We start from the raw sequence: 133,333 nt of genomic DNA, 5'->3' as shown, positions 1-133,333 counted from the left end.
TCCATGTAGAGTAAGCGATAAGGTTTCATGGTTAAGTAACTTGAATGCGGTCAGCCCGCAGTATCCCTCTACTAGGAACATTTCCGGGTTTCAGACCAAGCAAAAAATCGGTCCCGGTTCTGTTCTATTGCCATACAATTAAATGATATGTATCTTAATAGACATTGGCGTTAAGATACCGTTGCTATCATGAGTATGATTAAAGTCAATTTGTTAATTGTATCTGATATGTGTGTCTCATTATTTTACCTTTGCAATAAAGATTTTCTTTTCAAACGATAGCTTATCGATGGCGTGCAACGTCATACTCCCAGTTGAATAATCTTAAAATAAACATAAGACGAATCGATTTCTCTTGACTACGTCAATCAGATCATTCGTATTAGATTAAGCGGCGTTTCTATCATTCCTGTCTGAGAAACAATGCGATACATTTACAAATAATGAGCGAGTCAACGTCGCTGAAGTGTTTTTCCATTCCAACATTTTGTTTGTATAAGCAATATGTAAAAAATGTAAACAAATTGAACCCCAGGGGCGCGCGGAATGTACATACATACGACCGACCGCTTTATCTCGCACATTTGTTTTACAAATATGGCGTGCTGCAACAACTGTTACCGCCCGAAAATCAAAAACGGCACTTCGTAAAATTCAAAAAGAATATAGCAATTCAATTGTTTCTCAAATCGGATCAACGTTAGTGTTTAAAAAAAAATCATCGTTCGCAAAGAAAATCCATCAGGTGGTTACCGGAGCTTATGAACGTCTCTACGTGAATGCCAACATCCACCTTGAGACATGAGGTCTGAATATCAATGGTATAACGGCTGTCCCACCCTTTAAAACGAACTGCACTACCGCTTCACGGTAGAAATATTCAGGGCGGTATAAATAGGTGCACGAAGTTACTAGATGCCCAGCCACTAGTAATTACTCAAACCAGAATGTCTTAAAAATGTAAATTATACATTCATTGTGTTGGAGAACGCGGATCAGGCTCTTAACGCTACCCACTTCTGCCAAACCTGGTCGAACTCGCCAATTACAACGAAGAATTCAACGAGCGAACTAATCCATAGACACAGCCCTCTGAGTTTCACGTCGGAACTTCTCAGTGGGTCGCGATTCAGATCCGGTGGTAGATCCTGCGAAGCACTGGTTTTACTAGTAGGTTAGTGTTAGCAAAATCTCTCAGGTTGAACCTGTGAGCTAACCTACCGGTACGCGAGAACATAGAATTAAGTTTAAGGGGATAAGCTACCAGCTAAAAGGTAAGGAAAAAAACTGTTACTCGGAATAAATAACATAACTTCTCGTTCATTATATTTTGGCTTCTTATAATGTTGGATGACCAGTCCAAATATTATATTATTTTGCAGCTTGCTATCCCATATACTTTTGGCGCATCCACGACGCAGTGACCCAAATTTCTCGACAAAAATGTATGAATTGGAACAAAAAATTTAAGTATTTTCATATCAACATTAAATGTGTTTGATCAATTATCGAGAAACTGAGACAAATCAGACGGCCTTTTGTCTCAAAATTAGTTTTTCACTGTAGTACAGGAACAAGAGAGCGATATAATATACGTTTAAATATATATATATATTTAATTATTTAACTATATGTTTGTGTGTATATATATGCTTGCTTGTGCTTGCCTGAATGGGAAATCGTACGCGCCACTTGGCCGATCAAAGAATATTAAAATTAAATATTATAAATGGATGAAATTATGCCACTACCATTATACCATTACATGTGTTGACGCTCAGGATCAACCTAGCTTTAACAATTTGCTTCCATACACATTAAGGTCATGCCACCATCTACTTTAAAACATGAGATCGAAGTTTCAATAGTTATGTAACTGGACTATCTTATACCTAATAGGCTACCACAATATAATGCTAGGTCACAATACGTCCTACCACCCTTAAAGTAAAATACTTGTAGCTAAACTATCGTCCAACTTCTTAACAGTATCCAATTATTCTCATCACGATCGTCTAACCTAGCGCAGAAGTCGTTTATGAACACGTGTGAAGTACAAATTGGTATTTGTCCCAAAATAGAACCACGACATAATTACAATTAAAATAACTTTTACGGTTTAATACCGCGTAGAGTCAAGAACAAGATGAATGTCGTCGGTAACCAAGAGCACACACAAGCACAGCTATTTAAGCTATAAAAATACATAGGCTACCATACTTCAGAATGTTTTTTTTTTTCTTTTCATTGCTTAGATGCGTGGACGAGCTCACAGCCCACCTGGTGTCAAGTGGTTACTGGAGTCCATAGACATCTACAACGTAAATGCGCCACCCACCTTGAGATATAAGTTCTAAGGTCTCAGTATAGTTACAACGGCTACCCCACCCTTCAAACCGAAACGCATGACTGCTTCACGGCAGAAATAGGCAGGGCGGTAGTACCTACCCGTGCGGACTCACAAGAGGTCCTACCACCAGTAAATGAAGAAACAAAATAGTGTTTATTTCATTTCAATTCAATTTACCTATTTGATCCTGTTAGATTTTAATACCTATTTGATTTTCCTGAAACTTTCATATCTTTGCCTGAAAATAATCACATTTTGTTTTCCCTGTACAAGGGTCCTGTGGCTGAGAAATAACCTATAGTAACCTATATACCTACCTATACAGCCCGATAACCTAAAAATCTAGTTTAGTTAGTTAGTTAACAATCTAACTAGTTCTAGGATAGATAGAATACAGTCAGGTTTTTCTTTAAATCTTAAAAATTATATTTTTAGAGTATAATTGCAAAAATTTAACATACTCTACTTAAATTAACGTACTCTACTTAAGTTAATACAGAGTAACTGAGTAGCGTTATTTTGAGTAGCTTATTACAAAATAAATCTCGTATTCACAAAGACAACATAAATTACGAAGCCCTATATAAATGTGCGAATTCACACACATGCATAATGAATGAAAATCACAATGGATGTGTATGAATTTAAACGACTTAAGGTCTTAACGAGTGTAATATTATAGTCGCTTTCGCCGCTTAAATAAATGCCATTCATATACAGGATTTTGTAAGCTAAAATTGATGATCTTAATTGATGAATTAATGTTATTTTCTTTATGAGTTTGTTTTTCATTATTTCATAACGGTGAATTTATGTAGACAGTGCAAACTCTGACTGTGATTTGTGTTTTTTTACGTAAAAGTGCAAATGTTTTCGGAGGTTTCTTGATTTCAAGCGATTTTCTTATCTTATCTTGGATTTTAGGAGCTCAGTAAACCATTATCCGACACTTCGACCATTGTGATCATTTGTGTCATTCCAACGTACAAAAATCACCCGCGTGAATGCCTTATAACCGGAGAGAAGAGTCTATAGAAATAATGGTCGCCGCCATTACACAAAACGTTAATTCTTGTCTTTGCCAAGCCATCCATTCACAAATGATATTTTTCACATCCTTCAAACAGAATCAGTAAGTTGCGTAATCAGCCAAGAATTTTTTAAATAGGTGCTACCCCTAGTACCGAAATACTCTTTGAGAATCTCAAGCAAATCCCTTAGCGGGCTTCTACAAAGCCTTCTGATTTTACACGCTTCACTCTGAAACTTTGAATTGGTCATAGCTACAAAAATGAGCTGATATACCAGGCACTAATCGAAGTCTCAAATGCACAGTTTTTTTTTTGTTTTTTTATTGCTCAGATGGGTGGACGAGCTCACGGCCCACCTGATGTTAGGTAATTACCGGAGCCCATAGACATCTACAACGTAAATGCCGCCACCCACCTTAAGATATGAGTTCTAAGGTCTCACTATAGTTACAACGGCTGCCTCACCTCTCAAACCGAAACGCATTACTGTTTCACGTCACAAAAAGGCAAGATTGTGCTACCTACCCGTGCGGACTCACAAGAAGTCCTACCACCAGTACTACTAGTTTAACGGCTTTGGTATATTTCAGTTCAGATTAATTGGTTAGTCACAAGGACGCAGGCCCGACTAATATAATGCACCACTCGAGATAGAAATGAAAAGGAAGGGTGAACAAAAATAAGGTGGAGATTAATACGGGCGTAATTAATAGCGATAGCTAGCTCGAAGAAACTGGCGTCGCATATATCTTGAGAATAATAACTGGACAGAATAATATTTTGCGATGCCATAGGTGTAATAAAAATCGATAATAATATGTTGCTATCCAATAAACACTGGCAAATCCATCATAAATATTGAATCTTTCAACTACCAACATCACTAGGCATCGCGCCTTACTACGCTAGGATATGTAGGCATTACGTCATGTGATAAATATAAGTGACATATTAAACGAGAAAGGGTCCTAGTCAGCGCCACGTTTGATGGAATAATAAAATAAGTTTTATAGTCTTTCTTCGTCCCTATAAATCTTCAGGATTGGCCGACACAGATGCGTGAAGCGATAGTTCGGACCGAACTGTTGTTGACAGCATTACCGAGATACCATCGCATCATACGACTTATCTTTATACGAAAACACAAAGAAAAGGTATTAACATTTTTTCAGTCGAGTATTTCGTCTACAAATTCCTATCGTTATAACATTTAAAAAACCAAAATAGTGAATGAATGCTGTGATCACACAGTGCGTTTCCAGAGAACTTCTGTTGGCGCGTTCCGGACTGAACTCCCCTCCACGGTGTTCCCCGACCGCTATGACATGACCTTCTTCAAATGAGGTTTGCGGAAAGCCCTCAAACAGTAGACAGCGACTTAGCTGGTGGTATTGCGAACATTCAAGAGCTACGTTGATTACTTATATCAAGTGGGATGTATGTTCATATGTCATCTAAGGAAATAAAAAAATTCAATTCATTAAAACTTCTTATTGATTGTTAAAAATGTATTAATGTTACATTAGCAGTTAACATATAGTCTGCAATTAAAACACTAACAACGAACACAATCAACATGACCGTGTTTATCTAAACAAGTCAGGCTGGATGAATCGAAAAGAATGACGTCACAATAGTTTCACGAGTGAAATAACGTTGCACCGGAGTGGATCGGACGAAGCAGCATTGAGCTTTACAAAACCTCATAAATCGGAATTCCCGGAGGTACCATCTATATAAAACTTTATTTATGGCACGGACTGATTTATTTTCTGCCTGCTTTTGACACCTACCGTGATTCTTTAGCATAACTTTATCGTGAATACACATTAAGCAAAACGCAAATCATTTAAATACTAAATCAACTAGTGAATCTTATTTAAGAAGAATCGTGTTCACTTTACGAAAATCATATCTTTTATTTTGCGAATATATAATTAATTAATTTTAATCAGATTAATAGTTTAAAAATACGTCTTTTCAAGAACATTTCAAACTGAAGACTGAAAACTATTAAGAGCCAAGACGCCAAAAATGATAATGATAAATAATTTTCCTTTAAAAATTTCAATACATTAGACGCAATTTCAGTATTTCAGTTCGAAATTTAAGCTATACAAAAATAGAATAGAAAAAGATAAAAATAGACCAAAAAAAAAAAATTTAAAAAAAAAAATAAAAAAAAAAAACATGAGAAACGGTAGAAAAAAATTCATCTGTAGTTTATGTATTTCACCTTAATTTGTCAAATAATAATGAACAAGTCCATATCACTATTTACTAATCAGTAATTTAACACAAGAAATTACATAAGCGTCGTTTTGAATTATAATGAAATTACATCGGGAAACAAGAACTTATTTGTAACACTGTGTAAGAATTTGCTACACATTCGAGTAGAAACACACCAAGCTGGTATACAAAAATCTCTTGTAAACCGTCATCAACAAAATATGTAGATCAAAGGCAGCATTTTTTAAAATCACAATGAAGATCGACACGCGCGCGATCTTCTGGATTTAATTTAAATTCTCACAGAATTATTATATTACCAAATTATTTTCCATCGCGGACCAACACATCCCAACAAATACCTAAGCAGCCTTCATTTTGCGACAGCTGTTATATTTCGTAGTCTCCTCAAATAACTTGACCCACTTCGTTTTCCTGAAAACAAGACAGGCGTAAAATATAGACAATTAGTTGAGAAATATTGGAGACTTTCAACTCGTAAAATGAACGCTTATTTTTCACTTCTAGTACTACAAGAAGTTATCATTAAACCTTTTCCGACATCCAATTAATGTTAAACGAGAAGATATCTCAGATTACAACATAAATTTTGCAGCCACTCCGCTTAATTGAATCACAAGACGTTTGGTTAAAAAGAAGCCACAAAACTGATTGATTTGAGCACAAGTTCTGTTCTTATTCAAATTTTCCATTTCTGTATAAAACTTGTACTGTGTTCATGTTTCTACCTGTTGCACAAGAAGATCATAAAGTAAAAGCGAACAACGCATTGTATTATTCAATGCACGGGAACATAATAATACATTACCTTGCACTAGTACAGCCAACTGAAACTGGGCCAGCCGCACTATCTGATCTATCATTATTATCTCAGATAAATCTACACTTGCAGTATTACTTATATTCTTTGGCCATAATAGCTTTCTACTTATGAAGTTGCTGTTTCACAACACTGATCATTCGAAGCGTGAGTTATGCATGGCTGGCAATAAATTTCAAATTCAAATGAATTTTATTATAAGAACGACTAATTCTATTTTCAAATTCAGTCAGTTCTTTATAGATATGTGTTTTGTTTTCACTAAATTTGCATCTTTTCTATACTAATATGTATTATAAATAGGAAAGATTTGATTGTTTGTTTGTTTGCATTGAATATGCTCCGAAACTACTGAACCAATAACAAAATTGGTCCATTTGCATCAAATTGGCAAGGTAAAAAAATCTCAAAGTGGGTCCCGCACGAATACATTGATTGCCAGCGCGACAAACGTGTTAAGCTATGGTTTACATTGCTTAACAAACACAGAAACGAAGGCATTTTTAATAGCATTGTCCCTTCCGATGAAAAATTGATTCTTTTTGATAATCGTAAGTAGTCGTCATGTTGGCTAGACTGGTTCAGCGCCTAGGCAGTGGCAAACAAAAACATACCCCTAAAAGTTATAGTCACTGTTTGGTGGTCTAGTGCTACTATCTATCACAACTACTCGTACTTGCTAAATGACACCGAGTATTCCTACGTATGTATACAGTGATAAGCTAGCCACTATGATGAAGAAGCGCGCGAATCTCCAGGCAGCTTTGACTAAAAATCCCGCTGCTCGTATAGGAAGGAAGACAGACAACATCTTGGCAGGAAATATTTAATACCCGAGAGGCAGTACAAAATGCCCTTGAAGAGTTTGTTTGCTCCCGTAGACCTGACTTCTTCAAGAAGGGCGTTGAATAATTACCACCACGGTAGTAGAGATGCGCCGATACCATGGGTGCATATTTTGATCAATAGAAATTAATATGTTTAAAAAAATACTTAACCTTTCTATACACTAAATACTTCGAATAAATATTAGCCTCGTTATTTTATTAACTTTACATTTTCAAGCGAAAACCTTAAAAATATTGTACTATAAAACTAACAAGCATTGGAACTTCAAAGGATTCCTTGAATATCTACCTTTGTATTATGTATTTTTGCTCATTTAATTCTTCGCTCCTCATTAAATTATAAAATCAAATTACAAATAAATCATATTTCAATTTGATATGAATACACATTCACAACTAACAGAATAAAAAAAATATTTAATAAATTTATACGTTACATCTTTCCACGGACCGTTAAATTCATTATGGACTTAACCCACTTTGACTCTGCGGATCGTTCGGATGACCGTAGAATGGGATCTTAATTACGAATCATATTATTGATCAAGTCTTTACCGATATTTAATTTTTATTCCTCCATTCAGAAATAACGCGCAAAAGCTACAACTTTTGGGTGTATTTTGCTCTAGCTTCTTTTGGCTACTTCCAAACAATGCACTCCTCAATTGCAGATTCGAGAGTAATTCGACAATTTACTTCGTCAGTTTCTTTGCAAGACCGCGGTTTTTTTTATCCTGTTTATAAATAGCATATTTTAACATTCAATATTTTAATTAACGATAAACGTTTGGAACTTAAATTTGAGGCACTACACCGAAATTAAAACAACCCAACAAAATCTGAATTATATAAAACGGCTGTATAATACCGTCTTTCAAAATCTCTGTCAACTGTAGTCCCGTAGAAGCTTGCAATGTACACCAATAATGAAATAATAATTAAAAACAAGTGGTGGTCGGACTATAAAACTCACCCGTCATTACATGGATCTGCTTAGAGAACCTCAAAGTGAACCAACTTTTAAGTTTTCTTAATTCATTTTTGTATACATATTTCAAACCCAACCGTATTTCAAACCCAAAGCTAACGTAATGAGTTTACTTACTTTATCACAGTTGACAATAGACAAAGCTTTTTATATGGAAATAATAACAAGTTATAAATATAACATTTAATTTCTTGCGAATGCCATACGACCAATAATAACTAAGATAATTAGGAACCCTCGTCTTTCGTCAAAAATACGATCCTGACTAGGTATAATATTGGCTGGAGAATGATTGTCAACGTAATCTTTAAGAGCCGCTGGTACATCAAGAAAAAACGATCCAATTTGAAGCCATGTTTGTTGTTAAATCTCCTGAGCTCTGAAGTTCCTATCATAATAATAATAAGAAATCTTTGAAAATTGTTCAATGTCATCTGAAAAGTGATCTTTTGTGCCATGATTCACGTCCATTGGATGAAGCTTTAACTATGGATGTATACTGCCAAAGTTCCTCGTCTGGCTGCAGATCCCATCTTTTTTTCTGCAAATCGGTAGCAGATACCGAGTATTATCTTAGCCTTGCGAGTTTTATGCTCAATACTTATTAGAAGTCGTCGTGGCCTAAAGGATAAGACGTCCGGTGCATTCGTATCGAGCGATGCACTGGTGTTCGAATCTCGCTGGCGGGTACCAATTTTTCTAATGAAATACGTACTCAACAAATGTTCACGATTGACTTCCACGGTGAAGGAATAACATCGTGCAATAAAAATTAAACCCGCAAAATTATAATTTGCGTAATTACTGGTGGTAGGACCTCTTGTGAGTCCGCACGGGTAGGTACCACCGCCCCGCCTATTTCTGCCGTGAAGCAGTAATGCGTTTCGGTTTGAAGGGCGGGGCAGCCGTTGTGACTATACTGAGACCTTAGAACTATATCTCAAGGTGTGTGGTGCATTTACGTTGTAGATGTCTATGGGCTCCAGTAACCACTTAACACCAGGTGGGCTGTGAGCTCGTCCACACATCTAAGAAATAAAAAAAATAAAAAAAATGTTTATTGTACGTGTGAGTCCTTGATCGAATCATTCCGACCGTAGTACCCATTCCGTACGAATGTGCTCATCACTCTGAGATGCTGGGCATGCAACGATGGAGTCAAGAAAAGCTTTGTTCGCAGAGTTCCTCCGTAAGCACTACCCGAAACTATCTTCAGAATTTCTGGTTTTCACAGCCAAACATGCTGTAAAATCTCCCGCGGCCTCCGCTGTACCCACGCCATCTTCTGCGACGAGGATGAAACCCGCTTTTCACCGCGACCTCTCATAGCTGGAGGCCCGCAAGGCTACGCCCTCTTCAATCTTTTTTGGTTTATTTATTAATAACATTCCCCGATCGCTGCCGACCCAGTTAGCATAATTCGGCGACGACACGGCCTTTAATTATTCGAGCAGAAACTAATCTCTAATCGCAAGTAAACTTCAGAGCGCAGCCATATCCCTCGGAACACAAAACACAAAAAAAACTTGCATACGACCGTAATATACGCGAGTTTGGTATTCTCCTACGGGACCCACACTCATATAGACACCCTCCAACCCCACTAATCTCGTTTCTGCAGGCTAGGCGTCAAACATGAGGTTCGTGAGAAACGATCTACACGACGATCTGGGCCTTGAATTGATCAGAAAATACCTGAAGTCAGCCGTGAAACGGTACTTCGATAAAGCCATTCATCCTGATAATCGCCTAATCGTTACTGCCGGTCACTACTCTCCGAATCCGGCTCACGTAGGAATCAGTCACCGTTGATGCCCTAGACACGTCTTTACGGATTCATCAGATTCACTGACTCTATTATTAAACGCCTGCAGCTCCAGCACTAGGAGCAAGCTTAAGGACCTTGATAACCGAGCTAGACGAACTCGGCATAGAGTTTGACGTGTAATTTAACCCATACATCAGCCCCCTAGACTTCTCTTCGAAATTTCTCAGGGGATACCCATTCCGATCCGGTAATGGATGAATTCTCGAAGCAGCTGCTCTTAAGCTGTTACGTGTCCTTCGAGGACGCTTGGGCCGCTGTTAGCAAATCCCACCCCTCTTGGCTGAACATGTGCTCGTCCGCCTGTCCAGGTGAAACTAGAAAGGCCTCCGGGCCACCAGTAATCCTTCCTTCCTTGCCAAAAAATCCGATAAATTTGATAATACTTATGATTCTTATTGGAGGATAGAAATTAGAGAATTTATTAAAGAAATAGATTATTAAGGAGATAGTTATTAAGAATTTCTATTCTGCAATACAAAGTTAATAACAATACCTACCTTGAACTAAATTAAATATGGAATGCAAAAGAGACGGACTAGACGAAACTGTGAGAATTATGCTTTAATCGTTCGGCTAAGAAACTCGAAACTTTTAACACTTTTGTACTTTGTACTTAAAGTGGCTTTTTAAATTTTGTGTAAAGGTTTCGTTGAAATAAAACGAGTTCACCAAAATTATGGAGCATTTATTTTCGAATATGAGCCCATAATAGACTGGCAGCTGTGGGTATCCGTCGATCGTTCCGGAACTGGGATATTTTGATAAAATATTCGGGAAGCGGCGGTATCGAGAGGTAGACTCAGTCATTACTGGCAAATGTAGTCGATGCCTCGCAAATGATTCGATGCCCGCCCGATTATACCGGATGAGAAATGCGCGACACGCACACGGCACCAAACGATATCGACCTACGGTTACGGTAAAATTAATGCCACACATATTTTCTACAGAAAATATTCCCAATTTAGGTTGTTTCTTAATTGTGCACCCCGCTAACGCCAAAGATATTACTTTCACAGTTTTATTTCAATTGCTAGCATCATTTTCAAATTTATTAATAAATTATCTAAGCTAGACGAGCGCCGCGATTTTACAAGCGTTAAAATTTAAATTCAGAAATAATAAAACACGTTGCGTTTTCCCGGAACAAACACTAGCAGTGTCTCTTCTTGTGATTCATAAACTACCAGTCGATTGATGATCCCTTAATACGTAAAATCACGAACCAACGAACACACTATCGTATTTATAATAGCAGACATGCTCTGAGTTACCCTGTCCATGTCATTTAGCATGATAAGATGTATCCTATGCGTTCAATAGGTAATCCAGAGCGAAATTTTAACCAAATTATTCTAGCAGTTTACTTTATAATGTTGGTATAGATTGATATAATGTGGCTCATTCTGGAGAGCATAGAGCTATTACATTTTAGTGAGTTCGCCTTTTCGTGTGCCCGTAATGTATGGCAAAGTCTGTTGACAGACCGCCACCGACAGGGTTTTTCCGACACAACAGAACCTATGCGACAGCTGATCTGAAAATGGGTTACGCTGTAATACAAAAAAAACATTACAAACCTTTTTGATGGAGGTATTTATTGTTAATGAATGAATGAACAATGAGAAGGAGCCTTTTCATATTTTAAAAGGCGATTCAACATTTATTCCGTTTTTAAGTTTGGCGATAATTTTATTAACAAAAGCAAACATCAGTTGCTTATTAGGTAACAAAGCTTATACGAGTATTATGAAGTGTCCTCACTACCGGACAAGCTCGTTACCTTGCGATGGTCGCAACAATATGAGTTTCCGGCTACCTTCCGACAGTCTCAACCCTCTGTTATTGAATGAGCGCGTGTTTCCTTTTCACTAATTGATTTACTAACAGTTAATATTACATAACACAATATACACAATAATGAAGATTTCCTTGAGTATTTCGTGAAAGTAACAAAATGTAAAATGACGATTTAATTTCGCCAGTTAAATTGTAATAGTTCGACCTCCTAGCATCTTATGTACGCAATAAGCCACTAAGTTAATACAAACAATAACTTAGCAATCATTTCGGTTTGTAAGCATAGTCGGAACGGCCTTCGGAAGGAACCATTTGCATTTGTTAAACCCGCCGATAAAACGTTTACATAACGTTTGACTATACGCTTATGGTTTTTGCTATACGTTATGTATACTATAGGCTCATAACTTTGCATTAACAAAGTATAGAGTTACCAGTAATACTGTACGTAAGAAAAGCAGGGACTTATTTTCCTCTTTACTGAATCGCTGTAACAATTAGAAGTAAGTTTTACTGGTTTTTTGGAAGTTTTACTAGTAGGTACCACCACCCCGCCTATTTCTGCCGTGAAGCAGCAATGCGTTTCAGTTTGAATTAGCTATTATCTGTGTCACTATTCATATAAAGCTATAATAGAATTAAAATACAAGTCTTCAGTAAAAAAATCACTTTTGTCACGGCCGCCATCACTTTCAGTTCATCTATCTAAAATAGGTCGTAACATTATGCAATAATAAATATTAATCACAAAAAACGAGTCTCCTATCCATGTTTTCGACAAATAAAAATAAAACACAAATATGACAAATATGTGACAATTTAGAACAAAAAAGTAAATAAAAATATTACGTGATTAGGGACCGGCATCACAGAATAAGGGTCATAAGATGTCAACAGCGATAGCTTATTGACTAAAATATAGCAGTATTCTTAAAGGGAATGAAAGGCGAACAATGAAAAAGTAACGATCGGTTTCGCGGGATCCGTTAATAGAAAGTTGGAGACAACTCACCGTCAGGTTTCTCATTGTGGACCAACTAACGATGTCCCATACAGTTTGTACGTGACAGAAATACTACCCAGGAATACAGATCTCGAAGGCCGCGACCACACTCGTTATCACGCTTTGATAAGTGGTGATTATTTTTATGTTATGAATAATTTATTTAGGGGATTATCGTTTTTACTATTTGAAACTAGTCGTCAGCTTTTCAGTTATATTAAAATACTATACTTTTTTTTATGACTGAAGTATTTACTGGTGGCCCGGAGGCCTTTCCAGTTTCACCAGGACAGGTATACATTTTACCGCCTAAAGCAAAACTACGAAATTTGTGTTATTATATTACATATCTGACTATATGAGACTTGATTCGAGAGATATACATACATGTGTTTTCTGCAAGTTCCACTTAAATAAAGGTTCCCCGGGAAAATCTTGAGTGACGCAGGTCGGACAGCGAAGGACACATTTTTGTCATTCTTTGCCTCTGCATTCGTTCTTTGAGAACGAAGGGAGTGACAAATCACTGGTTAGAGAAAATGCAACCAGCCCAATTTTATGAATAAATTTAATATTTTCGTGAATCGAATAAATCATATAATAAGAAAATAACTCGGTCGACGCAAGGTCGTGACATTACAACAATTTAGTTTTGTTCGCAATCGTGTAGTAACAGGAATATTAGTTCCATTATAAACACACTTTTCAAATTTAGAATCCTCTGATATACCGATATTACTCGTGAATCACCGTCCGTAAAAAATGTCTAAACGAACAGTAATAAAGTAAAAAGAAAAGCTACAGAGTTATTATTAATTCCTAATAAAAGATATATCACAGATTTCCACGAAACATGAAGCGGTATATCTTCACTACCAACATGATGATTAAAAGAACATAATAAAATGATATGGCATTTTCTAGCCAAAAATAGAACGGTTTTCGTTTCGCGTTGTGTTTGCTCATAATACGCGGTTTACCCGTTCGTATCCATTGGCTCATTCGTTATTCATGAACACACATGAACGTCTATATTTCATGTCTTATCGATCCACGAATAACTGATAAATAAATAGGATAATAACAATGACTACTCCACTCTATCTACCTTACGTTAAATGTTATCCGACCAAAAACACAGTTATATGTTGAACACGAGAATAAATTAGAACACTTTTCAGGCAGTGAAAGTTTGCCATTAGAAAAAAATTACGTGTAGTTGACTAGATTCGTAATATAACCTAAGTATACTAAGTATACCATTTGCCTGCGAAGGATTCTTGAATACTTTGGCCACATTGCAAGGAAAGACAGTGACAACTTGGAGAAATTGGTGGTCACTGGAAAGGTCGAGGGCAAGCGACCAAAAGGCAGGAACCCGACCCGTTGGACGGACCAGATTCGTGCAGCCCTTGATACCACAGTGCACGATGCTCTGCACTCAGCCGCAGATAGGAATAGATGGCAGTGCATTATAAAAAACAAACTGTTTCAAGGCCATGACCACGATCCTCAGTAATGAGGAAACCGACGCGAGGAGGAGATACTTAATACGAGCGATCTTGACTATCGTACCACTGCGTTACTGTTTGAGATCGAATTCGTTGTGAAATATACTGAATCCAACGTTTTTACTGGTGCTACATATTAAAGGTCTACATGGATAGATAGCAAAACCCTGTATAATTTTGCCATGACGCAGACGTGAGATGTAGCTTGAAGGGTTACCATACAATAGAAGTGAGACTTAGACCACGGCATTCACGCTGTGATATCTGAGGGCTCCGGTAACCATATATCGCCAGTGAGTCGCATGCTTTGCTATCGCATTTATTTCTGGTAGTAGGACTTCTTGTGAGTCCGCATGGGTAGGTACCACCACCCTACCTATCTCTGACGTGAAGCAGTAATGCGTTTCGGTTTGAAGGTTGGGACAGCCGTTGTAACTACCTAGCAGGCGATGCTCGACTTCTGCGAGTCCACCATCTCGCAGAAGGAGGCGGCGGAACGGGAGAGGGAGAGCTCTTCTTCCCTCTCGGCGCCGTGCCGCCGCCGTCGGGCCGGGGGTCGGAGGAGGGCGTTTGTCCAGCTCCAGCCCCTATGAGGAGGCAGTCTCCTCCCGGTGATGGTCACGGGGCGACCTAAGGGGGTTGAGGCTGCGCCGCACGCTACCGTCACTCTAGCGCGCTGGCACCAGGAGGACGGGACGGCGCGTCGGCGGCTGCGGACTACGATGCGGTCCGCATCGTCGCTGTCGTCGCCGAACATACTGTTGAAGAGCAACCCGGTCGGCGGTGTATCGCGTTTCGACCCGGCAGGCTGGTTCTGGCCCAGCGGGGTATCCCGGAATACCAGCGGCACCGCCCGGGCGGCCTGGTAGGGCCGCCGTACCGCGGAGACCGACGTCGTTGGTCGTCGACTATCCCCTCGACGACCCGTCGGTCGGGCGTCCTCGGGGTGGCGCCGCGTGTCTGGTTGTAGTGTTGACCGCGGGAACCCCCCTACTCTGAACGGGTTCTGACCCCGGACGGAGATCGGACGTCGGGTGTAAGAGTGCAGGGGAGTCGTTTAGTGGGTGGGCCCTAAAATCCTTGGGCCCGCGATCTGCTCTCAACACCTGCAGATCGTTGAGTCTTACATACCCCGCGCGCGCCCTAGGCGCGGGGACCTCGTAGGAGATTCGGCCGCGGCCCGAAAAAAAAAAAAAAAGCCGTTGTAACTATACTTGAGACCTTAGAACTTATATCTCAAGGCGGGTGGCGCATTTACGTTGTAGATGTCTATGGGCTGCAGTAACCACTTAACACCAGGTGGGCTGTGGGTTCGTCCACCCTCTAAGCAAAAAAAACATGCTTGTTCACTCACTATGCAATAAAATAAAATGAAACTTATGTGGAATTCATGATCAGTGTGTATGTATTGTACTTGTGTCTGCATTATCGACGGTACAGAATGAAATTCTGACTCGGGGTCATTGAACGTGGAAAATTTGGCTTTTTTCCTAGGAAAATGCAACGTCTATTATTTTGGGATTACAAATTGAAAGCTTGATGAAACCGAGAGCCACATCTATTGTAGTATATAAATATAAATAGGCAAAGACAAAACAGTTCAAGTACTTTTTTCCCTCTGTTTATCAACCGATATTCCGTTATTTGTTTAGTAAATATTGACGAGCTCTAGTGTATCAATAAAAAAAAATTGGAATGAAATCCGAATTGTACTAGAAAAAAAATGCCAATAACAAAACACAAGTGATATTGTATTACATGAAATGTATCTAAATAAGGTGTCAAGATTATGACGTATCTTCAACCACTGGGAGAACATTATTTATTAGTGAACATGCGTCATAGTGTAAATGTATAAGTAGTGTACTCGTTAAGAAATAGCCCTTTTTTCCCTACTTATTCACTGATAGCCTAAGAGGCTATTCTAGCTATTCTATTCTAGGTAGGTGAACTCACGGGCTCAACCTGAGAGAATTTGCTAACACTAAAAGTTAAAGCTAGAGAGTTAGAGCTAACACTAGCTCTAACACGAGCAGTGCTTCGCAGAATCTACCACCGGATAGGAATCGTGACCCACTGGGAAGATTCCGCGAGAAATTCAGTGGGCTGTGTCTATAAGTTAGAGAAATAGCTCGTACTCCCAATATTTGAACCTATAACTCCTTCCACCTAACTTATTTATAAAATTTTGTGAAATAATAGCATTTAACTATTGGTGCTAAAACGTACCGTACTAAGAGAAATCATTGTAAGTCAATTTAAATGTGTATAACACAGAAAAACATTCAGCACCACTATAATACAACGATAGAAGTATTGAAGTAAGAAATGCTAGTTTTAATAAGAACGTAGTGTTCTCTCAACAAGTACATGAACAGCAGTAACTGCGCCCCAGGGTAATCTCGCTGCAGAGTGGCGACACCCGCCTCTCGTGGGACCACTCACCGACTTGCCTTACACAACATTTTTTGAAACTTCATGAACTGATGGAAATCTCTAGCAAAGCTTTTTGGCGTACGTTTTAATTTATTAGTGTCTGCTCATCTGCTGGCGCAACTATTTCATGTCAAAGATTTAACTTGTTCTTATCATAATTATTTTTTTTACTAAAAATGAATATTCATAGTTGATTTTTTTACGTATTTTCTTCGGTTTTGCGACTCGCAGACATAATTCAAACTACTTTTACGGTTTATTCTCGTGATTTTTATTGTCATTATATAAAATCCAACGTTTCGTATACTTTACAGTTTGTCTCATTGTCGTCCGTGACAATACAATGAGAATAACAACACGTGATTAAACCGTAAAAGTTTTGATTGTAGTATTATAAGTAGTAAGTAGGTTTAATTATAATAATAGTATAGTTACTGGAAAAATATGAGGGAACAGGGCTTTTATTGTTTTCAAGATTATTTTATCTATCATGATGGATGAAATCAATAATGTTGAATTATTTTCTCAACCCGCCTTGAGGTATAAATTCAAAGTTTCGTGGTTTACAATTCGCCCTAGCACCAGCGTTTCCAAAATACTTTGGACATAATGTATACAAAGACATTACGATTAAAAGTTAGTCTACTAGTTAGGTCATGTCACAATTTTGAAGACTTTACAGTTTTCTTGGTAAAGTGGTCTTCTGTAATCGAAACGAAAACCCTATAAAAGGAATAAAATAAGCAGAGTCCACCCAATAATATGTATATGTACTAATACCCGCCCAACCCCGCAACGCATGTGTCCCGTTCAAAAATAGAATGTTTTTTTTTTATATGATCATCTCTTATTTAAAGGTGTAGGCAACAATAAATGCTTTGAATCGAAAAAAACCCAGTGAAAACTGTCCACAAACCATAAAATTACTCAGTTGATAGTACTCCATCTTTCTAATATTCATAGAATAAATTAAGAAGCATAATGCCTCTCACTCGACGGATGTCTGGACGCGCATTTACCCGCTTCAGCAAAAAATCTAAAGCTCGAGAACAAAGTTTAACGTACCTATCTCATTTAAAGAAAGCAATTACGATTCTCCGCCATTCAATTTTAAAACGAGTTACTTAATTCAACAAGAAAATGTCGTTAACTTCTCATTTGATTTATTAAGATAATGGAATACATATACTAAAATCGAGTGTATATATATTTAACACATAATAAAGTACGGGTAAGTATCTATAAACTTTTATGAAGATCGTAAAAGTAGGCGCACTGGCGAGAGGTCGTTCTCAGATGACATTGTGTCACAATTCAAATAGCCTTACTAAATTACATTTACTAATATTAACAGACACTCTGAGGTGAACAGAATACAAAGCTTTATGAGCTATTAACAGCGTGCTCTGAGGAATTACAAAGTATTCATTACAGAATATATTATGTAATTTAAAAAACGATTTCGGAGCTCAATATTGAAAAACATGACGCATTCTTTAAAGATTGAGGTACGTGTATTAGACATATATGAAACTACACTAACTGTACCCCTGACCCTGCTTGCAGACCAGTTAGCCGCCGTTGACGCCTTAGACAGGCTGTGATGCTCGACGCTACTAATTTTAACTCTAGCAACATTCAAAGTACAGGTCACCGTAGTCATTAAACTTGTCGAAAAGTCTATGTGACACTTAAGTCGATAGCATTAGCCCGCTGAGTTTCTGGCAGGATCTTCCAGCGGGTCGTGATTACGATGCAGCGGCAACAGATGGTAGGTGCGCTGGCAAAGCACCTGGTGATCGGGCAATTGAGTTTCGTGGTGATCCCTTGAATTTTCCCACTTGTTCTGGTAAATCTAGAAAAGCCTCCCATAGACATGCTATCCCTCATCGGAAAAAAAGTTTTATGAAACTTTAGAACTAAGTTTTATGAAACTAAAACGATAAGGCAAAAATAAGTAATACTTTCTTCACTACTAATCTTTACAGAATAATTTAGCCATCTTAACCTTTACCAATGTTATTGCAATAATATGGGAACGTAATCATCCTGTCGACCTTCCAAAATCCTTCATTTCGACAAAATTGGTTCCAATATTCTTCAAAGAGGTCAGCATGTATTAGATTTCCATTCCATTTTATTGTAACAAAACCGAGTATATGTTATTGAAAAAGTGTATCAGGTCGCCTGATCTACGTAGTGAACAACTTGAATACGTAAGGAATATTCGCAAGTAGACCTTTTCGAAAAACGTAACTCTAATAAAATTTATCTTAAAAATAGCTTCACTAAAAAATATTCCGTCGTCACAAATTGTTTTCCAGTAATTGATTGTGGCTAAACTCATTTTTAGAACCTAAAAAGTTAACAATTAATTTAGTATGAAATAAAACGTAAATTGCGAAAAATCGAATGATAAATATGTCCTGTTAAGTATCCTGTGCCTGCTATAGAAATTATTAGATTATTAAAGATGAAGGTAAGATGATAATAAATGCAATACCACGCAAAGAAGTCGAAAATGCTAGCACCGCCATGTTGTGGCAATTCTAGTTATTTCTTTAGTTTTTTTTTTTAATTCATATCTATGTACTATCACTACTATTCTGACAAGAGAGTACTAAATACTTGGTTTGCAATTACAATTTATTATAGCTCTGGTAAAATCAAATTTCATTTTGCAATATAGGCTAATCAATATAGAAATCTCTAGGCGGTAGAGTTTGGAATCTGTGGATACTTTAAAATTGTAATTCTTGATGGTTTTTATTTAAGGTACATTTATTAATGTAGGATTGGTAAGAACGGAACGTATGAAAAGAGTGTGAAGCGGAGCGTTAAGATGTGAGTGAGAGAAAACGGAAAGAAAGGGAGAAGAGAATGACAGATAGAATGACAGAGAATTGGAACATAGATTTGATTGGAACATAGATACACTTAATATATTCGAGAAATTGGAAGATGGCGAGGACGGTTGAAAAATGAGCAAGACGTAATAAAAGTGTTAATTATTAATTATTATTAGAACAGAAGATTTTAGAACAGTGGAAGTTTTATTTTATGCGCTGCGATCCCTATTCTACATTAATGTAAGTAATAAAATAAGCAAATATTACAAGAATCAAAAATAGAAGATTCTGGGCTTAGACGACATTACTTGAAAACAAACAACTATATATAAATATAAACAATTAAAACGGTTGTCTTGTCATGGCAATTAACATACATTTGTACAAATATTTATTTCATGATATCATACCCTAAAGTTTATGTTGTGCTGGTTATTCGTGACCGAGTTCGAAACAATCGAGGCATTAGCGCCAATACAGTTTGGGCTTAGTTTCAAAGAGATCATGTTACTGTTCAATGTTTTTTGTGCTTTCGTCTCGATTTTGTTTTTTGTTTATATACACAACGGATATTACAGCTTATTATTATCAACAATACCGATTTACTGCTTACGTCTTGTCACGTAAAATTACTATTTACTACTATTTTCAGTTTATGGTTTCGGAGTCGAATTGCAAATTTCCAAGAATGGAAAGCAGTCGACGCCCCCCAAAACACGTGATTTCGGATCCTCCCGATCCACTAACTGTGCTTCTAGGTACTTCAAGCACCGGTCACCGTTCCCGTCGAACCCGTCGCTTGCGACGGAGGGCTCGACGAGCAAATTAACCCTCAGACACAGCCCACTGAGTTTCTCGGCGGATCTTCTCAGTGGGTCACGTTTCCGATCCGGTGGTAGATTCTGCGAAGCACGGCTCTTGCTAGGGTTCGTGTTAGCAACGTCGTCAGGTTTGAGCCCCGTGAGTTCACCTACTAGTTAAGGTTACGCTGGAATAGCCTCTCAAGGCTACCAGCTTAGGTAAGAATAAAAAAAAAAAAGCAAATTTCGTATATCACAGAAATTTTCCTCGGAGAATATAATTGGCACTAAATTGATAAAATTTGAAATGTGAAAGAAATACAATTGTGTGTCGATACATCGAATGTGTATTTGAATTTCTGTGAGAAAAAAATATAGTAAATATATAAATGTAAACTCCACATATCTTTTTTTTTATTGCTTAGATGGGTGGACGAAATCACAGCCCACCTGGTGTTAAGTGGTAACTGGAGCCCATAGACATCTACAACGTAAATGCACCACCCACCTTGAGATATAAGTTCTAAGGTCTCAGTATAGTTACAACGGCTGCCCCACCCTTCAAACCGAAACGCATTACTGCTTCATGGCAGAAATAGGCGGAGCGATGGTACCTACCCGTGCGGACTCACAAGAGGTCCTACCACCAGTAAAAATTTGTCATCAATCGTAAAAGTGTATGTTTCTAACTTTCAACTATCGCCCGAGTTAGCTTCGGCGGCATTCAACAATAAACGATTTGTTTCTAAGTTTCTTTTAAACTTACAAATGAATACAACAACTATTCATTCGGCTACATTTTTTCTGATTTATTTCTTTTACATTTAATTGTGAATTTTACACAGAAATATGGTGACAGACAGCACAGTTTAAATGGTCCGCACAAAAAGCAAGCTTAACTCAAATACCAGTTTTCTTCCAGCAAACTAAAATCAGAGGAACATACTTGTAGATTCCAAAAGGGGGAAAACTTAGCGAAAAAAAATTTTTTTTTATTGCCCTTGTAAACAGACGAACCAGCATACGGCCCACCTGATGGTGAGTGGTTACCGTCGCCCATGGACTTCAGCAATGCCAGGGGCAGACCCAAGCCGCTGCCTACCGAGAAACAAAACAAAAAGATAAATAAAAAAAGAATAGAGTATTTAACTAGTCAAAAGTAATCAAGTTCATATTCATCATAACGCCTAAAAGTATGTATATGACTCTTAGAAAGTAGACAATTACCAAAGCTGTCTTTGCGGCCAGAGATCGGATACTCAAGGTGCTCGCAAAGAAGAAAAATAATGTGGCAAAGACGACGTGACGACATGACCGAATCGGGAATCACCCCAATTCAGGCTGGAATTCCAACACATAGTCATATTTCCGGAGTCAGAACCTGAAGTCGATTTTCTTATCGAACAACCTTCCGACTGACTTTATTGCAAACTACTACAAACTTTTATAAAAGTCCGCTAAGATTCTTAGATAAGTATCTGAAGAAAGCGTCAGAGAGCTTTTCGAAATAACGGCGCGACAGGATAACTCTTTTATATATAACCGCCCCTTGCGACCGGGAAACACACAGCCGAGTCGTCCTTGATACGTTATTTAGAATCCTCCCGATTCACTCTCGTAGCTTGTAAGTATCCAAGCAACGGCGACCGTTCTCGTCAACCTCATCTAATGCGACGAAGGGTTCGACATGCAACTTAACCCACTGAGTTTCTCGCTGGATCTTGTCAGTAAGTCGCAATTCGATCCAGTGGTAGATTTAGCGAAGTTCTTGGTAGGACTGATGTTAGCACAGTCTCTCAGGTTGAGCCTCGTGTGCCCGCCTACACAAGGAGTTTGTCAGAATAACTCCTCGAGCCTAGTAGCAGTAGGTTGGCAAATAAATACTCACTTGGGGCGCTCATAATGGTTTCTTGAATCAAGATGCTGATAGGGTCTTACCTCCAAGGACTACTGAGACATTTGCGATTCTTAATTAAGAGCGGGGGAATGAAAATCGATCCTAAGCGTCGAAGTTTCTGATGATTTACCCACCATTTTATATAAAAGATAAGAGATAAGATAAAAAAAATATAAATAATTTATATTTGCTGAGAATGATCCATTAAGAGGAGAGGATATCGAAGTCAACCAAGTTGAAAGTTCAATAATACCAAAGTGAGTTCTGCTCCATAGCTAAGTTAATACCGTCGGTGATTTTCATCAAGAGTGTTCCGGACTAACAGTCAAAGAATGGGGTAGATTAGAAAAAATACACTTGGCTGTGGTCAATACTCCCCAGAGCTTCGGTTTATATGGTAAGAATAGAAAAATGACGATATTGTGGAAGTAAGATGGAAGTAGTAAAACGTGGGATTTTTTCAGAATGTGGCAGAGGATATTTGCAATTTCCTCTAAAATAATCATGGACATACATATGTAAATGAATGCCATTGCTTTCAAACAATTAGTGGAAATGGAATCTGCTAGGACTGTGGAAATGGAATCTGAATCTAAAAGGACTGCAAAATACCTCGCTACGTATTCAGTGTAAAAAAGAAAGAAGCACGTGGTGGTCCAGGAACTCTGCATGAATAGTGAACACTATTTTGCTTGTGATTTAGGATAGTAAATTTGCTCTTAATTAATGTTAATTTATTTTTAAACATAAATTTATTATTGGCTTTTCTCAGATCGTACAAAAAATAGTTTTGTAATTAAATAGTTATTAACTACAGAATTTTGCCCCGTTATTTTTTTTTATTGCCTTTGTAGGCAGACGAGCATACGGCCCACCTGATGGTAAGTGGTCACCGTCGCTCATGAACGTCTAGTTAAACTAAACTATTAGTTATAATTCTACCACTCGATATATGCATAAGTATAAGTACCCTGAGCGTCAAACTCATTAGGCGAACGGAGTTTATAACTTACACACTAAAAAAAAATGTGTGCGTGTACTAGTGTACACACGTAAGAAGTGAAACTTGTTTATGGCCTTATTTTTCGAAAAATGATCTACATGCAACTTTCTAGAAATTGGTTAAATAAAGTTAAATTAGATAAAGTTTAAACAAAAGGATTTTATTATCATAGACATGAATACAAAAAAGTTAAATTAGATAAAGTTTAAACAAAAGGATTTTATTATCATAGACATGAATACAAAACAGATGGCGCGTAACGGAAAAATGTGACGCGTAACCGAAAAATGTGACGGTAAATTTTTTTCCAACGCCGATAAGGAAGTTTCACTTCAATAAATTTATCATATCAGTTCTGTCTTACAGAATACTAAATGCAAGAATATCTGGAGCGTGGCTTTTATCAGCACTTCCACAAGGACCCAGTGGCAACTGATACATAAATGTAATGACGTCATTAGAGCCCGGCACACAACTGGTGCTTTTGAGATTCGAATACCGATTCGTAGCCGAATTTGGCATTTCACCCCCATTGACCTACTTTGCGTGCTAATTGTGGATTATGTTAATGTCTAGAGCTATTTATATGTTTGTTTACCACCAAAGACAATATATGTACGTACCAAAGTAACCTAGCTAATGAAAATATGTAAACACTAGTGATAATAATTCTTCTAATTATATATATCTCTTTGACAGCAAAAGCTCTAAATGTTCTAAAATCTATTATACATATAAACTCCATAAACGTTAAATTCAATTGAGTCACAACAATTAATTTACATAACTGTAATAATCGACCAAAATAAAAACACAGTAGGACTGATATGTACCGAATATAAATACTTCGATTATTTTTCACCACTCCAAAAACATCGCAAAATATACATATTTTGTAATAAAGATAGGTCTGTGAGTAATGAATGAACTACATACAACATGGTGATAGTCCAAAGGCGGGCTTTGAAATTAAAATTACTCTTAATTCAATACTATTCCTGCTGTTTCTATCAATTTTCATGTTCAAATACATTTTTTTTCCTTTCTTCAGCAAGTCTTTTATTTATATTTTATATACTTCTAATACCAAGAAACAAAAGATGTTTTGTAATTCCTGTATCCTCAAAACTATTATTTTAAATTTCAAACCAATTGAAATTACATATTTTGGCCATAAATAACAGATGATAAAAAAAACTATCAAAACATCGGCCCAGGTGTATAAGAGACAATTCTTGAGAAGGCGCTAAGCCTCTTAGCAACATCATGTTTCATAACCAATAATAGTCCGTCCGAATAAAGCTTTGATCTACACAAGCGTGGTTGGAAAGGATTATTTCGGTCTTCATCAGAGCTGCAAAGAATAGAAGACAGGCCGTCCAATATTCTCAATCTAAATCCGTTTGTTTATGCTTTTTGATCTCTTTTAAAGAGTCTGGCATGCTCTAAGAGCCATGCATCATGATAATTTGAAGTCTCTAGAACATTCTATAGCATTGGCGATGGCGAATTTTCCTATAGAAGCGGTACTCTGCGCGGGTTTTAATCGATAACTACCAATAATGCTTAAAGGATTTTCGAAGGATTTCGCAAATCGTAGACATAATTAAGACAACTTGTACGCTTTAACCTGGCGACAGTCGTCGGTGCCACGAAAACTGGAAAGTATTTACACGAGATTAAACCGTAGTGTAGTTTTAATTTTATAAATTAAGCTTCTTTTTTGTAAAATACTATTGCTAAATTATTATTTAATCTAATGCACACCGCAGTAAAAAAAAAAGATCTTGTCAAGGTTCAACATCAACCACAGAACAACATAGACATAGGATATGCGGGCATCACGAAATGAGGAAATTAATTCTACCTATTATAGAAAATGCTGAGTACAAACAATGAAAATAAAAGTATAACATTGATGCCGAACGGGTTACCACGTATAAAAGAAAATAGATATCCATTAATCTGCTATCCCATTATTTTTAAAGCACGTTATCTGCTGATCGTAGGCAGGGCGGTGGTACCTACCCGTGCGGACTCCCAAGAGGTCCTACCACCAGTGATTACGCAAATTATAACTTTGCGGGTTTGATTTTTATTACACGATGTTATTCCTTCACCGTGGAAGTCAATCGTGAACATTTGTTGAGTACGTATTTCATTAGAACAATTGGTACCCGCCTGCGGGATTCGAACACCGGTGCATCGCTACATACGAATGCACCGGACGTGTTATCCTTTAGGCCACGACGACTTCAAAAAGTCACCCGAAATTGTTACTCTTCTGCTTAACTTAATCTACTTTTACGGTCTTCTACAAACGTTGATCATTTCTTTTGGAAACTAACCATTGTTTTTACTTTTTTCGTGCAAATAATATGTGCAGATATTTTTATATCTACTATCGTAATTATTCTGATTATAATACGTAACTCTAGATATTAACGTAATACTAAGGAACTGCATAACAATATTGAAAAAACCCATGAAATGCAAAATCATCATCATGCAATGGATATAATTAATTATTTGAACATTTTTAGCGACAGAGTTTTAGTTACCGTAATTTCCACCTATGCTTGTATTTCGTAATAAATTTTGATATGTATTAACATACCTCAAATGTATTTCTCTGGAATCTAAATTATTTAAAATATTATTATTCTTCTCAAAGTAAAAATGCGAAATTAAGTAAATAAAATACGAACCTTTTCAACAAAACCTTAATCTAACCTTATCCCGATAGTCGCATTGAGAGAACTTGAAAGGATTTGTCCTTGCGCCTCACTCCGCCACATTATAAAGTAATAACGTACTTTGTCAACTTCGAAATTCGGATTTGTTTTACCAACGGACACAAAACAATTAATCCGATTTAAAGGAAACTCCGTAATCCAATAGCTCTTCCGCCGAATGAACATTGATTTTTAATTCCAAACTCAATATAAATCTTTTTGATCTAAATCAATTATGAATAGCGTTGCTCATTATAGTCACATAAAATATTATGATTTAAAATTACAAAGACACGTTATTTATACTTAATATTATAAAGCTGAAGAGTTTGTTTGTTTTAACGCGCTAATCTCAGGAACTACTGGTCCGATTTGAAAAATTCTTTCAGTGTTAGATAGCCCATTTATCGAGGAATCGGCTATTACATAGGCTATAGGCTAAATAACGTTACGCTAAGACCAATGCAAGCGGAGCATCAATAAATAATGTTTCAAAATGGGGGTTTAGTCCCTTTTGAGAACTTCCACTGCGTGCGCTGCGGAAACGGTTAAAGTTTCGTTAAAGTAATGTATGAGAGAATTGTTTCCCTGTAAAAAAAGTGCGCGAAAGCATAATTATGTCTATATATTAAGGTTGGCTCACTATATAGTTTTTTATGTTAAACAAATTTGTTCTAAAATAAAGCATTATTTGTGAAGGTGTTTTTATAAAGATGATATTAACCCCTATCCAAATAAATACGTTATTCATTACAACATTGAAACACCCAAATCACTTCAAGATAGGCTTTGAGAATTATAGATTTTTCTGGATTTCTCCAAGATCCCATCATCAGATCTTGATGTAAACAGGACCATTCGGGAAGTCTACCCTTTCGAACAAAATAAAGAAAAAAGAATTATCAGAATCAGAATGCTTGTCTAGAGAAATCAATGAACATACATAGATAAAAATTATGGTCGAATTAATAACTTCTTCTTTTGAAGTCGGTTAAAAAGCGTGATTTTGGTAGGTACCTTAAATAACTCCTTAACATTCTATTACTCAAAAATATTTTCACTTTCTACGTAAATGAAGATGTGGGTAAAATTTAGCGTTATGCCAAAATAACTATTCCACTCGAACGAAGTCGCGGGCAAAAGCTAGTTTATAATAATCGTTCTTTAATAGTTGAAACATGTCTTAAGGTCTGTTTAGAAATGAATCCTTCTCGTGTTGTAAAATATTGACCTCCAAAAAAGATGTATAAAGTAAGCTGCTAAAAATTACTCAAATCATAGTGCCGATTAAATCAATTCCGTAGAGGTGTAAATTACAAAACGTTTTGAGTTTGGAAAACAAGCAGGCCTGTTTTTTTCTGCTATTGTTCTAGGAACAATTTCCTGATATGAAACCCTTTGTTATAGTGTGATGCGACCAGCTGGCGCGCAGCCAGATCTACATGTTTCATATTTCACTGGATCAGCACAGCTTACGAGAGCTCCGATGTATTTTTTTAAGTTTTTACTGAACTAAAAATCCAAAATTCACAATCCGTAAAAACTTGGGATAGTAAACAGTGGTGTTAAAAGTTACCATACCATACCATACGCACACCATGTACACAGAAACTCTTGACGGTACTGTCGAAAAAAAATAATAGGATTTTTGTTTTGTTTTATCTTATTTTTATACTAGTTTATACCAAGTTCTAAATCTGTACACACGTACCTAGCCTTCATTCCCGCAATAAACCAAAGGGAAACGGGGGTGACTGAAAATCAGCGCTGTTCGATTTATCGACCTTGAACAGTATTAGCTGAGCCACCTCCTTTTGCCTTTTTCTCTTTTTTTTCAATTCTTTTATTTGTATTTTATTTTATTTAATGTGAAAGGCAATAAATTATTTTCTTATTATTATTATTAAATGCATTCAAATATTTCTTTTAAGTTCATGTTGGTTTATTAAAAACCACACAGTGCCTATTTGGAACTTTAAGTAGGAATTTTGACCGTGTGCTGTCCTGGAAGTCTCTTTTGCCCGGCGTATCGTGGTGCAAAAGTAGCCCACAAAGCTGCTAAGTGGGCTACGGCTGACAACGATATCAGCTTTTGCCAATTATATGTTAACTTATTCAGTATGCGCCAACCTATCAAACCACCCGCTTTTGTAGTACATATATTTTCATTGCATATACCATCATCATTATATTATATAAAAACTCCTTTTACTGATAAATATACTACGAAAATATGCATTTTACGATACCTTTCTGCATTTAACGAGATATATTGTTGCAGAATAGAACTTTTATTTGAAACCATAGCGCGGTTCCAACAAGCGTATAATAAAACTAGATTATGTCTAGACCGTACGAAACCCCAACGTAAAGTGTAACGCCACAACTATAACATACATAAACATTATCCAAACATAAGATGTATCAAATAAGACACATTCTTTATTTTTAATAAAATAATTATTTTAAGTGAAATGCGAACGGATTAGTCCAATTACAATTTACTATGACTTGTTATAAGATATGAAGGTCAGTACCTATTCCATATTTTAACACAAGAATAAAAGTGGTATTAGTATGCGGTGTGACCTCAAACAAATACCGCCCTTTTGTCTGCTTTTGCCGCGAAAAAGTGACATGTGCCAGTTTGACAGATGGAACAGCCGCTAAATAACACAATTGAGGTTTGAACCTCATGTCTGAAACTGCCTACCACCGCATGTATCTAAAGTCGTAACAATCATGTAGTAATGCTTATTAGGCTCTAGTAAACACTTAAAACTAGCTGGTCCGTAAAGCTCGATAATGGATGTCAATACAAGCTAAAAAATAAAAATTTAAAATAGACTATTTAATATACTTTTGGAATATTGTTTTTTTTTCAAATAAATTTATGATAAAGCAAATAAACAGCTACAAAATAAATAGTACAAACCGAACCTTTCTACGAGCCTAAACAAATACTTAACTACAAATTTAACTTGATTGGAGAACAAACAATACGACGAAGGTTGGTTGCAATTCGTTATAGCGAAAATAAACTATTTTTATTGACTGTTGCTTCAATTGCTGATTGAAGATATGCTGGAGATTTTTTTACATGGATTTTGCTAGAGGTTCAATGGCATTTCCGCTTCGCCTAACTGAATCTACATATAATAGCGAATCAATGAAATAATGTCATAAAATAAATTGTACACTAAGGATATCCTTAAATTTTTTATTTCACCGAAATTCAGAATTCATTTATAAAATTTTGTTATTCATGTATTTATTATACATTAATATGATAACATTATTAGATGCTGTTTTTCTGTACTAGTATTTGAAACGTAATTGATTTATCATTACTGGCAATAAGCGGCTGATGAATTTTATTTAAAAAAAAATGATATATTTCCAATTCAATATTTTATTTATTGATAAATGTTTTTTTTTATATTTATATAATAATTTGTATATTATTCATAAATTTTTTAGTCCGTGTGATGGGTAGAAATTAAAAATCCCTCGCCTCGAAAACACCGTCGGCCGGGCGTTCTTTAGATGAGCTACGCATCTGGTTGCTCAGTAACAGTAGGTGAGCTCACGGGACTCAAGCCTGACGATATTGCTAACACAAACTCTAGCAAGAGTCGTACTTCGCAGAAACTTAGATGGATGGACGAGCTCAAAATACTTCTAGGTTTTTTCTATAGATTCCTTCCCGCTTCGTTCGAATTAAGCGTTTTTATAGAACACAAATGGCTTCTTTAGTAATACTCGTAAAGAGACTATCTAGGAGAGGAAATAAGGGTCGTCGCCGCAAACGCACGCACGGAAATGAAGCAACCCGCAGACGTTTCCTTCTGCTGCAGCTGTTAACTCTACCAAATACTCTCGGGATACCATAGGAGTGTTGTGGCTAATTTAAATATTTATACTTTGTTAATGTAGAAATTTATATATTAAATTGCGTTGCATTTTTTCGTTGGCTGCCTGGCAAATTATCTTTGCGTGTTTAACCAACAAAATGTCTAAGAAATTCACAACTGTTTGCATTATATGTAAATTAATAACAGAACCAAATCAAAGAGGTTCTCTGAAAAGTAACAGAAAAGAGTATTTCTTCGTATGTTCTTAAGACTTCTTTCAAAATCAGTTATCATAATTAATACCTAATATATGCTATATGCATATAAGTATGATTGCAGACTAATCATAATTCAACAAAAAATATCTTTAAATTTCTAAGTTCAACATTCAAAGCACCATTGATCAATTACATTGTAATAGGAATCCGACCTATGTATAAATTTACATCGGAGGATATCAAATTTTAATCAAATTGTAAATCATTCCTTAATCTTAACGATTTCTTTTGTCTCAAGAAAAGTATTAGGGATAAGCTCCAGAGTGGCTCAGTTTATATTCGACGGGGATATCGGTACGGCACATTTGCTTCCAATTCCATTCTCGAGTCGGCTCGTTGCAGCGAATAACCCATCGCCGAGATTGTCTCACCCGCGTAACCGCACTATTTCCACGATCCTATCACAGCGAGGCCCCTAGCTCTTATAAGAAACAATCAATATGAAAGGATAAAACAATTCAAAACGGAATGTTTTTTTTATATAAAATAAAACCCTAAGCGTGACCGGCAGTTATACGCGTGTATGTCCCTCCAGCCAATAAGAACATGTAGGTACCTAAGATATGTGTCATTGAAATTGAATCTCTCCATTTCTCCGTTGTGTGAAAAAGAGCAAACACATAATCGCATTGAAATTACACTTGAATGCTGCCTTGAGACATTACCTTATCAATACCTCAATTTTATTATATAATAAGCATCTTTAACACTGAAATGCATAACGGCTTCATAGTAGAAATAAGCACGATGGAAATACCTATCTGTGTGGCTTATTCCCTACCACCAGGAAGTAATACGCCATGCGCCACCACGACTTCCCGTATAGGTTAAGCATAAAAATAAATCCAACAACCTTTCTTTTTTAATCTGTTTTTAGAACTAGGAACATTCGAATAATCCGTTGCTAAAATTCAATGCTATAAAACAAATTCAATTGTCTACGTGAATTAAGAGTGAGGCGCTAATTACAAAATACTCATTGTTGGCATTACATACCTACTGCTCACGCTGATTCTCGCATTCGTTCCGTACGTGAATCGTAATCTCGTGCCGGCGAACAATAAATATCACCTGCGGAAAACAACTCTCAACTGGCTCCATTGTTTTTCACGTTCGTGTTGAAAATTCTACAAAACTTCGCAGTAGTATATAATAATTATGGCTAACAAATGACATCGTAAAAACGTGTTTCATAAAAACTTTTATAATTCAATTAGAGACATATAGTATGTTGGCAAATGGTAGATGAAAATATGTAGTGTGTTCTATGTAGCAGTTTCCAGACATAGATAAGGCTTTATATGTATTACGACTATCCACCTACCTTTTATAAAGGTTCGTCTTCAGAAATAAAATCAGCTATTTGATAAGTATTGTAATTCAGCACGTTTTGCGTACTTTATTGCAAATAAGATACTCAACAACGTAAGCTAAACTCTATTTCACGATTCATTGACTAAGGGATATTTAAGTTGAATTGCTCTACTGAGGTTTGTAAACTTTATCTTCCGTGCCCTACAGAATATAATTTAAATTCATTCACATTTAAATAAATAAAAAGGAGTTTAAGACAATTTATTTATTTTGTTGTTGTAGAGCTGCATGTACGAGCTCACTGCGTACATTGTGTTAAGTGGTTACTGGATACCATAAACATCACAACGTGATTACCACCTTGAGACAGGAAATCGAAGTCCTAATTTAATATTTTAATTTTTTTGCATGAACCCTGACTCTGACAATACTAAATAGTATAGAAATTCGTTTAGGGACTAAAAGCTTTCCATTTGCACGCTAAAATGTCGTAGGTAGGTAAAAAGGTAAGGTATTCGTCGTCTTTCCCGTTCCATTTACTTGAACTTCTCCACACGCTATATAAATAGATACGTACGTATAGAATACATTTGCACACGGTTTATTAAATTAGAAACAGTATTTGAAAGTGCTTCGTCGTTACATGATTGTTATATTTTTTCCTGCCTAGTCGCTGGTAGCCTAAGGGCTCTCAACCTGAGAAAATTGCTGATACTAGCCCTAGCAAGTGCTACACTGAATCTAACACCGGATCGGAATCGGCACCCACTGACAAGATCCGGTAAAAACTCAGTGGGTTGTGGCTATGGGCTAGGTTACACGTCGAACGTCGTATTCGACGATTAGGACAAGAACGATGCCGATGCTTGTAGAGGTAGAGCCTAAAGTTTTATAATATGCACGTACATAAAGTGTAATCATCATAATAAATGGTGTCTTTAAAATTAAATTTCATTGAATTTACAGAACACCTGTTCGCATTGCAACTATTCTATTAATTTAACCGGAATATTTTAAAATAGAATCAGCATTCTTAACTTTGTTCATAAGTATTAGAATTGATTTTCGATAAGCTTAAACTTCTAAATAGCGTTTTTGTGCCTTTGACAATCTTCGTCTTCTTTAATCCCGGAGACACAACTCTTTCATATTTATTACAAAACAATACTATTTCAAGAGTAATTAATTACTTTAATTTTATTGAGAAAAGGCAGATCAGATCAGGTATCTGGTTTTTATAGTATATAAAAAACACTTCGATATAGGGATGAAGAAATTTTAATATTTTATTACATTGTAATCATCTATTTAATCATTTGCATAAATATTATTTAACTTTAACTTTATTAACTTGTTGTAACTTTATTATTGTTATGATTATTAAGAAACGATGAAGGTCCTAAGGTGAAGGTTCTAAGTTGGCCGACGGCATTCAAATTTTGGTTTGTATAGACTTTGGATACTATATTACAAAAATTTAACAAAAAAGAAAACTGACTTCAACAAGATAACACAAAAATATCATCAAATTTGTCAAAGTTATAGAAATATGCATTACTAAGGACAACAGCTCAAAATAAACTGGACCAATATTGATAAAAACTTTGAAATAATATAAAAATCACCAAAATCAGTTCACCTATAATAAAGTGAACATAAAAAATACGAGGCGAATTGAGAACCAACTCATTTTTTGAAGTCACATAAAAAGCTCAACCAAGAGAGGCGAGAGGTTTTTTGGCTATCTACTAACATTTCTTTTTCTTTTGGCCACTTTTCTTTGCTAGTTTTAAAGCATCAAAACAACTTCTAAGAGGCTTTGTCTAGAATTAAGTTTAATTCGCGAATTCCCTATATATCTTCTACCGGGTGCCACGAAATGGTAATTCGAGTTTAGGAAAAAGAAAGATGCGTCTGGAGCGATCTCTAGGAAGAAGTTTGTTGCACGATGGTATTTGTTGAGTTTTTGGTAAAAATTCAGTCACAATGATGGCGTTGTACGAAGGCGCATTATCGGTATGCAAAATCCAAGAGTTTTGTTTCCACAAATCTGGTTATTTTTTTGGAAAATTTGCTCTCTTAAACGCCGCATAACACTCATATAATATAATAGTCGTAGTCTTTATTTTTCATTTGACCTTCCGGTAAGAATTCCGGATCTTTAGCACGATAGTCAAAGAAAACAGTCATCAACATGACTGACTGACTAGTTTGCATGTCAAAATCATAAACCCGCGTTTTATTAAACAGTTACAAATTACAATGCGTTTCATGAATGTTGGGTTGACTGACAATTGACTCGTTCTAACATATCATCAACTACTCATATGGGATTGAGTTTTTAGAGAAAACTTTTTTTGGGACTAATGTAAAATGAAATAAAAACTAATATTAAAAAAAAAGACATGCCCGCTGAGTTTCTTGCCAGTTCTTCTCAGGACGGAGGCTAGTTTTTGTGAATTGGCAGTAGTTCTTTTTGACGTTCAACAAGTATGTACAGACCGTTCACCATAAGATGTCCCCTGCCTTGAGAGTTGGTAGCATTGCCAACGGTGTTAAAATTATTGTTTTGGCTTCTGTTGCTCTAATAAAGACCCCCTATATTAGTTTTTCTTCTATATTTTCAAAGTACAGATATCGACTTGGCTTATTTTTATTATATGTCTAGATAATATATAGCTAAAAGACTAGGCAGGTTGTAAATTATGAAACAATTTAAATTTTAAATTATTTATTTATTTCATTTTTCCTCACAGTAATTATGGTCGAAAGAAACGATTCCAGACATATCACTGTCACTTGCATAAGCGTCGTCTGACGTATCCGAATCTGTGCTGCTGTCGTTTCCTAGTTCAATTATGAATTTATCCGTAATATTATCCATGCAGCCATCACGTTCATAAAATTTGTCTTCTAAATGTTTTACGTGTTCACACTGTTTTTGCCAATCCTGAGGAGTTATCGATGAAAAAGCTTCTTCAGTTAACTTCACGATATTACCAACTTCTTGGCCGACATTATTGCTAGCTACTCGTCTCTTTAAAAGACTCCACATAAACTCAATAACATTTAAGTCACAGTGATAGGGGGGCAACCTAACCACTTTATGGCTATGACTTATCAATAATTGGTCAGCCTCATAAATGGGCGCTTCTTTGTGCTCTTTTATAATTTGATAAAGCTCTGCTTTCAACATTGTTGGTAAATAAGACAATTCCTTATTTGTAATCCATTCTTGCATTTGGAGTTAAGTTAAGAGAGTTTTTATTTTATTTTAATTCTTTATGTCAGTAAATTCTTATTACCCATACTAAAGGCATTGTGTCTGAAGCTTGTATCCCCATTTTACAAACCTGTCATGGCGGCGACTCGTGCTCGCACTTGATCGAGTCGAATTATAGGGGCTTGGTTTGCCTTTTCTTTCTCACAAAAGGCACGAACCTTTAACACGATCTCTCTTGCACTGCTTTTAAATGGCTTTGGCATGATTAATTTGAAGGATATTACATATTAACACAAAAACTAACAGCACACGTCACAACAAACAATCTGACAACAACAGATTGACAAAAATGACAAGCAATAGTGCCAACATCACGGCAGGGGACAACTTACGGTGAACGATCTGTACTTTCATTTATGTTGAATAAAATTTTTTTGATTGATTGATGGCTACGGATGGATTCGTGAGGCACAGAAAGTTAGGCGGCTATCTCTCTGAAACTTGAATGAGGATTTTTAGTCACATTTCCTTCATTTTTGCTATGTTAACTTCAGTTGCAGACGTTGCTGACCTACCCGAGCGAATCAAATCTTCCATCATATCTTGACCTTTTTTGAACGCCATGTGCAATTGGGCACTCTTAAGCACGGGTTTTTGATAAAGTCGATTCACCATGGGCCTTCCATAACATTTTCAGTGACTTTCCGAACACAATATTCCACTGGCGATGCAAAATTTAAGACTTTGTTCGATGTTTTCGTCCATTATAAAATTTGGAATCGACATTAGGTATGATTAGACAGTAGTGTATTTATTCTAAATAAAATAAACCACTCAAGCTCCGCGGCAAAATGGAAAGGATTTATACGAATCTAACAAACAACAAGAACTTAAATTAAATTGGAAATCGGAACCATAAACAAATTCCCGATATTTTTTTTACTGAATGTATGTCATTAGAATAATTGGTACCTGCCCGCGGAATTCGACACAACCACAATAGTCACTCACTACGAGTAAAATAAATCCTTTAGAACTCGTCGTGGCTTAGAAAAAGAAGACGCTCGGTGCACTCGTTAAGCAATACACCACAGTTCAACGGTATATGAATTTGCTAAGCTAAGCTTAAATACTTTATTGTAGTTAGTTTTTTTTTGCCTATCTATCAGCCAGTAGCTTCGAGGCAATACTGGCTTCCCTTAGTTGGTGGGTGAGCACACGAGAGTCAGCCTGACAGAATTTGCTATGCATATATGCTATACATCTTTCTTATCAACGGCAATGATTCATTGAATCTACCACCAGAGACTGTATTTAAAATTATTTATTATTTCTTTCGGAATTTAAAGTTAATTATCAAGATTTCCAGCACTATCATAACTAAATCATGATGCAAGACAATAATGCCACCATTTTTTTTATTTATGGAAATAAAACACAATTATGCTTTTTTAAAAACACCTTATTTATTTTAAGATTCTAAAGATTTATAGCACCAAGTCACAAAACATTAGGCACATTTTTTATCTAAGGATGTTTGTACACAGTACTATTTTAGGCATAAAAAAGATGATTATAACACAAAACGGTTACATAATAATGTAATCAATATATCAAGCTCAATTCAATAGTAACACATATTAAAATAAAATCAATGTAATTTCAAAATCAAATTGAAACAAAAAGCTTCGCCGGATTTAGGAAAAAATTTATTACATGTTGTAGACAATGTTAACCATATTTATTTTACAATTATTTTGGTGTATTTCGTGTTAATTTACTCAAAACAAAATGCAAACGTCCGTGTCCTAAACGGTACGATGTTCAGTGCATTCGTATCGAATGATGCGAACTTTTTTGCCGTTATTTTTTAATTTATTATATTAACTTAATTATTTTAGTAAACCATTTACACTTATACAACTAGATTTCCGTAAAATTTTAGTCTTTTACGGAAGTTACAACATTCTGACTCCAGGCTTCTGTTTCTCTTTGCAGGTTATTGCGAATGTTAATATTCAATGTATATTACTTGATCATTTATAGTATGTTTTAAGATATTGACAGATGATTCAATAATGGTTAGGCCAAGTCTTGCTTCTGGCCTTGATTCGCGTCAGACGTTCGGTCATCGGTAAGCCCGACATCTGCGTGCGTAATCGGGCGCCACCTGTTGGAGCCAGTGCGGTTGTATGGCGGAGACGGTGATCATGTACGTGCGGCGGGTGTGCAGCAGCTCTGTGTAGAGCAGCGCGGGGGGGGGCGGGCTGGCGGCGTGCAGCGCGGCGGCGGGGTGCAGGCTGGCGGCGCCCCCCGCGCCCGTCACGTACCGCGCCCCGCCCCCCGCCACGCCCGCGCTCCGAGACCACGCACAGTTGCTGAATAAGCCGCTCAACAAACACTTCAGCAACTGCAATACAAACGAGCGAGAACATTAGACTTGCACGCGTGCTCTTGCCGTGACATAATGAAGCCTTTTTATAATTACTAGTGGTCCCGCAATAGTTGAAATTCGACTATAATTAATTGAAATTATAAGTTTGAACATTATTAAAGTTCTATTGTCAAAATACTTCTATAATCACAAATTTCGCCAAGACTACACTATAGATAAATAATATTAAAGATAAACAACCTATTCTCAATTTGACCATAGACTTGAAGCAATAACAAAAGTTTATTAACAAACAAAGAGTATATTAAATACGTGTGTGTGTGTGTGTGTGTGTCAAATACATGGTAGTTTGTGTAATGTCTCTTTTATTGATTTAATGTATTATTATTGCATTTAAACTTTTTAAAAATCTTAGCATTATGCACTCCTTCTCTATATTCTCTATAAGTGTGGGAAATTTCATACTCATCCGTTCGCGCAATTTTCCTAAAAAGGGGTGCAAAGTTTTTACTTCACTTATTAATATACAGATTATAGAGATAAAAAAGGAACTCAAAACTCACTACGTGTTAAACAATTACCAAAGTCCGTAAATAAACACAATATATTTAAGCGACTTAATTAACTATGTGACTAATTCAATAATTAACCCATCGATTGGATGATTAAAAATGTTGATAGCAAAGTTAAGACAAATCAATCTAAACACTATTAAAATTCGTAGGGTGGTCATCACTTTTAGCCGGGGCTGTATTTGTTATAATGTAGTGAGAGTTACTGAATATTTTACACTGTACCTGATCAGTTGCAGACCCGCAGCTTGATAGAGTTAAATTTAATCTCTGACATATTGCAAGTAACTGCTGTCGGACTTCGTAAGCGTACGTTAAATTTCGATGATTTAAATAGTTTTCTTTACACCATTGCTAAAAATGACAATTAAAAAATTACACACGCTCCGACAAAAAACTCTTGATAATTCGTTAAATAACTCTGATGTTGCACAAAACTCGATGCGCCATTACTTTTTTGCTTATACTTTTTTTTTTTTATTGCTATGATGGGTGGACGAGCCCACAGCCCACCTGGTGTTAAGTGGTTACAGGAGCCCAAGGATATCTACAACGTAAATGCACCACCCACCTTGAGATATAAGTTCTAAGTGCTCAGTATAGTTACAACGGCTGCCCCACCCTTCAAACCGAAACGCATTACTGCTTCACGGCAGAAATAGGCAGGGCGGTGGTACCTACCCGCGCGGACTCACAAGAGGTCCTACCACCAGTAATAAATAATGCATTACGTATTAGTAACACATTATTAGTAACACGTAATACGTATTAGTAACACATTATTAGTAACACGTAATACGTATTAGTAACACATTATTTATTAAGGTCATGCATTGCTATGAGCACGAACCACAAGGGATGTGTAATAATAGATAATCTGACTTTGTGTAATTTTAGTAATGGGCGGTAAAGTAAGGACGGGGCGTCTTAAGATACTGGGATGGACTTTGTAAAAATAGACATGATGAACTTTGCGAAAATTTATATGCGAAATAAATTGTGAATGCAAAGATGACGTATGATAGGCCTGAATGGAGAGAAAGGACATTCTTTGCCGACCCTACATAGCGGGATAAAGACAAGTTGATGTCAAGACAAGTTGATGTCAATCCTACTCATTTGTAAGTATATCTACAGGCGTTAGCGCTGGTAAATTGTAACTGGTCATTGAAATCAATATGTGTACTCACCAGAGGCGGATTATCCGTGAGGCAAACTAGGAACGTGCCTCGGGGCGTGTAGTTACAAGGGGCGCGCGAGCTCAGAATTTTTAAATAAATAAAAAAAATAACATATCGACGATTAAGAACTAAATGCCTGAATTAAATTTCCTGGTCTACTAAAGTCTAGGGTTTGATGATACAACATCATCGTAATTGCAAAACAACTTGTTAAAATTTATAGTATTATGATGGCGATTTATGGCCGGTACAGGGGCGCCGATAAAGTGATTGCCTAGGGCGCTCTGTGTGCTCAGTGCGAGTTTTGTAACGTTCTCGATAGCGGGAAAGTTAACTCAAATTTGTATAGAGTCGGAACGATTGCCTACATTTGCCGCTAGGGGCGCTGTTCCAACTGCATACAGATTTGAGTTAATTTTACGCTATAGAGAAAGTTAAAAACCCCGCACTAAGCACACTTGACCTTTAATCCGCCACTGGTACTCACCTTTTTTAAAGTAGCTTTGCAAAATGCTTTAAAAACATTTAACAAGGTGATGTGGTCTCCTGTTGGCGATATAAATTTTCGCTTTACTTTCAATGCTTCTTCGCGTTTGTGCATCGGCGTGTAGAATATATTTTCACTAGACAAAACTGCTACTAAACTTAAAGCCTACAAAAAAAATTTCATAATTATAATATAAAAGTTTACAAGTCTAAATTCATTATTAAGCTTCTGTACTTTACCTCTTCTAAGCATCCATATTCGGGGGCACTCAGTAGTACTTTCGAATATTTGGGATCTATCGGGAATGAAGACATTTTGCGACCTAATACGGTTAATTTTGGAATTTCTACGCTGTCAATTGCACCTAAAAATAGGAAAATTTACAAAATATAAAATTTGATTAAATGATAAATATTCGCCATTTATTATCGAAATCAATATTATTTTGTAGATTGAATTAACTAAAAGTTTCCTATTATTACAATAATCGTTCTGTTATGCTCCTGGGTACTGGGTAATGAAAACCAGTTTATTTATCGCTCTAGTTGACTACAGAGCTCACCTGATCTTACTGGAGCAGATAGAAATAACGACTAGAAATGAAAAATAGTTTATTTATTTATTGCACTAGTTGACTAAAGAGCTCACCTGGTCTTATTAAAACACATATAAATAACGACGTGACCTAATAACCTAATACTAATAACATTTTGAATTTTGTTAAAAAGTGATTTTAATCATTAGCTTAAGTAAAATTTTCATCGTACCCAATTCCTTAAGTAACGTCAATGAAGCAGTGACGGAGTCTCGCGGTGGAGAGTCTATCAGCGGGAATGTGCTCGGTTCAACGCCGGCTGCTATTAGCAACAGTATTGTTGGTGCCAGTGGACATCTGAAACAAATTGTTAAATGTATTTATGTGCTTATTCATTAACATTTTTATTATTATATAATTCAACCAAGTTTTGAATTTATTGATATTAAATTTCTTAATTTTTATCAACTTCAACGATCAATTGAAAATTTGCACAAATATCAAAGATCAATGACAATGCAAGAATTTTATTATTTTAGGTCAGTATCCTAATCGCCAATGATCGATCAGAGAACCAGCGAAGTAGTCATGCGTTTCGTTTGGTAGGTTCGGTGGATGGGTTCCAATCTACAACAAAATTGAGAGTTCCACGTTGTGATGTTCATAAGCTTCGATAAGCGTGTAGATACTAGGTGATCTGCAAATTTATGCAGCCATACATAAAATAAATATGTCAATAAAAACGGTTATGACAGTATACTGAACCTTACGGCCGACGTTACAGAGCCCTCGAAGGCTCCATTGGCCGGGCGTCCTTGGAGTGAGCTGCGCCGTCTAGTTTTAGTATTAACCGCGGTAACCCCTTTACCCCATCCGGGTTCTGACCTCGGAGGGAATCGGACGTTTGGGCGCAAAAAAAAGTATACTTTACCTAAGTATTTCAGGCGTAGGATGTAAGGGTCTTGTGTTGAACTGCTGCGCGGTATAGAGCCTGTAGGCGGCGCCGGGCGCGGTGCGGCCCGCGCGGCCGGCGCGCTGCCAGCCCGCCGCCTGCGACCCGCTGCGCACCACCAGCCGCTCCGCACCTGTGGCACTACACCACGACCTGGACGCACCCACATACGATCAATTTAATAATCCTTTTTTTTTTTTTACTGCTTAGATGGGTGGACGAGCTCACAGCCCACCTGGTGTTAAGTGGTTACTGGAGCCCATAGATACCTACGATATCTACAACGTAAATGCGCCACCCACCTTGAGATATAAGTTCTAAGGTCTCAGTATAGTTACAACGGCTACCCCACCCTTCAAACCGAAACGCATTACTGCTTCACGGCAGAAATAGTCAGGGCGGTGGTACCTACCCGTGCGGACTCGCAATAGGTCCTACCATCCTGTTCGAAATTCGAACACATTCACTAGCGTGAGCATGAACGTGTCGTCCACTTGGTCCTAGCCGATTACTGGAGCCCATACTTAACATAACCCTGAATCGTATCGTAAAATTTTAGACATCAGAGTAAAGTCTCAATTGTATTAAAATTACGATTATCTCGGTTTTTAACTACAACTCGTGATGTATTTGCCGCAGATAGCTATAAGTAGAGCAGTACGACACTAATCCGTTGCTGTTTCATAGGTCACTAGCTATAACCGTCGAAGTCGTCGTGGCCTTTTTTTTTTGGTCAGGAGGAAATCGCCGGACTTCCGCCCTCCACTGGGGATGAAGGGCGGGGCATGTCGGAGTCGAACTGACTAAAGCCTCCTGTCGCTCAACAACCCGCGCCCGTACCTCGCATGAGACAGAACTCATGAAAAGGCAAAGGGGGGAAAGTGAAGCGTTTAGTGCGGAGCACATCTCTCCCATCACCCTCCCCTTCGGGACGCCGGACCGGCGGTCGTCGGCGCCACGACTACCAGCCCTCTCGGTCGGCAGGCTATCCGGAGTCCGCTTAGATGGCGCCGGTTAGAATGGGTTATCCTACGGAATACCCCGCTGGGTCAGAACCAACGTGGGTCAAGGATAGCCGGCCTTCCATCACCCGGATGCTCTTGCGTAAAACGCGTGCAGAGCAGCTTGCACGTCGTCTTCTTAGGCCCCCTTCGCCGGTCCCCAGACCGACATGTGAAGGGGACCCGAAACACTTAGAGGGCCAGGGCTTGGGCGAGATCCGCCTCCCTGGCCCCCGCTCGACGGCGGCGGGCTTGCGCGTCTCTTACGCGCCCCGCCGCCTCCTTCTGCGAGATGGTGCACTCGCAGAAGTCGAGCATCGCCTTCCACGGCTCGTCGTCGCCGAGCATCGATGCCACAACACTCGGCAACGACAAGTCGTTTCCTAGTTTTGCGACGAGGATACGGCGCCACCCCTCCCATGCGGGGCAGGCGACGAGCGTGTGGTGTTCGACTGGTGTTCGAATCCCAGGCGGTTTCCAATTTTTCTAATGTAATACGTACTCAAGAAATGTTCACGATTGACTTCCACAGTGTGAAGGAATAACATCGTGTAATAAAAATTAAAGCCGCAAAATTATAATTTGCGTAAGTACTGGTGGTAGGACATCTTGTGAGTCCGCAAGGATAGATACCACCACCCTGCCTATTTCTGGCGTGAAGTAGTAATGCGTTTCGGTTTGAAGGGTGGAGCAGCCGTTGTAACTATACTTGAGACCTTAGAACTTATATCTCAAGGTGGATGGCGCATTTAAGTTGTAGACGTTTATGGGATCTGGTAACCAAAAAAAAAATTTTTTTTAAAAACTAAAATTTATTTATTTCTCCCTACACACATACACATATTATTGATTACTACCTTTCTTTTACAACACCAGTATCAATGACACACTTTATCCTGGGAATCGTGACCGATGCCTCTGCTATATTAGTCGCGAGGACTATTTTCCTGGTACCCGGCGGTGTCTCTTTCCACACCTGCATTTGCTGTGCAGGCGGAAGGCCGGCGTATAATGGACAAACCCGTATAGGTGGACCTGTTGTTTCCTGTAAATTTATATTTATCGTAAGACAAACAAAAAGTACATTAAACTGTAATATAAATCCAAAGCAATGTCAATTTATTTCATATCATAGCTATACATACTTTTCAGATACATACTTTCGCGATTTGTTTTATGTTATACATTACAGCTTCAATCTCTTCTTGCCCAGTTAGAAATACAAGAAAGTCATCACTAAAACAATAAACTTAAAGTTAATAAAATTTCGTGTTGCATTTATGTATATTGTATACCAAAACACAGATACGATTGTACAGATAAGTACAAAGATCTTGCCCACTTTTGTCACAAAGCAGTAATACGTTCCGGTTTGAAGGGTGGGTGGGGTGACAATTTTCTGCAATAACTCCCATATCTCAAGGTGGTTGATAACTTTTATACTGTATGTGTATCTGGTAACAACTGAATGTCAAATGGATATCATGTAAACTAACAAAGAAATTGTAGAATATATGTTTTTTTGCAGTTATACTTCTTTAGGCGCGTTATGAAAAATTTATGAGAGTCAAATTTTACGATGCGCGCGCACCGCGACACAAAATTAACAGAAATGAAGTTGCCCACTAAATCGCTGATTAGAATACGACCGACGTACCTTGGCGAGTCTGAATATAGCCGCAGGTGAACTTTCGCGCATGTACACTCGTAAAAAAATGTGTTATTAGCATTCATTTTTTAACGTTAAATATTTATTATTTAAAATTTTTAAAAATAAGAAATAAATTTAATAAAAATAAAGTATAACTTCTTACGCGCGTACATAAGTACCCGCACCCTTTTTTTATATGGAGAAGGTATATTGAATTCTTTGTGATAATTAGATTACTGAAGCAAAAGTAACTTGAATCTTAAATTAACATTAAATCTCTTACTCAGCAGGGGTAGTAGTGTGCAGCTGAAATATTGTGCACACAGCTGCATACTGGTAATCCTCTTGCTTGGTTTTAGAATGATATATTGTCACAGGATGTGTACGACCTTCCAAATATATTACTGGACAGCTGTCAAAATAATTTCTAAATGTATCGACATCCATTGTCGCTGACATTACAATGACCTGGAAATAAAATGCCTTTGAAAATATGAATATTTTTTCTTAATATTAGAATACATTGTTTCAATATACTTAAGATCAAAATTAATTTGAAATATATCTTTTTGGTTTCAGGATTATAGATAGTGTAGTATCATTCAATGTCTATATTATTACAAATAAACTAAGTTTAGTGTCATTTTGTACTCTATTCATCAACCATTCTTTTCTTTTATGTTATGGATGTAAGATTTGGAAACTTAACATGAACAATAACAATAATATACAAATATTTTGTTTGTCATTGTAAGGTTCTGTTTACCTTTAAAGGATTAATAGTTTTTTCATTTCTCTCCTTTTGTGCTAATTTCACAATTCCAAACAATATATCAGTGCTCACAGTGCGTTCATGTGCTTCATCCAGAATAATAACTGAATATTTACTGAGCAAAGGATCTAAGATAGCTTCTCTAAGCAACATACCATCAGTTAAATATTTCACTTTAGTTCTAGGGCTTGTCACATCTTCAAATCTAACTGAGTACCTGAAATTATAATTATAATTAATCAATGCACAAATAAAAGTGATTCTTTGAGACAATTTGTTAAACATCACATTACCCAACAATGTTACCAACTTCAGTATTCATTTCAGCAGCAACTCGCAATGCAATTGTAATAGCAGCTACTCTACGAGGCTGAGTAACTGCTATCGAGCCAGTGCCTTCTAATCTCTGTTCATGAATCATTTGAGGAATCTGAGTGGTCTTACCACTTCCTGTCTCACCTATTATTATCATTGTGTTGTTTTTTCTTATTTCTTCTAATAACCTGAAAGCCAACATAGTAAGTAGGTTAATTAACATTATTTATTTCTGAATTACCAGTCCTGAGTTATATAAATTACTGGTCTTACTGATGTATCATTGGAGCTTTATAAAAAATTTATCAAAAAGTTTAATCCATATGATCTTACTCATTCTTAGGGTTTCTGTCTCCTAACTAAATAGCACTATCTTTGTAGGATAACTTTTATCTATTATCTTTGTCTGGCGAAACTTAAGACAATCACTAAAATACTTGATATTTACTCTGAGAAAGTGGATCAAATCCAGCATGTACTTCCCTAGATTGAAATTTGGAAAGAAATAAATTAGTTTTGGCGTACATGTGAAAAGTAATAAATTGATAATTATATCATTTAGCTAATTTTGTGTTTTAAGACAAACTGGCAATAGTAATTGTTTATTAATGTATATTAATTGTAAAAGTGGATAAATTTGGGAAAGTCCTAGCTTCCAAAAGTTCAGTCATTTCAGTAAATTCTAATAATTAGTAATTAGGCAAAGTATGGCCTGCAGGCCAACTGCGGCCCGTATTTAATGCGGCCTGTCGAGATTCCATCCATCCTAAATATTCTAGTCAGCATTTTGGCGCATAACATCTGACGTTTATAATTGAAAATCTTCGAATCTTTAATGAAAGCTCCAATAAGTCAGGGGGGTTTTGAGCTTTCACTATCTCATAATTAACTTGCCATCATTATAATTATCTCGGCAGTCTGTCACAGGTATTAGTTTATTTATTGGAAAAAACCATTCTCTTCACCTATCTATCACACGCCTCACGTTTCACACACCTAACAAGGCGTAAAAATAAAAGGTATTTTGTTTATTAAAAAGCTTTAATACAAAAGATTTTTTTCTATAATTCTGGCCCTACTCTAGAATTTCTTAAGCTTTGTGGCCCGCCATTAAAAATGATTGCCCACCACTGTTGTATACTCATATGTATGACAATCCTGGACTTGAACCTGGTAACCTCAGGTGGAGTTTTACTTGCACTTGTCAAGTTTTTATTTCGCTCAACACTTTCTGACTGTTATCTATAATACTTATAATGCTCCCAATAACTACACAAAACCAAAAGTATCACTGTCCAAAAAGTTTCATTTAGTGTTACTGAAGAAATAGACATTTTTCATGGCTTTCTAAAACAGCTAATCTGAAAAGCTAGTGTTAACTTTAATCACCCTCACTTTTGATGCCATCTCTCAGATACTCAAGTATCAGACTGGCTCCATTATTCCTTACTGCACACCTTTGTTTCACTTGTTCTCTGTTTCATTAGCATTAGAATGTCGATGACCGTATCTTTTTTATCCCATACTTTCAATTTTAATCCCAGCACAACCTTAGTTTCTTATTTAAATGTAATTAAAAAACTATTTCATGAAAGAACTTATGTCTGAGACTCACCTGCCTCTAACCATAAATACAGGCAGTTTCCTTCTAGCTTCTTGCAAATCATCTGAATTTTTTTTAACAACATGCGTTTCTATGTTTTTAGAAACTTCATGGCCATTTTGTAAACAATTACTAATACTATCACTTAATAATTTGACCTTTTTCACACAAATACTAGCTGTCGGTTTCTTCCTCTTAAAACCATTTTTAGTTTCATTGGTCAAACCTATTGAGCAGTACTTTGAATCCATTTTATTGTTCTTAGATAAACTAATGCTAAATTACTATGGCAAAGTGTATGTCATGAATCCCTAGACATTATTATAACTTAATTTTTTTTTTCCGGAACAGACCAAAATTGCCATCGTTTTGGTATGTTAAACTCGCACACGTTTTAAATTAAACTGTGTAAATTGCTGTAATTAACTCATGAATCATACACGTATTTTTAAGTGTTTGATTTCCACTTTATTATTATTTACATACTAATTGTTGGGTATTTTCAAACCATATTATTGTGTAATTCAATACATATTTCGTTCTTAATTTACTCAAAAGTAATTTAAAGTCTATTTTCTTCAGTTACTGAAACGAAAGTGTCAAATGATGTCAATTAAACTTCAAATCAAACATTGAATCAAACGAATCAAACACATGGCTAGCATAGAGTAAGGTGAATGAAGTTAGCCCCTCAAAAAATTTTTTTTTTCCTGTTTTCTACTTATTTTCTATTAATTCGTTTGTTCATCATTTGTTCTTGATTGTTCAATGTTAATAATTGTTTGTTCCCCATTTATTTATTTTAAAAAAATTATTGAAAATATATCTAAAAGTTAGCCCCTCGATTGCAATTTTTAATATTTTTTCGTCCTTAATTACTCGTAAATATTCATTTTCGATTGTTCATATATAAAATACGTTTGTTCTCTTTCGAAATTACTCATTTTTTGTTTAATTAATTGTATTAGTTGAATAAATGTATACAAAATATGTGTACTGCGCATGCCATAAGTGTATAATCTATGGCGCATGCGTCAACTATAATGCCTAAACTTTCTACGCGGTTTTAATCGTGAAAAAAAAACAATTATAAATCCTGAAGGATCAATTAATTGGTATACAGTTTAATTAAAAAAATTAAAAACAAAATAAATAAAATAATGTGCATTCGCGTAAAGTTAGACCAAATACATTTTTCCATCCTCCTATATACCTATCGCTATGAAGGTATAAAAAAGATAGGTTAAGAGTTCACATAGGTAATATAAACCAATAAGTAAATATGTTCATTATTTATCTTTCAAGAGATAATGTAGGTATACATTAAAATAACATTTTGACACAGTCGAAATTATATTCCTAACATTAGTAAAATAACATTTTAATAATTTTTTTATAGGTTATGTATTGAAATTGTTGGAAAATTATTTCATGTTTTAGCTGGAAAACTACATGGAGAATTATATGCAATACAAGATAATGAGCTCCATTAAATGAATTCGAATGAAACCAAACTGTTTACCATCCAAATTCGATTGTCGGGCAGATAGAAAACGAAAATTCACTCATAGTGAACCTCGGCCTACATTTGTGAAACGGCAAAGACTCACTATTATCAAGGAAATTGAAGAGACAACTAAAAATGAGATGTGTCGTATTATTATACTTTTGCCATCTTGTAGTCAAGGTAGGTGTAACTGTCAATAATTAGTTACACTCACAGATCTCCTAATCAAATAACAATATCAGAAAAAATGAGAATAGTTAGTTAGTTAGTGGAAGTAGCCAAAATGGGCAAGTGGATCTCAGTTCCTATTACATAAGGTACTAGGAAGTTTGTGAAAATGAAAATTTATCACAGTGTAATATCACTTACTTACTTTAACAGTGAAGGAAAACATTGTGATGAAACCTGCACACCTAAATGTTCTTAGGATTTTCTTAGTTGTGTAATCCACCAACCAGCACTAGGCCAGCGTGGTGGACTAAGGCCTAAAAACCCTCTCAATGGTAGTGAAGGCCAGTGTCCAGCAAGGGGATATATTATATGGGCTGATGATGATGACTAGGAAGTTAAATACTACTACTACTACTACGACAGTACACATATAATCCTATATATTTACAAACTATACGTTTGTTGGAAATTGCTAACATTATTTCATATTTCCAGATGTCCAGCCACTTGAAAATAGGTGTAGTAATGACAAAGCTATCCATGTAGCTCCAGCACAGGAACACAAAGGCAAGGCAAGTGTGTATTGCCACATCACCCCTTAATATATCTGAAGCAAGTATAAGTAAACAATCAGAACCAGCAAAAAAAAAACTGTTGTTCCTGAGGACAAATTTGACAGTGATGAGTCAAATGCACCAGCAACAGAAGGATCAACTGTTGACTATGAGTTATCTCTCTATATCTCCACTCCATCAAAGACTTGTGCACTTCAGACTATAGTTCTCAAGAAGACTAAAAAGTTGAAAAAATGAATGTGTTAACAACTTTATCTAAAGTGAAAAATGAACAACGTTTATATATTGGTCTTCCACAAGAATTATGTTTCATAATAGGCTTGATTGAGAAACATACAAATGTTTCTGAACAAAATATTACATTATGTCTGATGAGAATAACATTAAATAGAACATTCTCTCAATTGGCTGATGATTTCGATTTATCTGTAAGTCAAGCAAGCAATATATTTTTCAACAAACTCCCAGAAATTGCAAATGTAATATCACCCCTTGTTAGACTATAAAAAAAACAATACAATAAATATATATGCAGGAAGGATAATTGATGTCAACTTGGTGGAAAATAGAAAGTTTTTAGATAGTTTGCCACCTACAAAACTCTTTAATTAAATAAGTAATCCTTACTTAAATAGGAAGTTTTGTAAGTATTTTCACTCTTCATTCAAAAACTACTGAACAGATTTTAATAAGACTTTTATGCTGGTCTTCTATGGCTAGCAACTCATTATTATTTTGATTCTGTTTTCCACAAATGTGCTAAATATGGGCTTATATATATGAAAAGGAATAAATATTAATGTTATGTAACCTTTGTACCTGTATGTTAAGAATAATTTTTAATAAAACATAATTTAAATTGAAATATTATTTTTATTAAATCACATTCACTTTGTACACATCAATATTTTGTACTCCCTAAAAGGAAAATAGGTATAAAGTTTTTTTTAAATATTTAACATTACATTTTTGGGTAAGATTAGAAAATTGTTATTCTTCCAAAAAGAAACTACATTATCTAACAACTGTGCAACTTACTCGGAATCAAAATCAATACCTACTAATTATAGTGACCTGATTAGTTTTTTCAAAGTTGCTGGATGCTACACAAAAGTAGCAAGTTTTACTTTTAGCACAATACATATGCATTTGAACTTGTGCATAATATCTTTCTTTAATTTTTTTTTGCCTTTTTATTTATGGAAACATAGCATTACTCACTTGCTTGTTTGTAGATCTATCAAAAAAACATAATTTATGTTTTTTTTAGCACAGTGGGCAATACCCTATTATTCATATTAATTATATACGGCGCGGCGATGCGAAAATTCATTACTGAATTATTTAAGAATGATAGGCATAATATAATATTTTAATTCGCGATCTGTTTATAATTTTTAATATATGATTTAAAAATAAGTTATCTTTAATATTTTTAATTTTGTGATTTATGGGGTGGTCACAGTCATTATTATAAAAATAGAAATTTTGAGGAAATATAAATGTTTAATACAAATTATTTTGATAATCGAAATAAATTCATATCAATCCAAATTCATATTTGAACTATGAAAATTGTATGGTATGTAAACAGAAATATATTTTATAATTATAATGACTATTTATTCCATGCAGTATCGGTTAGAGAAGCTTGCACAGCTTCTCTAACCGACACTGCAACTAGAATAAAGTCTAATAAAGAATAAGAATAAACTTTTCTTCGAAGTTCAATTCTACAAGGGTATTCAATCAGATAGCTATCTATCTGTCGTTCCTGTATGAAATTTTGGTATGTCGAAATCTTGGATAAATCCAGCAAAGCTAAATAAAGTATTTACCTAAAAAATATGTTTATGCTTAAAGTCACGTGTTTATGTTATTCGAAAGTATTAAGCTCCAAGCAGCATTTAGCTCCAACTGAATTCATTAAGAACCAATTTTTCAATCAATGATTAAAACAACATTAATACTGAGAATGAATATTTATTTATAAAATACACATATGTTTTGACCACGAATTTTGCACGATAATTTAAATTAATATTCATTAATATTAATTTAAATAAATATGAATTAATCTTCTTCTTCTATAACCCATAGTCAACAGTTGATCCTTCTGTTGCTGGTGCATTTGACTCATCACTGTCAAATTTGTCCTCAGGAACAACAGTTTTTTTTTTTGCTGGTTCTGATTGTTTACTTATACTTGCTTCAGATATATTAAGGGGTGATGTGGCAATACACACTTGCCTTGCCTTTGTGTTCCTGTGCTGGAGCTACTTGGATAGCTTTGTCATTACTACACCTATTTTCAAGTGACTGGACATCTGGAAATATGAAATAATGTTAGCAATTTTCAACAAACGTATAGTTTGTAAATATATAGGATTATATGTGTACTGTCGTAGTAGTAGTAGTAGTATTTAACTTCCTAGTCATCATCATCAGCCCATATAATATATCCCCTTGCTGGACACTGGCCTTCACTACCATTGAGAGGGTTTTTAGGCCTTAGTCCACCACGCTGGCCTAGTGCTGGTTGGTGGATTACACACCTAAGAAAATCCTAAGAACATTTAGGTGTGCAGGTTTCATCACAATGTTTTCCTTCACTGTTAAAGTAAGTAAGTGATATTACACTGTGATAAATTTTCATTTTCACAAACTTCCTAGTACCTTATGTAATAGGAACTGAGATCCACTTGCCCATTTTGGCTACTTCCACTAACTAACTAACTATTCTCATTTTTTCTGATATTGTTATTTGATTAGGAGATCTGTGAGTGTAACTAATTATTGACAGTTACACCTACCTTGACTACAAGATGGCAAAGGTATAATAATACGACACATCTCATTTTTAGTCGTCTCTTCAATTTCCTTGATAATAGTGAGTCTTTGCCGTTTCACAAATGCAGGCCGAGGTTCACTATGAGTGAATTTTCGTTTTCTATCTGCCCGACAATCGAATTTGGATGGTAAACAGTTTGGTTTCATTCGAATTCATTTGATGGAGCTCATTATCTTGTATTGCATATAATTCTCCATGTAGTTTTCCAGCTAAAACATGAAATAATTTTCCAACAATTTCAATACATAACCTATAAAAAAAATATTAAAATGTTATTTTACTAATGTTAGGAATATAATTTCGACTGTGTCAAAATGTTATTATAATGTATACCTACATTATCTCTTGAAAGATAAATAATGAACATATTTACTTATTTGTTTATATTACCTATGTGAACTCTTAACCTATCTTTTTTATACCTTCATAGCGATAGGTATATAGGAGGATGGAAAAAATGTATTTGGGCTAACTTTACGCGAATGCACATTATTTTATTTATTTATTTTTTAATTTTTTTAATTAAACTGTATACCAATTAATTGATCCTTCAGGATTTATAATTGTTTTTTTTTCACGATTAAAACCGCGTAGAAAGTTTAGGCATTATAGTTGACGCATGCGCCATAGATTATACACTTATGGCATGCGCAGTACACATATTTTGTATACATTTATTCAACTAATACAATTAATTAAACAAAAAATGAGTAATTTCGAAAGAGAACAAACGTATTTTATATAAGAACAATCGAAAATGAATATTTACGAGTAATTAAGGACGAAAAAATATTAAAAATTGCAATCGAGGGGCTAACTTTTAGATATATTTTTAATAATTTTTTTAAAATAAATAAATGGGGAACAAACAATTATTAACAGTGAACAATCAAGAACAAATGATGAACAAACGAATTAATAGAAAATAAGTAGAAAACAGGAAAAAAAATTTTTTTTTAGGGGCTAACTTCATTCACCCCATAGAGTACCGTATGGACAGGGGAGGGACGGGGAACAACTTTTTTAAAAGGATTTAAGACCTGGTACCTAAGACTTTTAGGTCATGTCTTATTTTAATGTTATATTCTTATTTTCAAGAAAAATAATATGGACTGAAACGAAATTAAGACTATTAGTTTGAGACACTAAACAACTGGGATGAAATTCAATGAAATGAGATGGAATGGGATGAAGTGTAATCTCAGTAAAATGGTGGTCATTTACTGAGATTTTTTCAGTGGACTCTTTGGAGGATCCCAAGAAGTTACATCCAGCGGTTTTGTTTCATTTTCCCACATTTGTGCACTTTCACAGGTACTCCTCCTCCGTGCGTCGTATTCCTCAGTGCTGAGGGTCGTGACCTTTAAGGAGCACTTTTGTTAGAACTACGTTCCTCCATTCACTCCTGTTCTCCGCGCAGTGGATAGCGACATTGATGCTGGATTCCACAGTCGTCTTAATCTGATCGGACTAGCGCATGGAACTACGCCCCGTAGGCCTCTTTCCTTTCACTTTGCCGGTGACGAGAAGTCGTTCGAGATTGTCACCCTTTTTCCTCGCAACGTGGCCGAAAAACTAAACAGGTACTAAACAGGTAATAAACCACCGTTATTACACATTTAAACCTGAAGGAACACTAAATAGACAAATTAAAACAAATCACACAACTTCACTCCTCGCGTTCCCGCCAAAAAGTCCATCGGAGAACAACCATCAGAAATTCAGCATAGATAAAAAAATATGTATTATGGCGTTGCTATTATGGAGGGTAGAACTAAGGAGTAGGTACCATCTAGTGTACTAAAAAGTGTCCGCTGAAAGGGAGACAATTAAAGTGGTGCTATAATAGCAAGTGAAAAGATTTTAAAAGCGCCATAAACTACTACACTTCTGGTATATTCCGATTTGCATTGCGGGCTATCCTGCTAGATGGAGCGACGACCTGCGCAAGGCAGCTGGCAATGACTGGATGCGTAGAACCGAAGATCGGTTTCAGTGGCGAGCTTTGGGGGAGGCCTATGTCCAGCAGTGGACTGCCGCAGGCTGATAACGATGGTGAAACTTTCCTTTATGGTCCGTCGATTTTTGGGACGGGGGGGAGGAGAGTAAGTGCTAGCTCCCTGTACCATCCCCACTCTGCGGAACTCCATGGTTATGAAGATATCCACGGTCAAGGTTTTGAGGTTAGAGTAGCACTATTTAGTCAACATAGGATTAAAATTTCAATTGTGGTCCATTATTTTTGAGTCGAGGAGGGAGGGGTGTAAGGGCTTACCACTGCACCATCACCAAGCCATAGATCCCCATAGTTATGAAGATATTCATGGTTAATTTTTTAGATTGAAATTGTATTATTTAGTCAAACTCGAAGGGAGCTTATGTTTGAATCCGCCTTATCTCCGGCGCTGCGGGAAGAGCAGCCCTTTCACCCTTGCGTGCTGAAGCACGGTCACTCGTGCTCCGCTCCGCAGCTTCGGCTGGATGGTTGCCTACGGCGACCAACCTCAGCCGCTCCGCCTCGTACGCCTCGCACGTGCTCCGTCACAGCGGTCGAGGACTGCTTTGCCTCCACGCCTCCGGTTTTTTATATACACTCTAGGGGTAGGGCAAACAAGACCAGGTGGAAAGTGGGGTGCTCTGATTCGGTTTTCGAATCTGATTTCGGTTTTTCGGATATTTATACAATTCTACTAGCTGAGCCGGCAGACTTCGTAGTGCCTCAATCGATAAATAAAAGACCTAAACTTTTGTATATAAAATAAACTTCAAACAAATAAAAGGAATCCGTCCGACACATCAAAGGAAAAACAAAATTATTATTTTTATTTAATTCCGAGCATTTTCATATTCATCTACCCTTTAAACCTTCCCTGGACTTTCACGAATAATTCAAGACCAAAATTAGCCAAATCGGTCCAGCCGTTCTCGAGTTTTAGCGAGACTAACGAACAGCAATTCATTTTTATATACATAGATTACCAAAACACGAGCAATTTTACTATAAAATCAATCATAATTAAAAATATATTTTATTACAGACAGATAAAAAGACGCTTTATAAAAATGCGCCTTTTCACATTCCGTTCCACAGTGTAAACAAAATTTTATTACTTTTTGTGTAAAAAAGTCCATATAATTACTTATTACAGCAACAATTACTGTGCACATTAATAACAACAAATTTACTATGTGAATATATTAAAATAATAAAATATATTTCGGTAAAAACATGACATAAAATTTAATAAAATATACGCTTACCGTGAATGGAACGTGAAACGTCAACTGTGACGTCTACCTTGACGATTTTTCTAATATTTAGGAAAATTTTAAAAAATTATATCTCGTAAACTGTGAGTTTCCGCAACTTAATATTTTGCAAAAAGCTTTCTATTTATGAGTACTATCTACAAAAAAATTGTTAACTTCCAAATCGACGGAACATAAAGGAAAGTTTAGCCAAAAATACACTCTTTACTAGAACATATACTATTGTAAACATACATTAGATAAGTACTACATCAAAATATAGAAAAAAATGATTGTTTCAAGTTTATTTCGTGCAAGTCGTCAATCTACAGCAATTTCAACATTTGCTCGCTATAATCATGAACAGAAAAACCCCATGATAAAAACTTGGAATATAATGACGAAATCTAATACAAGATTTTCGTACCCAGAAAATACTGATATTGTTATAATAGGTGGTGGTATAATAGGAGCAGCAACAGCTTATTGGTTAAAGCGCAGAGCTGGTGATGGTCTCTCAGTAGTGGTCATAGAAAAAGATTTTTCCGTAAGTTACTTCTGTTGTTTTTATATTTAACTTTATTAATAGTATAGTGTATTTAAGCTTTTAACTCACCAGATGTTGATCGCTCATGGACATTAGCAATACCAAGGGTATAGCCACCCTGCTCTGTTAGCTATACCTTAAAGACTCATAGCTTGTTTGAATAATAAATACTATGTAATAAAGTTCAAGTTCACTAAAGAGCTTTAATGTCTAATAAATAATAAATAAAAATTCCCATATATACAACCCATTGGGTTTCCCGGATCTTCCCAGTGAGCCACAATCTAGTAGTAGATTAATTGAAGCACTGCTGTTGTCAGGGTAGATGTTACCTAATTCTATCAAGTTGAGCCCCATGAGCTCGCTACCAGCCAGGCTGATACCAAAATAGCCCCTTGAGACTACTGGCAAATAGGTAGGCAATATAAAAATAAACATAATGATGTACAATTGAAACCAATACTTGGATATAGGGATGTCATTTATAAGTGTTATAAATTATTGTAAATATGAAAGTTCATCAGTCGTGTCTGGTCATGTCAGTCATTACTGGTGGTAGAGCTTTGTGAGCCCACATCGGTAGGTACTCCCACTCTGCCTATTTCTGCTGTGAAGCAGTAATCTATTTTGGTATGAAAGGTGGCAGAATCATTGTACTATAAAACTGTGACTTAGAACTCATGCCTTATGGTGGGTAACTGTATTTAAGTTGTTGAAGTCTATAGGCTCCAGTAACCACAGTAATACCAAGTGGACTATACTCGCCCACCATCAAAGCAATAAAAAAATGTCCAATTATGCAAAACAGTAATTTTATAAAAGGTTTCAAGTCTTGTAACAGAAAAAATCTTCAAAATTGTACTTAAATTGTCTTAATAACTTACCATAATTAGAAACTTTTTGTTTTTACTACAGTATAAACAAGCTCAAAGGCACCTTCAGCATGGAACACTTTCACAACATTTCACACTACCAGAAAATTTGTTCCTATCGCAATTCAGTGCATTCTTCCTTAGAAACATTAGAGAACATCTTGGTGAAGATATAAATGTTGAATATTGTCCAACTGGGTCATTAGTACTGGCGAGTAACGACTATGCACAAAAATTAGAAGAAACTTCTTCATTATTGAAGGAACATGGGTCACCAAATGAACTTTTGTCTCCTAAGGAAATAAATAAAAAGTTTCCATGGATAAATACTGCAGATATCAAGTTAGGTAGTCTGAATAGTAACCTAATAAAAAATTGTGATATATTAGGTTTATTATTTTATTGTATTACATTTTTTTATATAATTTTAGGATGCATGGGTGTAGAATCTGAGGGAACATTTAATGGATGGGAACTACATAAAGGCTTTGTAAAAAAGTCAAAAGAACTTGGAGCATTATATATTAATGCTGAAGTAGTTGGTTTTGATTTGGAGCAACAGCGAGATGTTCTAATGGAAGGTGTCACCCCAGGTGCATTTGAAAGGATAATGCGAGTTAGATACATGACAGAAGAAAATGAAGAATATGGAATAAAATTTGCTGGATGCATATTAACAGCTGGTTCTGATTCTAGTGAAATAGCTAAATTTGCAAAAGTAGGTACTGGTGATGGAATGCTCATGGTACCATTACCTGTTGAGAAAAGGTAAATTGGCAATACTGTAAAGTAAGTGTTGCGAGGCATTTTAGGGGTTCCTTCATCTACTATGTTTGTCCTGCGGTTAATCAATCAAGTGTTCCAATTTGAAGGGTAACATAGATGTTATACTTAAAACCCCACTGCGCTTCTCGTTGGATATTAGTGGGTCGCGATTTCGATCTGGTGTAGGTTCTGCGAAACACTGTCCTTGCTAGAACTAGTGTTAGCAAATTCTCTCAGTTTGACTCCGTAAGCTCACCCATCCACTCGTAGCTGCAATAGCCCCTTAGGCTACCAGCGAATAAACAAGGAAAAAATAATCCTAAGCAAATGAGATTTCAATCTCACGTTGGTCAATAGTACTTACATTGTGGTTTCATTGTTTGTGTAATGTGGGCATGTAGTCTTTCGTTTACCTTTTGCCCACCTGATTCAATAAAAAATACAGTGTTATAATATTCATGGAATTAATTAATTGTTTTGTCTTTGAGAATATACATACTTATTATTTTGATTATAAGTTATATAAATATGTGTAGTAGTACTTGTCTATTATAAAAATACTATCAATAATTATTATTTGTCTGTTTTAGAAAACATGAAGTTTATTCTCTTGAAGGAAATAATACAGAAATTGGTCTTAATACTCCCATGATAATGGATACAACTGGGTTATGGTTACAAAGAAAAGGTTTAGGAAAGGACTTCTTAGGTGGATATTTACCTTCACTAGATCAAAATGATAATCTTGTTGATACAGAACAGTATTTGAAAACAACTTTTCTATCATCATTAATGCATAGAATCCCTAGCTGTAATAATGCTCAGGTAAATAACAATTTGAATATTTTCCTATTGGCTATAAAGTAATCAGTATGAACTGTGTCACAAGAACAGTTTCAACTTACCTGTAGTGATATGTAAGCAGCAAAGGTACTTACGTACTCTTGATCATTATAGATATAAAAAATACATTTGAGACTTAAAAAATAATACGACTATGGGTTTTTAAAATATTTCAAACAGCATTTCCAAATATCAGAAAAACTTGAAAATTAATAAATTGACAAGAAGAATGGGAACATACCTACTTAAAGTTTTTTAAGACTTTGAAGAATTTGAAGTCGTCGTGGCCTAAAGGATAAGATGTCCAGTGCATTAGTATCTAGCGATGCAATGGTGTTCGAATCCCGCTGGCGGGTACCAATTTTTCTCATGAAATACGTACTTAGCAAATGTGCACGATTCACTTCCATGGTAAAGGAATAACATCGTTTAATAAAAATCAAACAAGCAAAATTATAATTTGCTGGTGGTAGGACCTCTTGTGAGTCCGCGCGGGTAGGTGCCACTACCCTGCTTATTTCAGCCGTGAAGCAGGAATGCATTCGTTATGATAATCGCCTTATCGTTGCCGCCGCTCGGAATCCTGATCACGCAGGAGCCAGTCACTGTCGACGCCCTAGACACGTCCTTACGGATCAATCAGATCCAATAACCCTTACATTAGACACCTTCAGCTCTAACGTTAGGAGCAGACTTACGGAGCCCGGTAACCCTAACCACCGAAGTTCGACGTGCAACCTAACCCATGTATCTGGCCACTGAGTTTCTCGTCGGATCTTCTCAGCGAGTCGCGATTCCGATTCGGTAGTAGATTCATTCGCGAAGCAAATGCTCTTGAGTTGTTAGGTATCCTTTAGAGGCAAGTCCCACCCCTCCTGGCTGAGCCTTTGCTCGCCCACCTGACCTGGTGGAACTGGAAAGGCCTCTGGGCCACCAGTAATCCCTCATTCATAAAAATAAATAAAAATGTAATGCGTTTCGGTTTGAAGGGTGGGGCAGCCGTTTGTAACTATACTAAGACCTTAAAACTCAAGGTGGGTGACGGCATTTACTTTATATATGTCTATGGGCTCCGGTAACTACTTAAAACCAGGTGGGCTGTGCGCTCGTCCACACATCTATGCAATAAAAAAATTAAAAGAAAAATTATAGTGTACCCGTAAGTCATGAATATCTCGGGGTTCGTATCATGAAATTACATAGCTAACGTGTATACTGTCTACGGCAATCAAAGAATGAAATTGTGTAATACAATAATTGAACCTGCAATATTTATTTGTCTCATTAACAGCTGCAGCATTAATGTTAGGATGACTATGGACTTGAATAAATAATTAAAACTAAGGGCACCATGAGCTCTTAGTTTTCTAGGCTTCTATCCTTCCTATCTTTTCCATACGCCATTAAAAAAAAACGTTACTGTAATTGCTCCTATAACTAACATAATAAAATATAACATTATATCAATGGTTTCTAGGTACAAAGCCATAGCAGTTTGTATTATGATTGCACCACATACGACAATTCAGGAATATTGGGACCACATCCTTATCATAATAATTTGTATATTGCTGCAGGATTTGGTCAGCTAGGTAAATACACATTTCATATTTATAAATTGTGTAGACCTGTGTTGATCGATTGTTGAACTATAAAAGGTTTGATTTGTAAGTCGATAGTCGTTCTCATTCGCATATTTACCTACTGTAGATAATTTCTAAAGACTATGTAGAGTCGAATGTCATGATCTAAGTCTGGGTCATACTTATGTTATATTGTTCTGATCTATTAGTCGATCGTCACCCGTTAGTTGCTGCGTTACTTATACCGTATGTTCCATGGGGAGTGCTCTGAGGAATTGTTCGAGATGATACCAGCATCTCGTTTTTACCATCGCACCGCCCGCCACCGGAGTAGAGTTCATCCATACTAACTGGAGCCACTGCGGTCATCCACAGTGCGTTTCCAGTCTTTTTTGCCACGTACCATCCGGCTATGGAATGAGCTCCCCTCCACGGTGTTTCCCGAGCGCTATGACATGTCCTTCTTCAAACGAGGCTTGTGGAGAGTATTAAGCGGTAGGCAGCGGCCTGGCTCTGCCCCTGGCATTGCTGAAGTCCATGGGCGAGGGTAACCACTCACCATCAGGTGGGTCGTATGCCCGTCTGACTACAACGGCAAAAAAAAAAAAAAAAAAAACTTTCAAGTGCCAAGACCCAACGGCGAACTACGACATGACAGATGTAGAAATAGAAAAATATAAAAACATAGATATAAAAAGAGAAGTGCGATTCTGACATAGCATTTAGGTGTTGCTTGAGCCACGATCAATCAATGATGATTGATACAGGTCTACACAAACTCTAACAAATTTCATCAACCACAAAATTAATTTAGGTTTGTTAGTAACCCTTACCATTTTAAATGTACTAAACCTATACCAACCTAATAACTTTTTTGTATTATTTAAAAAAATATTTTCGTATTTAAAAGTTTACTCCTAACTAGGGCAGTAAACATGGCTACTGTTTCCATTGACACTAATTCTTAATTTATAGTGTAAGTAGGACAACATTCATTTAACATAACGGATCACACACCCTGCCCATTTTGTCGCGAAGCAGTAATGTGTTGCGGCTTGAAGAGTGGAATATATAATATATAATACAATTAAGGCTGCGACCTCGTATCTCAAAGTTTGGTAGGGACACTTTTTATTCTGTCGTCTATAGAATATCTAACCACTTAACACCATGGGCCATGAACCATGTGTTTATCTGCCTATCTAGTAATAAAAAAAAACAATATTATTTAAAACAATCTAACCTTCGTGATTAATTTACAGTAGGAGTGGGTGATATAAATCGTATATAGATTCAATATCTATATATCGCAGCAATATCGTTGAATCCGATATCGCCCCGCACGAAATCTATATATCGATATCAGCCGATACACGATATTGCTCGATGTGATGCGCATCGCCATATCGGACCGATTCGTGAATCGAAATCTATATTTCGATATCAGCCGATACACGATATTGCTCGATGTGATGCGCATCGGCATATCGTACCGATTCGTTAATATCAGCAATATTCGTTTGGTTCGTATCGAATCGGCCAGAGTGAGTGAGCGCACGATAGGGATATCATGTGATGAATGAAACAGAAACAGGCATTATCCATACAATTGTAAACCTTATATTTAAGTCCATATGTCTGTAGATTATTCTTAGCGTATCAGCAGGATACAATTAAGGAAAGAAGTTTCAACTTTCGACCCTAACTTGAATGCAGTATAGCCTATTTGCATCGTTGAATTTAATTTCACTCGCTTTGACCTTGAACTAGAATTTTTGGACAAGTGTTTATAAATACTTAAAAGTTTTTTGTGTTTGATTTTTAAAGTACACATTTTTCTATTTTTAGTTTAATCCAAATAATTGAGTTTATTTCTTGTGTTTGTATTAAACTTTTGAAATCTACACTCTTTTGGTATATTTTGTAATTTTAAATTAAGACACAAAATACTAAAAACTGAAAATAATGTAGCCAGTCCTAAGCCTGGTAAAAGCATGAAGGAAAGTTTTTTTGATATTTTTATTTTCATGTTCTTTTTATTACTTTAAGATCATATCATAAATTGATATCAGAAAACCAACCGTATAACGTTGACTTAAATCTATATCTACTACGATATTATATCAGCGTATCGTTTCAAATCTCAAATATCATGAATCGAGAAAATCTACTAGCATCCATCAATATATAGATTCAGAAAATATATAGATTCAATATCCGATATTGATCCTCGATATATAGATACGATTCGATACGCGGCAAAACCGATATTACCCACTCCTAATTTACAGTATTTTCCGTATCGTAAACAGTAGGCAGTAGCTTGGCTCTCCCCAGGCGTTGCTGACGTCCATGAGTGACGGTAACCACTCACCATCAAATGAGCCGTTTGCTCGTCTGCCTACAAAGGCAATAAAAAATAAATAAAAATAAAATGGCGGAAATCAATTTTACTTAGTATCCGTTGTTACTTGTTACAATTCTACGGGAGGCCATATTCATCTGGATAACCTCATTCACTCATCACTTATAAATGTGGTTTCATTTGATACTGATTTGTAGACAGTAATATCATACACATTCTAACCTTTTTTTATTTTTAATGAAAACAATGTTTTTCTCAGGTTGTCAACATGCTCCGGGTTTGGGAAGAGCTCTAACGGAACTAATCATAGACAGTCAGTTCAATACTATCGACTTGACAAGGCTTGGATTTGACAGATTATTAACTGATCAACCTATGATGGAATGCAATGCTTATTGAACTAAAATAAATAATCAATGATAATATCTATTTATTATAACTTAAAACTACAAAAATTCGATATTTAATTTAAAACCTCATTTGAATTGTGTCTGAGGTGCAGCAAATAGAGCACCACCTTGTTTTGAAGCAGCTCGAGAAGGTGCAAAACCAAGCAACTTTTGTATGTTTTGTCTGAAACAAGAATAATTATTATACAATTATTAAACTACTCAAATCAAAATAGGACCCACTATTTTTTGTCCCATAATTTATATGCATTTAGAAATTTAATATGTTTTACGTTTCGTCAACCTTAAATTAGGGTTTTACATATTATGTAAACGCAAAATAAAATTTAAATTGTTTAATTTGATCATATTAAACATAAATACCCTTTCGAGAAATGAGTACTAGGTAACTGTCAATAAAAAAAATTATCCACTTGTTTTTTTGCCGGGAATTTTCCTTTAGCATCGAGTAGGACCTCCTTTGCTTCGTATGCACTATCTGAGCCTATCGAAAAACTCTCGATCAGATGAGTGATGTTTTGGTCGGGTATTTGTTGCCAACAGAGTTTAAGGGCGTTTATGAGGTCGTGCTGACTATTGACTTGGCTATGGATTTCTTTGAGACTTAGTTTCAATTGATCTCATAGATGCACAACCGGGTTGAGATCGGAACTCATCGCTGGCCAAGGTAAAACTGAAATATTGGCATCAGAGAATGCCCTGAGTGACACGAGCTGTATGCGCACAAGCGTTGTTCTTACACAAATATCACCCACCCTTTGTGAATATGGCATGACGTGAGATCAGATTACGTGCTCGACGTAACTGGCTTAAGTGATAGTCCCTTCGTTAACATCACCAGCTCTGTTTTGCCTAACAAGCTTATGGCCCGTCCCATATCATTACACTTGGGCCCCAAAACAGTCAGTTCCGTGCATGCATGGTTCAGTAAAACGTCCTCCTTCTCTTTTCTTGAAAAAAATTTGATCTTGCACTCGTCCGTAAAGAGTAGGCTGTTCTTCAATTGTCCATAGCCCAGCCCAAATCCTCACGTGCAAACCTCAAACGTGCTTCCCGGTGAGCCCTTGTCAATTTTAAACGGATAACGCATCCTGGTTCGTTCCCCGTCCGTCGTGGAGTCGATTCCGAATGGTGCAATCAGTAAGGGATGTGCCAGTGGACTGCCTCAGCCGGGATTATGAGGTCCGGGTGGTTATTGAGCGGTCCCGGCGCGGTGTCAATCGGATGTAGCAGTATTCTAGTGCGGTTGTGGCTCGAACTCTTCCTGATCCAGGTCTTCTAGCTACACTGCCTGCCTTTGGAATCGTTCCCATACGTTTCGAACAGCGCGCCGTGACACGCCAAGGCGAATAGCAACCGGTCTTTGCGATTCTCCCTTTTGAAGCAAAACAACCGCCTTTGTCGCAGTTTCCACATCCATTTAACGGCGAGAGCGTAACATTGTAATCGGGAATAATGTCGAAACAAGATAACACAGACAAAGTGTGTTCAAAGTATTGGGCAAGATAAAGCAAGACTGAGAACACAAACGACTAAGAATACGAAAAATGGGTAATCTCAAGCACTTCGCTTTTTTTATGTACCCACTTCATAACTTTCAAAACATCATTATGGACTCGTAAACTTGTGTGCTAGAAGCGCTGGTGCTTCATTTGGTCAATGATTACTATACGATCCGTGTAGTATCCGCAACGTTGAGCAGTGACTATTTAATTGTAACTATTTTAAAATTCAATCTGAAGTTCGATTTTGTCCCTATTTACCCCATTTTACGGTAAGTGTAACTCCAACAGTTTTTGCGAGGCACGCAAAAATAACTTTCAGGTGGCATTTTTTTTCCCTTTTACTTGTCACTTATTGCTTTTTACTTGACTTTACACTATATTTTTATAAAGTACATATATGTGTTATTCTGAAGCTTAATGTCATATTTTTTTATATCGAATCCAAAGCCCATAAAATAAGTTTTAAGTTTTAACTCTACAAATGACGATATTTCCATACAACTTTTCATCCCTTCCATTCAACACTTTACCACGCTTTACAACCCTTTTTCGTATTAGAAAGAAGCCTATTTTCTTTATCAGGCTCTTCTAGACTATATGTGAGTCGACTATTATCAAAGCCGGCAATCTGACTTTTGGACAATTATTGGTAAATCAGAAAAACGAATTATTGACTTTGTATTCCATTGGCAGTCACAAAACTCTTCGGAACGACATCTTATATAAATAACAGGTTAACTATTAACCTTTATTTAATGCAGGTTTTGAACCGTATTCTTTGAAGGAGACGATTATATTCAAATCAATCTGTATTGAAATATCAATAACATTTTTTTGTCCAAATGCACAGATTGCCACCTTTGATAATAGACGACTCATGTGTACCAAATTTCATTTATATTGGTTTAGTAGTTTTGGCATGAAAATTACTTAGACAAAGTTACTTTCGCATTTATAATATTAGTATAAAATATTTGGACTAAGAAAATATTTCACTATAAAGCAATTCTATTGTCTTATTATTTAGATTTCTAAAAAACATATTTAAATTATATTTAAAAAATTTAAATACATAGTTATTCAACCAACATACATAAAAGATGTAAGAGAAACCAGACCAGAAAACTCATGCGATTTCATAAAATATTCTAGCCGAGAGTTTAAAGAGATATTAGTTCATTTAAAATAATATAAAATAAGGGTTAAAGTATGAAATTGCCATTTTATTGTAATAGGTACTTCGAATTGACATAGAACCTTCATATTTTGAGATTTTTGAGTGAAACTTTTTTTAAATGGTACCTATGGGGTTCTTCTTTTAAAAAATGTGCAACATTCGATTCTCGACTTTCAGTTGTTTTTTTTATTCAGCTTAGACAAGAACGATAGATACTTCGAAAATTTGAGTGATTTTTTAATAAGAGTTCGACGACGTGGAACTAACGCTGCAGAAAGAGCTCGCAATATCAATGCTGCGTTTGGAAAGGAGACTGCTAAAAAGTGCGATTTTGGTTAAAACGCTTTTGTGATGGAAATTTTGATTTGAAGAAAGAACCACATGGAAGACCGCCCACACATGTGAATAATAATGAATTGAAACAGATGGTGGAAGCTGATCCGAGCCAAACTACCCAGGAAGTAGCGGTATGGTTTAACGTTACCTTACCAACAATATTGACTCATTTGCGTCAAATCAATAAAATAAAAAAATATGAAAAATGGGTGCCTTATGATTTGACTGATCTGCAGAAAGGAACACGTATTGAAACTTGTGTTGCCTTGTTGAATCGATACAGAAATGAAGGAATATTGGATCGAATTGTGACATGTGATCAAAAGTAGATTCTTTACGATAACCATAAGCGAAAAATGCAATGGCTGACCCCAGGCCAAACGCGGCAACAGTGTCCTAACGCAAAGCTTACCAATAAAAAGGTAATTGTAACTGTTTGGTGGTCTCAGCATGGTGTTATTCACTATAGCTTTTTCCGATCTGGTCAAGCAATAACAGCAGATGTCTTATGTGCCGAACTCCGAACAATGATAGACAAATTTGCAGTGAAACAGCTGACTTATGAGTCGATCTTCACCAATATTCCTCCATGATAACATGTGACCTCATACAGCACGAGAAACCGTTTTAACTCTACAGGAACTGCAATTAGAAACCATTTGTCACCCTCCATATTCACCAGACCTTGCTCCAATGGACTACCATTTTTTTGTGATTTGGACAATTTTATACTTAATAAAAAGTTTTCTTCCCAGGAGCCAGTACAAAATGCTTTCATACAGTTTGTAGAATCTAGATCACCAGATTTCTATCATCATCATCATCATCATCAGCCTTCATCTGCCAACTGCTGGACATAGTTCTATCGCAAAGGCATAAATGACCTTCCTATTTGATGGCAGCAATGTATAGATAATAATGATAAATATTTTGATGAAATAAATATATTAAATGAAAGAAAAAAAAACAATTTCAATTTTCAGTACAAATCGGCAATTTCATATTTTAACCCCTAATATATTTCTATTCTATGGTTGGTGATTATCTAATGATCGTTACCTGATGCTCATTGTACACAGAATGTACAAAAATATGAAAGAACAATCTGTGTAATCATCACCAGGTAAATTCCTATGGCTCAGACCTTGAATCCATGAAATAGGATAAAATGGAAGTTTAGCCACTACTCTGCCATCAAATCTGGAAATGATGTTTTTAACATTAAGTAAATAAAAAATAGAGTAGCCCTTGTTAGGCTTATTGAATAAAATATATTTTAGTAGCATTTAAGTATCTATTATTACTCACATACTATTAAACATGCTGAGCAAGGCAGTAAAAGCAAAACCAATTGCAAACATTGATTTCATTTTCACCAAAGACAAGTCTCTGTTATTGTTTTTGAGTCTCTCTTCTTCTCTTTCAATTTTTTTCTTTTGTTGTCTGTCTAGTGAGTCTCCATGAGCTTCCTTACGTTTCTCTACTAAAATTAAGCATGACAGTTTAAAGATACAAGTACTTAAATAAACAAAAAAATTATTTCAAAACTACAAAAATAAAGACAAAATTAAAGTAGTTATTCACATTTTTTACTCTGTCGTTCGACTTCCACTTTCAGTTTTTGATATTTCTCCGTTCTGTAGACTAAGACCCATGTTAAGCCTAAAAGTTAAAGATTAAAAAACATTAGTTAATAAGAGTTTTTCCTGTAAAGTACATCGTGTACGAGTATTGCTGGTTTTTGAAATTAAGCACTTTGGGTCTCATTGTACGTCAAATTTAAAATGAATCCAATTTAAAAATGCACACTTGATAAGCTCCTTTGCTTAATTAGCCAAAACACAAATCTTAATTACCTATCTGTGTTAAACGGAATTCTTTAGTTTTATTTTGGTCTTCAATTTAAAGTTGTACCGTATAGCATTTAATGAAACTAGTCCATTTTTTATTAAGCGAAAATTAAATGGAATTTCTAACCTTCTCCTAAGAACGCAGTGCAGATAGAGATGAAAACTATTAAGAGAGAATCGCTCCACATTTTGCAAAATCGTTAGTCTAATGAAAGATACACTTAAAATGAATTTAAATTTATTATTTCGAATGTTTTGAGAATAAATCTACATAATGTAGATACAGTAGATAAGTATAGTCGGATTTTTTATTAGACGAAGTCAACTGACGTTTACTGTGTTGTCAGTTTTTGATGAAATAAAAATAGTGTTGTGACAAAGTGAACGATTGAAAAAACTCCTGAATTAATGAAATTGTTCACTTGTCTAGTGAACAGTTGGTGTGCCGAATTGCCGATATCGGGTACGGGGTTCGAATTTTAGGCGTGCTTTGTACATACCAATGATTTTTCGACGAAATATTATGTTCCTATAGTATCTAGCTGTACTGAATACCGAGTGTTTTAATTAAGAAAAACACTGCGAGGAAGCTTGTAAGACTGTCATATTTCCAATACATCATATAGTTGAAATTATAGATGTATAAAATATAACAATTATAGGTAGGTAATGAAAATAAAAAAGCTGATTGTAGTTACATACTACTAGCAACATATATTGGAGCACTCTAATACAATTTTATTGTAAAATATAAATAATACTCTTTTATAGTTTGAAATTAATGATTAACTCTTCACACTCATAGTTCATTTGTGATTGAACGAGAACTGAACGCATCACTATTACTTTAAATATAGCAACATTATTTCACAAAGTGACATTAGCTACTGTCAGCTAGCTTCGTCTAATTAAAAATCCGACTATAATATTTTCTCGAAAAAGCGCGGGAAACGTTCGAACTTGGCGGGCGCGGTTTTTAAATTTTTTTCAAATTAAATTGTAGATTTATTGTAATTAGTAATCAGAATAGTTCTAAGTTGTGAATTTTAGATTAGTGTTATTCCTATATTTATTATTTATCTTTTCTACGTAGGGTAAGTTTTTTCTGAATACTTTTATGAACGAGCCGCCAGACCCAGGGGGCACAGTGCCCCCTGTGGGAGCATTTGTTACAATTTCTAACGAATCTGGAATGGATTCCGACTGTTCGTCGGTATCCAAACGAAAATTAAAACGAAATTATCTTCATAGGATATGCAAGCAATGTAATAAGAGGAAAAGGAAACATAATAATGATGCATTAAAAAACACTGATTGTCATTGTAATGATGAGTTTATAAAGGTCCCCATGAATAATTTACCATCTTCTACTCCCGATAACGTAAATTCTCCTTCCCACGCTCCCACACAAATAGGCAGGACTAATTATGATTGCAATGATCGTGGCCCTTACATTGTGCATGTTCATAAAATACAGTCTGCGGAAGACGACGGCACCAATCTGCATCCTATTGTGTTCGGCAGGTTTTTAAAAAAAAATTCTTTTAAAAAAATTGTAAATGGCAGTTTGAAAAGGATAGGAAGAAACAAAATGTCTCTTTCTTTTCATAATTATTTAGACGCCAACAGCTTTCTCCAGTCAAATTGTTTATCTGAAAATAAGTTAAAAGCATATATACCCACCTTTAATATTACTAGAATGGGATTAGTAAGGGGAGTTCCAACTGAGTGGTCTCCCGAAGATATAAAGGAAAATACTAATATGCCTATGGGATGTGGTGATATAATTAAAGTCAGACGTTTAAATTATAAGGTAATTGTAAATAATGAACCAACTTGGAAACCTTCTCAAACAGTTGTATTGACATTTGACGGCCAAGTATTACCTAAACGTGTTTTTATGTGTTTTAACTCTTTACCTGTACAACTATATACTTACCCAACTATACAGTGCTATAACTGTTGTCATTTTGGCCACACAAAAACAAAATGCAGGTCCAAACCAAGATGCTATAAATGTGGACAAGGTCACACCGGTGATAGCTGTAATATTGAGGAAGATCAGGGCTCTTGCTGCTTATGTTCTGGGCTACATTTTGCGTCAAGCAAAAAATGCCCAGAATATTTTAGGCAAAAAGAAATAAAAACTACCATGGCTGAAAACAACCTATCATACATGGAAGCATCAAAACTTCACCCAATAATAAATAAAACATATGCTGATGTCTTAACATCCATTCCGAATAAAACTTTACAAACAGACAATACTATTGTACCCGGCTCACCCCCATCACGCATATTATCGTATAAAAAAACTGTTGTTTCTAAACCACGAACCCCACCTAAACCTAATAAAGGTTATGACAGTGAAGCTCACAATTCAATTGTAAAGGATTACAACATGCCCGCACCCTCTAATGGTTGTGTATTACAAACCTCACCCAATGCTGACAAACGGAGTGAACAGAACTTAATAGACTTAATTACAACTTTAATTAAATTGTTATCTCAATCAAATTTAACCATACCGACCAACGCTGCTACTTTATTCAACCCCAACAATAATAATAATAGTCATAATGGACAGGATAGTTCAATGGAACTGCAGAAGTATCATAAGTAAAAAACATGAACTTGTACATATTGTAAATACTTTTAAACCTTTTATTCTTTCTTTATCTGAAACCTGGCTTAAGCCGAATTATACATTTAAAATCCCTGGCTATTCCTGTTTAAGGAATGACAGGGCTGATGGGTATGGCGGTGTGTGCCTTCTTGTCAGAAACTCTCACCTTATATCTCCTCTTCCTCTTCCTTCACACAGTGATGATTTTTCTATCATTGCTGCTATTGTTAATAATATTTGTTATGTTTCCGTTTATATTCCACATCCTTCTTTAAGAGTCTTTAGTGAAATTAGAAATATAATTTCACTTCTTCCTCATCCTTTCATGATTTTGGGTGATTTTAACTCTCATCACACATCTTGGGGTAGTTCCTTTTCTAATTGTTATGGACATGAATTGTTGGATATTTTAGACTCATATGATCTGTGTATCTTAAATACGGGATCCCCTACCCGGCTCACTAAGCCTGATGAAGCAATCAGTGCTATAGACCTGTCTATTTGTACTTCTAATTTAGCGTCTTTATTATCTTGGTCTACTTTGTCATCCACATTCAATAGTGATCACTATCCCATTGTTATTTCCTTTCCCTATAATAAACAAAATGAAGCATTAACATCAAAGCCGCGATTAAAACATAAAATCATTGATTCTCATTGGGACAAATATACTACATTAGTAGAAGAAACATTTCTTCAAGATACAAATACTTGTGATACGGACTATTTTAAATCTGTTTTATTACAAGCTGCTGATACTGTTTTTCCTAAGCGAAAGCCGCGCCATAATAAATTGTCATCACCACCATGGTGGGATGAAGAATGCACTAATGCTATATCTAGGCGGAGACTTGCTGAGAGGAACTATCGCATTAACATGTCATTGGAGAATTATGATGCACTGTTGAAGATAATGAAAGAGACAAGGAAGTTGTTTAAGAAAAAGAAGTTTGAGGGTTGGAGGAATTTTTGCAGTTCCTTGTCTCCTGAAACACATTCGTCAGTTCTTTGGCGAAACATCAAGAGATTTAGAACCGCTATAAATCCTTCGAGTGCGCTTCTCCTTCCTATTGTATTAGCCGATCAATTCCTCGACCGTTTGGCTCCTGCTTCTGTACCACACCAAGATTTAATTATCCGTTCCCTACCCGTTAAAACCAATAGCTTTTCTTCTTTAAATCTTCCTATTACTATGATCGAGCTGAAAGGAGTGCTAAACCACGTAAAGGACAGTGCTCCTGGGGAAGACGGGATACCATATTCCTTTTTATCACACATTGGTGAAAATGGCTTAGGTCACTTTTTAAATTTAATAAACAAAGTAGTTTTGTCAGGTGACATTCCTTTATCTTGGCGAAGGCAAATAGTGCTGCCCTTTTTGAAACCAAATAAAACACAGTCTAATGTTGAGTCTTTTCGCCCAATAGTTTTATCATCGGTAATTACTAAAGTAGTTGAACATGTTATTAAAAATCGTCTTGAATGGTTCATTGAGAATAGTGAGCATCTCTCTCAGACACAGTTTGGTTTTAGAAAGGGGAAAAGTGTGGCAGATAGCTTGGGGATTTTTACTACTGATATACGTAATGCATTTTTAGACAAAAAATCCACAGTCGCTGCTTTCTTGGATATTAATTCTGCATACGATAACATTTTACTCCCCATTCTTAAACAAAAGCTGAATAATTTAAATGTCCCACACCTTTTAACTAACTTTATTTTTAATCTTCTTTCCGAGAGACAAATTATTCTGGACGTTGGAGTCCCGTATACACCAAGTAGATTGGTCTGGAAGGGGTTGCCGCAAGGTTCTGTACTAAGCCCTTTACTGTACAACATATATACACACGACTTAGAAAGGTCTGTTGGTGACAATGTTAGTATCCTACAGTATGCGGACGACTTGGTCATATACGCCTCTGATAAATCTGTGACAAATGCTTGTGAGCATATTTCTTCATCTTTATCTTCTTTAAAAACTTGGATGGATACTAATGGCCTAGATTTATCTCCGTCAAAGAGTAGCTGCGTTATTTTTACCAAATCTCGAAATCCTCCCACACCTACTATTACTTATGATAATACACCTTTACCAAGCAAAAATCAAGTAAAGTTTTTAGGGGTTGTACTTGATGCAAAACTAACAGGTCTAGCCCATTGTGAGCTTGTAGTTTCAAAATGTGAACGGAATTTGAATATGCTCAGATGCCTACGTGGTGTCTGGTGGGGTGCTCATCCAGCTACTATGAAGTTGGTTTACAACGCCGCTATTAGAAGTATTTTAGATTTTGGTACTTTCTTTTTGGATCCTGGGAATGTGACAGGTTTTAAGAAATTGGACCTGATTCATTCTAAGGCATTAAGACTCATTACAGGTGCAATGAAATCCACTCCCGTTAATGCACTTCAAATAGAATGTTGCGATCCCCCTTTAAGATTTAGACGCCAGTATCTCTCTGACAGATTTATTTTCCGAATTGTTCAATTTTATAATCATCCTTTACCTTCCAAACTTGAATTATTGTCAGAGAAATTGTCTTCTACTAATAAGCCCTTTCCATGCCTAGTAAAAAGTTTTCAGAAATATAAATCGTTACAAGCTCCTACACATTCCTTTAGAGTCCTTCCTTTATTTAAAACTTCATATGATTCTCTTCTTTTCTCTCCTACTATTTGTTTTTCTCTCAACATAGATAGGTCCGATTGTAATGTAAACACTACTTTTAACCATATTGTAAATACTAAATGGCCAAATTGGCATTACATATATACTGATGCATCCAAACATCCCACAGGGTGTGTTGGAGTAGGTGTATTTCATAACCAATATAATATAGTCCAAAAAATAAAATTACCACCAGAAACATCTATATTTACGGGAGAATGCTTCGGTCTTCTGAAAGCAATAGAATATGTTATAATTTTTAAACTCAATAAAAGTGTTATATTTACAGATTCACTTAGTTCTTTACAAAGCTTAGAAAAATTTTCCTTAAAACTGAATCCTTTCTTCCACATAACATTTGAATGTAAGAGAAAGTTGTTGCATTGCCAATTAAACAACTACACAGTCACTTTCTGCTGGATACCTAGCCACTGTGGCATCATAGGAAATGTGAGAGCTGACAGTTTGGCAAACGAGGCAACTGTGAGTGGCGATTTATACCCATACACGATTTTCGGACACGACCTGAATGCTTTACCTAGCATATATCTCCGTGATACATGGGATTTGAGCTGGAGAGAGAGCAGTCAGGTCAAGGGTCGCTTCCTCTACGCTATACAACCTTTAATCCCAAGAAAACCATGGTTTGCCAAACTATGTTTTAATAAAACTGCCACTTCGTCTTTAATCCGCATGCGTCTTGGACATATTTGCCTTCCGGTACATCTGCATAAACTTGGCATAGTATCTAGTGCTGCCTGTGAATGTGGTGAGAGTTACTGCGATATGAATCATGTTTTCTTTTCCTGTCCTTTATATGACCACTCTTTCCTATATGAATCTCTAATATCTCTCTCTATTCCTCTTCCTTCTAACATTTACTTACTTCTTAGAGATAATAGACCCTGTGTATATAGTGCATTAAATAAATTTATTATAAATAACAAGATTAAATTGTAGTTTAATATTATTTGTTTTCTTTTGTTATATATATTTTTTAGATATGAAATTATTCTGATTTGTTTTTGTATAATTCCCGGTATGATTTAATTATTTTAATTCGCGTTATATGTTTCCCTCGCTTTGTTGACAAAATGTAAAATACTTGACACTGGCCAAATGCACGAATGGTGCCGAGCCAAAATTAAGAAGAAGAAGAAGAAGAATATTTTCTCATTTATCTTTTCTTTTCTGTTTTTTTTTTAATTAGTCTATTGCAAAAGGCAAAGGGATCGTAGACCATATAAGTAACCATTTTTTTATTTCAAAGGCTGAATCTGTTCTATTTTATGGAAAATAAAATAGAACAAACGATAGTGGGGAATTTACTGAGGTTCAATACGAGCAGTCACGTCCAGCATTTATGTTTAATTTTCCCAAAATTATGCACTTTCACAGAGGCTAAACGGTTGATAGGTCGCCATTATTACACATTTAATCCTAAAAAAATACTTTAATATCACCACAAAGTAACATAACTTGATACCTCTTCTCTCGCGACAAAAAGTATTAGAGTGATTTTGTCAGCCTCTCATTTGATTTTAAAGGCTTTTGTGTAATATTTGAAAATTATTGTCTTGCTTTTAAAAATCAATAATTGTCTATATCTATTTCTACATTATTTATATATAAAAAGGGTAAAATTATTAAGAAAAAGAAAAGAAGAAACAATTGTTGCCGTTGCAGTGGTATTTCTGGATTTTTGGTAAAAATAAAAGACTGCATAACTCTCAGTGCTCCAACCCAGCTTCAACTTTATTTACTGTTTCGGCGATGTTGTTTCTGTTGACCTAACAGTCTACTTAGTTCCCGTTATCTTGGGTGGGTAGCCAGAGTGACTTTAACTTGGTTCATCTGCTTTTTACTTTTAAATGTTCACGATCATACTAAAATTGAAATAACCTTTCGATAAACCGAAAGTCATAAACGTAAAATCCACATCCGAAAATGGGACTGCTTCATACGCATGGATGATAGGTACTTGAAACTTCTTTTATTTCCCTCAAAGGTTGACAAACTTACGGCTGAACTAGTATAGTAACTATATACTACTACTAATTGGAAGCTACCGACGAGCGTGAATTTAGGCAAAGCTAAGATTATAGACTCTTCCATATGATTGTTACAAATAAATATTACAGAGTTAGAGAAGAAACATACCACTACGGAACGTTCGAAATTACTCATTTCTGCAAATTTTCAAAAAAATATAGCAACACCGGCTAGTGACTATGCTACAAAGTGCGCAGTTTCCTTTTCCTCCTTTGTCATTCTTCAGCTATTCTTTGCGCTGCGTGCGTATCTGCGCTCGTATTTCTACAAGAGCTAAATAAAATTGGCTGCCGTTTAGGATTCTGCCAAGTAGATTGTGTATATTTTAATTTTCAATATTATCCATAGCTTATTTAGGTATTTAATTATCAATAAATACCACATTCAGACACTTGAAACAATCACTCAAATTACGCAATAATTAAGAATGTTAATTTAAAGGATTGTAAATTTATGTGGATAGAATGTAATATATGTAATGATTTTGTTGAAATAGTAATTTCGTGGACTGAGTCTCTAATTCTGAACTGTATAAATAAGAAATCAGTGTTTCGTTTGTGAGAGTACTGTTTCATACACAAGACGCCATATTAGAATGGAAAAATTTAGGGCGTGGCACATGAATTTTGATTGCTGTTCTCGGAGTTAAATTAATTTGAAGTTATCTACTGTAAAATTAGAAGAAATGGTAAGTGCGATAATTATTAAAATTGTTATGAATTTCTCAACCCACTTTACATAAGTAGCAAACTGAATTCACATACGTAGGTATCGATTTCATGTCAAATCATTTAAAGACTTTGAATATAAAGAATTCATGAGTTCTAAGCAATAAGTCGATTTTATTTATAATGGTTTAAAAATAGATATGAAACGTGGTGTAATTTGGTTGGCATGACGTGGTTTCTAGAAAGAAGGTAAGTAATGGCGTGACATCCGTCGGTAAATGCTTCAACGTGATTGGCTGTCGCCTACTTTTGTAAGAACAAAGAGTGGACTTTGATCATTGAATCGGGCCGCGGATATTTTATTGATTTAATATGATGCAAGACAATTATCATTAATTTGAAAATTCCTGAGTGTTGCAATCGTCTATTTTCCATCTGTACAAACATAAAAAAATTTAAAATACACGCCCTTTTTCAGGTAGACATTGCTAATTTGCTTGTTTTCTTTTCCAAACGGTCATTGTTCATCTTTATGGGCAACGCGTTATTCAACAAACGGTAAATAGTGGTCGTGGCCCAAAACACGTCACTTCGAATCCCCCCTATCCACAATCGGTGTTTCTAGGCATTCCAAGCACCAGTCACCATTTTCATCGAACCTTTCGAATGCGACCAAGGCTTCGTCATGAAAATTAAATAACAATAACAGCCCACTGAGTTGCCGGATCTTCTTAGTGGGTCGCGATTCCGATACAATGGTAGATTCAGCGAAGCACTGTCCTTGCTAGGGTTAGTGCTAGCAAGACGCCAAGCTGGATACCAGAGAGCTTGCCTAAACGTCCAGTGAATCTAGGGTGACCCCTCGAGGTTTCTGAAATAAGAAGTTAAATAAAGTTATCAATTCAATATGTCAATCGAGACCTCATTGTCTTGAGTGAGGATGAAGAAATTTACCAGATAGTGGTTGAGCTCGTTTGATTTATCTGTTGCAGTATAAGAACGAAAAAAAAACAGTATTAGATGTCTTCAATTTAAATATTTGTAATACTATTTTTAAGCTTTAACAAGCCAAAACAAATGTCATGAAGCATTACTCAGTGTGTTTTATAATTTAATGTTTAAATACACCACTGTCTAATGTAATAAACAAGGTCAGACATTTTATTGTTTTGTCTTCATCGATGAGTGGGAATTGTAGTAGAACATAAATTTGTATAAACATAACATAACAGCTACACTAAATGATTATAGCTTTTGCCATTAAAAGTAGCTTAGTGTAGAAATGAACAATATAAGGTTAATAATTTCGTAATTGCCTCCCAAGTATCCACACTATACCGGTTGTCAAAATTTTACAGGTGTTAAAGACCTAGCTATGTTATATTCTAGGACATTGATCTCATATGTTTTGTGGAATTAATGTTCCCAGGTCTAATGGCACTAGTAACACTAGTAACAGCTTTTACTGATATGCTTTTTAACTTATGAGATTTCAAAATGGTTAAAACTCTATTTCTGGAAGCATTTTCAATCCTACAGAAACTTTTTATTTCGAAACTCCTCAGATTCAGTCCTTAAAACAGAGGGATCGATAATGTTTTATCTATAAAAATTGCATCACAACAAAACTTCAGTGGAAGGAATCCTCATTACCTCTAAACCTTGTTTGAGTCCAAATATACAATGACCTGACCGTTGACCTTCTACTAACTAACTTTTGTTTATGGATTAAAAATACAAATCATTAATTTGAATAAAAACTTTTAAAGGATTATTTTCATTTAATTGAAATACCTTTCAGCTATTGTTTTATTACTGATATCAGATTCTTATTCAGAGTGATCAAAATAGTTTCAGAGAGAATCTTGCAAACTATTTCAGTCTATGCTGTCCAAGTGTATTCATGACAAGACATCTGAGCTGCTGTTGCATGGCATGAACCATTTTAGTTTCACGCTGTTGAACTATCCAAGTTTTTTTTATTTTCAAAGGGCCCCTTATTATTTAAGCATATTCCAAAAGAGGCTTTACTTATGTACCAGTAGTATAATATTTAAAACTTCTGGTTCTGAATTTTATGTCCAATTTAACCATATATATATGCTTCCCATTTGAGATAGTTACAATTTTTTTTTAATTGCTTAGATGGGTGGATGAGCTCACAGCCCATCTGGAGTTAAGTAGTTACTGGAGTCCATAGACATCTATACCGTAAATGCTGCCACCCACCTTTAGATATGAGTTCTAAGGTCTCAGTATAGTTACAGCGGCTGCCGCACCCATAACACGTTGACTGCCATGTAGGTCACCGGTGCCCTACGTGGCGCTCTGAAGTAATTATGTCGATTTCTCTCTTCGATCTTACTAAAGCGCCAAAATATCTAGTAAACTATGAGAAAGAGGAATCCGAAAATATCGAGAATGAATATATTTCTAAAACACTTAAAAGAATAAAACATGTACATTAACAAACAAAAGAAGCAAATTTAGGCAATCAAGGCTCTTAGTAACAGAAATCGACATAATTACTTAAGTGCGCCACGCAGGGCACCGGTGACCTACATGGCAGTCAACGTGTTAATATTCAATTCAATTATACCTAGAGGTCCTGTAATTTACTATCTAGATGTTTTTATGATTTAATGCGAAGATGTTTTAATATGCGCTATTTTAAGTACTACGGTAACAGTGGTTAATGTAGTTACGTATTTATTAATATACCTAATAATCTACGATAAGTAGCAGCTTGGCTTTGCCTCCGGCATTTCTGACACCCATGAACGACGGTAACCACTCACCAACAGAACAGGGGCCGTGTGGTTTCCCGTCTGCAAGGTTCTTAAAAAATAATAACATTTAAAATTGTTTTGGGTGAAAGTCAAATTACTTAATTCATAAATTTGGAAAATTTATAAACACACCCTACTTTCCACAGTTAACAATATATTAAATTTCAAATCATTAATTAATTATGTATGCCAATTTAGCATATATATATACCTATGATATTTAATTACAATTCAACACTATTGTTGCCATTAATATTAACACCAATGTGGAAACAATATTTCTTCTGATAGTTACAATCATCATTAGTTTGGACCAATTTAATGTGGTGAGAATAAATCCAGAAATCTCTAAAATATCAAGAGTCAATGAAAAAAGAACCTAACTTCCTGTTTTAACTTAACTGTTTTTTGTAAACTTTATAACTGTATTTATCGGTGATTTCAAAGGGTTGATGGGACTAAACGTGTCACTGGGACCTACATTTATCTATTGTGAATACTCAAAAGTTTTTTTTTTTGTAAAATGTTTTTGAAAATGTCTGTGACTATGTTAACTAAAAACTGCAATATTTTCGTTAGGCAGAAATATTCTAGATGTCCTTGAAGCTATATGTACTTTTTGACAGTGAGTACATTTTGCCACTATATGGCGGTACAACCTGCAACATACACAGTGTGTGTGAACTAAAGCCTAGTTAGTACATATGCGTGGGCAATGCAAACTCACAGAGTAGTAGTGTTCATAAGAATCCATAAACTAACACAAAAACAAGACTACAATAGTTTATGGAGCCTCTTTACTGTATATTGTATAGGGAATCTTATTAAAATTCTTAACAGATGACCATGGCTTTCTTGACTGTACCAGTGATCAAATTATTTAAGCTGTAGTATGCAGTTTTCCTGTTGTGCTTTGTCAGTGATCTTTCTAGCTTTCAATAGACGCCTTAGAAACTCTGAGGCGTCTATCGAAAGCATTGAGAGTAAATTCTGATATTAGTGAGGTTTTGGGCAGCATGAAGGCGCCAATGCTGGCAATTTAGAATTAAACGGAACATAATATAAACAATTTATAAAACGTGCCTTTTTTGTATTATCTATGATCATTTACTATGTAAAGTAATTTTAGAAAAAAGTAACCACTGTAAAATCAGTTAATAATGTTAAACATTTATGTCGTAATTTGGGGGTTTTTAACATAATTCTAATCTCCCAATATAATTGGGTTGACTGCTGTTAAATATATCATAAGTTTTACCTTTTTTGTTACAGTCCAGCATAGAACCAAAACAACTTCTTGGGTGCCTTAGTGGACTTCTTTCTAATAATGGTGGCATTAAACGCAGAAACGAAGTCCAAAGGATTGCACGGTATGTAGAAGAAACGAATAATAATATAATAAAATTTGGGAAGTTTATTTTTAATCACAAACTCTTTTCATTTCAGTCTTATGTCTAAATATTCTAAGAAATTAGTATCTAAATGTATCTACATACAAATTCTGAAGTGTACAGAAACTGAACTATTGGATTTGTTCATGAGGTATAATGGATGGCTTTTAATTCACTTATGGTTAACAGAAAGCATAGTAGCAAAAAACTGGCCTCTTGTGAAAGAATTACTGGAGTTATTGTTGTTGTGTCCTGTCGACTTAAATCGACTTAAAACTAATAATTGTCCAAAACTCGTTAAAGAATTATCTAAGGATGGAGATCACTTTGGTAAGTGTTAATATTTGATTAAATCCACTAGACAACTACTTTCATTATACATATTTTAATTTGGTTCATTGTCATGATACCTTTTTTATAAAGCAAAAGAAAACTAAATTTAATAATAACTAAAATTTATGACGTAATGTCTCTTTGTGGATTTATCCAAAATAATATAACAAAGCAGATAGAGCCAATGACTCGTAATTTCTAATTGTCATTTTGAATTCAAAGTAAATAACTAGATAAAACTGAGAAATTGGTTTTGTTTTTGATTAGTCAATGTGTAATTTGGAATGACAATAAATCTCCTTATAAGTTTATCTAGGTGTGTCATTTGTAAAAATAACATCTCTAAACGTGTATTTTCCTTAAAACTAAATATTCATGACCAAATCATTTCACGCGAGTAAGATTGACAAGTTTTACAATAGTTCGCGTGTTTATTACATATTAATAATTGTTAACTAAATATGTTAACTATATATGTAATAATTGTTATATGTTCATATTTTAAATGTGTTACACTTGCATTTTGGCAAAAAGTTCACGTTAAAAATTGTTTGTCAAATATTCATCAGTGATCCGATCTACAAAAAAAATGTCCCAAGCTAGCAATTACACAGGCTACTATTTCTTGAATAAAGATGTTGACTATTCGGGAATTGGAGAATCAAACCCGGATTCTGTAATGTAGTAGTTGAAGTCATTAACTAACTAACCAACAAGGCAAACAAAACACGACTTCGTGTCTGATAGATAGCTTAAAGACGTAAAAAATTTATCTGTTTAGGAAATATTGAGACGGTTAAGATAGAAAATAAGACCGAGAATAACTGTTCGCAAAGATGGGATTTGTGTGCTTAGTGCGAGTTGTTTAACGTTCTCGATAGCGTAACAGTTAACTCAAATTTATATAGGGTTCGTTCGGGGAACGTTTACCTACGTTTGCGGCTAGGGGCGCTATTCCAACTGCATAGAAAGTTGACTATACTTTTAAGCTTTCGAGAACGTTAAAAAACTCGCACTAAGCGCAGTGATGGGACAAAATTAGTTCGAAATGCTTCATATTACGCCTATCATAAATTCCTGGACTATTACTATATAATCTTCATGTAAGTTGACATTGACGAACATTGACACCAATATATTATAATTTAAACTAACTACTAATAGTTAATTCTAAGTAGTTTATATTATCTAGTGTCTTATAGTTATAATAAAAAAAATATTCTCTTTTTAGCTATTAGAGCACTGGCTTCAAAACTGGTTGAGCAATGGTTAAAAACTGTACAAGGAGAAAAAGTAGTTCCTGTTTTACTGTCTGATATTCCTCAGATAATTAGTGATGGCAACGGTGAAATAAAACCGGAGATAGTTAAACTAAAATCTGAGGTAGAACAAGCAAAAGATACTGCAGAAAATGAAGAGAGTACTGTTAAAACTGTTAAAACTGAGGAATGCTGCAAGAGTGAAAGTATAGAAATAACGCCCACAGTTAAGGAAGAAAACCAAGAACCTTCCAAAACTGAAATCAAAATAGAAACAGACCAACAACTTGAGACTTTGCCTGTCCTTAAAATTAGTTTAAAAGATGGTGTTCAAACAGTGTTGAAAGTTGAAGATACTGAAAACAAAGATTTGAAAGAATCCCCAACCAGTGAAAAGTTGAAAGAAAACTCCAAAAATAAAGATAAAGATAAATCGAGTGAGAAAACCAAAAGTAGTCACACGAAATCAAATAGTTCGAAACATTCGAGTAAAGCACGTTCTTCGAGTGATAAACATAAGAGTAGCAGCAGCTCTAGTCGACACAGTAGTAGCAAGGACAAGAAAAAAGATAAGGATAAGGATAGAAGTTCTCATAGTTCTAAATCTAAAAGTGATAGTAGTAAGAAATCATCCAGTAGTAGTAGTAGTAGTAATAGTAGTAGTAGTAGTAAAACAAAAGATGATCGTAGCACTAAAAATTCTGAAAAAGAGAAAAGAGAGAAAGATGAGAAACTTGGTAAGAAAAAAGATAAAGACACAAAAGAAAAATCGGATGAAAGTAATGAACATAAGACACCTTCAATATCGAAGCTAGGAAAAATTCCAAAGCTTAGTGATTTAAAAAAGGAAAAGCCTTCTATATCAATAGAAGTGAGAAAGCCTGACGATCCAAAACCGAAAACTGTAAAAGCTTACAATTCAAAATTTAGGAAACATGGATTGGAGGAGGAGATAAAACCGCCGCCATCGCGCTCTGTACTATTAAATAAAAAAGCACCACCACCACCCATACCTCCCATAGTCTCTATACCGAAAAGACATTCTCCAGTACATAATGAAACACCACCTGAAAAGAAACTTAAAACTATGGAAATAGTAGAAAAACCTGGTTCTATTAAATTAATACCTCCCAAACCAAAACGTAAGTATAATTTGAATTTTGAACTGTTGAATTTTATAATGATGCTGATTATTTTTTCAGGTGTTCATCGGGGTTTGCATCACTTTTGCAAATCACAAAGTGTTACATTTTTTTTTTGTTTCCCTTTCATATGTGGTAAGTCTAAGATGTACAAATTAACGGGCTTGGAAGTGTATCTTCTTCCTGTAAAATATTTAAAAATAAATGCTAACTTCACAATGAATCTTTCCGTTAAAAACTACCTAGCTTTGTTTAGACCGAAAGGCTGGCAATGTGTAATTCAACGGGCTGCTTGTTTGATTCAACTACTACGGATTGAAGAATGGTAACAGACCTCTTGGAAATGACTGGTGTCTCTCTCTGCTCCTGATCTTCGTAGATGGAGAAAAGAAGTAAAACTATAATTTTAAGGATTGAAAAAGAAAAAAATTATATTCGCATGCAAATATAATTCTTGAGCAAATTCATTGTAACCTGTTGACATAAGAACGCAAAACGCACTAAGTAACGTTTTCAAACTCTCGAAACAGACCAGATTTGTTGTTATTAGTACTGTATTCATTTCCGTAGTATTGACAATATAAGTTTCGAAGGTAAAAATCTCCCGTAACAAGAAAGCAAAATTGAATTACAACTTTAGAATATTGATAATTATTTTCCGTCAATCTCAAGAAAATTTATACCACCAATGACATTTCATGGAATTACAATCTGAATTAACCAATCACTTAGTCGTAAAATAATAATAAAGAAGACAAATGCACAACTTTCACACAGGGGCGAGGTAACTTTACAAGGTCGAGGAAATAGCCTGATATAAATAAAGATAAACCAATTATCCAGTGGCTATCATATTTAGTCTCACCCGTGCCTCGTAATCATTGAATTCTTCAATAGAATTTAATTTCCCTGGTGAGAAAAGCGCTTGTAATAATATAGATAGTCTAACGTGTGTACGCTGTGACAGTGCACATTGAATATCTAGGTATGCAGCCCAGACCCAAGTAGACCGCTTTTTTGTCTACTGACGCTCGGTTTGTCCGTGCAACTGTCCATCGGACTCACTGCCGCTCTTGAACAACCGAACTGCGTTCAAGCCGAAGTTTTGGTAATATGAATTGTCGGTCCATTAATTTACTGATCTATTGATATTAAGACGCTAATGTAAGCTCTATGATGGCGGGTAAGCTGAAGACTGGGTAGGGTGTTAGAGAGAACACCATAGGTTTATCCTCTCCATTAAGTTCGTTTTTTGGTGCCACTGGAAAAACGATTCGCTCCGATGATAATAGACAGTTATTTTGATATATCATAAGCTAACACGTATCTACTGAAAGCTGACAACTACTGATACTACATATTAAGACTGATCAAGTTATTGAAATGTTCACTCCGGTTGATACCGTAAGTGTCTTACCAGTTTTCATCGAATTCCAGTGGCGGTAATAAAAAACGAACTTTAAAGAATTTCGAAATATGTGCTTTATAATATCCTACCAGCACTCTTCAGTCTACCCGTGATTATGGTGCTTGAAACAGCGATGAAATACCGGGAACTCAATAAAAACCAAAAGAGTGGTAAGAATTCTTAGGAAATTAATAATAATCTAATTTAGGTAACCGCGAAGGTATAAAAAAAGTAAATAATTTTCTCTAATTCGGTAAACCCGCTAATAGGCCGTAGTAAAACATTACGTTGCGTTGCTGCAATATTGATAGGGGTAAGTACAGTTACGTACCTAGGTAGTTATTTTGTTGAAATAAGTGTGATGCATAAGAGTAAAGTTTAACAGCATAATTACTGGCCGTATTAATACCATTAATATTTTTATTAATAATACAATTAATAAGAATATCAATGAAGTTAAATTGGAAGACGTCATTCAATGAAGCCGTTTAGTATTATAATTGTATAACTGTTTAAGTTTTCATATCACCTTGAGAAAAAATAAGTGACTGAACAATACAAAAGCCTTCAATGGCTGTAAAGCAGATTTGGTGCATTTAACTTTAGGCTTAGTATAACAAGTTATAGCTGAGACTATTAAAGTCCTTGATAAATAAAAGAATTAATTGAAATAAATAAAAAGAAAAATACCAGTTGAAATAAGTAGATTAATTTAATCTCAAATCACTTTTTATATATAAATATAAATCTGAAATTAAAAATAATAGTGATAGGTTTTATAATTTTACATACATCTACATCAGTGATTCTCATTGTTCCGCGGCATTTTTGTGTGCCGTCAAATTTCAAAAGTGTGCCGCCAAATTTTGCGAATATATAATAATGTTAATATTATTAAATTATATCATTTTAAAAGAAAAATATTTTAAACATGAATATATATTGAAATCCACAAAAAAAAATAGTATATTTTAGTTTATTTCGTAAAAAAATTTAATTTTTTGATAAACTATTTATGCAGTGTGTTGTAAGTAAATAATTTTATCTTTTTTTTTTGTGTGCCGCCAAATCTTGAAATCGTTAAATATGTGCCGCAACAAAAAAAAGTTTGAGAATCACTGATCTACATAATTGAAATCCCTAAATTTTATTAAAATACCAATATGTTAAGGGTGACGAGGGAATTTAAAACTCTTGAAATCGCGATTATACTTCATGTTACCTAATAAAATTCTAAAAACTATTAGGTATAATGAATTGCAGACCCTGTTGATTCAGATTTGGAAATTGGTGGTGAAAAGTTCTTCTTGTGTATTAACTATTTCTTCTATAGGTAATGTCCCTACCTTAATGTCGTTCGTTTACAGTTTGTCGCCTCATATAAGGCTGACTACTCTACCATTTATTTATACACAGTATATCGTGAAAATATTCTGGTTATAGAAATAACACGCGAATCCCGGTCAAATTACTTTTTCCGGAAAAATCCAAGTTTTCTATAAGTTAGTAGTGATACGCTCAGAGATTTTGTACAAAATTATGAATTAAAAAAATCGCTATTTTTTGGCACATATATCTGTAAGCGTGAATCGTATGGGTATTAATAAAAAGAAACTCGTACAATATTCTTAAACTAACTAAATTGAAATTCTGTTTCGAATTACGGTAAGCTGAAAATTTAAAATAGTCCTAATCGAATTTGAAAGTTTCATTACATTACGGTAGTTTAATAAAATATTCTGGTCTGTTCATTCGAGAAATGGCTTACAACGTTGATTAGTGCCAAATATTTTTCATAGATATTCTTTCTATACACAATATTATAACAGTCTGTTTGTTTGTTCGTTTAAGCTCTGTAATCTCCATAATGGCGGAGCCAAAAGTCATTTATTCGAGATGGGCTTGCATTAACGTAATATTGGAACCCGATTGATAAATAAAGAGTGTACTAAATTTGTCAGTAAAATTTTAAAACTGAAATTTACTTTGCTGCGCATTTAAAACAAGAAATAACACGTAAATTGCATATCACAAAAAAAAACATTGTCAGTAGTTAAAACTGCTTTTACTGTTTTTTCTCGTGTTTATTATTTTATTTTATATTTTTCGACCAATAATATGAAAGCGGTTTTAAAGATATCTGACAAGTGAAAACAAAAATACACATTTATATAAGTTAGTTTGCCTGCCGACGTATTTTTGACGAATTACCGAAATTTTCTGAATCTTCTGTAACGTTTCTGTAATAAACCTCATTGCAAAAAGAGTAGTACCTAATTATCGACTTAAAGCTGGTGAACGGTCATACAAGGGCAACGCCCGGTTACACTCGAGTGATCCAGTGGCGATCAGTCCCATATAAGTTAGATCGTAGCAATCTAACAAACCGAATCTTAGTAATAAACTTAGCTGTTTATAGTCATTAATAATACCTAAATTACCTTTTGCATTGCGAATACATGAATCTTATATACGTTACGCACGAACATACACGTTACCACCTATTTAGGAATGTTCATTTCTAACTTTAAAAACTGAGACGCATAAATTGTGATAAGATCAACAAAAAGTGGTAAGAAATGGACTTGGTTTAATTTACACGTGAAAATAGATAGTTAAACTAAAAAAAACCGTTGGACAGTTGAGTTTAATAAACGAAAATTGCACCATATTTTTTAATAATGCCTTTTTAAGATCTCTAGCACCTTTTTACTAGATTTCGCGCGAGTGGACATTCAACCTATGAAACTGAAGGTGAATAGCATTTCAAGCCAATCTGTGATTGAAACTTTTGGTAGTACTGTTTGATTGCCTGCTGAGCTGCTGCTTCTGCTGACTATCACCTCTAGAATTATTTCGATCCTTCGTAGTCAATGCAACGATAGTAAGGATTCCAATTGTATTATTTATAAAGTATTCGATTTTAAAAAAAAAATTAACGAAATTGACGATAACATTAAAATATTAGTGGGGATATGCACCTTGCTCTTGTGAAATCTAATTAATGAGAGTAACAATAAATTAAATTTGTGTCTGATTGAGAAGTAAATATCATTTGCGCGTTAGTGAGATTATCTGAAAAATTACACATAGATGGATTATTTTAATTAATGAAAACCGTCTTTCATACTGCGTTCAACTGCATCAACCGAAATTGAACCTATCAATATATAGGTACGTACATACAAAATCTAATTCGTATGTAGATGTATGTTTTAGGTTCAATAATATTAATTTTCCATAAAATTTATAAATAACATTGAGATTCCAAATTTAGTATTCAAAATTACGTAGGTAAATAATATCAGAAGAAGCCGTAAAGCAAACTCTATTTCACATATTTGCCACTGCAAGCTTCTAGATTTTATTTCAACGAACGTTTGTTTGTATCGTCAGTTACGATATCATTAAGATTATTCGATTGACATTTCATTACAAAACAATTTCCTCGAAGGCTTCAAATCACATTTAGTTTAGCTATCGGCGATGTTTATAAGGATAAAGATTTTTTTTATCTCTTATGGCTATTTTAGAAGCAGGTGGCGTAACCGAAATTATTGCCTATGTAGCCATGTAGAGTATCAATAAGTTACCAACAGGGGTGTCGCTGTGAAGACCCTTGAACACATTTCACATTTGGGTACAATCAGAAAGGCAACAGCTCTGCGCGGTTTCAAACTTGCATCAATTTGAACGAGAGGCATGCACGATTATTACCAAGCCATCAGTCCATAATATTCTTGGTACCCTTACCAACTTGATAAAATCTGTCGCTCCTCTCCGTAATTATTGGTATATCTTGATTATAAATTGAATATAATTATTGAAATTAATTGGCTCGCGCTCACTTATTCAACGTAGGTGCCAACTTTTAAGAGGAAAATTATACAAAATTGAAATCCCGATAGGATTGGGTTACAAATGAATTTCACCTAAATATAAAGCAGTTAGCCATTAGGTCTCTTGTCGATGTCCACGGTAAGTAATCACTTACCAACTGGTGTCCTGCATACTCAATCTGTTTCATCGGGAATTTCAATAATACGAATGTAGGTACTTACGGGTTTAGACTAAATAAGTTGCCGGAAAATGATGATACTGAAAACAATAAAACATCTATTTATTTGTTTCGTACGTGTGGAATGTTTGCGTAATGGTCGCGTGTTTGAATCGTAGTTGTCTTTAATGTGGTTATCTTGGATAGTGTTTGCCTGAACATCTTTGAGATTATTTGTCATGACAAGACGAAACTACGACAACAGTTCGCTCTGACGTGATGATCAGAACAAATCGTTGCACCGGCACAATTTAATTACACGCATAGGTACTGTTGACGTCGAACAGGGTAGTAGGCCGCTTACCTTCATATATGAGCTGTCTGCTCTTCAATATCATCATGAAAGGATCGCAAGAAACTGTTATCCACGCGTAAAAATTTAAATAATTTTCTACAAAAAAGTATTAAAGGGCTTTACTCATAAGATATTTTTTATTGGTTTAATTTGGTAGGAAAGCAACAAATGCAATCTTCGGCCGTGCCGATTATCATTTGTCTGTGCTACCAACCCTGACCAATCTAAGTTATAAATGAGAAATTAAAAATGGTTGCTCGTGACCAGTCTCGAACTTACATCTCGCACTAGAAGCACAAAATAAGTAGCGTGTTTGCTACACGCATAAATATTAATGTTTTCCTGAATACTCGCATTCCTTTTACGCATTTTTATTTTATTTTTTTATTGCCGGTGTAGGCAGACAAGCATACGGCCCACCTGATGGTGAGTGGTTACCGTCGCTCATGGACTTCAGCAATGCCAGGGGCAGAGCCAAGCCGCTGCCTACCGTTAAGCATTACCGCACTGTATTATACTGTCACTGTTAAGGGTAAAACCAAACCAAGCGATCGAGTGCCATTTCTCGAATTGTAGCAATAGTTTCTTAAGTTAGAAATGAAAGTAGGCTGTATTACCGTATATTCAACAAACAATTCAGAATCTACTTGTACATCTTAGACTTACCATACCATTTAATGTTTTGTTTAATAACAATTTCATTTGCAGGAAATGTTTAATAACTTGTAACTATTTGCATCAAAATTGAAACTGTTCTAGGTTTTTACAATACTTTGTATGTTTTTATATGGTTTCATTATACTAACTCAATCAATTCAAACTTGATGCAAGAAATTAAAAGCCCAGTAAAATTCTATAATTTTTTATTAATTTAATACTTTTTATTTGTTACAGCCATGACACTTTTGGAAAGCGATATGTTTATGGATGCACTCAATGCTTCAGCGACAAATAAGAAGGAACCAAAGAAAAGAAAAAGGCGTACGAGCGGATCGAAGGATGGCAATCCTAATGACGGATCACCTCCACCTACACCGACATCACTCAGTAGTCCCACAAGCGAAAGTAAATCTGTACCGCCAAGGTTTTACCAAGATACTTTGGATGCAGAAGAACGTAAAGACAAAAGTCATGAAAGTAAAGAACCAGTTAGTCCCGTGACCACAGAAAATGAAGTCGAAGACGACAAGATGGACGTTTCTGGGCCGCATACATTAACAGTTAATGGATTAAAAGGGGTTTTATGTTATCATAGAAAAAAAGGTCCCAAAAAGAACATTAAATGGAAACCTGACAGTGAACTAGAAACAATTCATGTATTTGACCTGGATGAGACTGAAAGAATAAATGTCACCAAAACATTCACGGATATGAAATATTTAGAAAGAATACACGAAAGGGAAGCTTTCGAAAAAGCAAGAAACCTTAGTAATGACGACGTTATGGAAGAACGTACAAATTGGAAGCCTTTGATTTTAGTAGATTTAGAAGGACAATTACAAGTAGATTATGGCAAAAACAGTAAAGAGAAAGATATACAGGCACTACGACAAAAAGTAACCTTACAACCTTTATATTTCAACAAGGCAATGATTCCTGATTCCCCAATTGAACCAGAATTAGAAACTCACACCTATTCTGAACCCTCAATAATTCCCTTGGAAGATGTCACTGGAAATCAAGATAATATAAGTGATTTTAGAAATATGCCTTGGCCTGAACCGAGAGGTAATGCTCCACCCCAAACACCGAGTAATATGACTGTTGGTGCTAGTCCATTATTCCCTAACAATCTCACACAATTTTCAAACACTTTTCCTAATACGCAATTTCCTGGAGTACCACCTGCCTTCCAAGGCCCTAACATCGTTCCTGGTGAGTGGCAAAATGGAATACCCCAACAGATGATACCAAATGGAATGCCTGGTCCAATAGGAACCCACAATTTAGCACCAGGTGTGATGCCTCCCGGAAGCCATCCACAAGGTATGATGATTTCACCTGAGACTATGATGATGGCTCCGGAGATGTTCGGAAACCCAACTCCAATGATTCCTGTACCACCGGAAAGTTTCAATATGCAACAGAATATGTATCCGATGGATTTCAACATGGTAGGTCCTCCGGGACCGGGCCCCGAAGGTTTTAATGGCCCTGGCCCTGGTTCTGGTCCCGGACCTGGTAATTTTAGAGGAGCCATGCGTGGTCGCGGTGTCAATGGTCATTGGCGCGGAAAGGGTGCGGGGAACTGGGAAAATCCGTCCAGGGGTGGTAGAGGAGGAGGCCCTCGCGGGAACCGAAAGACAATTTGTATGTATTTTCAAAGGAAGGGATCTTGTCGGCAGGGCGATAATTGTACATTCTTGCATCCAGGTGTGAACTGTCCTTTTTAAAGAGAATAAATGTAAATATCTAAATTAGCCATATTGTAAATAAATAAAGTAAGATTAAAAGTAAATTAGCTGTAAAAGAGTTTGATACTCAACAAAGACTGGTAAAATAGCAAAAGATATAAATATATTATAATGTTATGTATATAAAAGTTTGTACTGAGTAAAATAGATACGTAATTGAAACACTTGCTTTTTTTTATACAATTTATGTAGTAAGCATGACGATTTAGTTTTAAATAAACCTAATCTTTTATATTGATAAAATAATGAATCAATAATGAAACAAAAAGTAGACACATAACAATATTGACCTAGACAATGTAGACAACATTGTTGAGACACTGTGACTGACATCAATAGTTTAAAAATGGTAATTTAGTTAGTTAAAAGGCGGCAGGTGACATGCACATGAAAAACAATCGTAGCCACTTTTGTCGGTGACTTGCTGATGCCTTAACTGTGAAAATTTGAAAATGATTAATATAATTAAAGATTTCTAAGCGTAATACGTCAGATTTAAGCCTTAGTATAAACCTGGCAATGTTGAGTGGATACCGAAGTTCAAAGACATCACAATGTGTATAGCGCCATCCACTGTGAGACTTGAATTATATCTCTAAACTGTATAGTAATTACCAAACTTACTGGTGGTAGGACCTCTTGAGTCCGCACGGGAAGGTACCACCACCCTGCCTATTTCTGCCGTGAAGCAGTACCTAATGCGTTTCGGTTTGAAGGGTGGGGCAGCCGTTGTAACTATACTGAGACCTTAGAACTTATATCTCAAGATGGGTAGCGCATTTACGTTGTAGAATTCTATGGGCTCCAGTAACCACTTAACGCCAGGTGGGCTGTAAGATCGTTCAACCATGTAAGTAATAAAAAAAATACTATAACTTTGCAGTTTTAATTTTTATTACACGATATTATTCCTTAACTCCATCTGTGACCGTGTATAAATGTGCGAAAATAAAGCAAAGTCACTGGAGATGGCTTCTCGGATTCCTTCAAAGAGTCCACTGAAGTCTCAGTAAATACCTAACCACCATTTTACTGAGTCTTTATTTCATCTTTCAGCTCATCTCGTTTCGTTTAGTTGCATCCCAATCGATTACAGTCTGAAATACAACAACATTACCTAATTTGGCACCAAAATATTTTTCATACAACAGCGCCCCTAGCGGCAAACGTTCCAACTCCATACAAATTTGAGTTAACTTTTACATAAGGAGGGTAGAGGTAAGGAGAACCGTCTCTGTATGAAAAGTGTCCGTTAAAATCTGCTAAATAAGGGTGGTACTACAGTAGCAACCGAGTAAATTTAAAAAAAGGCGCTGAAAGTTAATAGGTTGAGATAGAGAAATAAAAAAGGACGAAAGAACTGTAAGCACTACAAAATCACAAAAAGTATTTTATTTAAAGCTAATATGAAAATGCAATCGACGTCTCCACGTTTTACCACAGTAATTTTTTTATGTTGTATTGACGAAATTAGTTTGGACTACGTAAACATGTGAGGTATTGTATATTACACTGTCACTAACTACTTTTTTCATTAAATATATTAAATTTCCTAACTCAGCATACTTCAATCAGTTAACAGCTGCTCAATTCATATCATACCCTGTGCCTATGCTAGCGCCATTCTGGAGGATTTTGAACTATTATTTAGTACTGAAAGTGGGACACTTCTTCAAGCTTCTCCCATATGAGACGGTTCTGCTTACCTCTACCCTCCATACTTTTACATAATTGAGATGGCTAAAAAACTCGCACTATGTATGTACTTGCACACCGAGTAGGTATCGTATCTAATTTAAAGTTGAAGATTTTTGTAAGTTTGTTACTGGCAATTACAGGATCACAAGAAGCCAATTGCCATACTTAAAAAAGAAGATACCAGATGATAAGCACCAACGATTATCCCTATTAAACTTAGGGTGTTTATTTATTTATGTCAATGGCCTCGCGGACCATTCGCTGGATTAATTTGTTTTTCTTTGGATCCTGCAAAGGTATGCTATGCGTAACAGATGTTAGGCGTCGTGGCCTAAGAGATAAGACGTCCGGTGCATTCGTGTTGAGCGATGCACCTGTGTTCGAATCCCAGGCGGGTACCAATAAAATTTTTCTAATGAATTGCGTACACATCAACAAATGTTCACGATTGACTTCCACAGTGAAGGAATAACATCGTGTAATAAAAGTGAAACCCGCAAAAATTATAATTTGCGTAATTAGTGGTGGTAGGACCTCTTGTGAGTCCGCGTGGGTAGGTACCACCGCCCTGTCTATTTCTGCCGTGAAGCAGTAATGCGTTTCGGTTTCAAGGGTGGGGCAGCCGTTGTAACTATACTGAGATCTTAGAACTTATATCTCAAGGTGGGTGGCGCATTTACGTCGTAAATGTCCATGGGCTCCAGTAGCCACTTAACATCAGGTGGGCTGTGAGCTCGTCCACCCATCTAAGCAATAAAAAAAAAGGCGTACTGATGGTAGGACTTCTTGCGAGTCCACATAGTAGGTATGTATCACCACGTTGCCGACTTCTCCTGTGAAACGGTAATATTACGTTTTTGACGTGACAACGTCTTATAATTCGATGGAGCCGGCTGCACGCACGAAAAAACATGCGGCGTTACCTCGCTCTGAGGCGTTCCATTTAAGGCTTGAAGTGCAAGCGAGAGCGCGCAACGAGCGACAAAGAGGCACAATCGGCCTCCGCGTTCGGCAGCGTTCGACATCTGTCTCTCTCCTATTTGAGTAAGCGATGCATCCGCGTGGACAGCTACTATACAATAATACATTTACATGTTTTCGTCAAGTATGAAGTTCAGTGAATGTGGTGTCAATTGTTTATAGCAACGATGAAAAATGAAACCATTCCATCAGTATTTTCTTATGACGTTGTCACGTTCAACTATCGTCAGTAAACCAACTTTACAGACAACCGATTTTTTTGTTTGAAGGGTGGCAGCCGGTTTTTATAAAAATATATATAAATATAATGTAAGGATTCATAGATACTAAAAAGCTTAAAACAAGTTGTGCCGATAAAGTTATTTCACAGGAAGACGGGAATGCGTTTGCATTTTTTAAAGAATCAATAACTTTTGTTCATATTTTCATATCTTGTGAAATAAATTACATTACTGTTTTTAGGTATTTCTATAACGGATCAACGGATCGATGTAGGATCTGCGGTGTTTATTAAATATGTGAAGATTGGTAGGTTCTCATAAGCTCTCGAAGGGCTTCGTAGGTTTAACGGAGTACCTGGTGATGTCAGCGATTGGCGGCGCCACGTCACTTTTACAAATTATGACGTCAGAATCGCTAACGTCAATAGATTCATTAATGTCATTGTCTTCCATGTCAACAACATTCCAGAGTTCCTTGTCCTCCAAAAGTAATTAAGGCTCACTTTTCCGATGAATTCCATTTGTTTTATTTCAAGTGTACAACAATAACAAGAGAAAGCTTCACCTCGTTCGGCTGCTCGAGGTGGAATAGGTGTAATAACTACAGATTGTATCTTTTTAGTTTTAGTTTCCTATCTTCCTATCTAGGGGTTATGCGAGTGTAATCGGGCGAGAATTGTGCGACAGTAGTCACTCGTATTTATAGTAGAAAAGTGGGGTAACTTAATCATTAATTCTCTTGAATACCGTATTATGCTTATATGCGTAACATTAAGGAAACAGTTACTTAACTAAGTGGTAATGTTGCGCTAGTATATATTATTGTTGTTGTATTGGGAATAGCCATTCGAAAATTTTCACAATTTTGCACTTCGGCAAACAATTTATTTTTCTAATTCAGTTCCATGGTCAATGTAAAATAAATAAAATGAACTGCTTTTTTTAAGAAAGATTTTGTATTACTAGCACTTCATATGGAATTTAATTCTGAAATACAAATTTATTATTATTATTATTATTATTATTTACTTGTCAGGCAACAGACATGGCTTTGACCTTTGTTACGATTTGGCTGTATGGGCTATGTGCTATTTGTCTGTCTAATGGACAAATCAAATATGTAGGTATATACCTATATAGATCACAGTGGTTTCGAACAGGTGAATGAAGTTAGCCCCTCAAAAAAAAATTTTTTTCCTGTTTTCTACTTATTTTCTATTAATTCGTTTGTTCATCATTTGTTCTTGATTGTTCACTGTTAATAATTGTTTGTTCCCCATTTATTTATTTTAAAAAAAATATTAAAAATATATCTAAAAGTTAGCCCCTCGATTGCAATTTTTAATATTTTTTCGTCCTTAATTACTCGTAAATATTCATTTTCGATTGTTCTTATATAAAATACGTTTGTTCTCTTTCGAAATTACTCATTTTTTGTTTAATTAATTGTATTACTTGAATAAATGTATACAAAATATGTGTACTGCGCATGCCATAAGTGTATAATCTATGGCGCATGCGTCAACTATAATGCCTAAACTTTCTACGCGGTTTTAATCGTGAAAAAAAAAACAATTATAAATCCTGAAGGATCAATTAATTGGTATACAGTTTAATTAAAAAAATTAAAAAATAAATAAATAAAATAATGTGCATTCGCGTAAAGTTAGACCAAATACATTTTTTCCATCCTCCTATATACTTATCGCTATGAAGGTATAAAAAAGATAGGTTAAGAGTTCACATAGGTAATATAAACAAATAAGTAAATATGTTCATTATTTATCTTTCAAGAGATAATGTAGGTATACATTATAATAACATTTTGACACAGTCGAAATTATATTCCTAACATTAGTAAAATAACATTTTAATATTTTTTTTATAGGTTATGTATTGAAATTGTTGGAAAATTATTTCATGTTTTAGCTGGAAAACGACATGGAGAATTATATGCAATACAAGATAATGAGCTCCATCAAATGAATTCGAATGAAACCAAACTGTTTACCATCCAAATTCGATTGTCGGGCAGATAGAAAACGAAAATTCACTCATAGTGAACCTCGGCCTGCATTTGTGAAACGGCAAAGACTCACTATTATCAAGGAAATTGAAGAGACGACTAAAAATGAGATGTGTCGTATTATTATACCTTTGCCATCTTGTAGTCAAGGTAGGTGTAACTGTCAATAATTAGTTACACTCACAGATCTCCTAATCAAATAACAATATCAGAAAAAATGAGAATAGTTAGTTAGTTAGTGGAAGTAGCCAAAATGGGCAAGTGGATCTCAGTTCCTATTACATAAGGTACTAGGAAGTTTGTGAAAATGAAAATTTATCACAGTGTAATATCACTTACTTACTTTAACAGTGAAGGAAAACATTGTGATGAAACCTGCACACCTAAATGTTCTTAGGATTTTCTTAGGTGTGTAATCCACCAACCAGCACTAGGCCAGCGTGGGGGACTAAGGCCTAAAAACCCTCTCAATGGTAGTGAAGGCCAGTGTCCAGCAAGGGGATATATTATATGGGCTGATGATGATGACTAGGAAGTTAAATACTACTACTACTACTACGACAGTACACATATAATCCTATATATTTACAAACTATACGTTTGTTGGAAATTGCTAACATTATTTCATATTTCCAGATGTCCAGCCACTTGAAAATAGGTGTAGTAATGACAAAGCTATCCAAGTAGCTCCAGCACAGGAACACAAAGGCAAGGCAAGTGTGTATTGCCACATCACCCCTTAATATATCTGAAGCAAGTATAAGTAAACAATCAGAACCAGCAAAAAAAAAACTGTTGTTCCTGAGGACAAATTTGACAGTGATGAGTCAAATGCACCAGCAACAGAAGGATCAACTGTTGACTATGAGTTATCTCTCTATATCTCCACTCCATCAAAGACTTGTGCACTTCAGACTATAGCTCTCAAGAAGACTAAAAAGTTGAAAAAATGAATGTGTTAACAACTTTATCTAAAGTGAAAAATAAACAACGTTTATATATTTGTCTTCCACAAGAATTATGTTTCATAATAGGCTTGATTGAGAAACATACAAATGTTTCTGAACAAAATATTATATTATGTCTGATGAGAATAACATTAAATAGAACATTCTCTCAATTGGCTGATGATTTCGATTTATCTGTAAGTCAAGCAAGCAATATATTTTTCAACAAACTCCCAGAAATTGCAAATGTAATATCACCCCTTGTTAGACTATAAAAAAAACAATACAATAAATATATATGCAGGAAGGATAATTGATGTCAACTTGGTGGAAAATAGAAAGTTTTTAGATAGTTTGCCACCTACAAAACTCTTTAATTAAATAAGTAATCCTTACTTATAAATAGGAAGTTTTGTAAGTATTTTCACTCTTCATTCAGAAACTACTGAACAGATTTTAATAAGACTTTTATGCTGGTCTTCTATGGCTAGCAACTCATTATTATTTTGATTCTGTTTTCCACAAATGTGCTAAATATGGGCTTATATATATGAAAAGGAATAAATATTAATGTTATGTAACCTTTGTACCTGTATGTTAAGAATAATTTTTAATAAAACATAATTTAAATTGAAATATTATTTTTATTAAATCACATTCACTTTGTACACATCAATATTTTGTACTCCCTAAAAGGAAAATAGGTATAAAGTTTTTTTCAAATATTTAACATTACATTTTTGTGTAAGATTAGAAAATTGTTATTCTTCCAAAAAGAAACTACATTATCTAACAACTGTGCAACTTACTCGGAATCAAAATCAATACCTACTAATTATAGTGACCTGATTATTTTTTTCAAAGTTGCTGGATGCTACACAAAAGTAGCAAGTTTTACTTTTAGCACAATACATATGCATTTGAACTTGTGCATAATATCTTTCTTTAATTTTTTTTGCCGTTTTATTTATGGAAACATAGCATTACTCACTTGCTTGTTTGTAGATCTATCAAAAAAACATAATTTATGTTTTTTTTAGCACAGTGGGCAATACCCTATTATTCATATTAATTATATACGGCGCGGCGATGCGAAAATTCATTACTGAATTATTTACGAATGATAGGCATAATATAATATTTTAATTCGCGATCTGTTTATCATTTTTAATATATGATTTAAAAATAAGTTATCTTTAATATTTTTAATTTTGTGATTTATGGGGTGGTCACAGTCATTATTATAAATATAGAAATTTTGAGGAAATATAAATGTTTAATACAAATTATTTTGATAATCGAAATAAATTCATATCAATCCAAATTCATATTTGAACTATGAAAATTGTATGGTATGTAAACAGAAATATATTTTATAATTATAATGACTATTTATTCCATGCAGTATCGGTTAGAGAAGCTTGCACAGCTTCTCTAACCGACACTGCAACTAGAATAAAGTCTAATAAAGAATAGCCGAATCTACGCGTGCCTGTACAGGTCCCACAGCAGTGATGCAGGTTCAGCTCTGTTTGAGCATGTGCAAGAGGGGACTAGCCGCGTGCTTGAGCAGTACCCATCTGCGGAGGTGGTGGTTCTTGGAGACTTTAACGCTCACCACCAAGAGTGGTTGGGGTCCAGAACCACTGACCTCCCGGGTCGGACTGCCTACGATTTCGCCTTGGCCTACGGCTTCTCCCAGCTGGTGACACAGCCCACCCGTGTCCCAGATATCGAGGGGCACGAGCCTTCTTTGTTGGACCTTCTGCTGACCACAGATCCGGCCGGATACAGTGTGGTGGTCGACGCTCCGCTTGGATCGTCTGATCACTGCCTTATTCGTGCTGCCGTACCACTCTCTCGTCCTGATCGTCGAACGACGACCGGGTATCGAAGAGTTTGGCGGTATATGTCAGCAGATTGGGATGGACTGCGTGAATTTTACGCATCCTACCCATGGGGGCGGTTCTGCTTTTCCTCTGCTGATCCTGACGTCTGTGCGGACCGTCTTAAAGACGTGGTGCTCCAGGGGATGGAATTGTTTATTCCCTCTTCTGAAGTGCCCGTTGGGGGTCGCAGCAGACCCTGGTATAACAATGCCAGCAGGGATGCTGCACGCCTCAAGCGGTCCGCATACGTGGCATGGGATAATGCCAGGAGACGTCGGGATCCTAACATCTCAGGGGAAAGGCGGAAATATAACGCCGCTTCCAGGTCCTACAAGAAGGTAATTGCCAAGGCGAAGTCGGAGCACGTTGCTAGAGTTGGCGAGCGATTGAAGAGCTATCCCTCCGGGAGCCGTGCTTTTTGGTCGCTCGCCAAAGCTGCAGAAGGAAACTTTTGCAGGTCTAGTCTCCCACCACTGCGCAAGTCCGATGACAATCTGGCCCACAGCGCGAAAGAGAAGGCTGACCTTCTGGTCAATCTCTTCGCCTCGAACTCGACTGTGGACGACGGGGGTGCCACACCACCGAACATCCCCCGGTGTGATAGCTCCCTGCCGGATATCTGCTTCACACAGTGTGCAGTCAGGCGGGAGCTCCGACTCCTGGACGTCCATAAGTCGAGTGGGCCAGACGGCATCCCCGCAGTGGTTTTGAAAACGTGCGCCCCTGAGCTGACACCTGCGCTAACGCGTTTGTATCGCCTCTCTTATTGCACTAACAGAGTTCCGTCTTCATGGAAGACCGCCCACGTCCACCCTATCCCCAAGAAGGGTGACCGGTCGGATCCATCGAGCTACAGGCCTATCGCGATAACTTCCTTGCTTTCCAAGGTGATGGAGCGAATTATAAACACACAACTCCTGAAGTATCTTGAAGATCGCCAGCTGATCAGTGACCGACAGTACGGTTTCCGTCACGGTCGCTCAGCTGGCGATCTTCTTGTATACCTTACTCACAGGTGGGCTGAAACCTTGGAGAGCAAGGGCGAGGCTCTTGCTGTGAGCCTTGATATCGCGAAGGCCTTCGACAGGGTCTGGCATAGGGCACTTCTATCGAAGTTACCATCTTACGGAATCCCCGAGGGTCTCTGCAAGTGGATCGCTAGCTTTTTGGATGGGCGGAGCATCACGGTCGTTGTAGACGGTGACTGTTCTGATACCATGACCATTAACGCTGGCGTTCCACAAGGTTCGGTGCTCTCCCCCACGCTTTTCATCCTGTATATCAATGACATGCTGTCTATTGATGGCATGCATTGCTATGCAGATGATAGCACGAGGGATGCGCGATATATCGGCCATCAGAGTCTCTCTCGGAGCGTGGTGCAAGAGAGACGATCAAAACTTGTGTCTGAAGTGGAGAACTCTCTGGGGCGAGTCTCCGAATGGGGTGAATTGAACATGGTTCAATTCAACCCGATAAAGACACAAGTTTGCGCGTTCACTGCGAAGAAGGACCCCTTTGTCATGGCGCCGCAATTCCAAGGAGTATCCCTGCAACCTTCCGAGAGTATCGGGATACTTGGGGTCGACGTTTCGAGCGATGTCCAGTTTCGGAGTCATTTGGAAGGCAAAGCCAAGTTGGCGTCCAAAATGCTGGGAGTCCTCAACAGAGCGAAGCGGTACTTCACGCCTGGACAAAGACTTTTGCTTTATAAAGCACAAGTCCGGCCTCGCATGGAGTACTGCTCCCATCTCTGGGCCGGGGCTCCCAAATACCAGCTTCTTCCATTTGACTCCATACAGAGGAGGGCCGTTCGGATTGTCGATAATCCCATTCTCTCGGATCGTTTGGAGCCTCTGGGTCTGCGGAGGGACTTCGGTTCCCTCTGTATTTTATACCGTATGTTCCATGGGGAGTGCTCTGAGGAATTGTTCGAGATGATACCAGCATCTCGTTTTTACCATCGCACCGCCCGCCACCGGAGTAGAGTTCATCCATACTACCTGGAGCCGCTGCGGTCATCCACAGTGCGTTTCCAGAGATCTTTTTTGCCACGTACCATCCGGCTATGGAATGAGCTCCCCTCCTCGGTGTTTCCCGAGCGCTATGACATGTCCTTCTTCAAACGAGGCTTGTGGAGAGTATTAAGCGGTAGGCAGCGGCTTGGCTCTGCCCCTGGCATTGCTGAAGTCCATGGGCGACGGTAACCACTCACCATCAGGTGGGCCGTATGCCCGTCTGCTTACAAAGGCAATAAAAAAAAAAAAAAAAAAGAATAAGAATAAACTTTTCTTCGAAGCTCAATTCTACAAGGGTATTCAATCAGATAGCTATCTATCTGTCGTTCCTGTATGAAATTTTGGTATGTCGAAATCTTGGATAAATCAAGAAAAGCTAAATAAAGTATTTACCTAAAAAATATGTTTATGCTTAAAGTCACGTGTTTATGTTATTCGAAAGTATTATCCTCAGGAACAACAGTTTTTTTTTTGCTGGTTCTGATTGTTTACTTATACTTGCTTCAGATATATTAAGGGGTGATGTGGCAATACACACTTGCCTTGCCTTTGTGTTCCTGTGCTGGAGCTACTTGGATAGCTTTGTCATTACTACACCTATTTTCAAGTGGCTGGACATCTGGAAATATGAAATAATGTTAGCAATTTCCAACAAACGTATAGTTTGTAAATATATAGGATTATATGTGTACTGTCGTAGTAGTAGTAGTAGTATTTAACTTCCTAGTCATCATCATCAGCCCATATAATATATCCCCTTGCTGGACACTGGCCTTCACTACCATTGAGAGGGTTTTTAGGCCTTAGTCCACCACGCTGGCCTAGTGCTGGTTGGTGGATTACACACCTAAGAAAATCCTAAGAACATTTAGGTGTGCAGGTTTCATCACAATGTTTTCCTTCACTGTTAAAGTAAGTAAGTGATATTACACTGTGATAAATTTTCATTTTCACAAACTTCCTAGTACCTTATGTAATAGGAACTGAGATCCACTTGCCCATTTTGGCTACTTCCACTAACTAACTAACTATTCTCATTTTTTCTGATATTGTTATTTGATTAGGAGATCTGTGAGTGTAACTAATTATTGACAGTTACACCTACCTTGACTACAAGATGGCAAAGGTATAATAATACGACACATCTCATTTTTAGTCGTCTCTTCAATTTCCTTGATAATAGTGAGTCTTTGCCGTTTCACAAATGCAGGCCGAGGTTCACTATGAGTGAATTTTCGTTTTCTATCTGCCCGACAATCGAATTTGGATGGTAAACAGTTTGGTTTCATTCGAATTCATTTGATGGAGCTCATTATCTTGTATTGCATATAATTCTCCATGTCGTTTTCCAGCTAAAACATGAAATAATTTTCCAACAATTTCAATACATAACCTATAAAAAAAATATTAAAATGTTATTTTACTAATGTTAGGAATATAATTTCGACTGTGTCAAAATGTTATTATAATGTATACCTACATTATCTCTTGAAAGATAAATAATGAACATATTTACTTATTTGTTTATATTACCTATGTGAACTCTTAACCTATCTTTTTTATACCTTCATAGCGATAAGTATATAGGAGGATGGAAAAAATGTATTTGGTCTAACTTTACGCGAATGCACATTATTTTATTTATTTATTTTTTAATTTTTTTAATTAAACTGTATACCAATTAATTGATCCTTCAGGATTTATAATTGTTTTTTTTTCACGATTAAAACCGCGTAGAAAGTTTAGGCATTATAGTTGACGCATGCGCCATAGATTATACACTTATGGCATGCGCAGTACACATATTTTGTATACATTTATTCAACTAATACAATTAATTAAACAAAAAATGAGTAATTTCGAAAGAGAACAAACGTATTTTATATAAGAACAATCGAAAATGAATATTTACGAGTAATTAAGGACGAAAAAATATTATAAATTGCAATCGAGGGGCTAACTTTTAGATATATTTTTAATATTTTTTTTTAAATAAATAAATGGGGAACAAACAATTATTAACAGTGAACAATCAAGAACAAATGATGAACAAACGAATTAATAGAAAATAAGTAGAAAACAGGAAAAAAAAATTTTTTTGAGGGGCTAACTTCATTCACCTGTTTCGAACCTACCGATTTTTCGGTATTTCTACCGATATGGGCTCTGTTTTACCTTTTTTTTTTTTTTTTTTTTTTTTTTTTTTTTTTTTTTTTTTTTTTTTTTTTTTTTTTTTTTTTTTTTTTTTTTTTTTTTTTTTCCTACCTAAGCTGAGAGCCTTGAGAGGCTATGTCAGCGTAACCCTAACTTTTGTAGGTGAGCTCACGGGGCTCAAACCTGATGACGTTGCTAACACGAACCCTAGCAAGAGTCGTGCTTCGCAGAATCTACCACCGGATCGGAAACGCGACCCACTGAGAAGATCCGGCGAGAAACTCAGTGGGCTGTGTCTGAGAGTTAATTTACTCGTCGAGCCCTTCGTCGCAAGCGACGGGTTCGACGAGAACGGTGACCGGTGCTTGAAGTACCTAAAAGCACCGTTAGTGGATCGGGAGGATCCGAGATGACGTGTTTTGGGCGACGTCGACTGCTTTCCATTCTGTCCGCAGGATCGGGAATGTAGTTACCGGCGGCCACGATGAGAGGGTTCTCGTGTCGTGCCGCTTTATCGAAGTGGCGCATGGACGCCGACTGCAGATACTTACTGATGGACTCTAAGTCCAGGTCGTCATGGAGGTCGACGTTCCTGACGAACCACGGGGCTCCGACGGCTATCCTGCAAAAACGGGATTGAATGATTTGAAAGGATTTTAAGTGTATGCGGGCCGCGTGAGCGAACACTACACTTGCATAGGTCATGACGGGGCGTATGCAAGTTTTGTAGAGTGTCACCTTATTTCTAAGGGACATTTTACTTCGCCTACATATCATCGGGTAGAGACGTCCTAGAATGAAGGCGGCACGGTCGCGTACCGTCTTGATGTGGGGGCGGAATGTCATCCTACTGTCGAGGGTGACGCCTAAATATTTGGCCCACGGTATGGGCTGGTCGAACATCGTGATTGGGCGAACGGCGGGGGCGGGGTTATTGACGCGCCTAGTCGGGAGGGGGATGCTCAGCGTGGTGTTCGGAGGGCGACCCCTTTTGAAGAGCACCGCTGTGCTTTTCGTGGGGTTGATGTCGATGCGCCACTTCCGGAACCACTGTCCCATGGTGGTAGCTGCGGTCTGAAGTCGTCGATGAAGCAACGCCTTCTTCCTACACGAGTAGTAGATGGCGGTGTAATCGGCGAAGAGCGCCAGATGGGTCTCCGGAGACCGGGGTATATCGTTGATATACAAACTGAATAGTAACGGGGAGAGGGCGGAGCCTTGCGGGACTCCGGCTGTGACGGGACGGGGCCGGGAACGCGTTCCCTCGACTCGATATCGGAACGAACGGTTCGACAAGTAGTCTCGTATGATGAGCACGAGTCTGTCTGGCACTCCCATGTTATACAGTTTGTATATCAAACCGTTGTGCCAGACTTTGTCGAACGCCTTCGCTATATCGAAGAAGAGGGCTCCTGTCGGAATGGGTTTCCGCCTGTTCAGCCCTAGTAAGATGTGCTCCGTGAGGTGGTGCACTTGATGGACGCACGAGTGTCTGGCGCGGAATCCAAACTGCTCGTCTATAAGAATTTTATTCGCGGATACGAAGTCCCAGAGGCGTTTACGAAGGAGCCGTTCGTATAGTTTGCCTATCGCCGGGAGGAGACTGATGGGGCGGTAACTCGCGGTTTCGTTCTTCGGTTTGCCCGGCTTGTGTATGCCGATAACGTCCGCTTCTTTCCACGCCGCGGGAAAGATGCAGTTCGTCATAGCAGCATTTAATATGGTGGCCAACATCGTTATCAGTTGGGCTGGTAACAGTTTAAGCGCGCGGTTGCGGATGCCGTCGGAGCCGGGAGCTTTCCGTGGTTGCAGGCTATCGATCGCCTCCTTGACCTCGGAAGTGGTAATGGGGGGTAACGCGTCCGAGGGCGGCAGGGAAGCTCTGCGCTCGACCTCCCTGTCGACGAACTCGGTGTGTTCGGGGTCCGCGTGTTGAGTGCTGGTGGTGCACTGCTCTTGCAGTGCATCGGCCAGCAACTCTGCCTTGTCATCGTCATCGTAAGCCGGTGATTGGCCTGAGGGGCGTACGAGAGGCGGCATAGTGACGATAGTTTCGGACTTGAGGGTCCTAGCTAGTCGCCAGTATGCTTGGTGAGTGGGCGCGAGTTCTTTTAAATAACTATCCCAGTTTTCGTTTCGGGCGTCGCTCAAGCGGGATTTGACCTCCCGCTGTAAGCGACGCATCCGAGTCCGGTTTGAATCCGTGGGATATCGATCGTAGGCCCGGATTGCCGCGTTCCTAACTCTAACGAGGTCCCTAAGATCGGGGGAAAGTCTGATGCGGTGGAAGCAGTCCTCCACATCAACTTGCTTTGAAGATCTTGTGATCGCCGTCGAGACGTGATCAGTGAAGATATTTATGGATTCGACGGTGTCCTCGGGGGATGGAGTTGAATCCGGGCCGCAAGGGAGGATTGGTGGAGCGGTGTCAGCTAAGCACGTGCCCAGCTTCTTCCAATCCACCATGGTCCTCGTATCTGGTTCGCGGTTGAGTGGGCGACCGAGCTGCATGACGACAGGTCGGTGGTCTGAGTCGAGTTCTGACATTGCCTCGATGGAGTGCAAGCGCAGAGTTACGTTCCTCAGCAGTGCCAGATCTATTGTGCTCGGACGACGCGCGGCGTTGTACGGATAGCACGTGGGGGTCGGGGGGTTGAATATCTCGAATGTGAGGTCGTCTATGAATGCGTCGAGACGCCTACCGTTCACATTCGTGCGATGGCAGTTCCACCTAGTGTGGTGGCAATTTAAATCGCCTGCCAGAATGACCGCGTCCCCCATACCGAGCAGTGTCTCGAGGTCACTGCTCAGGAGGGGTTTGTCAGGAGGGAGATATACGGATGCGATGACGATCGGCTGGTGTCCCGTCAGGCACACTGACGCCTCGATATGTAAGAGCGAGGGAGTATCGAGAGGGACGCAGTGCAGGGCCCTCCTATAGTAAATGACAGTACCGCCCTTGCGGGTGGAGAGTCTGTCATTCCTAACCATGACGTAATTCGCGACTTTGGGGTCGCGACGCGAGGGCTTTAGGAAGGTCTCCTGCACCAGAAGGATGTCGATGAGATTGTCACGTAGAAACTCATAAACCTGGTCGCGCTGACGCGCGAGTCCGTTAGCATTGTAGAATGCTAACTTCAAAGAATGGGGTTTTAATCTCGCGTTGCACGCCATTGATTACCGGTAATCAAACCAGCGTGCGCTGGACGGACTCGATGACGTCGATGTACTCGAACGTCGCGTTTAGGCGGTCTTCGGCCGTGACCGCTCTGCGCATGGCGTCGGCGAACGCACGCATGCGGTCGATGTTTATCGCGGCGATGTAGTCGCGAATAATTGTAAAATCGTTTGAGTGCGCGGGGCCGGGGCGAGGCGCGGGACCGGGCGCGGGCGCGGGGGCGGGGCGCGGCGCGAGTAGAGGTTGCGGCGCGTACCGCGGTTGGGGTGCCGGTGTCGTTCCTGCCTTCGTAAACGGCAACGGTTTCGCCCACGCGGAGAGGGTGGGCACCGGAGCCGGTACGAAAGCCGGTTTCGGCGCGCGGGGCGCCGAAGTCTTTGGGCCAGCGGTTTTAGGGGGCGCGTTTGCCGGGCGCTTCCGTGGAGCCTTGGGGCATCCACGGTAGTTGGCCGTGTGTCCCTGCTTGCGGCAGAGTACACAGCTCGGCGGCTCCGTCGCTGTCTCCTTAACGCGCGAGCAATCGGTGGTCGCGTGATCGTCTAAACACTTCACGCAACGCGGTCGCGCGTTGCAGTTACGCGCGGAGTGGCCATATAACTGGCAACGGTGGCACTGCCCGGGAGTGCCGCGTTTGTAGGGGGCCTCTACGGTGACCCCCGATAGACCGCACACGGTGCGGAGACATGAGGCAATTTTCTTGCCCTCCGGTGTGGCTTCTAGTGCTACGAGCACCATATCATACGCGAATTTATCGCGCCCGCTGTGCATCCGGTGCACACTTATGACTGGGTAGGACTGACCTACCAGGTCATTCTTAATTTGCTCGACGTCGAGCTCTTTGGGGACTCCGCGTATTACGACGCGGAGTTCACGCTCCTCCTGGAGCGCATAGGTATGGTACCCTATGCGTTCCTTGCGGAGGTACGCGGTCAACGACCTATGGTCGTCGGATGTTTCTACCTTGATCTGAATTCCATGCGGGATATTCCTCGCATGGACGACATTGATCTTTTGGGCCTTAAGGGCCAGGGACACGCGATCCCAAGAAGACTTTTCCCGCAGGATGACCGGCGGCGGCGCGGGAACTTTTCGGACGGGCGCGGGCCCGGGGCGCGGCGACGGAGTTGCGCGGCGAGGGGAGTCGGGTGTGACCACGACTTTAGGACGCGACGCGTTCGCGGCCTTGGGCTGTTTCGGCGCCGCGGACGGTTCCACGGCGCGGGCGCGTTTTTTCCCGCGCGCGACGGTGGTGAACCCTTCCGAGGTTCCCGGTTGGGGACTCGCGGCGTACTCGTACTCCATTTCCGACTCGGAGTCGGAGCCGGAGCTTGATGCCGCGCAAGACGCGATCGACGCGGGCGCGGGGGTGGGGGGCGACATCGGCGAGTCGCGGAGTGCCGGCGCGGGAGGCGATAACGGCGAGTCGCGGATGATAATCGCGGCGGCGGCGGACGAACCATCGGGGTCCGATTCTAGCGTGGCCTTGTAGGCCTCAAAACGGGACATAATGTCCGGGCATATTAATTGCACGAACTGCGCGAATAGCGCGCTGTTCGTGTTCAAGTTTTACCGAAATACCGATTATAATACCGAAATATAACGATTTTTCTACGATTTCAGAGTATACATGGAAATTTTCCCGATTTTTCTACCAATTTGACACTTTTAGACATTCATCATTTCATCATTATCCTGCCCTTCTCCCAGTCACCTGGGGTCGGCGCAACATGTTTTCTCCTTCCGTACTCTTCTATCATATACCATTTCTTCACTCACTCCCCTCTTACCCATATCGTCTTTCACACAATCTATCCATTTCTTCTTAGGTCTACCTCTTCCTCTATATCCTTCCACATTCATAGTTAACACTCTCTTACCAACCTCATTTTCATTTCGTCTCATCACATGTCCATACCATCCCAAACGCGCACTCCTCAGCTTCTCTGTCACAGGTGCCACTTTCAGACTTCCTCTAACATATTCATTCCGTATTCTACCCATTCTCGTTACTCTACACATCCATCGCAACATTCTCATCTCTGCTGCATGTAATCGCCTTTCATCCGCCACTTTTGTTGTCCAACAAGCTGATCCATACAAGACGGCAGGCCTTATTAAGGTCTTATATATCTTCCCTTTTAGGGGAAGAGGAATGTGTGAGTCACATATGGTGCCCGTGACCTGCCGTCATTTCATCCATCCTGCGTCAATTCTGTGCCTCACAGTGCGATCCAGTTCACCGTCGCTTTGGATAACAGACCCTAGGTATCGGAAGTCTTGACATACTGGCAAAGGTGTTCCGTCGAGGAAAATGGGTGTGAAATTGGAGAGACCGCCAAAATCACAGAACAGATGTTCGGTTTTCGATCTGCTGATTTTTAGGCCAACACTCGCCATTTCTCCAGTATGTTTTGGACCTCGAGCCCGTTTTCTCCGACGAGCACTATGTCATCGGCAAACAGCATACACCAAGGGGGCTCTTCCTGTATCTCCGATGTAAAGGCATCCATCACAAGCAGGAAGAGATAGGGACTTAGTGCAGGCTTAGAGTAGGCTCTTTCCCAATATTGTTCAGAGCAATGATTTCCAGGAAATTGATATAGAGTGGCGCATTTTAAGAAATTGTGAACAAATCAAAACATTTCCTAATGATGTAGAACTATTTTAGGATGAAGTAACTTTACTATAACGTGGCGATGAAACTCAAATGTTTCCTTTGTTGTCTAATTTCATCCTTAATATTTTATCACTTCCCTATTCATCCGCTAACGTTGAACGCATATTTTCACATATTAATCTTTTGAAAACAAAACAGCGAAGTAGGCTGTCTACTGAATAAATCACTGGTCTATTACATGCAAAACGACTCTGTAATACAGCTAATTGTTTTGATTTTGAAATTAATTCGACGATGACTGCAGCTATAGCCAAACAATATTTGGTATAAAAAATAATTATTCTTAAATATGATTGTTATAAATTAGTCTGTAAGTTCTTTTTTTTCAATAAATAAACGGATTCGATTGAATATTGTATATTTTTTGACAAATACCGATTTTGGGTACAAAATACCGATTTTAGCTGGCATGTCTACCGATCTCGCTCTATGACGTTCGAGATCACTGATAGATCAATAGATTTATAGTCTTTGTACTTAAGTAGCGGTAGGTACTAACTAGGTACCTACCTACGTACCTTTATGTAGGTACGGTATCTATTCATTATCTATTCTATGATAGATAGTGACAACCCAAAAACAACAAGTAATCATTTAATTTTGTCATAAAAAATAATGTTGGCAAATTATGTGTAAATTTAAAACGATAAATTAATAAAACGCAGTATCTGTAAATAAAACTTTGGTGTTAAATAAACAATGGCAAATTGCAAACAATGGTAAAATTAATATAATGCAACGTTGGTTTTTCCTAGAAGAAAGAAAAATACAAAAAACCAAACCCGAAAAAAAAATGTCCGAACCTGAACCAGAACAAAAGGCTGAACTAATTTCCCAACAATGGCAATTCTCAGTAACCGTTCCGGATATAAATCCCTTAAAGGAGAAAGTGTTCGTAACAGGTAACACTCCAGAACTTGGTGAATGGGACTACACAAAAATAATTATGATGGATTATGACGAGGCTTCCAATCTTTGGCTTAAAACTTTAACAATACCAAATACTTGTGAAGTTTTATATCGTTATGCCATATGTTTCTTAAATGAGAACTCAAATGACGTGTTTATTCGTAAATGGGAAACAAATATACATCCAAGAATGATAAAACAAACCATGCTTCACCCTACACAAGATGTATTTGGGGAATATGATAAAAAACAAGGGATCAGTACTGGATGGCTCACCAATCAAACTCTAATTCAATTTAAATTTTCAAACAATCCCTTACAATTAAAAAGCCGTTTAGCTGAAAGACTCATAAATATTAAAGTCACTCCAGTGAAATTATTCTTTGGAACAGAACCGCATATTGAAGAATCTTCGCTAAGTACTGATACCACAGATACTGAGTTACCAGCTGGAGTGCTAGTGGAAGTTGCAACACTGGCTAATGATCCTAATATATGTCATTTAAAACCGCAGGAACAATTTGGAAGAGAGTACAAATTAAATGATGTTCTGCTAGTAAATGTTACCACACCAAATCCCAAGCAGCTGGCTTATCTAATAGACTTTTATTCATATAGTAGTCGTGCAGCATCTGAAGATCCTCCTTGTCATGTTGGATACACTTATGTGTTACCAAACATGTTCAAACCCTCAGAAGGTAATTTAGAATTGCCAGTAACATGCAATGTAAAACATCGACCTCTTGGAACTGTGAATTTTGGATACCTAACAGTTTGTCCTATACAGGAAAAGCTTTGTAACTTGCAGGTTTCGTATGCCAAGTATTGGGACTCAAGTTGGACAGGGTTAGAAGTGGGACACAGAGGCTTGGGTGCAAGTTTTAAAACAAAAGAGTAAGTGTTTCTCAGCTCACATCATCAGCAAGCAGTTTAAATAAATACAAATTTCTTTCATTCCATTATCAATACTAAAATTTCAATGCACATAGACTGCTAAATGAGGTTATTCTTCAAAAAACTTTGCACACAAATTATTATGACCTTTACAAATTGTAAAATATTCTATACCTGCTTAGTTTTTAATCAAAAATTTGACTCATAAATAGTCACTTACTCATAAATATCATTGGGCCACACTGTTTATTGTGGATATATTCTTAAAAAGTCCATTGGATAACAAATAATCCTTTTCAGAGGAAATGCTATTCGTGAGAATACAATAGCTTCTCTTAAAAAAGCAGCTGCAAGTGGTGCAGATCTGCTAGAGTTTGATGTTCAACTGAGTAAAGATATGATACCAGTTATTTATCATGACTTTTATGTGTGCATATCAATGAAAAGAAAGAAGGAAATTGAATTTACAGAAATGCTTGAATTACCAGTGAAGGACTTGACTTTGGAACACCTACAAAAACTGAAGGTACATTCATGAGGCCTAGCTGTTTACAGTTCATCACAGTGAAGATCTCACCAGAAACTAATTCACTTTACATATCAGTTCCAATGTTTGCTATAACTGGAGTCACAAGTTTAAAATATATTACATTAAAAAGCGTAAAACTGTGTTTTTAAGCATTTATTGAAAACAAAAGTGTAAAAGATGCAGTAGTAAAAAAATAATTAAAAGGATGCTACTCTGTAATTAAAAATATAAGTACTGGGTTCACCTTTTTTGTTATTGTATTTTAAGGAGACTTTCAAAGTTCACAAAACAATATTAAACTGCTTTAAAGTAAACAATAAATAATTTTATTTTGTGAAGCTAAGCATATAATATATTTTTGTATTTTGTGAGTCAACGATATGTACAACTGGCGAATGCTCACTTCGAATGGTCTTCAGATTTATTTGATTGAGCTGTAGTAAAAATTTCACGTACTGCAAAAAATTTAATTTTTTTTAGAATCCATCACAGTTGTAAAGTTAAAGTTATCTTCAAAAATTCACCTTCACCACCATTGTATTTTTGAGAATCTGTTCCAATACGCCCTGTAAAATATTTATATCATTAGGCATAAAAATTACTCAAAAAGAGAAATAAAATAAAATTGTAAAAAGACGTATTTATTCAGAATTATTGTTCTGAATAATAATATGTATTCTCCTCCGAGTTATTGTTCTGAATTTATGTTTTAGCTTTGTTGTTTGCTGTGAGCAAACCTTAGGGTTTGCTTACAGCATGTAACAAGATCTTGATATATTGTTTACAGGTATACCATCTTGTAGAAGGACGAAGTAAAGAAACTTTATTTTTTGATGATGACTTGGACGAGCACCAACCATTTCCGACTTTAGAAGATGCTCTTAAAGCAATAGATATCCATGTTGGATTCAATGTGGAATTAAAATGGACAATGGAAATGAATGATGGCACATTTGAATTAAACAATCCATTTGATATGAACACTTATGTTGATAAGGTAAGGTGATAATTATATCTAATTCAAATAACAGAGAAGATCATTATAATAATTAATTGCCTTGCATTTTAAAGATGACTAAATTTTAAAACTTGTTAGTTGTTCTTAGTTAGTTAAAACTTGTTAGTTGCATTAATTGCATGATGGCTATTTTTCGTATCTGTAATACCAAGCACCTTCTTTTTTTATACATATCTATATTAATTTATTATAAAATTCAAATTAAATTATATGAGTAAGATAAACAAACATTTTTTTTTAATTCTTTTCATTGTGTCTGTTTATTTATCAGTGTACATCTTCAGTACTGAACAGACTTTTATGTAGTTTTAACATGTAGACCTAGATTTATTTACAGTAATTAAGCTTCTTCCATTAAAATCCGATGTCACAAAAAGCTGACATTAAATATTTTTTAAATGATTTTTATGTTATTAAGAGTTAGTTACACAGCAAATAAAATTATTAAAATGAAAGTAACTGTCTGTATCGAATTCACGGCCAAATTACTGAACCGGTTTTGACGAAATTCCGCATGGAAATAGTTTGAACCCTGGAAAATAGAATAAGCTGCCTTTATTCCCACTACTGAACACAGCTCTCCGCCTATGTGCTGTAAAGAGTAATCCGCCCTGGCACAGCTGCTAGTGGGAAGCTACTAGTGTAGTATTCTTGTTACAGGTGTTGGAAGTGGTACTGAAACATGCTGGTGAACGCCGCATTGTGTTTTCTTGCTTCAATCCAGACATTTGTACTATGGTTAGGAATAAGCAAAACAAATATCCTGTAATGTTTTTGACTGTGGTGAGTATAAATGGCGTATTAACTTTGTATTTGTAGAAATAAAGTTTTTTTTTTATTGCTTATATGTGTGGACAAGCTCACGGCCCACCTGTGTTAAGTGGTTACTGGAGCCCATAGACATGTACAACGTAAATGCGCCACACACCTTGAGATATAGTTCTAAGGTCTCAGTATTGTCACAACGGCTGCCCCACCCTTCAAACCGAAACGTATTACTGCTTCACGGCAGAAATAGGCGGGGCGGTGCTACCTACCCGTGCGGACTCACAAGAGTTCCTGCCACCAGTAATTACGCAAATTATAATTTTGCGGGTTTGATTATAAAAATCAACGACGCACGATTGATACACGATGTTATTCCTTCACCGTGGAAGTCAATCGTGAACATTTGTTAAGTACGTATTTCATTAGAAAAATTGGTACCCGCCTGCGGGATTCGAACACCGGTGCATCGCTCGATACGAATGCACCGGACGTTTAGGCCACGACGACTTCGAATTAAATGCTTTCCTCCGGAAAATATATTAGTAAAGACAAGGCGAGTTCAAGATAGGCTCGACCAATGCATAAATAGTTCATCATGAAATTTAAGTGTTTCTTTCATTTAGAATTTACAGTTTTTTGGCATATATTTTAAAATTGAAAATATTACAAATATGATCATATTTAATATTAATAAATTAATTTGAATTTATATCAAGTTTTCATTATATTTATTAGATTTGCTTTTTCTTAATAAATTAGAAGTCACTTAATTCGTTACGTTAACATTTCAACGAAAATGGTAATCAAGAATAGTCATGTTTATTTAAATACATAGCTTCCTAAATTAAAATGTTATAAAAGAAACATCTGTTGTTTTTGTATTACTTATTTATTCATGTTATCTATGAATGATAAACACGTCTATTTAGAACATTCAAAACAGTAATATACAGTCTGAAAACTTATTCTAGGGTATCACTAATAAGTACCAGCCGTACCGGGACCCAAGATGTCTGTCTATCCCGGCGGCCGTACAGAGCGCCGTGAGCTCGGATCTGCTCGGCATCGTCGTGCACACCGAGGATCTGCTCCGTGATCCTACGCAGGTAAGTTAATTAAAAATGTTTGTTGTACAGTTAAATACAACTGGTATTCGTTCAATTACCAAAACCGACCCTAATTGAAAACTCAACACTAACATTCATTTTATATATTTCGTTAATTATTTCATTAACTTAACCCATTTTTGTTTTCGACATTGTTTTTTTTAAAGTGTGCAAGTTACACCTCCCACCCAACTGACGGGACAACGAATAGCCGCCGTCGCCCTAGACATGTTATTTCGGTGCCTCCCGATCCACTCGCTGCTTTTAGGCATTTGGGCCGTTCTCTGTTCTGGTCTACTGGTGGTAGGACCTCTTGTGAGTCCGCGCGGGTAGGTACCACCACCCTGCCTATTTCTGCCGTGAAGCAGTAATGCGTTTCGGTTTGAAGGATGGGGCAGCCGTTGTAAATATACTTGAGACCTTAGAACTTATATCTCAAGGTGGGTGGCGCATTTGCGTTGTAGATGTCTATAGGCTCCAGTAACCATTTAACACCAGCTAAGCCACTATTGTAAGTAAAAAAAAATACGTCGCTCGTCGAGTTCGACATGTAACATAAACTACAGAAAGAACCCACTGAGTTTCTCGTCGGATCTTCTCAATGGGTCGCGATTCCGATCTTGGGGTAGATTCTGCGAAGCACTGCTCTTTATAAGGCAGATGTTACCAATTTTCTAGACTGAGCTTCTAAAGCCTCAAGTCTCTAAAAGCTGCTGACAGTTAGGTAAGAAAAAAAGTTAAATGACAGACACCAGAAAATATAATTTAAGAATATTCTACTCTTTTGTATTTTATATGGATCACAAAATGTAGTGGCGAATGTAATTTGTGACCGGTTTTATGCGATTTACTACTTCAATATAATTTTATGAGTTGCTAATGGCGACATAGCTCATTATAAAATAAGTTACCGTTAAAGAAAGCTTTCACTGAATTTTAAACTGAACGGATATTAAAATAAACATATAAAAATCGGTTTCTATTGCTTTTATTTGAGGGGACAACTATAGGTATTTTTAACAACAAAAAATTGCTTATATGTTTGATTTATCTAGTCAAACGAACAAGATAAGTCCCTAATAAAATCGATCGGCACGAAATTTACAATAACGTGGCCTTGAGTCGAATCCGGCAACAGATTAGATCGTACTATGGGACGTCACGTGATAGATCACGTTGCCAAGCTTTGCTCACGCAACTCCTATCAATGTTATACTTTTGTAATTTGTTGCGTAAATAACTTGTTTATTTGGTTTATCCGGTCAACAGCTTCAACATCAGATATTCACAATTGAAGATATTAATATTATAAATTAATAAGTGAATATAAAATAATAATGAATATTAGGTATCTCGCTTAACACGTTGAAATTATACTTTCTCCCCATAGCACATAGCACCAATATATCGAGAATCGTTCAAAAATCTTTGGGATGTTCTTTTGCGAATATTTTCAGAAAATTTCACTTACATAAATAGCGATGTACAAATATTCCGAGATATCAAATGGCAGATACCAGTCTCCGCCGGGCTAAACATGGTTTCTAGTGTGGCGTTCAACGTGTTATTCATTTTATTCCTTCAGACTAGAGAATCTTGTGTGATATTAGCTCCGAACATGGCCTAATAAAAGTAATTTGCAATATTCTCAACTCATTAATCTAACAACCTTCCTCTGGTCCTCCCGAATAATTCTCACCTCTGTGGCAAGATGTATTCTGAATCCGTATACGTGGTAGCACCATCATGTCACGAAGCAATCATTACTTTTGAAACGATAACCGTGATGGTTATCTACCTAATTCAATTGAAGCTTTGATCTGGTGTCTTCACAGGTTTTTATGTCTATAAGGACTTAGACTACGGTGGCCGCCTAAAATTAGACTTACAAAGACATAATTAGCAAATCGTTTGCCGGAAGACGTTACGTGGTGTAAGTGGCCCCTAGACATCATCAGCGTAATTTTTTTTCGGGTAGGGGGCCGAACCTCCTACGAAGTCCCCGCGCAAAAGGGGCGCGCGGGGTATGTGAGACTCAACGGTCTGCATGGTGTTGTGAGCAGACCGCGGGCCCAAGGATTTTAGGGCCCACCCACTAAACGACTCCCCTCCGAGGTCAAAATCCGGATGAGGTAGGGGGGTTACCGCGGTCAACACTACAACCAGACGGCGGGGCTCACCCCAAGGACGCCCAGCCGACGGAGCCTTCGAGGCGAATCGAAAGCTCTAAAACGTCGGCCGTCTCGGTACGGCAGCCCGTCAGGCCGCCCAGACGGTGCCGCTGGTGTCCCGGAATACCCCGCTGGACCAGAACCAGCCTGTCGGGTCGGGACGCGATACACCGCCAACCGGTCGCTCTTTCGTATCTCCTCGGCAGCACGCTAGAGTGCTGGTAGCGCCAGCGCGGCCTCTGCCCCCTCAGGTCGCCCCTTGACCTTCACTGGGGGGAGGCCGCTACCTACAGGGGTGCCCCACCCTACAAAACAAAACCCATTACTGCTTCACTGCGGAAATAAGCAGGGTGGTGGTACCTAATTGTGCGGGTTAATAACGCGCCCTACCAACAGTAATGCACAAAACACGTCATTTCGGAGCCTCCCGATCCACTAACGGTGCTTTTAGGTTCTCGGATGCACCGGTTTTAGGATGCACCGGTCATCGTTCTCGTCGAGCCCGTCGCTTGCGACGAAGGACTCGCCGAGTAAATTAACCCAGAGACACAGCCCACTGAGTTTCTCGCCGGATCTTCTCAGTGGGTCGCGTTTCCGATCCGGTGATAGATTCTGCGAAGCACTGCGCTCGCTAGGGTTACTGTTAGCAACATCGTCAGGTTTGAGCCCCGTGAGCTCACTTACTAGTTACGGTTTCGCTGAAATGGCTCTCAAGACTATCAGCTTAGGTAGAAAAAAAACACCTGTAAGTACGTAAATTGTAATTTTTGCGGGTTTCATTTGTATTACACGATGTTATTCCTTCATCGTGACTTGAACATTTGTTAAGTAGATACGTATTTCTGAGTATTTCATTATAAAAATTGGTACATGCCTATTGCCTACATGATTCGAACACCGGCACAGTCGTATCGCTCAATACGAATGCATCAGGTATCTTGTCCTTTAGATTACAACAATTTCAGACTTCATTTGTGTACAGGAAATAATAATTTCATTCGGATTTTATTTTTAATACCCTATTTTTAATAATAATGTGTTAAAAATACGAAGATATCTAGATGATAGAAAGTTGACAAAATTGAAACTGTTCTAGGTTTTTACAATACTTTGTATGTTTTTATATGGTTTCATTATACTAACTCAATCAATTCAAACTTGATGCAAGAAATTAAAAGCCCAGTAAAATTCTATAATTTTTTATTAATTTAATACTTTTTATTTGTTACAGCCATGACACTTTTGGAAAGCGATATGTTTATGGATGCACTCAATGCTTCAGCGACAAATAAGAAGGAACCAAAGAAAAGAAAAAGGCGTACGAGCGGATCGAAGGATGGCAATCCTAATGACGGATCACCTCCACCTACACCGACATCACTCAGTAGTCCCACAAGCGAAAGTAAATCTGTACCGCCAAGGTTTTACCAAGATACTTTGGATGCAGAAGAACGTAAAGACAAAAGTCATGAAAGTAAAGAACCAGTTAGTCCCGTGACCACAGAAAATGAAGTCGAAGACGACAAGATGGACGTTTCTGGGCCGCATACATTAACAGTTAATGGATTAAAAGGGGTTTTATGTTATCATAGAAAAAAAGGTCCCAAAAAGAACATTAAATGGAAACCTGACAGTGAACTAGAAACAATTCATGTATTTGACCTGGATGAGACTGAAAGAATAAATGTCACCAAAACATTCACGGATATGAAATATTTAGAAAGAATACACGAAAGGGAAGCTTTCGAAAAAGCAAGAAACCTTAGTAATGACGACGTTATGGAAGAACGTACAAATTGGAAGCCTTTGATTTTAGTAGATTTAGAAGGACAATTACAAGTAGATTATGGCAAAAACAGTAAAGAGAAAGATATACAGGCACTACGACAAAAAGTAACCTTACAACCTTTATATTTCAACAAGGCAATGATTCCTGATTCCCCAATTGAACCAGAATTAGAAACTCACACCTATTCTGAACCCTCAATAATTCCCTTGGAAGATGTCACTGGAAATCAAGATAATATAAGTGATTTTAGAAATATGCCTTGGCCTGAACCGAGAGGTAATGCTCCACCCCAAACACCGAGTAATATGACTGTTGGTGCTAGTCCATTATTCCCTAACAATCTCACACAATTTTCAAACACTTTTCCTAATACGCAATTTCCTGGAGTACCACCTGCCTTCCAAGGCCCTAACATCGTTCCTGGTGAGTGGCAAAATGGAATACCCCAACAGATGATACCAAATGGAATGCCTGGTCCAATAGGAACCCACAATTTAGCACCAGGTGTGATGCCTCCCGGAAGCCATCCACAAGGTATGATGATTTCACCTGAGACTATGATGATGGCTCCGGAGATGTTCGGAAACCCAACTCCAATGATTCCTGTACCACCGGAAAGTTTCAATATGCAACAGAATATGTATCCGATGGATTTCAACATGGTAGGTCCTCCGGGACCGGGCCCCGAAGGTTTTAATGGCCCTGGCCCTGGTTCTGGTCCCGGACCTGGTAATTTTAGAGGAGCCATGCGTGGTCGCGGTGTCAATGGTCATTGGCGCGGAAAGGGTGCGGGGAACTGGGAAAATCCGTCCAGGGGTGGTAGAGGAGGAGGCCCTCGCGGGAACCGAAAGACAATTTGTATGTATTTTCAAAGGAAGGGATCTTGTCGGCAGGGCGATAATTGTACATTCTTGCATCCAGGTGTGAACTGTCCTTTTTAAAGAGAATAAATGTAAATATCTAAATTAGCCATATTGTAAATAAATAAAGTAAGATTAAAAGTAAATTAGCTGTAAAAGAGTTTGATACTCAACAAAGACTGGTAAAATAGCAAAAGATATAAATATATTATAATGTTATGTATATAAAAGTTTGTACTGAGTAAAATAGATACGTAATTGAAACACTTGCTTTTTTTTATACAATTTATGTAGTAAGCATGACGATTTAGTTTTAAATAAACCTAATCTTTTATATTGATAAAATAATGAATCAATAATGAAACAAAAAGTAGACACATAACAATATTGACCTAGACAATGTAGACAACATTGTTGAGACACTGTGACTGACATCAATAGTTTAAAAATGGTAATTTAGTTAGTTAAAAGGCGGCAGGTGACATGCACATGAAAAACAATCGTAGCCACTTTTGTCGGTGACTTGCTGATGCCTTAACTGTGAAAATTTGAAAATGATTAATATAATTAAAGATTTCTAAGCGTAATACGTCAGATTTAAGCCTTAGTATAAACCTGGCAATGTTGAGTGGATACCGAAGTTCAAAGACATCACAATGTGTATAGCGCCATCCACTGTGAGACTTGAATTATATCTCTAAACTGTATAGTAATTACCAAACTTACTGGTGGTAGGACCTCTTGAGTCCGCACGGGAAGGTACCACCACCCTGCCTATTTCTGCCGTGAAGCAGTACCTAATGCGTTTCGGTTTGAAGGGTGGGGCAGCCGTTGTAACTATACTGAGACCTTAGAACTTATATCTCAAGATGGGTAGCGCATTTACGTTGTAGAATTCTATGGGCTCCAGTAACCACTTAACGCCAGGTGGGCTGTAAGATCGTTCAACCATGTAAGTAATAAAAAAAATACTATAACTTTGCAGTTTTAATTTTTATTACACGATATTATTCCTTAACTCCATCTGTGACCGTGTATAAATGTGCGAAAATAAAGCAAAGTCACTGGAGATGGCTTCTCGGATTCCTTCAAAGAGTCCACTGAAGTCTCAGTAAATACCTAACCACCATTTTACTGAGTCTTTATTTCATCTTTCAGCTCATCTCGTTTCGTTTAGTTGCATCCCAATCGATTACAGTCTGAAATACAACAACATTACCTAATTTGGCACCAAAATATTTTTCATACAACAGCGCCCCTAGCGGCAAACGTTCCAACTCCATACAAATTTGAGTTAACTTTTACATAAGGAGGGTAGAGGTAAGGAGAACCGTCTCTGTATGAAAAGTGTCCGTTAAAATCTGCTAAATAAGGGTGGTACTACAGTAGCAACCGAGTAAATTTAAAAAAAGGCGCTGAAAGTTAATAGGTTGAGATAGAGAAATAAAAAAGGACGAAAGAACTGTAAGCACTACAAAATCACAAAAAGTATTTTATTTAAAGCTAATATGAAAATGCAATCGACGTCTCCACGTTTTACCACAGTAATTTTTTTATGTTGTATTGACGAAATTAGTTTGGACTACGTAAACATGTGAGGTATTGTATATTACACTGTCACTAACTACTTTTTTCATTAAATATATTAAATTTCCTAACTCAGCATACTTCAATCAGTTAACAGCTGCTCAATTCATATCATACCCTGTGCCTATGCTAGCGCCATTCTGGAGGATTTTGAACTATTATTTAGTACTGAAAGTGGGACACTTCTTCAAGCTTCTCCCATATGAGACGGTTCTGCTTACCTCTACCCTCCATACTTTTACATAATTGAGATGGCTAAAAAACTCGCACTATGTATGTACTTGCACACCGAGTAGGTATCGTATCTAATTTAAAGTTGAAGATTTTTGTAAGTTTGTTACTGGCAATTACAGGATCACAAGAAGCCAATTGCCATACTTAAAAAAGAAGATACCAGATGATAAGCACCAACGATTATCCCTATTAAACTTAGGGTGTTTATTTATTTATGTCAATGGCCTCGCGGACCATTCGCTGGATTAATTTGTTTTTCTTTGGATCCTGCAAAGGTATGCTATGCGTAACAGATGTTAGGCGTCGTGGCCTAAGAGATAAGACGTCCGGTGCATTCGTGTTGAGCGATGCACCTGTGTTCGAATCCCAGGCGGGTACCAATAAAATTTTTCTAATGAATTGCGTACACATCAACAAATGTTCACGATTGACTTCCACAGTGAAGGAATAACATCGTGTAATAAAAGTGAAACCCGCAAAAATTATAATTTGCGTAATTAGTGGTGGTAGGACCTCTTGTGAGTCCGCGTGGGTAGGTACCACCGCCCTGTCTATTTCTGCCGTGAAGCAGTAATGCGTTTCGGTTTCAAGGGTGGGGCAGCCGTTGTAACTATACTGAGATCTTAGAACTTATATCTCAAGGTGGGTGGCGCATTTACGTCGTAAATGTCCATGGGCTCCAGTAGCCACTTAACATCAGGTGGGCTGTGAGCTCGTCCACCCATCTAAGCAATAAAAAAAAAGGCGTACTGATGGTAGGACTTCTTGCGAGTCCACATAGTAGGTATGTATCACCACGTTGCCGACTTCTCCTGTGAAACGGTAATATTACGTTTTTGACGTGACAACGTCTTATAATTCGATGGAGCCGGCTGCACGCACGAAAAAACATGCGGCGTTACCTCGCTCTGAGGCGTTCCATTTAAGGCTTGAAGTGCAAGCGAGAGCGCGCAACGAGCGACAAAGAGGCACAATCGGCCTCCGCGTTCGGCAGCGTTCGACATCTGTCTCTCTCCTATTTGAGTAAGCGATGCATCCGCGTGGACAGCTACTATACAATAATACATTTACATGTTTTCGTCAAGTATGAAGTTCAGTGAATGTGGTGTCAATTGTTTATAGCAACGATGAAAAATGAAACCATTCCATCAGTATTTTCTTATGACGTTGTCACGTTCAACTATCGTCAGTAAACCAACTTTACAGACAACCGATTTTTTTGTTTGAAGGGTGGCAGCCGGTTTTTATAAAAATATATATAAATATAATGTAAGGATTCATAGATACTAAAAAGCTTAAAACAAGTTGTGCCGATAAAGTTATTTCACAGGAAGACGGGAATGCGTTTGCATTTTTTAAAGAATCAATAACTTTTGTTCATATTTTCATATCTTGTGAAATAAATTACATTACTGTTTTTAGGTATTTCTATAACGGATCAACGGATCGATGTAGGATCTGCGGTGTTTATTAAATATGTGAAGATTGGTAGGTTCTCATAAGCTCTCGAAGGGCTTCGTAGGTTTAACGGAGTACCTGGTGATGTCAGCGATTGGCGGCGCCACGTCACTTTTACAAATTATGACGTCAGAATCGCTAACGTCAATAGATTCATTAATGTCATTGTCTTCCATGTCAACAACATTCCAGAGTTCCTTGTCCTCCAAAAGTAATTAAGGCTCACTTTTCCGATGAATTCCATTTGTTTTATTTCAAGTGTACAACAATAACAAGAGAAAGCTTCACCTCGTTCGGCTGCTCGAGGTGGAATAGGTGTAATAACTACAGATTGTATCTTTTTAGTTTTAGTTTCCTATCTTCCTATCTAGGGGTTATGCGAGTGTAATCGGGCGAGAATTGTGCGACAGTAGTCACTCGTATTTATAGTAGAAAAGTGGGGTAACTTAATCATTAATTCTCTTGAATACCGTATTATGCTTATATGCGTAACATTAAGGAAACAGTTACTTAACTAAGTGGTAATGTTGCGCTAGTATATATTATTGTTGTTGTATTGGGAATAGCCATTCGAAAATTTTCACAATTTTGCACTTCGGCAAACAATTTATTTTTCTAATTCAGTTCCATGGTCAATGTAAAATAAATAAAATGAACTGCTTTTTTTAAGAAAGATTTTGTATTACTAGCACTTCATATGGAATTTAATTCTGAAATACAAATTTATTATTATTATTATTATTATTATTTACTTGTCAGGCAACAGACATGGCTTTGACCTTTGTTACGATTTGGCTGTATGGGCTATGTGCTATTTGTCTGTCTAATGGACAAATCAAATATGTAGGTATATACCTATATAGATCACAGTGGTTTCGAACAGGTGAATGAAGTTAGCCCCTCAAAAAAAAATTTTTTTCCTGTTTTCTACTTATTTTCTATTAATTCGTTTGTTCATCATTTGTTCTTGATTGTTCACTGTTAATAATTGTTTGTTCCCCATTTATTTATTTTAAAAAAAATATTAAAAATATATCTAAAAGTTAGCCCCTCGATTGCAATTTTTAATATTTTTTCGTCCTTAATTACTCGTAAATATTCATTTTCGATTGTTCTTATATAAAATACGTTTGTTCTCTTTCGAAATTACTCATTTTTTGTTTAATTAATTGTATTACTTGAATAAATGTATACAAAATATGTGTACTGCGCATGCCATAAGTGTATAATCTATGGCGCATGCGTCAACTATAATGCCTAAACTTTCTACGCGGTTTTAATCGTGAAAAAAAAAACAATTATAAATCCTGAAGGATCAATTAATTGGTATACAGTTTAATTAAAAAAATTAAAAAATAAATAAATAAAATAATGTGCATTCGCGTAAAGTTAGACCAAATACATTTTTTCCATCCTCCTATATACTTATCGCTATGAAGGTATAAAAAAGATAGGTTAAGAGTTCACATAGGTAATATAAACAAATAAGTAAATATGTTCATTATTTATCTTTCAAGAGATAATGTAGGTATACATTATAATAACATTTTGACACAGTCGAAATTATATTCCTAACATTAGTAAAATAACATTTTAATATTTTTTTTATAGGTTATGTATTGAAATTGTTGGAAAATTATTTCATGTTTTAGCTGGAAAACGACATGGAGAATTATATGCAATACAAGATAATGAGCTCCATCAAATGAATTCGAATGAAACCAAACTGTTTACCATCCAAATTCGATTGTCGGGCAGATAGAAAACGAAAATTCACTCATAGTGAACCTCGGCCTGCATTTGTGAAACGGCAAAGACTCACTATTATCAAGGAAATTGAAGAGACGACTAAAAATGAGATGTGTCGTATTATTATACCTTTGCCATCTTGTAGTCAAGGTAGGTGTAACTGTCAATAATTAGTTACACTCACAGATCTCCTAATCAAATAACAATATCAGAAAAAATGAGAATAGTTAGTTAGTTAGTGGAAGTAGCCAAAATGGGCAAGTGGATCTCAGTTCCTATTACATAAGGTACTAGGAAGTTTGTGAAAATGAAAATTTATCACAGTGTAATATCACTTACTTACTTTAACAGTGAAGGAAAACATTGTGATGAAACCTGCACACCTAAATGTTCTTAGGATTTTCTTAGGTGTGTAATCCACCAACCAGCACTAGGCCAGCGTGGGGGACTAAGGCCTAAAAACCCTCTCAATGGTAGTGAAGGCCAGTGTCCAGCAAGGGGATATATTATATGGGCTGATGATGATGACTAGGAAGTTAAATACTACTACTACTACTACGACAGTACACATATAATCCTATATATTTACAAACTATACGTTTGTTGGAAATTGCTAACATTATTTCATATTTCCAGATGTCCAGCCACTTGAAAATAGGTGTAGTAATGACAAAGCTATCCAAGTAGCTCCAGCACAGGAACACAAAGGCAAGGCAAGTGTGTATTGCCACATCACCCCTTAATATATCTGAAGCAAGTATAAGTAAACAATCAGAACCAGCAAAAAAAAAACTGTTGTTCCTGAGGACAAATTTGACAGTGATGAGTCAAATGCACCAGCAACAGAAGGATCAACTGTTGACTATGAGTTATCTCTCTATATCTCCACTCCATCAAAGACTTGTGCACTTCAGACTATAGCTCTCAAGAAGACTAAAAAGTTGAAAAAATGAATGTGTTAACAACTTTATCTAAAGTGAAAAATAAACAACGTTTATATATTTGTCTTCCACAAGAATTATGTTTCATAATAGGCTTGATTGAGAAACATACAAATGTTTCTGAACAAAATATTATATTATGTCTGATGAGAATAACATTAAATAGAACATTCTCTCAATTGGCTGATGATTTCGATTTATCTGTAAGTCAAGCAAGCAATATATTTTTCAACAAACTCCCAGAAATTGCAAATGTAATATCACCCCTTGTTAGACTATAAAAAAAACAATACAATAAATATATATGCAGGAAGGATAATTGATGTCAACTTGGTGGAAAATAGAAAGTTTTTAGATAGTTTGCCACCTACAAAACTCTTTAATTAAATAAGTAATCCTTACTTATAAATAGGAAGTTTTGTAAGTATTTTCACTCTTCATTCAGAAACTACTGAACAGATTTTAATAAGACTTTTATGCTGGTCTTCTATGGCTAGCAACTCATTATTATTTTGATTCTGTTTTCCACAAATGTGCTAAATATGGGCTTATATATATGAAAAGGAATAAATATTAATGTTATGTAACCTTTGTACCTGTATGTTAAGAATAATTTTTAATAAAACATAATTTAAATTGAAATATTATTTTTATTAAATCACATTCACTTTGTACACATCAATATTTTGTACTCCCTAAAAGGAAAATAGGTATAAAGTTTTTTTCAAATATTTAACATTACATTTTTGTGTAAGATTAGAAAATTGTTATTCTTCCAAAAAGAAACTACATTATCTAACAACTGTGCAACTTACTCGGAATCAAAATCAATACCTACTAATTATAGTGACCTGATTATTTTTTTCAAAGTTGCTGGATGCTACACAAAAGTAGCAAGTTTTACTTTTAGCACAATACATATGCATTTGAACTTGTGCATAATATCTTTCTTTAATTTTTTTTGCCGTTTTATTTATGGAAACATAGCATTACTCACTTGCTTGTTTGTAGATCTATCAAAAAAACATAATTTATGTTTTTTTTAGCACAGTGGGCAATACCCTATTATTCATATTAATTATATACGGCGCGGCGATGCGAAAATTCATTACTGAATTATTTACGAATGATAGGCATAATATAATATTTTAATTCGCGATCTGTTTATCATTTTTAATATATGATTTAAAAATAAGTTATCTTTAATATTTTTAATTTTGTGATTTATGGGGTGGTCACAGTCATTATTATAAATATAGAAATTTTGAGGAAATATAAATGTTTAATACAAATTATTTTGATAATCGAAATAAATTCATATCAATCCAAATTCATATTTGAACTATGAAAATTGTATGGTATGTAAACAGAAATATATTTTATAATTATAATGACTATTTATTCCATGCAGTATCGGTTAGAGAAGCTTGCACAGCTTCTCTAACCGACACTGCAACTAGAATAAAGTCTAATAAAGAATAGCCGAATCTACGCGTGCCTGTACAGGTCCCACAGCAGTGATGCAGGTTCAGCTCTGTTTGAGCATGTGCAAGAGGGGACTAGCCGCGTGCTTGAGCAGTACCCATCTGCGGAGGTGGTGGTTCTTGGAGACTTTAACGCTCACCACCAAGAGTGGTTGGGGTCCAGAACCACTGACCTCCCGGGTCGGACTGCCTACGATTTCGCCTTGGCCTACGGCTTCTCCCAGCTGGTGACACAGCCCACCCGTGTCCCAGATATCGAGGGGCACGAGCCTTCTTTGTTGGACCTTCTGCTGACCACAGATCCGGCCGGATACAGTGTGGTGGTCGACGCTCCGCTTGGATCGTCTGATCACTGCCTTATTCGTGCTGCCGTACCACTCTCTCGTCCTGATCGTCGAACGACGACCGGGTATCGAAGAGTTTGGCGGTATATGTCAGCAGATTGGGATGGACTGCGTGAATTTTACGCATCCTACCCATGGGGGCGGTTCTGCTTTTCCTCTGCTGATCCTGACGTCTGTGCGGACCGTCTTAAAGACGTGGTGCTCCAGGGGATGGAATTGTTTATTCCCTCTTCTGAAGTGCCCGTTGGGGGTCGCAGCAGACCCTGGTATAACAATGCCAGCAGGGATGCTGCACGCCTCAAGCGGTCCGCATACGTGGCATGGGATAATGCCAGGAGACGTCGGGATCCTAACATCTCAGGGGAAAGGCGGAAATATAACGCCGCTTCCAGGTCCTACAAGAAGGTAATTGCCAAGGCGAAGTCGGAGCACGTTGCTAGAGTTGGCGAGCGATTGAAGAGCTATCCCTCCGGGAGCCGTGCTTTTTGGTCGCTCGCCAAAGCTGCAGAAGGAAACTTTTGCAGGTCTAGTCTCCCACCACTGCGCAAGTCCGATGACAATCTGGCCCACAGCGCGAAAGAGAAGGCTGACCTTCTGGTCAATCTCTTCGCCTCGAACTCGACTGTGGACGACGGGGGTGCCACACCACCGAACATCCCCCGGTGTGATAGCTCCCTGCCGGATATCTGCTTCACACAGTGTGCAGTCAGGCGGGAGCTCCGACTCCTGGACGTCCATAAGTCGAGTGGGCCAGACGGCATCCCCGCAGTGGTTTTGAAAACGTGCGCCCCTGAGCTGACACCTGCGCTAACGCGTTTGTATCGCCTCTCTTATTGCACTAACAGAGTTCCGTCTTCATGGAAGACCGCCCACGTCCACCCTATCCCCAAGAAGGGTGACCGGTCGGATCCATCGAGCTACAGGCCTATCGCGATAACTTCCTTGCTTTCCAAGGTGATGGAGCGAATTATAAACACACAACTCCTGAAGTATCTTGAAGATCGCCAGCTGATCAGTGACCGACAGTACGGTTTCCGTCACGGTCGCTCAGCTGGCGATCTTCTTGTATACCTTACTCACAGGTGGGCTGAAACCTTGGAGAGCAAGGGCGAGGCTCTTGCTGTGAGCCTTGATATCGCGAAGGCCTTCGACAGGGTCTGGCATAGGGCACTTCTATCGAAGTTACCATCTTACGGAATCCCCGAGGGTCTCTGCAAGTGGATCGCTAGCTTTTTGGATGGGCGGAGCATCACGGTCGTTGTAGACGGTGACTGTTCTGATACCATGACCATTAACGCTGGCGTTCCACAAGGTTCGGTGCTCTCCCCCACGCTTTTCATCCTGTATATCAATGACATGCTGTCTATTGATGGCATGCATTGCTATGCAGATGATAGCACGAGGGATGCGCGATATATCGGCCATCAGAGTCTCTCTCGGAGCGTGGTGCAAGAGAGACGATCAAAACTTGTGTCTGAAGTGGAGAACTCTCTGGGGCGAGTCTCCGAATGGGGTGAATTGAACATGGTTCAATTCAACCCGATAAAGACACAAGTTTGCGCGTTCACTGCGAAGAAGGACCCCTTTGTCATGGCGCCGCAATTCCAAGGAGTATCCCTGCAACCTTCCGAGAGTATCGGGATACTTGGGGTCGACGTTTCGAGCGATGTCCAGTTTCGGAGTCATTTGGAAGGCAAAGCCAAGTTGGCGTCCAAAATGCTGGGAGTCCTCAACAGAGCGAAGCGGTACTTCACGCCTGGACAAAGACTTTTGCTTTATAAAGCACAAGTCCGGCCTCGCATGGAGTACTGCTCCCATCTCTGGGCCGGGGCTCCCAAATACCAGCTTCTTCCATTTGACTCCATACAGAGGAGGGCCGTTCGGATTGTCGATAATCCCATTCTCTCGGATCGTTTGGAGCCTCTGGGTCTGCGGAGGGACTTCGGTTCCCTCTGTATTTTATACCGTATGTTCCATGGGGAGTGCTCTGAGGAATTGTTCGAGATGATACCAGCATCTCGTTTTTACCATCGCACCGCCCGCCACCGGAGTAGAGTTCATCCATACTACCTGGAGCCGCTGCGGTCATCCACAGTGCGTTTCCAGAGATCTTTTTTGCCACGTACCATCCGGCTATGGAATGAGCTCCCCTCCTCGGTGTTTCCCGAGCGCTATGACATGTCCTTCTTCAAACGAGGCTTGTGGAGAGTATTAAGCGGTAGGCAGCGGCTTGGCTCTGCCCCTGGCATTGCTGAAGTCCATGGGCGACGGTAACCACTCACCATCAGGTGGGCCGTATGCCCGTCTGCTTACAAAGGCAATAAAAAAAAAAAAAAAAAAGAATAAGAATAAACTTTTCTTCGAAGCTCAATTCTACAAGGGTATTCAATCAGATAGCTATCTATCTGTCGTTCCTGTATGAAATTTTGGTATGTCGAAATCTTGGATAAATCAAGAAAAGCTAAATAAAGTATTTACCTAAAAAATATGTTTATGCTTAAAGTCACGTGTTTATGTTATTCGAAAGTATTATCCTCAGGAACAACAGTTTTTTTTTTGCTGGTTCTGATTGTTTACTTATACTTGCTTCAGATATATTAAGGGGTGATGTGGCAATACACACTTGCCTTGCCTTTGTGTTCCTGTGCTGGAGCTACTTGGATAGCTTTGTCATTACTACACCTATTTTCAAGTGGCTGGACATCTGGAAATATGAAATAATGTTAGCAATTTCCAACAAACGTATAGTTTGTAAATATATAGGATTATATGTGTACTGTCGTAGTAGTAGTAGTAGTATTTAACTTCCTAGTCATCATCATCAGCCCATATAATATATCCCCTTGCTGGACACTGGCCTTCACTACCATTGAGAGGGTTTTTAGGCCTTAGTCCACCACGCTGGCCTAGTGCTGGTTGGTGGATTACACACCTAAGAAAATCCTAAGAACATTTAGGTGTGCAGGTTTCATCACAATGTTTTCCTTCACTGTTAAAGTAAGTAAGTGATATTACACTGTGATAAATTTTCATTTTCACAAACTTCCTAGTACCTTATGTAATAGGAACTGAGATCCACTTGCCCATTTTGGCTACTTCCACTAACTAACTAACTATTCTCATTTTTTCTGATATTGTTATTTGATTAGGAGATCTGTGAGTGTAACTAATTATTGACAGTTACACCTACCTTGACTACAAGATGGCAAAGGTATAATAATACGACACATCTCATTTTTAGTCGTCTCTTCAATTTCCTTGATAATAGTGAGTCTTTGCCGTTTCACAAATGCAGGCCGAGGTTCACTATGAGTGAATTTTCGTTTTCTATCTGCCCGACAATCGAATTTGGATGGTAAACAGTTTGGTTTCATTCGAATTCATTTGATGGAGCTCATTATCTTGTATTGCATATAATTCTCCATGTCGTTTTCCAGCTAAAACATGAAATAATTTTCCAACAATTTCAATACATAACCTATAAAAAAAATATTAAAATGTTATTTTACTAATGTTAGGAATATAATTTCGACTGTGTCAAAATGTTATTATAATGTATACCTACATTATCTCTTGAAAGATAAATAATGAACATATTTACTTATTTGTTTATATTACCTATGTGAACTCTTAACCTATCTTTTTTATACCTTCATAGCGATAAGTATATAGGAGGATGGAAAAAATGTATTTGGTCTAACTTTACGCGAATGCACATTATTTTATTTATTTATTTTTTAATTTTTTTAATTAAACTGTATACCAATTAATTGATCCTTCAGGATTTATAATTGTTTTTTTTTCACGATTAAAACCGCGTAGAAAGTTTAGGCATTATAGTTGACGCATGCGCCATAGATTATACACTTATGGCATGCGCAGTACACATATTTTGTATACATTTATTCAACTAATACAATTAATTAAACAAAAAATGAGTAATTTCGAAAGAGAACAAACGTATTTTATATAAGAACAATCGAAAATGAATATTTACGAGTAATTAAGGACGAAAAAATATTATAAATTGCAATCGAGGGGCTAACTTTTAGATATATTTTTAATATTTTTTTTTAAATAAATAAATGGGGAACAAACAATTATTAACAGTGAACAATCAAGAACAAATGATGAACAAACGAATTAATAGAAAATAAGTAGAAAACAGGAAAAAAAAATTTTTTTGAGGGGCTAACTTCATTCACCTGTTTCGAACCTACCGATTTTTCGGTATTTCTACCGATATGGGCTCTGTTTTACCTTTTTTTTTTTTTTTTTTTTTTTTTTTTTTTTTTTTTTTTTTTTTTTTTTTTTTTTTTTTTTTTTTTTTTTTTTTTTTTTTTTTCCTACCTAAGCTGAGAGCCTTGAGAGGCTATGTCAGCGTAACCCTAACTTTTGTAGGTGAGCTCACGGGGCTCAAACCTGATGACGTTGCTAACACGAACCCTAGCAAGAGTCGTGCTTCGCAGAATCTACCACCGGATCGGAAACGCGACCCACTGAGAAGATCCGGCGAGAAACTCAGTGGGCTGTGTCTGAGAGTTAATTTACTCGTCGAGCCCTTCGTCGCAAGCGACGGGTTCGACGAGAACGGTGACCGGTGCTTGAAGTACCTAAAAGCACCGTTAGTGGATCGGGAGGATCCGAGATGACGTGTTTTGGGCGACGTCGACTGCTTTCCATTCTGTCCGCAGGATCGGGAATGTAGTTACCGGCGGCCACGATGAGAGGGTTCTCGTGTCGTGCCGCTTTATCGAAGTGGCGCATGGACGCCGACTGCAGATACTTACTGATGGACTCTAAGTCCAGGTCGTCATGGAGGTCGACGTTCCTGACGAACCACGGGGCTCCGACGGCTATCCTGCAAAAACGGGATTGAATGATTTGAAAGGATTTTAAGTGTATGCGGGCCGCGTGAGCGAACACTACACTTGCATAGGTCATGACGGGGCGTATGCAAGTTTTGTAGAGTGTCACCTTATTTCTAAGGGACATTTTACTTCGCCTACATATCATCGGGTAGAGACGTCCTAGAATGAAGGCGGCACGGTCGCGTACCGTCTTGATGTGGGGGCGGAATGTCATCCTACTGTCGAGGGTGACGCCTAAATATTTGGCCCACGGTATGGGCTGGTCGAACATCGTGATTGGGCGAACGGCGGGGGCGGGGTTATTGACGCGCCTAGTCGGGAGGGGGATGCTCAGCGTGGTGTTCGGAGGGCGACCCCTTTTGAAGAGCACCGCTGTGCTTTTCGTGGGGTTGATGTCGATGCGCCACTTCCGGAACCACTGTCCCATGGTGGTAGCTGCGGTCTGAAGTCGTCGATGAAGCAACGCCTTCTTCCTACACGAGTAGTAGATGGCGGTGTAATCGGCGAAGAGCGCCAGATGGGTCTCCGGAGACCGGGGTATATCGTTGATATACAAACTGAATAGTAACGGGGAGAGGGCGGAGCCTTGCGGGACTCCGGCTGTGACGGGACGGGGCCGGGAACGCGTTCCCTCGACTCGATATCGGAACGAACGGTTCGACAAGTAGTCTCGTATGATGAGCACGAGTCTGTCTGGCACTCCCATGTTATACAGTTTGTATATCAAACCGTTGTGCCAGACTTTGTCGAACGCCTTCGCTATATCGAAGAAGAGGGCTCCTGTCGGAATGGGTTTCCGCCTGTTCAGCCCTAGTAAGATGTGCTCCGTGAGGTGGTGCACTTGATGGACGCACGAGTGTCTGGCGCGGAATCCAAACTGCTCGTCTATAAGAATTTTATTCGCGGATACGAAGTCCCAGAGGCGTTTACGAAGGAGCCGTTCGTATAGTTTGCCTATCGCCGGGAGGAGACTGATGGGGCGGTAACTCGCGGTTTCGTTCTTCGGTTTGCCCGGCTTGTGTATGCCGATAACGTCCGCTTCTTTCCACGCCGCGGGAAAGATGCAGTTCGTCATAGCAGCATTTAATATGGTGGCCAACATCGTTATCAGTTGGGCTGGTAACAGTTTAAGCGCGCGGTTGCGGATGCCGTCGGAGCCGGGAGCTTTCCGTGGTTGCAGGCTATCGATCGCCTCCTTGACCTCGGAAGTGGTAATGGGGGGTAACGCGTCCGAGGGCGGCAGGGAAGCTCTGCGCTCGACCTCCCTGTCGACGAACTCGGTGTGTTCGGGGTCCGCGTGTTGAGTGCTGGTGGTGCACTGCTCTTGCAGTGCATCGGCCAGCAACTCTGCCTTGTCATCGTCATCGTAAGCCGGTGATTGGCCTGAGGGGCGTACGAGAGGCGGCATAGTGACGATAGTTTCGGACTTGAGGGTCCTAGCTAGTCGCCAGTATGCTTGGTGAGTGGGCGCGAGTTCTTTTAAATAACTATCCCAGTTTTCGTTTCGGGCGTCGCTCAAGCGGGATTTGACCTCCCGCTGTAAGCGACGCATCCGAGTCCGGTTTGAATCCGTGGGATATCGATCGTAGGCCCGGATTGCCGCGTTCCTAACTCTAACGAGGTCCCTAAGATCGGGGGAAAGTCTGATGCGGTGGAAGCAGTCCTCCACATCAACTTGCTTTGAAGATCTTGTGATCGCCGTCGAGACGTGATCAGTGAAGATATTTATGGATTCGACGGTGTCCTCGGGGGATGGAGTTGAATCCGGGCCGCAAGGGAGGATTGGTGGAGCGGTGTCAGCTAAGCACGTGCCCAGCTTCTTCCAATCCACCATGGTCCTCGTATCTGGTTCGCGGTTGAGTGGGCGACCGAGCTGCATGACGACAGGTCGGTGGTCTGAGTCGAGTTCTGACATTGCCTCGATGGAGTGCAAGCGCAGAGTTACGTTCCTCAGCAGTGCCAGATCTATTGTGCTCGGACGACGCGCGGCGTTGTACGGATAGCACGTGGGGGTCGGGGGGTTGAATATCTCGAATGTGAGGTCGTCTATGAATGCGTCGAGACGCCTACCGTTCACATTCGTGCGATGGCAGTTCCACCTAGTGTGGTGGCAATTTAAATCGCCTGCCAGAATGACCGCGTCCCCCATACCGAGCAGTGTCTCGAGGTCACTGCTCAGGAGGGGTTTGTCAGGAGGGAGATATACGGATGCGATGACGATCGGCTGGTGTCCCGTCAGGCACACTGACGCCTCGATATGTAAGAGCGAGGGAGTATCGAGAGGGACGCAGTGCAGGGCCCTCCTATAGTAAATGACAGTACCGCCCTTGCGGGTGGAGAGTCTGTCATTCCTAACCATGACGTAATTCGCGACTTTGGGGTCGCGACGCGAGGGCTTTAGGAAGGTCTCCTGCACCAGAAGGATGTCGATGAGATTGTCACGTAGAAACTCATAAACCTGGTCGCGCTGACGCGCGAGTCCGTTAGCATTGTAGAATGCTAACTTCAAAGAATGGGGTTTTAATCTCGCGTTGCACGCCATTGATTACCGGTAATCAAACCAGCGTGCGCTGGACGGACTCGATGACGTCGATGTACTCGAACGTCGCGTTTAGGCGGTCTTCGGCCGTGACCGCTCTGCGCATGGCGTCGGCGAACGCACGCATGCGGTCGATGTTTATCGCGGCGATGTAGTCGCGAATAATTGTAAAATCGTTTGAGTGCGCGGGGCCGGGGCGAGGCGCGGGACCGGGCGCGGGCGCGGGGGCGGGGCGCGGCGCGAGTAGAGGTTGCGGCGCGTACCGCGGTTGGGGTGCCGGTGTCGTTCCTGCCTTCGTAAACG

The 133,333-nt window shown here is 37.4% G+C and overlaps 6 protein-coding genes and 5 long non-coding RNA genes across 24 annotated transcripts; 6 read left to right on the top strand and 5 right to left on the bottom strand.

The window, feature by feature from the left end:
* Positions 1–19,776: 19,776 nt before the first annotated feature.
* Positions 19,777–24,467, top strand: LOC101738807 (uncharacterized). The gene is made up of 2 exons (XR_005246600.2): positions 19,777–19,957; positions 23,784–24,467. It is a non-coding gene; the product is annotated as an uncharacterized LOC101738807 (long non-coding RNA).
* Positions 24,468–36,262: 11,795 nt separating this feature from the next.
* Positions 36,263–46,908, bottom strand: LOC101744134 (ATP-dependent RNA helicase DHX33). The gene is made up of 12 exons (XM_038010615.2): positions 46,298–46,908; positions 44,661–44,870; positions 44,362–44,584; positions 43,879–44,063; positions 43,105–43,180; positions 42,802–42,989; positions 40,923–41,096; positions 40,224–40,348; positions 39,696–39,820; positions 39,457–39,621; positions 38,014–38,142; positions 36,263–37,231 (listed from the first exon to the last, which is right to left on the bottom strand). The coding sequence occupies exons 1-12, from the start codon at positions 46,534–46,536 to the stop codon at positions 36,950–36,952; spliced, it is 2,121 nt and encodes a 706-aa protein (XP_037866543.1). The 5' UTR covers positions 46,537–46,908; the 3' UTR covers positions 36,263–36,949.
* A 291-nt stretch (positions 46,909–47,199) lies between these two features.
* On the top strand, positions 47,200–49,403 carry LOC134198760 (uncharacterized). Its single transcript, XR_009972941.1, has 2 exons — positions 47,200–47,972; positions 48,459–49,403. It is a non-coding gene; the product is annotated as an uncharacterized LOC134198760 (long non-coding RNA).
* Positions 49,404–50,505: 1,102 nt separating this feature from the next.
* Positions 50,506–52,227, bottom strand: LOC134198759 (uncharacterized). The gene is made up of 2 exons (XR_009972940.1): positions 51,352–52,227; positions 50,506–50,865 (listed from the first exon to the last, which is right to left on the bottom strand). It is a non-coding gene; the product is annotated as an uncharacterized LOC134198759 (long non-coding RNA).
* Positions 52,228–54,475: 2,248 nt separating this feature from the next.
* Positions 54,476–62,068, top strand: LOC101738537 (FAD-dependent oxidoreductase domain-containing protein 1). Of its 2 annotated transcripts, XM_004929210.5 has the most exons (6): positions 54,476–55,185; positions 56,101–56,404; positions 56,489–56,825; positions 57,413–57,647; positions 59,143–59,257; positions 61,873–62,068. In XM_004929210.5, the coding sequence occupies exons 1-6, from the start codon at positions 54,928–54,930 to the stop codon at positions 62,010–62,012; spliced, it is 1,389 nt and encodes a 462-aa protein (XP_004929267.1). In that variant the 5' UTR covers positions 54,476–54,927; the 3' UTR covers positions 62,013–62,068. The 2 variants fall into 2 exon arrangements, with proteins under 2 accessions (XP_004929267.1, XP_012548463.1); XM_012693009.4 differs by lacking the exon at positions 59,143–59,257 and having other exon boundaries at positions 54,647–55,185.
* LOC101738669 (calcium load-activated calcium channel) lies at positions 62,027–69,822 on the bottom strand. Its single transcript, XM_004929211.5, has 6 exons — positions 69,684–69,822; positions 67,019–68,543; positions 66,626–66,703; positions 66,350–66,524; positions 66,101–66,241; positions 62,027–62,186 (listed from the first exon to the last, which is right to left on the bottom strand). The coding sequence occupies exons 2-6, from the start codon at positions 67,077–67,079 to the stop codon at positions 62,090–62,092; spliced, it is 552 nt and encodes a 183-aa protein (XP_004929268.1). The 5' UTR covers positions 67,080–68,543; positions 69,684–69,822; the 3' UTR covers positions 62,027–62,089.
* Positions 69,823–74,398: 4,576 nt separating this feature from the next.
* LOC101738402 (serine/threonine-protein phosphatase 1 regulatory subunit 10) lies at positions 74,399–96,499 on the top strand. 5 transcript variants are annotated; one of them, XM_062668185.1, is made up of 7 exons: positions 74,399–74,922; positions 78,964–79,061; positions 79,138–79,412; positions 80,647–81,816; positions 88,471–94,493; positions 94,820–95,066; positions 95,553–96,499. In XM_062668185.1, exons 1-5 carry the CDS (start codon positions 74,920–74,922, stop codon positions 89,967–89,969), a joined length of 3,045 nt encoding a protein of 1,014 aa, XP_062524169.1. In that variant the 5' UTR covers positions 74,399–74,919; the 3' UTR covers positions 89,970–94,493; positions 94,820–95,066; positions 95,553–96,499. The 5 variants fall into 5 exon arrangements, with proteins under 5 accessions (XP_062524169.1, XP_062524171.1, XP_062524170.1 ...); XM_062668187.1 differs by having other exon boundaries at positions 94,779–95,066; XM_062668186.1 differs by having other exon boundaries at positions 88,471–94,606.
* Positions 96,488–101,876, bottom strand: LOC134198758 (uncharacterized). Of its 8 annotated transcripts, none has more exons than XR_009972932.1 (3): positions 101,304–101,657; positions 100,876–101,163; positions 96,488–100,389 (listed from the first exon to the last, which is right to left on the bottom strand). It is a non-coding gene; the product is annotated as an uncharacterized LOC134198758 (long non-coding RNA). The 8 variants fall into 8 exon arrangements; XR_009972937.1 differs by having other exon boundaries at positions 101,449–101,657; XR_009972933.1 differs by having other exon boundaries at positions 100,876–101,122; positions 101,304–101,654.
* Positions 101,877–108,199: 6,323 nt separating this feature from the next.
* LOC119630930 (glycerophosphocholine phosphodiesterase GPCPD1) lies at positions 108,200–124,434 on the top strand. Of its 2 annotated transcripts, XM_062668174.1 has the most exons (8): positions 108,284–109,386; positions 109,497–109,582; positions 109,883–110,108; positions 110,899–111,108; positions 111,790–111,912; positions 112,869–113,003; positions 116,406–123,001; positions 123,488–124,434. In XM_062668174.1, exons 1-7 carry the CDS (start codon positions 109,339–109,341, stop codon positions 116,409–116,411), a joined length of 834 nt encoding a protein of 277 aa, XP_062524158.1. In that variant the 5' UTR covers positions 108,284–109,338; the 3' UTR covers positions 116,412–123,001; positions 123,488–124,434. The 2 variants fall into 2 exon arrangements, with proteins under 2 accessions (XP_037877392.2, XP_062524158.1); XM_038021464.2 differs by having other exon boundaries at positions 108,200–109,582.
* Positions 112,768–116,409, bottom strand: LOC134198756 (uncharacterized). Its single transcript, XR_009972930.1, has 2 exons — positions 114,475–116,409; positions 112,768–112,995 (listed from the first exon to the last, which is right to left on the bottom strand). It is a non-coding gene; the product is annotated as an uncharacterized LOC134198756 (long non-coding RNA).
* LOC119630929 (serine/threonine-protein phosphatase 1 regulatory subunit 10-like) lies at positions 116,429–117,904 on the top strand. The gene has a single exon (XM_038021463.2). The coding sequence runs from the start codon at positions 116,429–116,431 to the stop codon at positions 117,902–117,904; it is 1,476 nt and encodes a 491-aa protein (XP_037877391.2).
* Positions 124,435–133,333: the final 8,899 nt, after the last annotated feature.

The sequence above is a fragment of the Bombyx mori genome, chromosome 4, assembly GCF_030269925.1.
Source record: "Bombyx mori chromosome 4, ASM3026992v2".
In the NCBI taxonomy this organism is placed as follows: Eukaryota; Metazoa; Arthropoda; class Insecta; order Lepidoptera; family Bombycidae; genus Bombyx; species Bombyx mori.
The sequence above is the reverse complement of the archived record's forward strand: the minus strand, read 5'-3'. Positions and strand labels throughout refer to the sequence as shown.

Excerpts from the sequence above, each read along its gene's own strand:
- LOC101738669 (XM_004929211.5), bottom strand. The coding sequence starts at position 67,079 with ATGTGGAGCGATTCTCTCTTAATAGTTTTCATCTCTATCTGCACTGCG. Across the intron at positions 66,704-67,018 it reads CACTGCGTTCTTAGGAGAAG|GCTTAACATGGGTCTTAGTC; the intron begins GTTAGAAATTCC and ends TTTAACTTTTAG. Across the intron at positions 66,242-66,349 it reads CTCAGCATGTTTAATAGTAT|ATTTGATGGCAGAGTAGTGG; the intron begins GTGAGTAATAAT and ends CATCATTTCCAG.
- LOC119630929 (XM_038021463.2), top strand. The coding sequence starts at position 116,429 with ATGTTTATGGATGCACTCAATGCTTCAGCGACAAATAAGAAGGAACCA.
- LOC101738537 (XM_004929210.5), top strand. The coding sequence starts at position 54,928 with ATGATTGTTTCAAGTTTATTTCGTGCAAGTCGTCAATCTACAGCAATT. Across the intron at positions 55,186-56,100 it reads TCATAGAAAAAGATTTTTCC|TATAAACAAGCTCAAAGGCA; the intron begins GTAAGTTACTTC and ends TTTTTACTACAG. Across the intron at positions 56,405-56,488 it reads TACTGCAGATATCAAGTTAG|GATGCATGGGTGTAGAATCT; the intron begins GTAGTCTGAATA and ends ATATAATTTTAG.
- LOC101738402 (XM_062668185.1), top strand. Across the intron at positions 79,062-79,137 it reads GAAGTCCAAAGGATTGCACG|TCTTATGTCTAAATATTCTA; the intron begins GTATGTAGAAGA and ends TTTTCATTTCAG. Across the intron at positions 81,817-88,470 it reads AATACCTCCCAAACCAAAAC|CCATGACACTTTTGGAAAGC; the intron begins GTAAGTATAATT and ends TATTTGTTACAG.
- LOC101744134 (XM_038010615.2), bottom strand. The coding sequence starts at position 46,536 with ATGGATTCAAAGTACTGCTCAATAGGTTTGACCAATGAAACTAAAAAT. Across the intron at positions 44,871-46,297 it reads GTATTTATGGTTAGAGGCAG|GTTATTAGAAGAAATAAGAA; the intron begins GTGAGTCTCAGA and ends GTTGGCTTTCAG. Across the intron at positions 40,349-40,922 it reads CCTACGCCTGAAATACTTAG|ATGTCCACTGGCACCAACAA; the intron begins GTAAAGTATACT and ends AATTTGTTTCAG.
- LOC119630930 (XM_038021464.2), top strand. The coding sequence starts at position 108,513 with ATGCAACGTTGGTTTTTCCTAGAAGAAAGAAAAATACAAAAAACCAAA. Across the intron at positions 110,109-110,898 it reads AACACCTACAAAAACTGAAG|GTATACCATCTTGTAGAAGG; the intron begins GTACATTCATGA and ends TATTGTTTACAG. Across the intron at positions 111,109-111,789 it reads TGAACACTTATGTTGATAAG|GTGTTGGAAGTGGTACTGAA; the intron begins GTAAGGTGATAA and ends TTCTTGTTACAG.